General features: G+C 38.8%; 1 protein-coding gene, 1 long non-coding RNA gene, 1 other non-coding gene and 1 pseudogene across 3 annotated transcripts; 3 read left to right on the forward strand and 1 right to left on the reverse strand.

The window, feature by feature from the left end:
- Window positions 1-37,327: 37,327 nt before the first annotated feature.
- On the forward strand, window positions 37,328-37,411 carry LOC130456806 (U4 spliceosomal RNA; annotated as a pseudogene).
- Window positions 37,412-41,093: 3,682 nt separating this feature from the next.
- LOC100023259 (annexin A11-like) lies at window positions 41,094-101,411 on the reverse strand. The gene is given in 5 exon segments (XM_056816123.1): window positions 41,094-41,355; window positions 71,751-71,899; window positions 100,581-101,117; window positions 101,119-101,370; window positions 101,373-101,411. Coding segments are annotated over 5 exon segments (1,239 nt in total).
- On the forward strand, window positions 69,973-70,097 carry LOC130456780 (U6atac minor spliceosomal RNA). The gene has a single exon (XR_008915817.1). It is a non-coding gene; the product is annotated as a U6atac minor spliceosomal RNA (small nuclear RNA).
- A 28,552-nt stretch (window positions 101,412-129,963) lies between the features above and the next one.
- Window positions 129,964-134,689, forward strand: LOC130458998 (uncharacterized). Its single transcript, XR_008918304.1, has 3 exons — window positions 129,964-130,075; window positions 132,523-132,677; window positions 134,444-134,689. It is a non-coding gene; the product is annotated as an uncharacterized LOC130458998 (long non-coding RNA).
- Window positions 134,690-144,179: the final 9,490 nt, after the last annotated feature.

Genomic DNA, 144,179 nt, shown 5'->3' on the forward strand with positions numbered 1-144,179 from the left:
TGATTGACTTATCAGGAAAACTATTTACTCTTTTCACCATAGTTCCCACCATTGAATTAGATGAAGCCTTTCTGTTTCCTACTCTTCCTCTCAGGAGAGGGATTTTTAGCTCTTCCCTGAATGGAGAAGGGGCTTCTTTATTGTTTCTCAAGACTTCGATGATTACCCAAGACAATTGCATCTGTGGAAAGTGACTCCTGTTCCTAACTTACCAAGATATTTTTTCCCCTGATGCTGTTATTTAAATCAGTTGTGCCTGGGGGAATCTGTGAATAGTCTGGATTCATTTTGATCTTTGCTTTTGGCAAGTTTAATATATGTTTTCAATAGAATCTTGTTGGTTAGTTCAAGCCCCTAGTTGGTACCCCTAGAAATTTAACAAGATTTTCCTTCTCTACATGTGGATTGCTAACCCTAGCTTCTCACTTCGCTTCTTTTATTTTCAACCTAAAGACACACATGCACACATTGAATGATATCATAAACAAGTTCCTTTTGAGAACACATGACAATAGCAATATAGAAACTGAATAAATTTTAAAGAACTACAGAATGGGATGTATTTGTTCAGTGGGTGGGAGCTAGAACAAGATAAGAAAGAAGGAAATAGATATTTCACTATTGGAGTTCTCACCAACTGGATCAGCTACTCTATCATTCTGCATGAGACTCTGGTGATTCTACATTTCTCAACTACGGATTCTTTTTTCTTTTCTTAATTCTTACCCTCCATCTTTAAACCAATACTATATATTGGTTTCAAGGAAGAAGAATGGTAAGGACTAAGCAATGGGCAATAAGTAATTCCCTAGAGTCACACACATCCTTTTCTTGTGCCCTTCCCTTCATAATAGGAAATATCTGAGACCAGATTTGAACACAGGAACTCCCACCTCCAGTACTGGCTCTCTATCCACTGAGCCATCTGGCTACTCCCTTTCTTGTTCTTAAAAAAAAAAAACCCTTTAAAAAAAAATTTCGAGTTCTACATTTTTTCCTTCCTTCCAGCCTCTCCCCTGTCTACTGAGAAGGCAAGTAATATGATACCCATTATACCTGTGATTTTATATAAAGCATTTCCATTTTAGCCATATTGCAAAAAAAGCAAGAAAAATAAAGAAAGCAAGAAAATTATACTTCATTTTGCACTCAGAGTTCATCAGCTCTCTTTCTGAAGTTAATAATTCTCATCACTAGTTCTCATGAATTGTCTTGGACAATTGTTTTTATCGGAGTAGCTAAGCCTTTCATAGTTGATCATTATTACAGTATTGCTGTTACTATGCACAATGATGATCTGGTTCTGCTCATTTCACTTTGCATCGGTACATACTGTGCAGATCTTAGGTTTTTCTGAAACCATCCCCTTTGTTATTTCTTATAGCACAATAGTGTTCTATCACAATCATATGCAAAATGTGGTTTTTTTTGATGATGATAATTGATGGATATCCCCTCAATTTCCAATTCTCTGCCAAACCAAAAAAGAACTGCTACAAATATGTTTGTATTATAGGTCCTTTTCCTTTTCCTTTGATCTCTTTGGGATAAAGAGCTAATAGGGGTATTTCAGGACTAAATGGTATGCATAGTTTTATAGCCTTTTGGATATAGTTCCAAATTGTTCGAATGTTTAGGCCAGTTCACAAGTCCACCAACAATTCATTAGTGTCCCTATTTTTCCATATTTCCAGCATTTGTTATTTCTGATCATTGTTAGGTGGTACCTCAGAGTTGTCTTAATTTGCATTTCTCTAATCAACAGCATTTAGAGCACATTTTCAATTGATTATAAACAGCTTTGATTTCTTCTGAAAACTGTCCATATTCTCTGACCATTTGAGTAATGGGTCTTATTTTTATAAATTTGACTCACTTCCCCACATGTTTGAGAAATGGGGACTTTATCAGAGAAATTTGCTGAAAAACAATTTATATTACTTCATCACCTATGTCTTTTAGCAAAATGTAGTTTTCCTGATCATCTCTCTTTTGTTAATTTTTGCTTTTGCTTTGTCTGAAATCATGATTTCTACTTCTGTATTTTTCAACTTGGCCAAAGCACAATAGTTTCTGCTCCAGCCCATTATTTGAACTCTGTGTGTGTCTTTCTGTTTCAAGTGTGTCTCTTATAAACATATTTTTTAATTCTAGTTTCTAATCCAGTCTGCTATCCACTTCTGTTTTATGAGTGAGTTCATCGCATTTACATTTGCAGTTATTATTTTTAACTGTGTCTTTTCCTCCATTTTATTTCCTTCTATTTATCATTCTCTCTCTTTTTATCCTGTCCCTCTTCAAAATTCTATTTTGCTTCTGACCACTTAGTCTTTCCTACCTTTTTCACCCCACCCCCTTTTCTTGATTCTTTCCCCTCCTACTTCCCTGTTGAGTAAGATAGATTTTAACACCCAACTAACTATATATACATATACATATATGTGTGTATATATATATGTATATATATATATATGCTATTCCCTCTTTGTTGTTTTTGATATTGCAGGACAACCCCCATGTTGGTGACACCGACTTTTCTTGGCAATCTCCTAAAGCTGTAAAAATACATCACCCTGATTTTTGTTGGCTCTACCACTCCAGTATCCAATTTGAAGTATTATTTAAAAGTTATGGCAATATTGGGAGAATTTGACTGGGTTGCTGTCTTTAGTCTGCCATCTTGGTTTTACCTACCTCTCTCTCATTCTTCAGCTATGGTTTTTTCATATGCTGTTGTATATAGAAGTTAGGGCAAAGACCAATGGTAGTGTCCTTTGCCTCTAATCAAATTCATAACTGTGATCTCTCTGTTAGCCGTAAGATTCTGGAGGTACCTCACCATCTTTCTAGTGGATGTGCCTTCTCTCTTGCTCTCTCTCTCTCTCTCTCTCTCTCTCTCTCTCTCTCTCTCTCTCTCTCTCTCTCTCTCTCTCTCTCCCCTTCTGATGTGTCTGATGATTATTCCTTCTCTCTTAGGGATGGTAAAGGAGGAGTTGAGTTTATAGTCTTGGATTACATCTCTCTAAGCAGACAAAAATTTGTGAACCCTCCGTTATACATGGTAATAATTTTCTTATGATTCTATTCATTATTCCTGTGACTTATCTGATCAAAATATACCTCCTTGGCCAGCACTCCTCAATACATGTGTTGCCTTTTAAAAAAATAAGCTCCTTGAGAACAGGGGCTATCATTCCTTTTTTTTTTTTTTGCTATCAGCACTTTATCCAGTTTGTGGCACATAGTAAGCACTTAATAAATCCCTTTTCATTCACCAATTTCCCATCCAAAGATTGTTCCCTTTTATAGATAAAACAGAAGCAAAATAAAAGTCAAGCAATTCTTCCTTCTTGAGGTATTATACTGCCATCATTCCATCCACCCCTAGAAAAGTTTCTAATTCTTATTTAACCCTTTCCTCTTACTTAACTTGGTTTTTTAAGGTATTTTGCTAAGCTTTAGATTTCATTGCCAGCATCAGTTTATTCTGAGCTAAAGTCCTCCGACACTATATAACCCATGCATGGCCATGAATCCATCCACATGGGCAGTGAGTTCCTCTAGCAGGGCATCTGATATATTGGATATATCTGATACAAACATTCCTTCTCTGTCTCTGCCTCTCTGTCTCTGTCTGTCTGTCTGTCTCCCTCTCTCCCCCTGCCCCCCCCCCACCTCTCTCTCTTCATTAATTCCAACCTGCCTTCCCACTGATAAGGCTGTGTTTGGGTTGGGGTTTTTGTCTTCTAGATGAGGCAGTAGGGGCAGAGGCCAGCCCCAGCTACTCTTTCAGCTACTTTTCACTCTCTTTGAGGGATACCTCTGACATGGGAAATAGAGTAGAGAACAGGAGATACAGTCTTACTACTTACCTCTGTAGCTCCTGAACCCCACTAATATGCTTTCTATTTATATGGCCAGTCATAGTTACACCACTGATTCTTTTTTTTAATTATTTTTTATCATTTATTCTTAAACCTAGAACACTTACTAAAATGAGGCAAGAATAATCAAAACATTTATTCAAAAGAAAACAAGAGCAAGAGAATGCATAGCATTTGCTAAATAGTTGGCAAAATCAGGAATTATAAAAAATACAACTATCTGACCATGAGTCAAATTCTCCCACCAATGCACATGGTGTCCATGCAGGGAAGAGAGGGTATACAAAAATACCTATCAGGGAGACAGATGAGTAGGGAAACTCTTATGCCCAGAGCATCTTGGGACTGTGGACATTAGATCTTCATATCTTTGGTCTCTCTAGAGAACTGTCTATACCACATACTATCTATCCTGGATCTCTAGATCTCCTGTGGGGAAAAGTCAATTTTCCTACTCTCAGACTGCTTAAGTAATGACATTCTCTTTTTAGCACCTAAACACCCTTGGTAGATTGCTGAGAAAGTGATGGCTCTATCAGTATCAGGAGATTCCCTTAAACCAAAAATCTCCCAAGTTCCTCAGATCTTTTCTGGTGCTCCAAGGAGTTTTTCTTTCTCACACTACAGGTAGCAATAGAACCATGGAGTCTTTCCCCAGCCAGCTCTACAAATAGCAAAGAATGATTTATCCCATCCGTTTTCAGAAATGCCAGCCTCTTCTCATAGCAAAGCAATTGTAAAACCTATCTTTTTTCCCATTGTCTTCTCTGAAACCAGAGAGAAAAGCTGAGGACAACAAAAGTACTCCTAAAAAGATTTCCCTCCCTCCAGTTGTTCATGATACTTGAGAGAACTAGACAGCTCTCCACACAGCAGCAAGACTGAGGCTCTGTTCCAATTAGCTTCCAGAAGCCACATAACTCACCTCAGTCTTCTGTCTTCTGGAAATAATTTCTCTCAATTTCTGTACCTGGCTCTTCCTATGTTTAGCTTTTTCTCTTTTACTTCTCTTTTCATTTCCTTTCTTTTTTCTCTTTCTCCATTTCTTTTCATTCTTTTCTTCCTTTTTCTCCTTTTTTCTCTTCTTTTATTCTTCTTTCTGTCATTTCTCATGCTTCAAATCAGTGCCTATCCGTGAGTGACCCATCTCTAACTTAAGATGTGAAACTGAACAATTCTACCTTTCTGTCAAGTATGAATCACTCTTCCCCAACAGTTCTTATATTCCCATGATCCCCAAACAAATACTTGATTCATAATCTCTCAATTAAACTCAGAAAATAGTCACATGCAAATGAGCTATAGCATATCACTCTAGTCAATCATAGCCCTTCCTTTAAACAATTTCTATCAGTACATTTATGTTAGGGTCACTTCTCTTTCAGATACATCTTTAAAGAGACCGTCTTCAACATTTTATCCAAGACTGTGTTTCCTCTCTAGGTGATTTTATCAGTTTTGCTTACACAAATGACCCTTTTCTGCCCCTTTTTGCAACCAAAATATTCATACATAAAAGGAGTAAATACTTTACACTTAGCTAATTGCATCATCTTACACATTTCTTTTCTAAATTTATTTATTTGTTATGTTTTAAATTCCAAGTTAGTTTCTTTCTTAACTATACATTAGAGAAGGCTAATATAATACACACACACACACACACACACACATATGGAGCCACACAATACATACTTCCATATGTCAGTTCTTTCTCTTGAGTAGAATAGCATTTTCCTTCATAAGTCCTTTGTAGTTAATCTGAATGTTCATATTACTCAGAATAGTTTAGGCATTTACAGTTACTCTTCAAATAATACTGCTCTTACTCTCTTGGATCTGCTTTATTCTGTATTATTTCATGCAAGCCTTTTCATGTTTTTCTAAAATCAACCAGCTCATCAATTCTTATAGCACAAGAGTATTCTACCATACATGTCTTATTGAAATATACATCGATGGGTTCTCTGGGCATTTGCATCTCTTTGTAATCTAATAGTAACCTTTTGTTACTCAAGGAATCATTTATAATTGTATCTTAAAATTCTCCTGTTTGAGGATATCTCATCCCATACCACTTAGGCCAATTCCCCCCATAGAGCTTAAAGCCATGGAATCCAACATCTCTTTTTCTAAATTCACTGAAATCCATTTTCCTAAATCTGGAGGATTGGTTGGCTTTCTTTTTTCCTTATGATGAATTCTAATGTCATAGCCACTCTAGTAACCAGTTCTTTCTTACTAGACAACACTAGGTCTAAAACACCAGTTCTCATCTTTTCCTCTGCCTTTTAAGGAATTTAATGATTTTAAAGGCAAGGCATGGATTGATTATATGCTCTGGTCTTAACAGAGAAAACTCCAACAGATGTTCAGAAAATCTCACAAAGTTGTGCTGAAACCAGTTCCTACCAGCTATTGAAAACCAATTGTTAAATTTTCAATGTGTACTTTTACACCTGAAAAATTGGCAAATGCTACAAACGAGGACTTGATTTACTATTTTGTTGTTTATCTAGACTTTAAAAAGTATTGGGGAAAATACTGCAGATTAAACTTAAAAGTTGGTTTATAGGTCCTTTTCTTTTTCTAGAGAGTTGGTGCTTAAACATTCACCAGCACATCCCTGGTTCCCCACTATTAGACCAAGAAGCTAGGTAACACAGTGGATAAAGCACTAAGATGGGAGTTTGTATGAATTCAAATCCAGCCTCAGACACTTACTAGGTGTGATATTCTGGGCAAGTCATTCGAGCACTATCTGCTTCAGTTTCCTCATATATAAATGGGGTTAATAATAGCATCTCTCAGGGTTATTATGAGGATAAAATGATGTAATATTTGTTAAGCACTTTGCAAACATTAAAGTGCTTTATAAGTGTGATTATTATCTGTTTTCCAAGCTCATTATCCATTTCCTTCCTCCACTAATCCTTATCCAAATTGTCTCTATTATATGGCTCCCTTTGGTTTATGGATTTCCTCATGGGTATGGTTCAGTTGATATATAATATTGCTCTACCATACTTTTTCTCTGTTCTCCTTTTGGATATCTTTTTACTCTCCTAGACTGACTCTATCTTAATCCCTCAGACTGTCTAACTCAGTGGTTTTCAACCTTTCTAATGCCATGACCCCGCAATACAGTTCCTCATGTTGCAGTGACCCCAAACCAAAAAATTATTTTGGTGGCTACTTCAAAACTGTAATTTTGCTACAGTTATGATTTGGAATGTAAATACCTGATATGCATTATGTATTCTCATTGCTACAAATCAAACATAATTTAAACATAGTGATTAATCACAAAAACAATATTTAATTATATGTTGAGAGATATTAATCCAGCAGGAGGCAGCCTGAGCGCTGGGGCGGGAGGTAAGTCCTGCTTGGGGAGGGGTTCCACAGACGCTGCCTTCTTCTTCCTGTCATCTCCCTCCAGCTCGAGCTGAGGCTTCACTTTGCTGGGGTTACTCGGCTCCATTATCTGCTCTAGGAGTTATCTGCACCAGGAGTTATCCACTCCAGGACTCATTCTTAACCCCTCCGGAGCCAGCACCCTGTTGCTCTCTCTGGGTCTCTGTTTGAGTCCCGTCTCCAGGCAACAGGGTAAATCCATCACCCCTCATAGGGGGAGGACTGCTGATAGATAACTAATATTAGTACAATGTGCAGGCAGCAGGGTCCCCGTTCTTTCCGAGATCTTGCTGTAAAGTAGCACTATTTCTAAGCAGCTAAAGCCATCAGAAAGATATATTTTCCGATGACTTTAGGTGACCCCTGTGTTTTGGTCGTTTGACCCCCGCCCACAGGTTGAAAACCACTGGTCTAACTAAACACACTCTTCTCTCCCAATCTCCCATACCACACCACACCTTTTCATCCCTTTTCAGTAAAGATTGTACTGAAAAACTGAACCAGGAAAAATTGAAGCTATCTGTTAAGAATTCCATGTTCTCTCTGACTTGACATTCCAGATCACTTTAGCATCATCCCATTTTCTCCTTTGCTCCAGTCTCAGAGGATAAGGGCAAATGCAAACTTGCATACTTGTGTCCTTAATTCCATCATCTTTCTTCTCCCGTAACTTGTCCCTTGGATCTGTTTTTATCTCTTTCTCTCTGTCTCTTCCCTCCTCTTTCTTCTTTCCCTTGTCTCTCTCTGTTCTCTCTCTCTCTCTCTCTCTCTCTCTCTCTCTCTCTCTCTCTCTCTCTCTCTCTGTGTGTGTGTGTGTGTGTCTCCCCCTCTCTTCCTTCTTTCAGTCTCTCTTTGTCTCTCTCTGTCTCTGTCTCTCTTTTTCTCTGTCTCACTCTCTCATTTTTAATTTCTCCCTTTTCCACTTGTTCCTTTACTGCTTATAAACATGGACAGATATCCTCCATTCTGAAAAAAAAAAAAAAAGCCTTTGTAATAAACATTTAGGAGGCAACTGGGTAGTAGATAGAGAGCCAGGTCCAAAGATAGGAGGTCCTGGTTCAAATCTGGCTTCAGACACATCCTAGCTATGTGACCTTGGGCAAGCCATTTAATCCCCACTGCCTAGCCTTTACTGCTCTTCAGTCTTAGAACTGATAAGACAAATGGTAAGAGTTTTTTTTTTTTTTTTAATTATTAGCACACTACTGACTAAGACTCTTACAAAGGATCATACAGTCACAGGCACACTGTGTAAGGAGGAGAGAGGCTAAAATGGGAATTCAATTGAAGTGGGTAGAACAAGATTGAGGACAGGAAAGGATCACTGGAAAGACAGAATAAAGAACAATAACTGATCTTGACTAGTGTTGAGTTTGATTAGGGCTCTATCCTGACCATCAGTATCTTTTACCAGATGAGGAAGGATCATGGAGTGTATATGATCAATTGGGAACTTTCTCCTGCTTAGGAAATCATGGCAGCTGGGAAAATACCACTTTTCTTTCTCTTCTCTCTTTCTGTCTAAGGGATCAGATCTCTAATCCAGAGTGTTTTTCTGTTCTTTAAAGCTATTTGCTTGCTAAATGTAATTAGCACCAAAGCTGGATGGATAAAAGATGAATCCCAACCATTTCTGATTGTGTACTCCATTTTTTGTGTAGGGGGAAAATACAGAAAAAAGGGAGCAGGAAATGGCAGAGAATATATAGAAATAATATGCCTAGCACATAGTAGGCAGTTAAGAAATGTTTATTGTTGTGGTGGTTCAGTCACTTTTCAGCTGTGTCTGATTCTTCATGATCCTATTTGGGATCTTCTTGGCAAAGATATTGGAACAGTTTGTCAGTTCTTTATACAATTCATTTTACAGATGAGGAAACTGAGGCCAACAGGATTAAGTTACTTGCTCAGGATCACACAACTAGTAAGTGTCTGAGACCTTTCTGACTCCAGACCCAGCACTACATCCATCATGCCACTAATTGCCTAAATGCTTATTATCTCCTTATTCCCTTCCCTTCTCCTTCTCTACATATAGATGAGGTCCTGGAACTCATCCATAGGAATTTATTATATAATATAGTAGTCTCTCGGTAACTGAGGATGGCAATTGTCTTTGTGCACTTTCATCTGTGATGTAGATGAGTGTGCACATAAACACTGTGTGTGAAGGAGATTTAAGTGGAAAAGTCGATGCACAGAGACAGTCCCACTCTCTCGGCGTTGGAAGCCTGGGTCCAGTGGCAGGAAAAGTCGTTACACCTGGAGACTTCCTCAGCTGCATTGGATGGCCAGGTTGTCCTTTGTGCTCCAACACGCCCTAAGCACTCCATAGTGCTTTGCTGCGTCGCCCTCTCAGCTGTTGAACCTTCTTATTGGTTTCTTCCGTCTGTTTGGCCGAAGCAGTCTTCACCTGCTGGGTGAGCAAAGCCCTGGTTCACCAGGGGTCCACGACGACCCGATGGCTACCCTCACAAGGTTTAGCCGGCCTGTCGAAGCCTTTGCCCGGGGTGTGGCCGCTGCCTCATGCTAGCAGCTACTGGGAGCCACAAGTGAGAGCTGGGTGTCAGGTGAGGGTCAGAGGCTGGAGAACTACCCTAGGAGGGCACAACAAGCCCTCCATACCAGAGATACTACCCCTCCCTGAGCACCCCATACACCCCAGGAATTTATTACTAACCATACAAATAGGAAGTTATAGTTATAGTTAGACCATTCCTTAGTTCATTAGGTAGGTAAGTAGGTAGGCAGGTAGATAAGTAAGCAGATAGATAGATAGATAGATAGATAGATAGATAGATAGATAGATAGATAGATAGACAGACAGACAGACAGGCACAGACAGGTAGACATAGGCAGACACAGACAAAGAGAGAGACAGAGAGACAGATAAATAGATGAGATAGACAGACAGATAGATAGCATAGCATAGCATAGCATAGGACTTGACACTATTGACCAACCAAAGCAGCTTGGCATAGGGCATGAGGCCCTGGACCTATAGGTAGGAAAACCTGGATTCAGATTCTACCTCAGATATTTACAAGCTGTGTGACCTTGGGCAAGTCATATAATTTCCACCAGCTTCAATTTCACAATCTGTAAAATAAGAATGATATTAGTATTTAACTCAGAGAGTCATTATGAAGATCACATAAGTTCATATATAATAAAGCATTTGTATAAACCATAAAGAATCATATAAATCTTATCTATTGTTTTTAACCATTCCTCCTCCTTCCCAATCTCTCCTTGCTGGATTTCTTTAGACTGTTCTCTCCTGGTTTTCCTCCTACCTTCTTGGTCTGTAAAATGGAGATTTGAACCCTAGAATTCAATCCTCAGAAGTCCTTGGTATTCCCCAGAATTCCCTATAATCTCACCTGAGTCTCCACCTGGGCAAGATCACAAGGAGTATTTAACTGGCAGCAACCTATTTTGCCCTCTTCCATTTGCAAGGATGTAGTGAGTAAGCTAAGCGTGGGGGTTTTGAATGGGCTAATCAGCCCTAGGCACGTGGGTTTCTTGTTTGTATTTTCTTTATTCCTTGATTTCTAATAATCCTTAATAACCCTCATAAAATATAATATTTCTATTGCTAGAGACTAATTTAATTATTATAGGTCTTCTCTGCTCAGTATTCTTTGGAGGCACGTGCTTCCATGAGGGTACAACAGGGTTCTATCTATAGACCTCTTCTCTCTTTGCACTCTTTCCCTTGATGGTCTTATTAGCTCCCATTATGTTTGTTTATTTTCTTTTGTTTTGTTTTAACAGAAAGAAACATACACTTTAATAGGTTGGGAGTGGGGGGAAATGTCCATTTTATCTGGCCTGGGTTTTACTACTTGTGCTGCCTTTTAGTATTGTCTTTATTTGCATTTGAAAATCTTACGTGTTCTTTAGGTTTTGCTTCCTCCAAAGGAAAGTTCTCCATTATTCTTCATATATATTTTCTGACTTTTCATCAGAATATATATTTTTGGGGATGGAGTAAAAATGGCAGAAGGCAGGGACTCATCTGGGCTCTCCAAAATTCCCCTTTAAACAATTTAAAAACACTTCAAAATGAAATCTGGAGTAGGAAAATCAACAAACAGATGGGATAAAACCAATTTTCCTGCCCAAGACAGTTTAGAATATAATCAGAAAAGATCTGCCTCACTGGGTAAGAGGAGAATACAGTCCAGAAAAATAGGGACCTCGGGAAGGCAATACCTGGAGCTGGAGTGACAATGGCTTCTAGAACTCTCAGCCCACAGATGGAAAGAGGGTATGACAACTAGTCAGAAAGAGATTACAGGGGATCTTTAGCTGTCACTGGGTGAAGAATTTGTTGCATTGCCCATAGGCAGTCCAAATGACAGTCCCAGAGTGAGAACAAGCACTACTAGCACATTAGACCATGGGGCCACTGAAGACCATGGGACCTTGGCCATAGCTCCAAGATGGAAAAGAGTATTCGTGGTCATTCATACACTAGAGCACAGGGCAAAAGAGCAGTGACCATATGTCTTCTTTTTTTTTTTAACATTATTTTATTTGGTCATTTTCATACATTGTTCATTGGAAACAGATCATTTTCTTTTCCTCCCCACCAAACCCCCCCTACCCCTTCCCTAGCCAATGTGCGATTCCTCTGGGTATCACATGTGTCCTTGCTCTGAACCCATTTCCTTGTTGTTGGTATTTGCATTAGGGCGCTCATTTAGCTTCTCTCCTCAATCATGTCCCCTCAACCTCTGTAGTCAAGCAGTTGCTTTTCCTCAGTGTTTTTACTCCCTCAGTTTGTCCTCTGCTTGAGGATAGTTTTTTTTTTTCTCGTAGATTGCCGCAGGTTGTTCAGGGACATTGTAAAGCCATTACTGGAGAAGTCCATTACATTCTCTTGTAGCACAATGTGTCAGTTTCTGTGTACAATGTTCTCCTAGTTCTGCTCCTCTCACTCTGCTTCACTTCCTGGAGGTTGTTCCAGTCTCCATGGAATTCCTCCACTTTATTATTCCTTTTAGCACAATAGTATTCCATCACCAACATATACCACAATTTGTTCAGCCATTCTCCAATTGAAGGGCATCCCCTCATTTTCCAATTTTTGGCTACCACAAAGAGTGCAGCTAGGAATATTCTTGCACAAGTCTTTTTCCTTATTATCTCTTTGGGGTACAAACCCAGCAGTGCTATGGCTGGATCAAAGGGCAGACAGTCTTTCATCGCCCTTTGGGCATAGTTCCAAATTGCCCTCAGGAATGGTTGGATCAATTCACAACTCCACCAGCAATGCATTAATGTCCCTACTTTGCCACATCCCCTCCAGCATTTATTACTTTCCTTTGCTGTCATGTTGAACAATCTGCTAGGTGTGAGGTGATACCTCAAAGTTGTTTTGATTTGCATCTCTCTGATTATAAGAGATCTAGAACACTTTTTCATGTGCTTATTAATAGTCTTGATTTCTTTAACTGAAAATTGCCTATTCGTGTCCCTTGCCCATTTTTCAATTGGAGAATGGCTTGATTTTTTGTACAACTGGTTTAGCTCTTTATAGATTTGAGTAATTAGACCTTTGTCAGAGGTTTTTGTTATGAAGATTGTTTCCCAATTTGTTGCTTTCCTTCTAATTTTAGTTACATTGGTTTTGTTTGTACAAAAACTTTTTAATTTGATGTAGTCAAAATTATTTATTTTGCATTTTGTGACTCTTTCTAAGACTTGCTTGGTTTTAAAATCTTTCCCTTCCCAAAGTTCTGACATGTATACTATTCTGTGTTCACCTAATTTGCTTATAGTTTCCTTCTTTATATTCAAGTCATTCACCCATTCTGAGTTTATCTTGGTGTAGGGTGTGAGGTGTTGATCCAAACCTAATCTCTCCCACACTGTCTTCCAATTTTCCCAGCAGTTTTTATCAAATACTAGATTTTTGTCCCAAAAGCTGGGGTCTTTGGGTTTGTCAAAGACTGTCTTACTGAGGTCATTTACCCCAAGTCTATTCCACTGATCCTCCTTTCTGTCTTTTAGCCAGTACCAAATTGTTTTGATGACCGCTGCTTTGTAATATGATTTGAGATCTGGGACTGCAAGGCCACCTTCCTTTGTATTTTTTTTTCATTATTTCCCTGGATATCCTTGATCCTTTATTCTTCCAAATGAACTTTGTTATGGTTTTCTCTAATTCAGCAAAATAGTTTTTTGGTAGTTCAATGGGTATGGCACTAAATAGATAGATAAGTTTGGGTAGGATGGTCATTTTTATTATGTTAGCTCGTCCCACCCATGAGCAATCAATGTTTTTCCAATTGTTTAGATCTAGTTTTAATTGTGTGGAGAGTGTTTTGTAGTTGTGTTCATATAGTTCCTGTGTTTGTCTCGGCAGATAGATTCCTAAATATTGACCACATCTCTTCTTAGATCATTCTTAGAACTGAAAACTTACAAAACCCTAGAACTAAGTATGAAAATAGCAGCACAAAAACTTGAAGCTTAGGACAATACCTAGTCCACCATGGAACTACAGCCAATATAATAGATAAAAAAAAGAATAGGTAAATGAAAATAATAAGATTAAAAGACAAGAAGTAGGCTATAAAAATAGGCAAACAAACAAACAAAAAAAAAGAATCTGACAATATAAAGTTACTATGATAACAGGAAAATCAAAACACAAATCCAGAAGACAATAAAATCAAAACAGCCATATCCAAAACTACTAAGTCAAAACATCTATATTCAAAGCCTTAAAGAAAAAAAAAGTGAATTGGTCTCAGGCCCCAAGAGAATTGCTGTAAGAGCTCAAAAAAGATTTTTAAAAATCAAATAACTGAGATAGAGGGAAAAAATTGGAAAAGAAATGAAAATGATACAAGAAAATCATAAGAAAAGTCTACAGAGGAGGCACAAAACAATGGAGGCACAAAAATACTAAAGAAAATAACACTTTAAAAACATAACAGACCAAATGATAAAAGAGACATAAAAATCCCCAGAAGAAAAGAACATTATTAAAAAGCAGAATTGAGCAAATGGAAAAGGAAGAACTTCCTAAAAACTAGAATTAGCAAAATGGAAAAAGTTACAAAAGCACAATGAAGAAAACAATTTTTTAAAAATTAGAATTAGGCAAGTGGAAGCTAATGACATCATGAGACATAAATGAACAATAAAACTAAATCAAAAGCATGGAAAATATTTGAAGGGTGTGAGATGTCTTTGGAAACAATAACTGACCAAGAAAATGGATCAAGGAAGGATAATTTAAGAATTACTGGATTATTCCTCAACTGATTAATGGTCAAGGAAGATGAGCAGGCAGTTCTCAGATGAAGAAATTAAAACTATTCATAATCATAAAAATGTTTCAAGTAACTATTAATTAGAGAAATGCAAATTAAAATAACTCTGAGATATTATTTCATATCTATCATATTGGTTAATATGTCAAAAAATTAAAATGATAAATTTTGGAGGGGAGATGGGAAAGTTGGGACACTAATATACTGTTGGTATTCACTGTGTACTGATACAGTATTTTTGGAAAGCAAGTCCAAAGGGTCATAAAACTAAATCATGCCCTTTGACCCAACAATACATCTATATTCCAAAAAAAATTAAAGGAAAAGGATCTTTATGTACAATAATATTTATAACAGCTCTTTTTGTAATGAAAAACAATTGAAAACTGAGGGGATGTCTATCATTTGGTGAATGGCTGAACAAATTACGACATATAATTAAAATGGAATACTATTGTGCTATGAGAAATGACTAACAGAATGAGTTCAGAAAAACCTGGAAAGAAATGATGCAGAATGAGAGGAGCAGAACCAGGAAAACATTGTACACAAAAACTGATACACTGTAGTACAATCAAATGTAATGGACTTCTCCAGTGGCAATGCAATGCCCCTGAACAACTCGGAGGAACCTATGAGAAAAATCACTATCCACATCCAGAGGAAACACTGTGGGAGTAAAAACACCAAAGAAAAACAACTGCTTGAATACATGTGTTGAAGGCATATTGTTGGGGATGTAGACTCTAAATGAACATCCTAGTGTAAACAACAACATGGAAATGGATTCTGATCAAGGACACATGTAATATCCAATGAAATTGCATGTTGGCTGTGGGAAGAGTGGGTGGAGGGGAAGGAGGGAAATAATGTGATTATTGTAACCAAGGAATAATGTTCTAAATTAACTCAATAAACTTATTCAAATGGAAAAAAAAGAAAGAAAAGTAAAACCTGGAAAGACTTGTATGAACTGAAGTAAAGTGAAATGCACAGAACCAGGAAAACATTGTGTACAATAACAGAAATATTTTATAATGATCAACTACTGACTAAATCATTACCAGTAATGCAAGGTTCCAAGATAACCCCAAAGAACTTGTGATGAAAAATGCTATCCACAGTCATAGAAGGAACTGTGGGAGTCTGAGTGTAGATCAAAGCATACCACTTTTATTTTATTGCCTTCGTGAGTTTTTCCTTGTATGTGCAATACGTGTTCTTGCTTTCATGTCATGAGGAATATGGAAATGTGTATTTCATGACTATATTGGCATAACCTATATTTACTGTCTTGGGGAGTGGGGAGGAGGGTACAGAAAGAGAAAGAGAATCTAGATAGCAAAAAGTTGGATAATTGTTAAAAAAATATATCTATACATGTAATTGAAAAACTTTAAGTTTGATAAAAATATTTTCTTTTACAACAGAAAATAAAAGAATTATTGGACTACCTGAAAGCAATGATCAAGAAAAGAGCCTAGACATCATATTTCAAGAAATTTTCAAAGAAAACTGCCCTGATATCCTAGATCTGGAGTGTAAAAAAGAAATTTTTAAAATCCAGGGGCAGTTAGGTGCCCAGTGGATAGAGAACCAGAACTGGAGACAGGATGTCCTGGGTTAAAATCTGGCCTCAGATACTCCCCAGCTGTGTGATCCTGGGCAAGTCACTTAACCCCCATTGCCTAGCTCTTAATTCTCTTCTGCCTTGGAACTGATACATATTGATTCTAAGACAGAAAGGAAAGGTTAAAAAAAAAAGGGAAGAATCCACCAATCACCTGCAGAAAGGGATTCCAAAATGAAAACTCCCAAGAATATTATGGCTAAATTCCAAAGCTCCCAATTCAAGGAAATACTATTGAAACAGTCATAAAGAAATAATTCAAATATGAGAATCACCTATCCAGAAAAACTAAGTGTTACCCTTCAGGGGGAAAAGTGGATAGAGGACTTTTAAACATTCCTAATGAAAAGACCAGAATTGAATGCAAAATTTGACTTTTAAATAGAAGGCTCAAGAGAAGCATAAAAACATGAACAGGAAAGAGAAATCATAAGGGATTCAATTAAGGATAAGCTGTTTATATTCCTACAAGGGAAGATGATACTTGTAATTCTTAAGAACATTATCATTATTGGGGCAGTTGGAAGAAGTATACATTGACAGAAGACAAAGGTGTGAGCTGACAATGATGGAATGATATTTAAAAAATAAAATTAAGGAGTGAGAAAGAAGGATTCACTGGGAAAAGGGGAAAGGGAGAGATACCATGGGATAAATTCTCTCATACAAAAGCGCTTTTACAGTGGAAGGGAAGATGAGGGGGTGGACAATGCTTGAGCCTCAATCTTATTGGAATTGGTTCAAAGAGGGAATAATACCCCCCCACACTCTCAGCTGGGTACATAAATTTATCTTATGAAGTAGAGAATAAGAGAAGGGGAGGGTTATGCCAATAGAAGGGAGGGCAGATTGAGGGAGGAGGTGGACAAATCAAAACACTTTTGAAGAGAGACAGGGTGAAAGGAGAAGGAAGGATAAACAAAGGGGTGGAAGAAATAGGATGGAGGGAAATACACAAGAATCATAACTGTGAAAAAATTTATAGCAAGTTTCACTGATAAAGGCCTCATATTTAAAAAATGTAGACAATTGAGTCAAATGCATGAGAATATGTCATTCCCCAATTGACAAAAAGTTAAAGGATATGAACAAGAAGTTTTCAAAGAAATGAAAGCCATTTATAGTCATATAAAAATGTTCTAAATCACTATTGATTAGAGAAATGCAAATTAGAACAACTCTGAGATATTACTTCACACGGCTCAGACTGGTGAATAAGACAGAAAAAAGAAAAATACATATTCTGGAGGAGATGTGGGAAAATTGGGATACTAAAGTCCTGTTTTTTTGTGGAGATATGAACTGATCCAACTATTCTGTAGAGCAATTCTGAACTATGGCCAAAGGGCTATAAAACCATGTATACCACTATGATTCAGCAATATCACTACTAGATCTGTGTGATTTTTAGATTTTCTCCATTTTGCTTAGTCTAGCACCCTGGAATGTACACACACACACACACACACACACACACACACACACACACACACTACACTGGCATGTACTAGCAAGTGACAAATCAGAAACAACTGACTGTCCCCTGGGCTATGCTAAGCCAAGCTTGAGCCACCATTGGCACATGTGAGATGCAAGAAGTGATGTAGAGAACAGCCCTTGGAGTTCTCGTGACATCCTGTGAGGAGGCTGGGTGCCAGTTCAGTCCTGGAACTCAGGCCTGGAGGAGCTCCCTCAGACAACTTCCTTGAGATGGTCATGTGGTGAGTGATAAGACTGACTCCCTTTTCCCTTGGCTCTCAGGGGAGGCCTTGAGCTGCCTGGCTCTTTTCTCTCTCTCTCTCTCTCTCTCTCTCTCTCTCTCTCTCTCTCTCTCTCTCTCTCTCTCTCTCTCTCTCTCTCTCTCTCTCTCTCTCTCCCTCCCTCCCCTCCCCCCTCTCTCTCCCTCTCTCTCTTTCTCAATTTCTTCCTCCAATTGTAATTAAATCACCATAAAACTACATTATGACTTGAGTGCTTCATTTGGGATTTAAAAAATTAAATCCCTAGTGACCAATAATTTTTACATTCAGTCTCAACCCTAAATTTACCTTTTACATCTATATCCTAAAGAAATCAAAGAAAAAGGAAAAGGATTTTTATGTACAAAATTATTTATAGCAGCTATTTTTTGTGTGATAAAGAATTGGAAATTGGAGGGAAGCTCATCAATTGGGGATTGGCTAAATAAATTGTGAAATATTATGATGCAATACTATTATATCATAAGAAATGACCAGCAGAATGCTTTCAGAAAAACCTGATAAAATGTCCATGAACTGATGCAAAGTGAAGTGAGCAGAATCCAGAGAACAGTGTTTATACAACAGCAGTATTGTATAATCATCAGCTATTCATAACTTAGCTATTCTCAGCAATATGGTGATCCAAGACAATGCCAAAGGACTCAGGATGAAAAATGCTATCCATATCCAGAGAAAGAACTGATGGAGTCTGCATGCAGATTGAAACATACTTTTTTAAACTTTCTTTATTTTTCTTGGGTTCATTTCTTTCTTTTCTTTTTTCCCCTGTTTTCTTTCACAACATGACTAAGATGGAAATATGTTTTGCATGACTGAACATGTATAGCCTATATCAAATTGCTTGCCTTCTCACTTAGGGGGAAAAGGGGGGAGGAAAAGAATTTGAAACTCAAAATTTCTTTGAAATGAATGTTAAATATTATTTTCATATGTAATTGGAAAAAAGAAACATTAAAGGAGAAAAAAATAAAGTATACTTTTACCAGCTCTCATTATGCGTACTTCATCCTACATCATAAGATAGACTCATTCTAAGATGCTGTCTTCTTTACTAGCTGTTCTCTTTCTGAATGCACCTTTCTCTTTAGAAGCCCTTACTCTCAATCATTAGGAATGATGAAAATACTACCTGTGATCCTAAGATCTTCATTTTTTACCCAGAACTTCATAATATATAATTCTGTGACTTAGAATAACACTGCCTGTTATAGTAGAGTAGTCAATATAAGTCAATACCTTATCCATAGGAGTTTATAACTGGTAATGCCATAAAAAGTTATAATTATGATTAGACTGCTCTTTAGGCAGATAGATTAGAGAGAGAGATTAAGATCAGATAGATAGATGTGTAGAGAAGGAAGGAAGGAAGGAAGGAAGGAAGGAAGGAAGGAAGGAAGGAAGGAAGGAAGGAAGGAAGGAAGGAAGGAAGGAAGGAAGGAAGGAAGGAAGGAAGGAAGGAGGGAAGGAAGGAGGGAAGGAAGGAGGGAAGTAGGGAGGGAGGGAGGAAGGAAGGAAGGGAGGGAGGGAGGAAGGAAGGGAGGGAGGGAGGGAGGAAGGAAGGGAGGGAGGGAGGAAGGGAGGAAGGGAGGAAGGGAGGAAGGAAGGGAGGAAGGGAGGAAGGGAGGAAGGAAGGAATGAAGGAAGGAAGGAAGGAAGGAAGGAAGGAAGGAAGGAAGGAAGGGAGGGAGGAAGGGAGGAAGGGAGGGAGGAAGGGAGGAAGGAAGGAAGGAAGGAAGGAAGGAAGGAAGGAAGGAAGGAAGGAAGGAAGGAAGGAAGGAAGGAAGGAAGGAAGGAAGGAAGGAAGGAAGGAAGGAAGGAAGGAAGGAAGGAAGGAAGGAAGGAAGGAAGGAAGGAAGGAAGGAAGGAAGGAAGGAAGGAAGGAAGGAAGGAAGGTTTCTTAAGCACAAATCATTTGTCAAACACAAATAAAAACAAATAAGACAATCCTGACTCTCAATAAGATTGTGTTATGAGGGAGATAACACTTAAAGGGTAAAGTGGGGAAATTTGGGTAGGGAAGGAGATACCCCAGAGGAGTTGCTAGGAAATGTCATAGAGGGGCTGGGACCTAGCAAGATAAATTAAAAGCTTCCCTATCTGAGCTAGGTGATCCAGGGATGAAGATGGTGAGAAAGTAGGGTCATGGTGAGAAGAAACCAAAAGGAAACCCAAGAAGAGGCAATAGGAAAAGGGCATAAAGGCCTTACCACCTTCAAAATAGGGCAAATGTTCATCTTAAGAGCAAGGATTATTTCAGCCATACATTGCAATGGATAGAGTTAAAAAGACCAGAGTTCAAATCCAGCCTCAGATACTTCCGAATCATGTGGCCCTGGGTAAGCAACTTTACATGTATTTGCCTCCATTCCCTCATCTAATGGGTTAATGAGTTGATAATAGTACCTATCTCTAAGAACTGTGAAGATCAAACAATATTGTAAAGTACTTTGGTGGGTGGGGTAGCTAAGTGGCTCAGTAGATTGAGAGCCACACCTAAAGACAGGAAGTGTGTGTGTGTGTGGGGGGGGGGGTAATAAAATCTGGCCTCAGACCCTTCCTAGGTATGTGAACTCAGGCAAGTCACTTAACCACCATGGCCAACTAGCCCTTAATTCTCTTCTGCCTTGGAACCAGTACATGGTATTGATTCTAAGATAGAAGTAACAGTTTTTTAAAATTACTTTGTAAAGCACTAGATAAGTGCTACTTTTTACTTCTAGCCCCCCCAGACCTAGTGCAATGTGCAGCATATAACAAATATTTATTTTTTAAAGTTTATTTAATTTAGAATATTTTTCCATAGTTACATGAATCATGTTCTTTCCCTCCCCTCCCCCCACCCCCTCCTGTAGCCAACACGCAATTCCACTGGGTTTTACATGTGTCATTGATGAAGACCTATTTCCATATTATTGATATTTGTACCAGGGTAATTGCTTAGAGTCTACATCCCTAATTATATCCCCATTGTCCCATGTGATCAAGCAGTTGTTTTTCTCTGTATTTCTGCTCCCACAGTTCTTTCTTTGGATGTGGAAAGCATTCTTTCTCTTGAGTCCCTCAGAATTATCTTGGATCATTTCATTGATATAGCGAATATTTAAATAAATCTCAAATTAAAACTGATTGATTGATAATTCCTCTAGAACCTGGTTCTTCATCACAGGCCTCATGGGCAGCATTTCAATAAGCATCCATTGTCCCCATGTGACCCCTCCTCCCTCTCCCTCCAGCTCCCCTTCAGTGTGTTTGCTCCATTGGAATATAAACTCAGGAGCAGGGACCGTTGCTACAACAACCAAACAGCTTTGTGGTGGCCAATATGTCACATAAAACACGCTCCTGGACAAGATGGCTTAATGCACTAATTTGTTGGCCAGGGAGGGAAGACCGATAGGGTCCCAAATGAGAAGTGATCAGGCCAGTGATGTAAATGTTAGTCCCCAGCAGGCTGTGCACTGCTCTGCCGCCTGGGATAATTCTCCTTATATACACTCCTACTCTCCTTCCCCTCCAGGGAGAATGTAAATCCCTAATCAAATGGCTCAAATCCAAGGACTCTCTGTTCCTTTGCCTGAGGCACCAATACAGAAAAAGCCACATTTTCACAGGTACACACACAGCTTACTTGCTGACACTCACTGTTGGTTGAGATTTGTCCTCTTGGATTTGTCTGAATCCTTTGAGGCTCATTTCCCATTCATTTTCTGTGTGGCTTTGAGAGATTCTCTCTTAGTTCTGACTTCTTGATGTTCCTGCCTACTGCGTGAGCCGCAGGAGCTCCTGTGACCCAGGAAGGAGATTTTGTTTCATTTTTAACTTGATCATAGAAACTGCTTTACAGAATCACAGCATGTCTGTTCTGGTTTTGAAGATAGCATAAACACTTCCATGCTACTCTACGGTCTCCTACGTAGTTTTCTGTTCATTGTTATAAAATTCTGATTATGGTTCTACTTACTTTTTATGCTATTTCTCTTCAGAGGTGGTTGGGATTGGGGAAAGAATAGTATCATATGGGGAAGATGGCACCATCTCTCTCCATTATTGGTACTCAGCTCTCACGTGTGGCTACAAGAAGCTTTAGCATGCACAGGGACACATCTAGTAAACCATCTCAGGGGATGGATTACACCAGGTAACCAAGGGGTGAGTTAGGGACTATCTATCCTAAGAAAGTAAAGACTTCCCCAAATGGGCAGATGAGAACAATTTGTTCTAATAGCCATGAAGGCAGCTAAAGCAAGCACTGTTCAGCCCTTAGAGCTTGGTCAGACATTGATGATGCCAATATCATCCAGTGCAATCCCAGGCAACACCAGTAATTCTGACTTGGATGAATCTGGAAGAGTTTGAGGACAGCTTTGTGTGACTCTACCTCACTTAAATCCAATTCATGCACTAATCAAGAGCTCATCCCATGATGTGATTGGTCCTCTTAAAAAATGAAGGACAAACAAAAACCATTGACTCTTAAAATTCCCTGGCCTTAAAGTTAAAAATAGTTGGAATGGTCTAGGCTTTGCTGAAGTCTGATCTTCCTTCTGGCTCTATTGCAAAGGGGTGTCAGAAAAGGATGCCATCTATTGAATCCAAAGGAAATCCCAGTCCAACCGAGGATTGCAGGGACCAAGCATAAACTAGGGAGCTGTGGGATGAATGATTAGGAGTCCTAGGAGTCCATGTGAGACAAATTGCAGATGCTGCCATGAAGCTTACAACGCTTGGGCTTGCAGCCCAAACCAGAGTAACATGTCATTGGAAAGTATTTAACAAAATAAGTGAAAATATAGATACCATTACATTTTAAAATTAGGTCAATATGTAGCCAACAAGGACACTTATGTAGGTATTTTTGTTGGTGGTGAGCCAAGTGTTCTACTCTTGGTGATCCCATTTGGGTTTTATTTTGGTCTTTTTTTTTAACTCTTACCTTCTGTTTTACTGGTTCCAAGGCAGAAGAGTGATAAGAAATAGGCAGTTGGGATTAAAGGACTTGCCCAGGGTCACATGGCTAGGAAGTGTCAGGCCAAATTTGAACCCAGTACCTCTTCTCTCCAGACTGGCTCTCTATCCACTGAGCCACCTACTTGCCCCCTCCCATTTGAGGTTTTCTTGGGGAAGATGTTGGAGTGGTTTGCTATTTCCTTCTCTAATTTATTTGACAGATGAAGAAATGGTGGCAAACAGGGTAAGTGACTTTGCCCAGGATCACACAGCCAGTAACAATCTGAGGCTGGATTTGAACTCAGGTTCTCCTCATTCCAGGGCCAACACTATCCTTTGCTCCACCTAATTTCCCCTGTGTAGAGATTAGTGACCCCTATTTCTTTCTGAATTTGACACTGTTGGTCAACATAACTCAAGATCTCTAGAACCCAGAATGACACAGAAGCAGAGAATTTCAGAATTGAGAGGGACCTCAGCAGTCATCTAGTACAAACTAAAATCTCTACTACACTATATCTGATAAAGTGTTATTTAACCTTTACTTGAAAATATCCAATGAAGAGGAGCCACAACCAGAGGAGGTTTATTCCTCCTTTCCGCTTTAGAACAACTCTAATTGTTGTGTAAATGAAGCTTATTTTCCCTCTGAAATGAATTCCAAATTTTATATTTGTCTGTTTACAATTTATAGCATTGCTTTTGCTTCTGCCCTCCAGGATCTAAAAGAACAAATTCAATTCCTCTTTCACATGACAACTTTTCGAGTACCGGAAGACAACTATCATATTTCTCCTTCCCCACACTCACAAGCCTTCTTTTCTTTAGGCTAAAGATCAAGGGTTCCTTTAACTAGTTTTCATGTGGAATGAACTTAAGACATTTCACTATCCCAGATAATATTCTTTAGGAAACTGTCAAGAAAGGAAAGAAAGAAGGAAAGAAAGAAAGAAAGAAGGAAAGAAAGAAAGAAGGAAAGAAAGAAAGAAAGAAAGAAAGAAAGAAAGAAAGAAAGAAAGAAAGAAAGAAAGAAAGAAAGAAAGAAAGAAAGAAAGAAAGAAAGAAAGAAAGAAAGAAAGAAAGAAAGAAAGAAAGAAAGAAAGAAAGAAGAAGAAAGAAAGAAAGAAAGAAAGAAAGAATGAATGAAAGAAAGAAAGAAAGAAAGAAAGAAAGAAAGAAAGAAAGAAAGAAAGAAAGAAAGAAAGAAAGAAAGAAAGAAAGAAAGAAAGAAAGAAAGAAAGAGAAAGGAGGGAGGGAAAGAGAGAGAGAGAGAGAGAGAGAGAGAGAGAGAGAGAGAGAGAGAGAGAGAGAGAGAGAGACTTAGTATGCTTTAGTAGATCCGTTTCTTTTCAATCACACCAGTTCTAGTACGAAAACACACATCACAGATTTAGAGATGTAGAGATAGATGGGACCTGAGAGGCCAGGGAGTCCCATCCTTGATCCCCTCATTTGAAAGCAAGAAAGCTAGTTATAGAGAACTGAGAAATATACTCTATATGTTAACTGTCTCCACTGATTCGTTTCACTTTTACAGCAGCATCTGTCTGTTCCTTGGATCCTGTTATTAGGAAAGAAGGAAAGATCAGTTTACAATTTTAACACAGTTAAGTAGAGGCTCAGTGGCTACTTGTTGAGGATGTTCTAGATAGGATTCATGATCTGGGTAGACTAGATGGTGGACTGAGTGTCTCTGGGGCCCCTTCCAACTGAAAACGTGTTACGCGTCTCAGGGGTTAGGGTCCTGGAAAATCTGGTAAAATTTTTGGCCTTCCTTTCCTGCCATAGAAGTCTGATTTTTTTCTTTTTCTTTTATGGGGTGTTTACAGTACCTTATTGTAAAATTTGGGTTGTGGATTTGGTCACAGGCTATGTGTAGGTCAATGTTAAAATATTATTCCATTTCTAACCTTTGTATGTTATCTGTTGGCTTTTACATTCTTTTTGCTAAGTTTAACTAAAACATAAATTATATATATATATATATATTTATGGTATTAAAAGATAAAATATGTTGATATAATACGATACTGTACACATATTTTATGCATTTCTGAGCTTTTAAACATTTTCTGTGTCATCTGCTGGCCTTTGAATGCCATTTGCAGCTTCTGCAAAACTCCCCAAAGATTCTCATTTAATTTCTCATGTCAACTGGCAATATAACGAAATCATAATGAGGAAAGTTGAGATGTGGAAGGGATACCTGTAATAAGTAATTCGTTATGCTTAAGCACTTGCAATATCTGGGAACTCGCAGCTCCTTATAACAGCCAATTCTCTTTCTGCGTAGCCTCTAATTACAAGGAAGCTTTTCTTTATGCTGAATTGAAATCTGCCTCCCTGAAATGCCCACCCACTGGTCAAAGTTCCTTCCTCTGAAGCCAAGTAGATCAAGTTTAATTCCTTTTCCACATGGCAACCTTTCAGTTATTTTAATGTTCCTAAATACTCCCTCAGGCCCCCCCAGCAAGTCTACTCTTCTCTAGGTTACACATCCTTAGTTCCTTCAGCCAATCCTCAAATGATATGGTTTTAACTCACCTTATCATCCTGATTACCCTCCTCTGGAGGAAGTCCATCTTGTCAATGTTCATTCTAAAGTGTGGTGCCCAGAACTGAACATAATATTCAAATTTCAACAGAATTCTTCTAGGCTTCCTCCATCAATTACTTTGTTTTCTTATTTGTATCTTCAATTGTAATCTTCAATTAATATCTTGCCCTCCGTTTGTTCTTTCTTTTCTCCTTTGTTGTTGCTGAGGTGTTTTTCAGTCGTGTCATACTCTTTCATGAGCCCACTTGGAGTTTTCTTGGCAAAAAAGCTTGAGTGCTTGCCATTTCCTTTTCCAGTTCACTTGACAGATGAGGAAAATTAGGCAAACAAGATTAAATACTTTGCCCAGGAACCCATAGCTAGCGTCTGAAGCCAGATTTGAACGCAGGAAGATAAGTCTTCTTGACTCCAGGGTGGGCACTCTTTGTGCCACCTAGCTACCGTCTTCCCTGCTCAAGCCTTCTCTATCCTAAAAAACAAAGCAAAAAACTTTCCTTTTATCCTCTGTCTCTTTAAGCTCTCTCCATCCCTCCCTTTGTTTTTATCTGCCTATATTTCTGTTTCTGTCTCTCTCTTCCCTTCCTCCAAAAGTTCCAGTAAGATCATAGATTTAGAGCTAAAAGGGAACTTTTATTCAACCTGATCCAATCCTTTTCTTATGAAGAAAATGAGACAGAGAGAAATAACTTGCTCCCCAAGTAATGAGTAGTTGAATTGGAATTTGAATCCAGGTCCTTTGTCTCTAAAGCCATACTTTTTCTGTGGTACTAAGGGTAGATTACATTTCATAAGAGGTCTATATGTATTCAAGTTGAAAAACATGTTCAAATGTTGTGTTTAGATTGTTAGATTATGCCCTGTAATGTCTTTATCCTAAAAGCCCAGAATTTTGGTTAAATGAAATTAAAAAAAAATTCTTGAACAGAGTTTTTTTGTATTTCTGGTAGCTTTCAAATCTTGAGATCATACACCCAGAGTTGAAAGCTTTTTTTTTTTTTAGCTAAAAGGGACATCAGAGACCCTCTTGTCCATACAACCCGTTTTATGGAAGAGAACACTTAGACCCAGAAAAGACTGATTTTCCTAAAGACCCGCCAATAAAAAGTATCAAAAATGGGATTTGATTCAGTGGTTAAAGGAGGGGTGTGGGGGAGGGGAGGGAAAGAACATGATTCTTGTAACCATGGAAAAATACTCTAAATTAACTAATTAAATAACATTTTCAAAAATTAAATTAAAATTTTTTAAATGGGATTTGAGAGTGGTTCTTTGGATAGAGAGCCAGATCGTGAGATAAGAGGTCCTGAGTTCAAATATGACCTCAGATTCTTCCTAGGTATGTGATCCTGTACAAGTCACTTAATCCCAGTTGCCAATGATTCTTCCACCTTGGAATCAATACTTAGTACCTATTTTAAGACAGAAGGTAAGGGTTTGGGTTTTTTTTTTTTAAAGGATTTGAACACAGGACTTCTGGCTCCAAAGTCAATGTGCTTTCCTTTGAGCAATACTCTCTTTGGGCAATCATTATTATATTTTATGTTTCCCAAGTATGATTTCCAGGGTCTGCCAACACTCAGATTCTAACCATGAAACATTTTAGCAGAGGTAGACCAGTCATCTTTTATAGAGAAGAAAACGAAGGTAGAAAGCAAAGAGAAATTTAGGAGTCACAGATGGAATCAGGAACAGAATCCAACGCCTTTAAATCTCTCTTTTTTCCCACTAAATCACAATGTCACTTATTAGCAGCTGCATTTCTCCCACATAATGTGAATTGGGAATAACTGGGAGCCAAATGGAGAACTTTCTAAATTCGGTGTGGGGGCTATGATTGGCTATATGTTGGGGTAGAAGTAGGAGTTGAGTCCCTTGCCTTTAGGGGAATTCTCTTTGAAGGGTGAAACAAACAAAAAAGCCCCACTTCTACCCATGAATTTTGAAGAAAAAATAAGCCATCTTTCTTTACCACCTTCAGTCTGTTTCTCTGCTCCTTTCCTCCCCCCTTCCCAGTCTCCCCAACTGGGGTTTTCTCCTTCCTCCTGGCTCTTCTCTCTCTCCTTCTGCCCGCCCTCCATCCCTGGCTCAGTGTCTTTAATCCCTGCCCATAGCGACCGGGGAGAAAACAACAACATAACATTCTCAGATGAGAGAGAGAGGCCTTCCGAGAAGCAGCACAGGACGGAGGGGGGGGGGGGGGGCAGGAGCCCAGAAGGGAAACCCATCATGCAATCATGTCTTGGGAGAAGAAGAGAAGAGAGAAGAGAAGAGAAGAGAAGAGAAGAGAAGAGAAGAGAAGAGAAGAGAAGAGAAGAGAAGAGAAGAGAAGAGAAGAGAAGAGAAGAGAAGAGAAGAGAAGAGAAGAGAAGAGAAGAGAAGAGAAGAGAAGAGAAGAGAAGAGAAGAGAAGAGAAGAGAAGAGAAGAGAAGAGAAGAAGAGAAAAGAGAAGAAGGAAGGAACAAGGAAGAAGAATGGAAACGGAAGAAGGCAGAGAACACAGAAGAACCAGTCTGATGAGACAGTCTATCTGCTGATCTGTCAAGAAGAATTTATTAAGAACCTACCTAGTGCCAAGCACTGTTATACAAGTTGGAGATCCCAAGACAAAAAGGGAGACAGTCCCTGCCTTCAAGGAACTTACAGTCTCTCTGAGGAGACTTTATGCATGAAGGTAACACGACTACATGTATGCATATAGGTACCAATATGCACAAAATAGACACTAGGTGATGAAGATGGGAACTGGTGGCAGCCGGGGATATTAGGCAAGGCTGACCTGAAGAAGGTAGTGCCAAGCTAAATTTTGAGGGAAGCTGGAGATTACCAAAGGTGGAAATGTTGAGGGAACTCATTCTAGGTTTTGGGGAATGGCTGGGGCAAAGGCATGGAGATGGGAAAGGGAATATCCCAGAAGGCCATTTTGGTTAGCCAACAAACATTCTTATAAATTAAACACTTTAAATTTTTTAAATTTTATTATATTTTTAAAAATTATTTCTTTAATTAATTAATTTTGGATATTTTTCCATGGTTACATGGTTCTTTCCTTCCCTTCCTCCCTCCCCCTCTCCCGTAGCCATTGAGCAACTCCACTGGGTTCCAAGTTAACACATATATCATTGACCAAAACCTATTTCCATATTATTAATATTTGCAATAGAGTGATTATTTAGATCATCCCCAATCATATCCCCATCAAACCATGTGATCAAGCAAATGTTTTACTTCTGTGTTTCTACTCCTACTTAAAAATATTTTTAATTTAATTTTTAAAATTTAAACAAAATACTTAAAAAGCAAATACTTACAAAGTTGGGGAAATGGTTTCAAATAGCCCCTTCTTTTCCCCCAAATGATCACCCTGTTCCCATTCTCAATGGTCATGCATAGTTTAATATCGAGGGGAAACTCCCTTTGTTAAAGAGTTGGGGGAATTAATGTATCGGGGAAAATGCACCTTAGTATTTATAGAAAGGTGAGGAGTTAATCCTTGTAGGTAGCCTAGCTGGGATATCCTTGAAAGAAGGTGTGGCCCCTCCAATGGCCTTATTTTAGAAGAAAGTAAACAAAGTTCCTTTCAGCCACAAGACCAGACAGGTGAGAAAGCAGAAGGGATGAGAGCCAGGGATTCTGAGGCATGGAAAGGTGACTAGCTATTACCAATCTCCTGCGGGAGCTCCCACACTTCTCTAATAAACTTCGGAATGGCCCCATCCACTAGGATTACTTAACTCCCAGCTACCACTGGGATGGAGAGGTTGCTCCTGGCGTCAAGCGCTCAAGACTGCCAACACCTGCTTCCTTATTCCTCTTGCTGTGAGTTATGACTGCAGCTGTGGAGGCTGCTGGAGAACCAAGAGATCCATAAATGATTTGCTGGGTCTGGGAAAACAAAGCCTGAAACCATTAGGGTCAAAGGCTTCCCATGCTGAGCTCCAAGCACATCTAGATGATTCACACTTGCCACTTTCTGGTGTTTTGGGTCTAGGTCTCTGCAGGTTTTTGTCTATCAATGCCTCCCAAACATAAGTGTAAACATGGCCTCGAGGGGTCCCTGCACTGAAGGAGTTTTCATCCAGGTCTTTCCTGCCTCTTTCAAGAAAGTCTAAAGAGAGTAGACTCTCCCTTTCTTCTACTCCACCCTCCTTTTCTGAATCTGCTGTATCTTACTATTTATTTTGACAATTAATATTATAATTTCTTCCTTCCTTCCTTTCTTTCTTCCTTTCTTCCTTCCTTTCTTTCTTCCTTTCTTCCTTCCTTCCTTCCTTTCTCTCTTTCTTTCTTTCTCTCTTTCTCTCTCTCTTTCTTTCTCTTTCTTTCTTTCTTTCTTTCTTTCTTTCTTTCTTTCTTTCTTTCTTTCTTTCTTTCTTTCTTTCTTTCTTCTTTCTTTCTTTCTTTCTTTCTTTCTTTCTTTCTTTCTTTCTTTCTCTCTCTTATCTTCTGTCTTGGAATATATTGCTTCCAAGGCAGAAGAGTGGTAAGGGCTAGACAAGGGGGTTAAGTGACTTGCCCAGAGTCACTCAGTTAGGAAGTGTCTAAAACCATATTTGAACCTAGTACCTCCAGGCCTGGCTCTCTATCCACTGAGCCACTTAGGTACCCACTCACACTCTTTTATTAATTCCTTCCAATCTGGTTTATCACTCATCTAAAACAAATCTCTTTAAAATTGCCTATGAATTTTTTTAACTCTTATTTTGTATTGGTTCCAAGGCTGAAGAGTGATAAGGCAATGACAAGTTAAGTGACTTTCCCAGAGTAACACAGTTAGGAAGTGTCTGGGGCCAGAATTAAACCTAGGATATATTTCTATGCCTATTTCTCAGTCCACTGAGCCAACTTCCCTCCATGTTTCAACTGGAAAGGACCTTAGAAGGTAGCTAATCCAACTCTCTCATTTTATAGATGAGGAAATTGAGGTTCAAAGACATTGTGTGTCTAAAGGAACAAAAGCAATAAATGCAGAATGAAGATTCAAAATCAGGTGTTCTGATGCTAAACCCATCACTCTTTCCATGATGCCATTTTATATTCCCTAATGTGATTTCCTCTGGATTTTTTTTCCTTATGACTGCCTAAATATCATTGGAATCAGTGGAGTATCCCTCAGGTATCCTTTTTCTTACAACATAACCAACCCACCTTTTTCACTCATTCATGGCAGCTGGCATGGTAGAATAGAAAAGGCACTGGTTCTGGTGTCAGGGTTTGTGGTTGTCATTCAGTCATTTTTCAGTTAGGGTTGCAATGGGGTTTTCTTGGTAAAAATGCTGGAGTGGTTTGCCATTTCCTTCTCCAGTTAATTTTATAGATGAGGAAACTGAGGCAAATAGAATTAAGTGACTTGCCCAGGATCACACAGTTAACAAGTGCCTAAAGCCAAATTTCAACTTGTAAAAATGAGTTTGCCTGATTCCAGGCCTGGGACTCTATCCACTGTGCCATCTGGCTGGAGTTAAGGGGCTTGGATTCAAATCCTCGAATATAGCCTGTGTGTTTTTTTTTAACCTTGTTGGGTCTCAGTTTCTTTATTTGTGAAATTGAGAGGTTGCACTAGATGACTCCAAGGTTCTTTGCAGTTTTATGTCTATCATCCTATGATCTCTCTGATGACATCCCTTAAATATTCTTTTATGAAATCCTTGGGATAGAGTACCAGGCCTGGAGCAGAAAGGCTCATCTTTCTGAGTTCAAATCTGGTCTCAGACACTTATTAGATATGTGACCCTGGGCAAGTCATATCACCTTGATTGTCTTAGTTACTTCATCTGTAAAATGAGCTGGAGAAGGACATGGCAAAACACTCCAGTATCTCTGTCAAATAAACTCCAAATAGGGTCATAAAGAGTGGAACATGACTAAAAAATGACCAAGAACAAATGAAATCATTCATAAAATATTGAGCCTACTCAGGCTCAAGGTCCATCTATATTTACTATATCTATATCTTTTCTCCATATCAGAAGTGAAGGCTTTGATACAATAATCCTATTTCCTTTACTCTCTGGCTCAATTTTTGACCACCCCATTTGTGTTCTACTCTTTGGCATTTATGTTCCCTTTGATACAAATCTATATAGTCGCTAACTTGTCTTGATCTTCAGTCTTCTTATAAATCCCATTCCCTGATTCTGCATCCCTGATGGCTTTGCTGTGACCCCATTCCCTGATAATCCTCCTGACTTTCTCCAGTCCCAGATCCTCAGCTTGGATCCCATAACCTGTTTACTACTGACAATGGGCATTTTAGGGAGTGACTGCCCCAATTTGATTTGCCTTCTCCAGGATATGGCCTGGGTGGCTTGCATGTGACATCTCCTTACTTCAAGAAAGATCTGTGACTTCATCTATTTGGATAAACTCTCAAACACTGGAAGGCACCAGCCTTCTAGTTCCTGGAATCTTGGGAGATGCTTTGCCATGTACTTCCATGAGTTCTCCACAGGAGATTGAGCTAGTGTGCTAGAGGTCTTCCCCAGATCTCTTGACATTGCACAGATGCAGAAGGAGTATGCGGGCATCCTTTAGGAATCTCTATTGGTACCTCTTTCTTTTCTGGTCATTCATCTCCAGATGAATTACGCTACAATCTGGTGTGCAATTCTTAACTTGTGGTGCATTGTAGCCTACTTATGCCCACATCACTCCTTTCTATCAGCCTTTGAGTCATTTGAAGCTTCAGAACCTCAGGTATAACCTATGATTTACATCCATACAATATCCTCAGAAGAACTGATTAAGTAAATTCTTATATATTGAGTAATTACTCCAAATGCTAAGCTCTGGGGATAAAAGAAAATGCAAAAACAGTCTTAGCCTCAAGGAGTTTACAGTCTAATAATGCTGACAACATACAAATGTGTGAATTGAATGTTTGGGGAACCCCCCCAACCTGATCTTGGAAGTCTCTCCCAATATGGGGTCACAGAGTCATGTCTTAATTTGTCAACATGGCGGACAAGACTCCTGACCCTGGTAGTTAAGGAATGTGAGTATAGAGACTGAAGGGAAACTCTGACCAATTAGAAAATTTTGGGGGAAGGGTTTAGACTGAATTTTAAAAACCAGCATGTGAGGAGGGTGAGCTCTCTTTCTACCATTTTTGGGGCTTGGGAAAGGAGCTTTCTTACAACTTATCTATACAACTAAATTTCAGGAGATTCTTCCTAGAAACATTTTCCAGGAAAAGGTTAAGGACTTAGAAAAGCTCAGACTGAGGATTCAAGATGTGGTTGAAAGAAAATTGGGGTGCAAATGTAAACAACTCTGAATTTTCATCTTGTACCCATCAAACTGGCAAAGAAGAGAAAAGATGAAAATTGTCAGGGTTGGAGAAAAAGCAGGAAAATAGGCACTAATGCACCATTAATGCAGTTTTGAATTGGTCTGTTCTGGAAAGCACCTTGCAATTATGTGATAAAAGTCACTAAACTGTCCATATTCTTTGACCCAGCAGTACTATGCTGAAGCATAAATTACCCTCCCTCCCCTAGGAGGTAAATGAGAGAAGGGGGGACTCACTCATTTACCTTTTGGGGAAGGAAAGTTGTACATGATGGGGGAAGGGAGAGAGAGGGGGGGTGGAAAGGGAGAGAGACAAGGAGAGAAGAAACAGAGGGACAGAGGACAGGAGAAAAAAAGGAGAGAAAAGGAGGAGAGGGAGAAGTTATAGCTAAATAATTCAGTGAATAGAGGGCTCAGCCTAGAATCTTGAAGAGTCTGAGTTGAAATCCAGAATCAAATATTCACCAGCCCTGTTTTGTTTGCCTTTTAATCCACCAGAGAAGGAAACTCCAATATCTTTGCCAGGAAAACCCCTTACATACAGAATGCCATCCACCTCCAGAGAAAGAACTGTTGCAGTCAGATGCAGATCCAAGCATAGTTCCTTTCCCATCAGTGTATTTACAGTTTTCTTGGGAGTTTTGGTTTTGTATAAGTTGCTCTTACAACAAGATGGAAGTGTGTTTTGCATGATAATAAAAAGAAAATTTTAAAAAGAAAAAGAAAACCCTCTACTGGGTCACAAAGAGTTGGAAGTGACTGAACCAAATAACAACAATATAACACACTCACATACACACTCTCATACAACTCTTTTTGTGTATCAAAAAATGAAAACAGAAGGGAGCTCATTGATTGAGGAATGGCTGGACAAAATGTGATTTGTGATACATGAATGTGATAAAATCTTATCCCACCATCAGAAAAAAAAATGAGTAATTCAGAGAAAACGAGGGACATTCAAATGAACTGTGGCAGAGCCAAGTTAAATGCGAGAGCCCAAAAGACAGTTGAATGCTAAACTCTTCAATCTTAGTTCTGGGTAACAGATGATGAAACTCATTTCCCTCCTCTTAGCAGAGGTGTGAGGCACTATGGGCACAGAATGTTGTACATGTTATCAGTCTTGGAACCTTTGTAGGTCAGTTTTGTTTAACTTTTTTTTTCTGGTTTCAAAAGAGGGTTCAATGGAGTAGAGAGAGTGTAGGGACAAAAATGGCATCAAACAAAAGGCATTAATAATGTTCTTAATAAAGAAAGAACAAATATTGGACTGAGAGATGAGAGAGCTGGGCTCTGCTTTGAGCTATGTGACAATAAACTAGTCATTCCATTCTCTTGTTCTTCCCTATTTGCAAAATGAAAATAGTTGGTCCCTTTAGTTTTTTCTAGGTCCAATATCCTATGATTTCATAAAACCTCTTCCAGCCTGTGAAATCAGTTTGTTGGATGGTGACCACAGTCATTTACTAAATGGTGCACCAGAGAGTAAATGCTGTGAAAGACTTAGTACTGGGAAATAATTGGAGCTGGGAAAGGCTTTCCTGACCACATCTACATATGAAAGGCCAGGAATGTGACCAATCGGGTAGGAGAGACTGTAGCCTTGATTCCTGGGCTTCCTTTAACTCTGGGCCTTCCTTGTCCCCTTCCCCTCATAACTCATCTACATGAGAAAACAGAAAGAGCTAGGAGTTAAGAAAAAAAAAAGAAATTACAGGACCCCAAAGTTTTGGGGTAGTTATTGGACAATCAGTCCTTGAGTTGATCATGTCCACATGTAGTCTAACCTTCCAAGATTAAAATCAGGAAGCATCATCATAAACCAGAGATCCAAAACCCTGGAATAAGTAGTTTAGTTAAAAGAAAAAAGTCTTGAGCCTGAGGTCATTAGCTTCACTAGGAATGTCTTTCTTCTTTCTTCTAAAGAGGGGGAAATCTACAGTTAGAGAAGAGAGACAGCAGTAGCCTAGACTCTGAAAAGAAGATAACCCATCAACCCCTAAAGGAAAAAAGCAGAATTTTGGGGAGGTTTGTATTGTTTTGTTTTTCCCTTCAGAGAAGACTTTCCCCCAGGACTGGCACATGGATTCTCAAAGAATGGATTTTGAATTAAGAGTACTTCAGAGCCCTTTCTCCTCATAAAAAAGAAATCACATGATGAGAAGGGAGGAAACAAACATTTATTAGGCCCTTTCTATGAGCCTGGCACTATGTTAAATGCTAAGTGATCTTTTGATCCTTACAACAAACCTGGAAGGTGGGTGATAGACAAGCATTTAAGCTGAAGCCAAAAGCCAGAAGCATTGAGAAGCTTCAAAGACACATACTAAGCGATGCACTGACTAGCAACATCTGGTAGAGACTGTGTTCAGCAAAGCAGCATTTTGTGGAGACCAATTGGAAGCAGGCCTAGTGCATGAAGAGTAATAGCACCATTAGAAAATAGCAGCATCCCTGCTGACCATCAGTGGTGTCAGCTGTCCCTCATTGTAGGTGCTCTGGCCACAAATGTCCTCTATTTGTGCACCTTTCTAAATGCATGCCCCTGACACAGTGTCCCTATTGCTTATCTCCTTATGTGTGTTACCTATGTGCCAATGTGTAATCCCCAACTCCATCTGTATCCACTCTTCTTTTGGGGAGTATGTGTATTCATGAGAGAATATGACCCCTGTGAATGGAGAAAAGATATGTTGAAAAAGAATTTCTCTCTCCATTATGTCACTCTGTTACCGTCATCAATCAGTGACCTGGAGGTCATCTACCACTGAATAATTCAGGTATGGATATTATAATATTAATTAAAATATTAATGTAAGATAATGTTAGAGGGGGTATATTTGATGGGTACTTGACAACTAATAGATCAGGCAGCTATCTTTCTTTTGTCTTACCCTTCTCCCTCTAAACCTCCCTTCCTCCCTCTTCCAATCTCTCTTCCTCCCTTCTTCTTCCCTTCAGTTTCCCCTTCCCCCTCCTTCTTTAGCCTCCTTCTAAGTCACTCAGGGTGGTCTATGATGTTTCAGAGGAAATATTCTTTTCTCTTCTTTATGTCAAGTAAGGGTTTATTGGGGAAAACAGGAAAAGATGGAGGATGGAAGAAAAAGGGTTGGAGATTTCCCTATTATCTACAGTGAATCTTAGGTTGGAGGATATTGAGAGAAATGGCCATTCAGTCACTACCATGAAACATAGCAAGTCAGAGAGAGATATATGGACTATTGTCCTTCTTCTTCTTCCTTCAAATCAGCCAGACCACCTCCAGCTTGATTTCCCCAAGTCTCAGAGATAAACCCAGCTTCTTCAAAGTCACCACCATCAGCCAAGAAGCCCATAAATCAGTCAGCAGTTGGCTCTTGCCTTCCACTATTTCCCAGTAACATTCCAAAATGGAATCTTCCTTTGATTGACAACTGATCAACCTCCAGCTTTTTGTCTTGCTGCATGCCTTCCCTCTGGCTTTTGAATGCTTTCCCAATTCCTCTTTCACAATATCCCTTAGAGAAAGGAAGTTAAAAGAACCTAGTAACCAACAAGTTGGGAAACTGATTACACAGGCACTGCCCCTCTAAGTGGTGCCAAGCAAATTAAGAAACTATGATTGGTTCCTGAGATGTGATGTGGGAGAGTTAGTGGGTGAAGAAAAGAGCTTATAAGGTCAGACCAGGGGGGTGTTTGGGGTCTTCTGGCTGGAGTGTGGATCCTGAAGAAACCCTCATCGGTGATGAACTTCAGTCCATCATGGTAGCCAATAGAGTAGTGTGCTAAGTAACTCTCTACCTCTTTCCTGCATTTCCCTCTCTACTATTACTACTTTGATGCAATAAAATTATTAAAGCTAATAGCAGCTTCATAATTTAATTTTAATTATTACAGATATTATTGCTACTTTTCTTGCCATGTTATTTCATGTAATACCTTTGTCTAAACTAATTGTGCCCTCTTGCTGACTATTAAAGGTAAAAACATTGATGGGGATACATGAGCAATAGTTTTAGTGGACTTTGAGACTCTGGTTTTCAATATTTAAGACATTCTCAACATTACAGGCAAAAATAATAATTATGAAGATCTTTCCTGCAGTAGTTTTATGAGAAGCTGTCAGTGAAGTCTCATTGTTCTCAAATCAATTTAACAGTGAAAGGGAACCTTGATATTAGACTATCAAATGGCAAGGAATCCCAGCCCCAGAGAAATTCAAGACACCTGATCCTGAAGGAGTATTCTAAACTGTTTTGAGAATGAAAAAAGATTGCAGTCTTCAAAATACTGGCAACTGCTCATGAACTGTAGCTCATGAATGGTAATTGAACATTGATCTCCTAGTCTTGCCTTCTAATTTATTGACTTCCAGTCAATCAGACCAAGATGGGAAGAATTATTCTCCAAGAGGATCTTGGGACTTCTGGATTGAGGAATCCTCAATCAGTGAAGAAGATTAATAAAAGACTAATTTGCTTTCCACCAGAGAGCCATATCCTAGTATCTAGGATCTTCCCTTCCTTACTCTGCCCTAGGTTAGATATCTTTCTCAAAGATACAAAGCCATTTTTGTGCTGTGGCAATATCATAGCCAATGAGATTTATCCAAGGCATGATTACTACTAATTGAAAACCAAAGATACAAAGCCAAAGATAGGAGAGATCACCCAACACCACACTACCATGCTACACCTCTGGGAAAATACAAAACAAAACATTTATTAGGGTTATTGACCTCAAAACTTGTAGAGCCAACATGTAAACATAGCCTTTTAGAATTCGAAAGGCAAAAAAACCCTTCATTTCCCACCCACCCCCTCCACAATTCTCCCTCTGCAGTAATTTTCTCACTATAGCTCTGCAGAATCATGTTTGAATTATAAGAAGTAAGAGATCCACTGCTGATAGGATATGCTATATTGGCCATTTTTATCATCTAAGCATTGGAAGATTTCTCAACACAAAAGTCCCATGACCCTTCTGAAGAGTAATTCCTCCCATCTTGGTTATTTGACTAGAAGTCAATAAATTAGAAGGCAAAGCTAAAAGATCAAAGTTTAATTACCATTAACTCATGAGCAATTGCCAAGTGAAAGGAAATGTGTTGAACAAACATATATAGATATATTTGCAAAAATATATCTATAGATGCTGAACAAAGATATGTGGGGGGGGGCAAGTTTGAATGGTCTTAAGACTGACATATACTACAAAAGAAGTCTATTGGGAAAGGCTGTTCAGTCACTTTCTTATTTGGGAAGTTGAAAAATAGAGACAGGATGTCAAATGATTACAGGAAGAATAGGTTAACATTAGGGTTGAAACTTGTTAACTTCGAGGTCTTAGGAGTTGCCAAAAATCAGGTTTGTACCAGTAGGGATATTATCTCTATAGTTAATCTTATCAGACTATCATAGTGAGGCATGAGGTCTCTAAAATAGTAGAAGTCTCCTTCAAGGTTGGTAAGGTTTATTCTGTCCTTGCCAAGCTATTTTCACAATTTATTTCTTTGATTTCTACACTTTTGGAGAGAGATGTCTTCCCAGATGTCACCCAACACTCTAGTACAGTGATGGCAAATGTTTTAGAGACCACATTCCATGTCCCACCCCTCCTTACCCCACATAAGAGACAGAGAAAACTCTCCCATTGGGGGCGAATGAAGTGAGGAATGTCCTCAGCAAGTGTAGAGAGGGGGAGAGGAGTGGTCTGAGCACTCTGCTCCCCACCAGCTCTTTTGCCTGTGAGCTGCCTACCTTACCCTATGTGCATGCTGCTGGGCAGAGGGACAGGGAGTGTGAAAAAATGTCAACAGACATGGTGGAGAGGGAAAGGGGAGCAACTGCGCCCAAGTCCCTCTACCTTTTTAGTAATGAACTGGGAGGGAAGGGGAGGCAGCAGTGCATCTATGTGCCATCTTTGGCCCCTGTGCCATAAGTTCATCATCACTGCTCTAGCCTATTTTCTTCACAAAGCATTCCTAGACCTCACTGCTCCTAATCCAAGTTGAACATTCTTGAGATTCACTTCAAGCTCTTTAATCTATTTAATGTAAAAAAAGTGACTCTAGTTCTGGATTCTACCTCTTTTCTCTATCACATGGTACATTTATTGCCTATTGATTGTTCTATAGAGTAATAGCACCAAATAGATCTTTAAATAAGGTATTTAATGCTTTGTTAATAAAGACAACACCTAAAGGCAAGCTATTGTGTATTGAGTGGGAAAATCCTAAAAAAAAAATCTGAGTCCAAAGCCTGACTTTGAGATTTACAAACTATGTGGTCACATGCCAAAAAAAAAAATCACTAGATTCAGTTTATTCACATTTAAAATGGAATAATTATACTTATTCTATCTACTTCTTAGGGTTGTTCTTTGGAAAGATCATTAAATACCTTAATGTACCATGGAAATGTAAACTATTATTCTATATGTAGGCTGGGGCAGAAGTGGATCCAGAGAAGGGGCTTACAGTCTATCCAGGGTCCTTTGGTCATGTTTTCCCACCTTCTTATACTTCTGAGGGGCTGCTTCACCTGGCAGATTGCCACCATTACCATGTGTTTCCCTTATGCTAGAACTGCTAAAATTCCCAGAGGAGAGAAAATAGGAAGGGCACATAGCTCCTGATAACATCTACTTTCCCATTCCCCTCCCAGAATTCATCTTTTACTCATATCTCCCTTTCCTCACTCTCCATTGCTAAGACTCCACAGAAACTTGGAAAAGGCTGAGGATGCTTTCACAGAAGCATTCAGCAGGACATCGGTGACTCTTCTGCCAAAGCACTGCTTTCAGGGCCACCCACTTCATTCTCCAGCTACAGACAGCCTTTCTGCCTCACTTGGGAAATGGAATGGAGCTGGAAAAGGTTATTCCTTCTGTTCCTATAAGAGTACTTTTTACTGGCACACTGAAAGTGAAATGAAAAATCAAGCCCATTACTTTAGTATTAAAGTAATTTCCTATTACCTCTTTTTTTCAGCCCTTACCCTCTGTCTTAGAATGAATATTAAGTATTATGTCTAAGGCAGAAGAACTGTAAGGGCTAGGAAATGAGGGTTAAGTGACTTACCCAGGGTCACATAGCTAGAAAATGTCTGAGGCAAGATCTGAACTCAGGACCTCTCTTCTCCAGATCTGACTCTATCTGCTAAGTCACCTTGCTGCTTTGCCTGTTAAGTCTTAGTAACTATTTATTGCCCAGGTTTGGAAAGAAAATAATTATGCAAGTAGATATTCAAAAGGAGTTAACTTTGCTTAAAATAAGAATCTTAGGTAAAGAACAACACCTCAACTATTGGAACCACCACCAAGAACAAAGGCAAAAATCAAAAGGATTTTTTAATCCTTAATTTGTGAACAATCCTGACAAACCTGATTATCTTATTGGCAAACCCAAACCAGAGAGAGAGAGAAGGAGAAATATATATATACAGAGGGGGAAATATATATATATATTTGTGTATATATTTTTGAGCGATACAGAGATACAGAGAGAGACATACAGAGAGACGGAAGGAAAAAATATATATACAGAGAGAGGGAAGGAGAAATATAGAGAGAGAAAGAGATAAATATATACAGAGAAAGGGAAGGATTATATATATATATATGTATATATACAGAGAGAAGGAAGGAGAAATAAGTAGTGAGATATATAGAGAGAAATATATATAGAAAGAAAGAAATACATCTATATATAGAGAGAACTATATATACAGAGAGAAAGGGAAGGAGAGAGAGAGATATACAGAAAGAGAGAAATACATAAATGCTTTATCAAAATAGATGGTAAGATAGAGGCACCTACAGGACCCCAATACTGATAATAGTGAGAAATAATAACTGGCAATGATAAAAGAGACAGAAAAACTACAAAAAGCAGACAGAAGTCATGAAGCACAGCAGTCAGAGTCCACAAAAAGCCCTACACAATTCAAAAGACCCTCAGGGGCTTCACGATATTAAAGCCCAATATAATAGGTTTCACCAGGGTTGCCTCAGTCATCAAGAAAAAAATTTTGTTCCGTGTGCAAAAAAAATTCCAAGGAAGTATGTGATACGTTTGAGAAAGAATTCCATTTTAAATGGTAAAAATAACCCAAAACGTTGACATCTAAAGAAGTAAACTCATTTATCCAGTTCTCCAGAATGGTGCTTTCCCGGAGGTTTCCAGTTAGTCAGAGTTTTACCGTCTGCATTTTCATTCTAAAGGAATAACTGTAAAAGTCTGAATTCGGTTGGATTTCCATTTTCTTTCCCTTATGATTATTATTTTTGAAAGAAAGCAGTCTTACATTAGAAACTTAAAACTGAAACCAGTCTTCATATAAATTTCCCCCAGTTTGGAACATATTCCTTGCCGTGTAAATGAGCCCGGGTCGTGTCCCCAGCCCAATCCTTGGGGAGCGCCAGCCGGGAGGAGGACCTCCTCACAGCTCGGCCTTGCCCTGAAAATCTGTGGGCTGTTTCAGTTTGCTCCTTAAACGAGCGGAGCGATTCCCCAAGATCCCCGAGGTGTCTTGAGAGATGTGGCTGCACAGATGAAGGTGTAATATCTAACGTGTTAATACATTCATGATGTCGTCTAATGAGGTGAGGTTACAGGGACATTGCCAATAAAAACATCCAACGTCTATGCATTCCTTTCTTTCTCTAAAAAAGGGGGTTGGAGAGAAAAAAGGTCTTTCATTCTCTTCCCACCCACATGCTTATCCGCACCGGGACCAATCCTTCACCTAGTAAGCACTCCCCTTCCATCTGCCCCAAAACTCAGACTCCAGGTTATTTTCCCCTCTCTGTGACCTCAAAATCCTTGTGTTCTGGCCCGAGCCTGGTTATGCCTCTTATGAGTCCATTAGTTTCCATTTCTGGGTAAATTCCATTTCTCAATTCCCTTGAATATTCTCTCCTTTCTCAAATTCCATGTCCTACAACCAACGTGACCCTCAGCATTTTAAGCCCAGAGAGTCCCTAAAGACTGACCCTTGGGGGAAGCTACTTGACTTAGTGGACAGAGAATCAGGTCTGAAGATGGTAGGCCTTCAAATACTTCCTAGCTGGGTGACCCTGGGTAAGTCACTTGACCCCTATCGCCTAGCCCTTACCTCTCTTCTGCTTTGGAACTAATGCTTTGTGTCAATTCAGAGACAGAAGGTAAAGGTTTAAAAAATAAAAAAATAAAAGAATCATTCCCCTAGTCCTAAAATCTGCCTTGGTTCTAAATTTTATGATTCACTTAGAACCAGGCTTAGCTTAGTGAATAGTATGAAAAGATTGGAGTAAAAAAGATGCAGGTTCAGATCGTGACTCAAGCACTATTTATATTATCCTGGAAGTTACTTAAATTCATTTATTTGCTCTTTTGTAGATGACATTTTATTACATTTTTTTTGTCTTAAAAATGTTATTTAATTAATTTATTTAGAATATTTTTCCATGGTTACATGAATCATGTTCTTTCCCTCCCCTCCTGTAGCCAACAAGCAATTCCACTGGGTTTTTTTTACTTGTGTCATTGATCAAGACCTATTTTCATATAATTGATATTTGCACTAGGGTGATCCTTTAGAGTCTACATCCCCAACCATATCCTCTTGACCCATGTGATCAAGCAGCTGTTTTTCTTCTGTGTTTCTACTCCCATAGTTCTTTATTACATTTTTAAACAATTTAAAAAATTTTTATTACACTTTTCATTTTAATGAAAGTCTGTGGTGTCAGGTAGCAGCAACTGGATTAACATTCAAAGACCAAGGACCAATTGATGCATTTGTTAAACTTGGAAATAAAAATTTTCTTCCCATTATCTCTATTTTATTTATGGATTAAAATGGCATTTTTCTAGGATAAACAATATATGAATTTTTCTCTAGGATAAGCAATATAGCTCTTTCACAACATGATGAAAGCAGAAATATGTAATATATGATAATATATGTACAACCTATATCGCATTACCTGCCTTCTTGGATGTGGAGGACAGAGAGAATAGGGATTATGAAATGTCAGAAAACAAATAATAAAAATTATAATGTAATTAGTTGACATGAAATCTGGGAGAAAATATCCAATTTTTAAAAAAATGAAATGAAATGCATTGGAGGCAGCTAGGTGGCTCAGTGTATAGAGAGCCAGGTCCAGAGATGGGAGGTCCTGGGTTCAAATGTGATCTCAGACACTTCCTAGCTGTGTGACCTTAGACAAGTCACTTAACCCTTCATCACCTAGCCATTTCCTCTCTTCTGTCTTGTAACCAATACTTAATTTGATTCAGAGATGGAGGGTGAGGATTTAAAAGAGAGAGAGAGAGAGAGAGAGAGAGAGAGAGAGAGAGAGAGAGAGAGAGAGAGAGAGAGAGAAAGTCAGTATCTGCTTGCTAGACCCTGTTCTTCCACCAAAGAGATACAGAAAAATGAGAATGTTGAAAGCTGAAGCAGATAATTGAATTGGACCTTTTGCTCAAGAATATTTCCCCTTAGTGAGTTGGTTGATAGGTCACCCATGTCTGGTCTAGAATTTCTGAAATTATTCCTTCAGGCTAGCTCTCGAATTATTCTATTGCTGGGGTAAAGAAATAGCTCAATGAACAGTGGTACATAAGAGCTAGTGCAGGGGGCACTTTGGTGGCTCATTGGATTGAGAGCCAGTTCTAGAGAAGGGAGGTCCTAGGTTCACATCTGGCCTCAGACACTTCCCAGCTGTGTGACCCTGGGCAAGTCACTTGACCCCCATTGCCTAGCCCTTACCACTCTTCTGCCTTGGAGCCAATATACAGTATTGATTCTAAGATGAGACAGTAAAGGTCTAAAAAAAAAGAGCTAATGAACTTCCCTGGGTACCTGCCTTGCTGCCAGGGTAGACCTTGGGGATGAGGGAAATCTAACTTCTTTGCACTTCAATAGAGAGGATGATGAAATCCGGTTGTGCCTGATCAAACCTGGCAAGTCTGTAAGCCAGTGACTCACATCTCACTGAGCTTTTGCTTATGCCAAGGGCTATGTAGTAGAGTAGAAAGATCACTAGGTCTGGAGTCAAAAGAACTTGGTTTCAAATCCTGCTTCTTATAGACTTCTTAGCTTTGTAAAAATAGACAATTTGTTTACTTTTTGTAAGCCTAGGCTTTCTTATTCCTATATAGGGACACAACAGGTTTTCTGCTTGCTTTTCCCCTCACAGCTCAGCTGCTGAATATTCAGACTTTGCCACAGCTGCCTCCTTATCCTGGAACATCCTTCCACCATGCCAGGCCCCTTCTCCTATTGATGAGTCCATTCCAGGGCCATTTTGAGGATGGACCTAAGCCATTCATAATTCATCTAGACTGCCTTCCAACTCTGGAACATCCTTCTACTATTCCAGTCCCCTTCTCCCATTGATGAGTCCATTCCAGGGCCATTTTGAGGATGGACCTAAGCCATTCATAATTCATCTAGACTGCCTTCCAACTCTGGAACATCCTTCTGCTATTCCAGTCCCCTTCTCCCATTGATGAGTCCATTCCAGGGCCATTTTGAGGATGGACCTAAGCCATTCATAATTCATCTAGACTGCCTTCCAACTCTGGAACATCCTTCTACTATGCCAGTCCCTTCTCCTATTGGTGAGTCCATTCCAGGGCCATTTTGAGGATGGACTTAAGCCATTCATAATTCATCTAGGCTGCCTTCCAACTCTGGAACATCCTTCTACTATTTCAGTCCCCTTCTTGCATTGATGTGTCCATTCCAGGGTCATCTTGAGGATGGCCCTAAGCCATCCATAATTCATCTAGACTGCCTTCCAACTCTGGAACATCCTTCTACTATTCCAGTCCCCTTCTCCCATTGATGAGTCCATTCCAGGGCCATTTTGAGGATGGACCTAAGCCATTCATAATTCATCTAGACTGCCTTCCAACTCTGGAACATCCTTCTGCTATTCCAGTCCCCTTCTCCCATTGATGAGTCCATTCCAGGGCCATTTTGAGGATGGACCTAAGCCATTCATAATTCATCTAGACTGCCTTCCAACTCTGGAACATCCTTCTACTATGCCAGTCCCTTCTCCTATTGGTGAGTCCATTCCAGGGCCATTTTGAGGATGGACCTAAGCCATTCATAATTCATCTAGGCTGCCTTCCAACTCTGGAACATCCTTCTACTATTTCAGTCCCCTTCTTGCATTGATGTGTCCATTCCAGGGTCATCTTGAGGATGGCCCTAAGCCATCCATAATTCATCCCCGCTGCCTTCTAATTCTGGAACATCCTTCTACCATGCCAGTCTCCTTCTCCCATTGATGAGTCCATTCCAGGGCCATTTTGAGGATGGACCTAAGCCATGCATAATTCATCTAGGCTGCCTTCCAACTCTGGAACATCCTTCTACTATTCCAGTCTCCTTCTCCCATTGATGAGTCCATTCCAGGGCCATTTTGAGGATGGACCTAAGCCATGCATAATTCATCTAGGCTGCCTTCCAACTCTGGAACATCCTTCTACTATTCCAGTCCCCTTCTTGCATTGATGTGTCCATTCCAGGGTCATCTTGAGGATGGCCCTAAGCCATCCATAATTCATCCAGGCTGCCTTCTAATTCTGAAACATCCTTCTACTATGCCAGTCCCTTCTCCTATTGGTGAGTGAATTTTAGGGTCATTTTGAGGTTGGACCTAAGCCATTCATGCTTAATTTTTCCCATAGTTGACTTTCCAGACTTTGTCATCATGTCCTTGTGTAGATATTTTCTCCTTTCCCTATCTCTCCCCTTTCTGAGTTCCTGCTCAAGAGGAATTTCAGTGGTGTGAAAGATAGAACACTGGGTCTGGAGTCAGGAAAACTGGAGTCTGGTTGTAGGTACTAGTTGTGTGACACTGGGCAAGTCGTTTAACGTTTGTCTGTCTCAACTTCCTTAACTATAAAATGGGGATAATAATAGCACCTACCTTTCAGGATTATTGTGAGTATTAAAAGAGATAAAATTAGGAAAGTGCTTTATACAGAGCCTGGCACATAGAAGGTAATTACTAAATGCTTGTTTCTTTCCTTCCTTGAGGGCAAGGACTATCTTTCTTTTTGCTTGTATTTGTATCTTCAGCTTATCACAGTCCCTGGTACAGAACAATCACTTAATAAATAGAAATTACCTGCCTTCCTACCAAAATATAGCACCAAGTGTAGGGATTTTGCTACTTTCAGATTTATATAATAAAAGCAATTAATTCAGAATAGAGAACAATGAATGACCTTGCTTCTTTTGCTTACTTTTGTTCTAGATCATGTTCATTTCTACACCAAGTCAGAGAGACGTTTTGGAATTTCTAACCCTAATTCAGATAGTTGTCTAGGGCGAAGGATTCTAGTCCCAGACACAAGACCAAAAAGAAAAGCTGTAATTTTAGGTTGGGGACTCTCTTTCTGGATTTTATTAACTGGGTGTGGTGACATGACTAAAAGAATTTTCAGCCAGCCCTCATAAGGGACAGGAGAAAGCAATGCCCAGCAGAGACTGTGCTGCCAATAGTCACTACAAGACCAGTGTATCCATCAGAGATGCTACCCTAGGTAGGAAGCACATGCAGTGAGATGATACCGCTTGAGGATATAAGTGATCCTTCAGTATTAAAGATGTGAGTCACCCTCCACAGCCATGTCTGAGTCACACAAATTCCCCATATGTGTCCCTCTTATGTGTAATCTTTTCCCCAGTGATTATCTATATATTTGTGGGAGAGCACACACCAGTTCTATGGGAACAGGGGAAGTGTTAGATAGTCCTTTGTCACTTAAAAATACCATTTTCTTAAATGCCTTTGCTTTGAACTAATTGTGTCCTCTGGCTAACTAGAAACATGCAAACACATGGGTGGAGGCTAGTGAGCTATGTTTTTGAGCAGATGAATGCATTCACACTGTAGTGTTAGTGATTTAATCTGTTATACTCCAAAGGTATCTGCATTTTAAAAGAGGAAGACCAGGATGACAAGTAGTAGTCATCATTAGGGTATGAATCACAAATGGTAGAAGCCCCACAGCACCTAGGGTAGCTATTCTAGGAGACCCATATGTGAAAGAAATGAGAATAATAATACCTATAGTGTCTGGCTCACAGGGTTATGGACCTTCCAAGGTGGCAAACCTTAAAGCACTATGTATTTTTTTATTTATTTATGGCTGTGGCCACATTTTAGTTATTTTTATTTTATTTTAAAATGTTTTCCATGGTTCCATGATTCATGTTCTTTCCCTCTTCTCTTCCCTCCCCCTTCCTGGAGTTGACAAGCAATTCCATTGAGTTATACATGTATTGTCATTCAAAATCTATTTCCATATTATTAATTTTTGTAATAGAATAATCTCTTAAAGTACTATTTAAATGCTCACAATTTATTTTTCTTCCCATTTTATTTATGGTTACATGATTCACGTTCTCTTCCTCCCGTCTTCCTTCCCCCCTCCCAGAGCTGACAAGCAATTCTACTGGGTATTACATGTATTATCACTCAATAATTATTTACACATTGTTCATTTTTGTAAGAGAGTGATCTTTTCAAACCCAAACCCCAAATCATATACCTATATAAGCAAATGATCAATCATGTTTTTCTTCTGTGTTTCTACTCCCACAGTTCTTTCTCTCAATGTGGATAACATTCTTTCTCATAAATCCCTTGGGATTGTCCAGTATTGTTGCATTGCTATTAGTAGCAAAATTGATTACATTTTATTGACTCACAATGCTTTAGTTACTGTGTATAATGTTCTCCTGGTTCTTCCCATTTCACTCTTCATCAGTTCATAGAGATCTTTCTAGCTCTTAGAGAAATCAAGCAGTTCATCATTCCTTTCAGCACAATAGTATTCCATCACCAACATATACCACAATTTGTTCAGTCATTCCCAAATCAAGGGACACCCCCTCATTTTCCAAATTTTTTGCCACCACAAAGAGCTCAGCTACTAATATTTTTGTACAACACTTTTTTATTATCTCTTTGGGATACAAACCTAGTAGTGGTATTGCTGGATCAAAGGGCATATAAATAGGTACAATTTAATTACCATCCAAATAACTAGAAAACCCCAAACTATGGCCTACCATGTTTACTTTAACTGTTTGAACACTTCAATTGAATCACTGCCTGATGAATGCAGTCAGTCTATTCTAATTAGTGATAAGCCGCACCCTCTTAAAATGGGATAGTCTCAGCATACATGACAACTGCCTCTAAGAAAGACTTTGGGCAGAAAGGATTAGGATGCATGCTGAAGAGGAAGACTTGGACCTGAATTCCAGAAACTGTCTTCAAATTTATAGTTGACAGATTACCTGTGTAGGATGGGCAGGTATACAGCTGGGAGGTCCATGAAAGAGATCCAGGAATTCAAGAGAGGGAGTCACCTATAGAGTGACTCAAGACCCTGTTGTAGGGGCATTGATCTCTTTCAGACCATGTGGGAGAAAGGACTCAAAAAAAAGAATTGGAAGGCACCAAAAACAAATGTTGGTCACTCCACCGCTTTGCCTAAAGGGCATATCAGGCTTCAAACACTTACTACCTATGTGATTATGATTAACCCTGTTTGCCTCAGTTTCCTCATCCATCAAATGAGCTGAAGTGGGAAATGGCAAACCACTCCAGTATCTCTGCTAAGAAAACCCCAATGGGTTCATGAAGAGTTGGACATGACTGAACAACAAAGGTTAAAAGTTCCTGTATAGGAGAGCTGCCCAGCTGCTCATCATTCAGCTAGATCTTTAGTGGGAAATAATTTGCAAGATCTGAATGCATTTTCTCTAGGCAACACCCAGGAGCTCCTGTCCACACCTGCTTCCAGGTTCCCTGATATCACTTAAATAAGATCTTAGAACACAAGTCCTTTAACCAAAGGTCACCAGAGGTTCTCCCCTGCCTTCACATAAGTCATCCCCCTCCCCTGGAATGCTTTACTCCTCATCTCTGCCTCTTGGAACCCCAAGTACTCTTTTAAGGCTCAGCTCTTTGCCACCTCCTGATGCCTTCAAGTGTTAGTCCCCTTCCAAAACTACTATTTTTTATTTTTACTTACATGCTATCTGTCATTCCCCTTCTCCCACCCCACTGGCCCTCCAGAAAAATGTCTGTTCTTTGAGTATAAAGACTAATCGGGATGTTTGTCTTTGGATTCCCAGTGCCTGGCATATAACAGGTCTTTAATAAATGCCTAATGAATTGAATTAAAAATACTTGATAGCTTCAACAGATTTTTTGTCTCCATTCTTCATGGAGGGATATGAGGACAAAAAGAAAGATTATCTTTAAACACTCAAGCAACTCAGTATTTAGGAAGAGAAGGCAATCTTCCCTTTGTTCAGTCGTTTCAGATTCTTTGTGGCCCCATTTGGGTTTTTCTTGGCAAAGTGCTCTGCCATTTCCTTCTCCAGCTTATTTTACAGAAGAGGAAAGTCAGGCAAAAAGGATGAAATGACTTGTCCAGGATGACAAAGCTAATAAGTATCTAAAACTGGATTTAAACTTAGGTCTTCCTGACCTCAAACACTCTATCTACTGCACTACCGATCAGGGTACAATTTAAGTATCAAGAAAACCCCACCACCTGCCATTAATGCCTTCAATTTCATCATTAGCGATTCAGTCTTTAGCATTGAACGTGATTTGCAACTATGAGAATGATTCTCTCCTTCATGGTGGGAGGTGGAAGGTGGGATACCACTGATCACTGTGAAACTTCTGGGATCCTAAAAGAAGGGGGAAATGAAATGTAAAAGAGCTCAACAAGGAGAATTGGAAAGCACCAGAAACAAATGTTGGTCCCTCATGGCTTTGCCTAGAGTTGGCCCAGTCCAAGAGTTAAAGGTACCAGAGAAAATATAGCTTGCAACTCCTTTTAGCACTGTGGCTGTACATTAATGATGTTTTATTTTTAAAGGGCCATGGAGAAATTTATTGATATAAGCCGGAAGTTCGGTTGGCCACATTAGGAGCATAACTTCCTCCTCTCTGCCAGGTTCCACTTTCCACAAAAGGACCTTTGTCTGCCTCCAAACCAGCTAATCCAGGATGTGACCACTAGAAGGAATTCAATCTTTAATAAGCTGTATGGTCTACTAAAAAAAAATGCATTGGCTCCAAGCTGGTCATTTTTCACAGCTCCCTAACTCTTTGAGTAGAATAAGGCCAAGATTTCTGTGGCAATCGCATAATCTTCCAAAGGGCTGAACTCCAGAAGAGGGGCTCTTCCAGCCAGGCTTTCTCTTTGGAGCCCCTCAGTCCTGATCCTAGAGATGAATCTAGATCCCCTAGAGAATTGGAGTCAATAGTCTAGTGCCCAGGGAGACCAACTTTCCTTTCTCAGGCTTTGGCCTCAGCAATATTTCAAGGAGTAGAGTCAGAAGGAAAGCAATCCCAGGCATGAATCTGCCATGGGAGAAAATGCGAAAGGAAGGTGACCCCAGAAGTAATATGGTCTCCCTCCTGAGTACTGAAAGGATCATACATCAAAGTCTTCATGACTTCCTTTCCTTTTTCTCCTCTCCTCCAATCTGCTACAGAATGAGGGATGGGCAAGAAGAGTGAGCAATGTCCAAGCATATTGTCTGCTGCTTTGCAAGTCACCCATTTGACTAGGACCCTGGTTCTCAACCACCTTCTACTCTTGCAACCCTCAATTTTCACTAAGCCTTCCCAATACTTCTTATTTAACATGCAAGGAAATAAATACTAGCAATTATAATGAATGCACAAAAAATAAAATAATTTTTCTTTTCCAATGGTGCATCAAAAATTATACAGTATAACTTAACTAGAAATCAAATTAGAGGGGCAGCTAGGTGGCTCAGTGGATAGAGAGCCAGGTCTGGAGATGGGAGGTACTAGGTTCAAAACTGACCTCAGACCCTGGACAAGCCACTTAATATCCATTGCCTGGCCACTCTTCTGCTTTGGAACCAATACACAGTATTGATTCTAAGATGAAAGGTAAGATTTAAATTTTATTTTTTTTAAACCCTTACCTTCCATCTTAAAGTCAATACTGTGTATTGGCTCCAAGGCAGAAGAGTGGTAAGGGCTAGGCAACGGGGGTCACATGACTTGTCCAGGGTCCCACAGCTGGGAAGTGTCTAAGGCCAGATTTGAACCCAGGACCTCCCATCTCTAGGCCTAGCTCTCAATCCACTGAGCTACCCAGCTGCCCCCTAAATTTTATTTTAGAGAAATCAATTTAGAACATTTCAACAAGATGATGTAATTATTTACTACACATACTCCTCGTTTCCCCCTGACAGGCTTCTTGTACCTGTGGTGATATGCCTCAAGCTGGGAACTCTTGGCCTAGGGCAGTGATGGTGAACCTTTTGGAGGCTATGTGCCCAAACTACAACCCTCACCCACATGTGAACCCTCTGCCTTACCCCAGGTAGGGGAGGGAAGAAGTGCTTTCATTAGACTGCTGGGTAGAGGGAAAGGTGATGTGAAAAAATGTCCTCAGGAGCAGTTGAGAGGGAGAGAACAGCAGTTCCCTCTGGCACATCTGCCATAGGTTCACCAACACTGACTTAGGGGTTAGCTATGGGCAGAGTTGACTCCTAGCAACATTGCAAAGTACTCTTCCAGTGGCCCTCTGTATACTACTTTCAGTGATTCCCACTTAATTTGTTACAAACTCTATTTCCCAGATACCTAGTAAAAGCTCTAACTAAGGCAAGATATTGGTCCTTTTCAATGGGACAAGATATTGAGAAGGCATCAACATTACCATTTGGGGAGATATTATATTCCATACCACTCCCCTTCCATCAAAGTAATAATAGCACTTCTTGAGGCATTGCACCTTCAATATCTTGGAAATTTCATAGGTACCAGGGCTTCCCATCAGGTAAACCTACCTATACCCAGTCTAATCACTTGCCCTAGGAAAAGAAATTGCTAATTATAGTTCTGTATCCAGTGCCTTTCATGATTATAGCATTCTATTTAGATCTTTCTCCTACTCCAAATGCTTTATTTTCTTACATTCTTCCAAGCCTTTTAAATAGCAATGGCTAGCATCAACCAACATTGGTAAAGAGCCAAGAAATGAATTCATACTAAAATGTTAATGGCTAACAAATAACATTTAATGTGTTGGCTCTCCTAGCTGTATAAAATAATTTGATATATGTAAAGTGCTTTGTGAACCTTAAAACAATGTACAAATGCTCGCTATTATTATTATTATTATATTATTACTTGCATTTTCACGAAACTAGTACCTTAGCCCAAAGTAATAAATATGCTAAAAACCAGGGGACAAGAGAGAAGATTACCCCTCCATATATATCAAGGAAGTAACTGCTCTATCCTCACTTATGGGTGAGGCCAACCTGATTGTGGAATAAATGGCACTTTCTGCATTCTAAGGAATCAGAGACAGGGAGGGAGCAGTCCGCCCATATGGAAACTCTGCCAAGTGACCTGGCATCATAAATGTAGGCCTGGCCTGTGGGCTGGAAAGCATTCAATTTTGTGGCTGTCCCAGGTACTCAGCTTTATTGAATTAGCAATCTGCCTACATAAGCCTCAAACAAGGTAATTGTTAGCACTGCGAAGAAAGCAGCGATGAAGCTGATTTCTGGAAGTGGGGAGGGAGTAAGAAGGGCTGTTTGACCAGAAGAATATAATCACATTTCTGCCCACACCAAGGCTCTGCACAGCCAGTGGGGCCCAGGAGCAGGAAAGGAGCCAGCATCACTAGCCCTGAGCTTTCACCAAAGGGTGATATTTTGTCTTGGGAGGGAATTGGACTTAAATGAGGCTTAGTTGCACAAAATCATCAGCCTCACTCCCTCTTCCAGAATCATCCAAGTTCAGTGGCTAGTCAAAAGTCAGGCCTCCTGGGTTGGTCCAGGATGCAGTGGATAACCTTGGAGTCTTGGAGATAGGACCAAGCCTAAGTGCTCCACAGCATCTGCACAAACTACTCTCGTCCGCCCATTCTGCCAGGGGAAGTCTTCCTCTGCTTAAGGGAGATGCCCCCCCCCCCCAACTCACAGATGGGTTTGTGGCTTGTTGGCTACTTACCCTCCACCTGGTTTAGCCCATCAGCTGAGATGGTTAATCTGGATGTGGCTGATGTACATGCTAAAGCTTCTTGGAGCCACAGGTGAGAGTTGTGTGAAAGGCAGAGTCCAAAGCTGGTGAAAAGAGCCCTTGCTCTAGAGGTGCTAGTCCTCCCTTGCATTAATTAGAATCTTGAACCCTTGGACTATGTTTCCCACAATTCCCTTTCCCTTTCCTGTAGGTGCGCCATTACATTGTTTGTATATAATGGGTGTGGCTCCTCTCTCCCTCTCTTTTTTCCACATGGAAAGCTGCTGAGCTCTCTAGGTTTCTCTAGCAAAAATACTTTCCCTTTGCTTCAAGTTAGTATTAATACATATTATTAAATAGAATACTTGGACTATTGAATATTAATTTTTAAAATTTATACCCTGAACAGACATAGTCAGCACAGTATAGTGAAGAAAGGGCTAGACTTAGAATCAGGGATCAGAAGGAACTGGGTTTGAATTCTGCCTCTGTCCCTCTCTCACTGTGTGACCATGGGCAAGATTCCTTCTTTGAGTATCAAGTTTCCTTGTCTTGTAAAATGCAAAAATAATACTGATTTCAAAAGGCTGTTGTAAAGAATATGTGAGAAGTATGCAGAATGCTTTGCAAATCTTGAAATGCAATATATGCCAGCAGGAGCAGTGGATGGAGGAAGCTTCAAAGCAACACATTTAGGCTTGATGTCAGGAAAAACTTCCTAATGATTGTATTGTTGCTGCTGTTGTTGGGTAGTTTCAGTTGTGTCTGACTCTCTGTGACCCCATTTAGGGTTTTCTTTCTTTTTTTTTTTAACCCTTACCTTCCATCTTGGAGTCAATACTGTGTATTGGCTCCAAGGCAGAAGAGTGGTAAGGGCTAGGCAATGGGGGTCAAGTGACTTGCCCAGAGTCACACAGCTGGGAAGTGTCTGAGGCCTAGGACCTAGGACCTCTCGTCTCTCGGCCTGGCTCTCAATCCACTGAGCTACCCAGCTGCTTCCCCCCCCCCCCCCCCCCATTTAGGGTTTTCTTGGCAAAGATACTGGAGTAGTCTGCCATTTCCTTCTTTGGCTCATTTTTTACAAATGGGGAAACTGAGGTAAACAGGGTTAAGTGACTCAGGGTCACACAGTGTCTGAAATTGGATTTAAACTTGGGTCTTTCTCTTGAACTCAAGCCTAGTATTCTACCTGCTTTGCCACCTTAGCTGTCCTAATAACTAGAGCTATTAAAAAATGGAATGGGCTACCTAGAGAGGACATGGGTTCCTCCCCTCAATTAAAGCAAAGAGTATTCCCCAAGGATTCCTTTCAGATGTAGATTGAATTAGATTGGAGCTAATGTCCCTTCCAGCTTGAAATTCTTATATTTTTCTGTGAAATCTTCATTGTTTTTCTTTATATGCCCAACACTATTAACTAAGGAAGCAGAAGAGTAGAGAATGAGGTGAAGAGATGGAAATGGAGTATGGGGCAGATTGGGGTGGGGAGGAGGAGAGGATTTCCTGTGAGCACATGGCCTTGGCTAGGGCCATCAGTGAGAGTATTTACACATAGCCAGCATGAGCTAGCTATTAGTGATGCTGTCATCCTAGTGCATATTTCATTTTGAGTTAGCAACCCAACTCCTGCCAATTATTTCATTTGCACGCACACATTTTTCATGTGAATTTAAACATTCCAACATCACAGACATTGAACATAAACATTAAGCAGGCCACAGTATTTTAATTAGGTTCAACCAGGTTCAGCATGTTCCACTACTTAACGTTTGTATAAAAGCAAATCTACTTAGATCATATCCTCAGCCCCAGTCCAATTCGTCTCTGGGTATATTTTAATTTCCTATGAATGCTTAAGGTGAAAGAAAATTTTCATCTGCACAAATGTGGAATCCCCGTGATGATTCTTTCTTAAGATTCTGGACATTATAGGTACCACAAGAGTCCTCTAGACCAGTTACGGTTATATATAGGATATGATAGAAAAATCTGGCAGAAACTCAGAAATGAAAGACAATTATTCCATTAACCAGAATAAGAACAAACCCTTATATTTATAGGATCATAGATTGAGACATGGAAGGGACCTTGGAGATTATTAGTTTCAACCTCTCCATTTTACAGAAAAGAAAACCACCTTGGTAGTTAAATGACTTGGTCACAGTCATGAGGGTTGTTGTTTAGTCATTTTTCAGTCATGTCTGACTCTTCATGGCCCCATTTAGGGTTTTCTTGGCAGAGATACTAGAGTGATTTGTACCATTTCCTTCTCCAGCTGATTTGAAAGATGAGGAAACTGAGGCAAACAGGGTTAAGTGACTTGCCCAGGGTCACACATTAAGTGTCTAAGGCTAGATTTGAACTCGGGAAGATGAATATTCCTGAATCCAGGCTCCCATTGGGTCACCTAGCTTCCCCATTCCTAATCCTTCCCTTCCCTAGGTATTGTTACTCTAAAGACAACTGAGTGGGGGGCAGCTGGGTGGCTCAGTGGATTGAGAGCCAAGCCTAGAGACAGGAAGTCCTACATTCTATAAAAGTTAAAATTAAATCTCAATAATAAAAATGTTATATTTTAAGAGATTTATTAATGATCATTAGAAATCAAGGAATAAAGAAGATACAAAATAAATACCATGTGCCCATGGCTGATTAGTCAAGTCAAACATTGGTCTTACCACCACCAAGCTCAGGACAGGAAGTAAGGAGGCGGGACCCTTCATGTCCTTGCCTAATATCCCCTGCCCACAGGAAGTACATAATGACAGGAAATCAGTGGACTCCTGGGAAATGTAGTTCTTTTTTTTAGGGTAACAGATTTTCAATTATACAGTTCAAATCTGACTTCAGATACTTCCTAGTTGTGTGACCCTGGGCAAGTCACTTAACCCCAATTGTCTAACCCTTACCACTCTTCTGCTTTGGAACCAGTACATAGTATTAATTCTAAAACAGAAGGTAAAAGTTAAAGAAAGAGAGAAGGACAGGATAAGCACACATAAAATTCTAGATTAGAACTGATAAAGACCTTAGAGGTCTTCTTTCTAACTCCTTTATTTTACAAATGAGGAAACTTGAATACCAGAGAGATTAATTAGATCCCAAAGAAGGAAGAATTGAAATTTGGGTCCAGATTCCCTTTTCATTGTACCTTTCATTGAAGCCCCCACAGAACAAAATTATTAGACCAACAAATAAAAAGATAATGAAGTAATATGAAAATATCATGGTTCCTAGTCTGCAAAGGAACATTAGGTAGGGCAGCTGGATGGCTCAGTGGAATGAGAGCCAGGCCTAAAGACAGGAAGTCTTGGTTCAAATATGGCATCAGATACTTCTGAGCATAGAGACAGTGGCTGGGCAAGTCACTTAACCCCCATTGCCCAGCCCATACCAATCTTCTGCCATAGGAACCAGTACACAGTATTTATTCTAAGACAGAAGGGAAGGGTAAAAAGGAATTCTTTATTCCTTTTCTCTAATTTAACAAAAGACCTGGAGGTCCTCTTACCATTGAGATGTGTAGGGATTAACCAGCCCACAGTAACAGGAAGGAGGAACCATAGAGAAAGGAAGTGAGGTGGGAGAAGGCTATAAAAGGGGCTGCATGAGTTGGTTGACCTGTCAGTTGCTGGCCTCCAGGTCCCCCATTAAATTAGAGGAAAGGAATAAAGAGTTCCTTTTTACAGAAGGGTTTAAAAAAAAAGGAAAAAAAAATAGACAAAAGTCTTGGATTCATATTCCAGGCCTTCAATTTGTTATTTACTAGAATGAGAAAGTAACTTCAGGTAAATTATTTAATTTCCTTGAGGCTCATCTTCTTAACCAGAAAAACAGGGCCAATAATCATGATTCTACCAACTTCATAATCAATGGAGTTCCATGGAACAGCACCCTTTGGGATGGGTGATGTAGGGGCCCCCATTTCAGCCTAAGCACAGATATTTACTGCCTGCTTCAGATCAGCTTCAAAGTTTTCTTTTAATTTTTAAAGGCATAGATATTTATTTTTATTTTTTATATATAACAATATAATATGTAACATAATTATATCATACACATGACTTATTATAAATATGTAATAAGTTATAATAAATATGCTTATCTAAGAGAAGAAAATTCTCATATTAACTGTGTTCAACAATCTATGTCTTGAGACAGCTAGGTAGCTGAGTGGATTGAGAGCCAAGCCTAGAGACGGGAAGTACTGGGTTCAAATTTGGCCCTATATGACCCCAGGCAACTCACTTAACCTGTATTGACTATCCCTTAGTTCTCTACTGTCTTAGAACCAATCTTGAGCCTTGATTCTAAGATGGAAGGTTAAGGATTAAAAAACAACAACTATGTCTCATTCTTTTTCCCCCCTCTCTCCCACTCCTCCTCCCTCCCAAAAAAGACAGGTAATATTAGATAGTGTAAACTGCCAAAACTGTAAGGATAATTTTTAGTGTTTTGACTTAAAATCTAAGTAAGTGGTTGCCATAGGAAATTCCCAAATATGAAAATACCCAAGTCAGCTGGGATTTGCAGAGATTTTAATTAATAAAGAGAGAAGGAATTAAGGGAAGGAGAGAGAGAGAGAGAGAGAGAGAGAGAGAGAGAGAGAGAGAGAGAGAGAAAGAGAGAGAGAGAGAGAGAGAGAGAGAGAGAGAGAGAGAGAGAGAGAGAGAGAGAGAGAGAGAGAGAGAAAATATTAACTTAAACTATTCTGGCTCAGGCTGAGCCAAGCATTAGTTAAAGGCCTAGGCCAAAGTGGCCTCTCTGAGTCTTATTACTCACCACAAGACCATCTCCAAGCAAGCTCCAGTCCTCCACTGAATCTCCTGAACTCCAATTCCCTGAACTGAGTTCAGAATCCAACTCTACACTGATCTCAATTGCCTCAACTGACTTTTTACCCCTTCCTTTTAAAGAAATTTTCTCTTATGTCACCTCCCCTAAATTTTCACATCTACCAATCACCGTAGGTGCTTTTTTCCAGGACTGCCCATTCTTAGTTCTCATCTTCTTTGGTTCTCACCTTCTCTGGTTAGATTATATCTTCTGAGTACTTCACACCTCTTTGTTAAGCTTGCCTTTTGTAAGTTACTTGACCTTTTTGTGATTAATTTAACCTTTACAGGTACTTAACACCTTTTTGTAGTAGATCTAAAAATAGACCTAGCTTAAGGTTCTAGCTTTACTATAAGGTTTGAGTTAGGGACTTTCATTGTTCTATCAGGAGTTTACAACTTTATCTTCCCCTAAGGCATTGTCTGAGTAGGGTGGAGTAATTTTAAAAGTTCCCAATACATTCTTGATTTTTGTTAGACCAAATATCTCCATTGTTACAATAAGGGAATAGTTTAAATCAAATCTTCTAAAGTAGAGTCTGAGTAGTTTTTAAGATTCACAATAGTGTGAGAGATGAAGCTCAGTTAGATGGTTGGGCTCCTCTCAATGAATCACTAAGATGGAGTCAGGGAACCTTTTCAATCAAAACACTTTAAGTTTCGTGTTCCCAGCTTAAGCCCCATTTCCCCACATCCACTCAGCTAGGACATCAAGGAACACCTTTAAAAGGCTAACAGGATATTCAGATAAATAGGATGGAAACAGTCCTTATTTTGATTGGTTAAAACCATCTTGAATGATTAGGATAATTGGCTTTGTAAATTGCACATTCTGATTGGCTAGCTTTTGGGTTGAGAGTGTAACACTCAAGTAACCAGCCAATGGTGAATGAGGGGGAGGGACTCACTTTAGTCTGGGAGTAGGATAAAAGGAGCCTGCTGCTTCTTTACTTCATACTTGCTTGCTGTCTATTAACACTGGCTCATGAATACCCATTCTCAGGAGGATGAAATAAAAGAGCCTTTGACACACTGAGGTCAAGATTCTTTTGAGTAGGTGGTTTGCTCCTCTCAGGAAGGTTGCACGTATATTATCATATAATGTATATTTTCCTGTTTATTATGCTGCAAAACAGGAGACATGTCGCTTCTATTATTTTATTGCTCTTTCTTAATAGGTTTTTGAGCAGGATCTCTGTGGCTAGACTAGAAGGGTGATCCTTGCCACCTCAAGTATCTTCTTTTTGCTTGCCTTGAAGTTACAAGTTGGCTTTTTGAGTTCTATTGGATTGGGGAGAGGGATGTGAGTTCATGGCCTCCTACATAAAGCTGTGATTGGATTAGGACCACCTCCTGTTGGCATCTTCTTTGTTTTTGTTTTTTTTTTGCAACTTTATTGAAGAAAAATAAATCAATTACCAATAAAGCTATTAATTGAATGAACATTCATCCATTGAAAATTTGCCTCATTTATTTAGTGCTATGTTAAATTGTGTACTGGAAGACAGATTCACTAATAGCTCCAAGCCTCCTAACAAAATTTTAATGAAAATTACCAAAAGTTCAAGACCCTTTTAGAATAAAAGGGCTGTTTGGAGACTTCAAAAGACAGCTGGCATCGTCTCTTTCCCGGGTACTAAAGCAGATAGATGGTAGTTATTGAAAGAGAGGGAGTATGAAAATAGAAACAAAGACAGAGGGAGAGAGAGACAGAAAAAGACAGAAAGAGTGAGACCAGGAGGGATAGAGCCCATTTAGCATGAACTAGGTTGTCTTCAGGATTAAACAGCTATATAGAAATATCAAAAAGCTAAAAGGAAACTATTTGCAAATGTCCCAAATAAGTCTAATGCCTGTCAACTAAATATGACCATTCTAGGAACCTTTTCTGTTTGGGAATAAAAATGTCTATTTCACACCTGATTCACATCAGAATTAGAGGTACCTTTTAGCATTCTCCTCCCTTTCTGAGAATCTCTTAGATTGGATCCCAAAATAAAATTATACCACAAAGAAACTGAGGTAGGGGTAGATTTGAAACCCTGGTTAGCCTAATTCCCTTTGTTGTTTTTTTTTAACCCTTCTTGGAATCAATACTGTGTGTTGTTTCCAAGGCATAAAAGTGGTAAGGACTAAGCAATAGGAGTTAAGTGATTTGCCCAGAGTCATACAGCTAGAAGTGTCTGAGGTCACATTTGAACCCAGAACCTCCCATCTCTAGACCTGGCTCTTGTGAATGTTAAAAACTGTAAGTGCCAAAACTGTAAAGGTTTTGGCCAAACTGGTAAAGATAATTTTTATCTAAATAAGTAGTCGCCATGGAAAATTCCCAAATATGAAAAATACCCAAGTCACCTGGGGATTTATGGATATTTTTAATTAATATAAATGAAGGAATTAAGGGAAGAAGAGAGAGAGAGAGAGAGAGAGAGAGAGAGAGAGAGAGAGAGAGAGAGAGAGAGAGAGAGAGAGAGAATAGCCAAGCAGTAGAAAAGGGCCTAGGCCAAAAGGGCCTAGGCCTGAGCCTAAGGTAGAGCAAGTCAGTCTTTATCACTCACCACAAGATCATCTCCAAGCAAGCTCCAGTCCTCCACTGTATCTCCTGAACTGAGTTCAGAGTCTAACTCCACACTGAATTCAATTGCGAACTCAATTCAAAAGCTCCTCACTTCAACTCCAAACTCCAACTCACTAAATTACCTTTTACCCCTTCCTTTTAAAGAAATTTTCTCTTATGTCACCTCCCCTAAATTTTCACATCTACCAATCACAGTAGGCGCTTTTTTCCAGGACTGCCCATTCTTAGTTCTCATCTTCTTTTGTTCTCACCTTCTCTGGTTAGATTAAATCCTCTGAGTACTTCACACCTCTTTTGTTAAGCTTGCTTTTTGTAAGTTGCTTGACCTTTTAGTGATAAATTTAACTTTTATAGGTACTTAGCACATTTTTGTATTAGATCTAAAAATAGACCTAGCTTAAGGTTCTAGCTTTACTATAAGATATGAGTTAGGGACTTTTCATTGTTCAATCAGGAGTTTGCAACTTTATCTTTCCCTAAGGCACTGTCTGAGTAGGGTGGAGTCATTTTAAAAGTTTTCAATACATTCCTGATCAAGTACTTCCATTGTTAAAAATGGAGAATGGCTTAATCAAATCTTCTAACATAGAGTCTGAGTAGTTTTAAGATTCACACTCTTAATCTGTTAAATTGACTACCTGCCCACCTAATTCCCTATCAAAGAGAGGCAATTTCAGGGAAAGGCTTGAGGGTACCTAAAAATCAGCAATTAGTGAAAGTCTCCAATCTGAGGACAATTTGGAACTAAGCTCAAAAAGCTATAAATCTCTGCATACCCTTTGATCCTGTAATCCCACTACTGGGTCTGTATACCAAAGAGATCAGTAAAAAGGGGGGAAAGGACCCACTTATACAAAAATATTTATAGCAGCTCTTTTTGTGGTGGCAAAGAAGTAGAAATTGAGGAGATGCCCCTCAATTGGGGAATGACTGGACAAATAGGGGTCTAGGTTGGTGATGGAATACTATTGTGCTATAAGAAATGATAAGCAGAAGAATTTCAGAAAATAATGGAAAGATCTATATTAACTAATGCAGAGCAAAATAAGCAGAACCAGGAAAACATTGTACACAGTAACAGTAATATTGTATAATGATTAATTATGAAAGACTTGGCATCTCTCAGCAATACAATGATCTGGGACAATTCTAAAGGATTTATGACAAAGAATACTATCCACCTCCAAAGAAATAACTGTTGGAGCTGGATATTGATCAAAGCTTACTATCTTTCACATAAGTTTATTTATGGTTTTATTTGAGGGTTGGGGTTTTATATGAGTATTTATTTACAACAATGACTAATATGGAAGTATGTTTTGCATGATAATACATGTATAACCCAGATCAAATTGTTTAGCATCCCTGAGAGAAGGGAGGGCAGGGAGGAAGAGAGAAATTTCGATCTTATAATTTTGGATATGCTGAAAATTAATATGCTGAAAATTGTTATTACATATAATTGGGAAAATAAAATCTCTTTGAATTAAAAAAAGAAAAAAGTTTCCAATCTGAGCAGTACCTGGCTAGCCACAGTGTTAGAATATTAGAAAATTATGGCTTCTTATTAATGATGTCATGCATGGATCAAAGATTTCCCTTCTAAATTACCTATGCCCTCGGTGCCAAGCCAGTTTCCATAAAGACAAATGGTGGCTGATGTTCAGGAAAGGTGATTCATAGTGTAGCAGAGATGAACCTAGATGTAGGCTTAAAGACCGAATTCTTCTAAAACGGCCTCCCTCCTTATCTCCTTTTCTGTTCTTGGGCTATTGCCTACAAACAGTAACCATGCTAATCCTGGAAGAACCATCCCTTCCAATGCTTCTAATTGTTTCAGGGAGAATGCATGGACAGGACAACACAGTCCCTGGGAATGGAGGAAAGATCACTTTTTAGTTTGAGGGGAGAAAACATGAGATCATATCATGTCTCTGTCACTTACTGCCTAGGTGACCTTGTACAAGTCTTACTCTACCTCTCTAAACCCTAGTTCTTCATTTGTAAAATGAAGGGGATGAACTAGATGACTTCTAAGATTCCTTCCCAGTTCTAGTCTTATGATTCCATGAAATCCCCTACCTGCTTACATGCCTCTATTTCTTACAATAGATTCCTGGAACACATTCCATTTCTGCTTCTGTAGCTCAGAAGATTAGAGTCATACAAAAAGGCATTAGCTCTCCGGGACTTCCAATGACCCTGCTTGCTTGTCCAGATCTTTTTTCCTCCTTCTATCTCCTAACTGTTACTTACTACCTGTATAGCCATCATTTATCCTCCCAGGGTCTCAGTTTCCTCTTTTGACTAACGAGGATTACAGAGACACATAAGAGCTCCCCTAAAACTTCTGGGGTTGTCAGGAGCCTGTGCCACTCAACAAAGAAGGAAAGACTACCCCCTTTTAGAAGACAAAGCCCTAATTACCACTGAGCAAGGAGAGCCAATAGTTTAGTGGATCTTTCAAAGGAAGTGGCCTGCCTCCTGTCCTCTCTTCTCTTCTCCTCTGCCAAGTAGAGCAGAAGTCTTCAAGTCTCTGCATATGGAAATTCATACATGTATATGGACTTAAGCAAGCCTGAGCCTGTGTTTGGGGCCCTCATGGCCATTGGTGTTTTGTGTTGCCTTCTCTTCATGTAGGTGGCTGCCAAAATAGGCACGTCTGTCCTTGGAGGCACTCTTCTGAGTTCAGAAGGTACAATGGATCCCCTGGTCAAAGATGACAGGAGGGCTGTTTAACCATAAATGTAACCATGAACAGGGAGAGGAGCTCATGCCTTGATCTGGCATTGCTCTTTCTGGGTTCTCCCACATGCTTGTATTGGATCACCCTCCGGACCCCACTTCTGGGTGTCTCCCATGACTGTCCTGCATTCTCTTTTACACATTCTGCCTTAGTGATTTCATCAGCTTCCATGAATTTAACAATCATCTCTATACACATGACACCCATCCCTAAGAACGCTCTAGAGCTCCCAGGATCATATCACCAATTGATGTCCAGTTAGTCAATAGATACTTATTAAATACCTACTATGTGCCAGATACTGTGCTAAGAGCCAGGTGTACAAAAAAGGGGAAATAGATGGCCCCTGCCCTCCAACTAATACAGGAAACAACAAGCAAACACATATGTATAACCAACATACCAGAGAAATAGGACATAAGAGAGGGAAGTCCTGAAATTAAAAGGGGCTGAACAAAGCTTTCTGTAGACAAGATTTTAGTTGGAACTTATAGGAAACTAAGGAAAGCCCCAGTAGGCCAGACATTGCTACCTGAATGTATCCCTGGCATTTCAAATTCAATACGAGCAAAATGGAATTCATTACTTTCCACACTAAACATGTCCTTCCTCCAAACTTCCCTACAATTACTTAAACTTGAATTACATAAATTCCATTACAAAGAATTCTTTTTTTTTTTAACCCTTACCTTCTGTCTTGGAATCAAAACTGTGTATTGGTTCTAAGGCACAAGAGTGGTAAGGGCTGGGCAACAGGGGTTAAGTGACTTGCCCAGGGTCACACAGCTAGGAAGTATCTGGGGCCAGATTTAAACATAGGACCTGGCATCTCTAGGCTTGGCTCTCAATCCACTGAGCCATCAGCTGCCTCCTACAAAGAATTCTGAAAGAAATCCATATTCCAAAACATACAGTACTGTGTTTCCTCTGTCTCTGTCTGTCTGTCTGTCTGTCTCTCTGTTCCCCTCTCCCTCTCCTTTTCCCTTCCTCTCTCTCTCTCTTTTTCTCTCTGGATCTCTGGCTCTGTCTGTCTGTCTATCTCTCTCTCCTCCACTCTGTACCCACCCCTACCACCAGCGCGGGCGTGTGCACACACACACACACACACACACACACACACCCTAAAAGAAACAAAACAAACCTCTTCCAATGGGGTTGAAGTGGGGCTTGGCTTGAGAACTCCAGTGCTGAGAAGAGACCTTTGCCCTGCTCTGCCCCTCACCCAAATGTTCACCTCCTCCCAGACTTCTGTCTGTCAGAGCTTGGATACTGCATGTATCCCCTGACCCAAAGTGTTCCTCCTGCTCTTCTTGCTTCTCTGCCCCTGACCCCACTCATCCTTGAACTATGTGTTGGCCCCTTTGCTCCAAGGGCTTGCCCCTTTCCTGCCTCTCTTCCTTTCTTCCCCATGTCCATTGACTAATTCAAATTACTTAAAAATGGATATTGCTAGAGATCTGAGAAATAGTCCACTTATAGAAAGAAAGAATTATGTTTCTCTTAAAAGCAAGCAAACAAACAAAAAACAACTTCACCTTCTATCTTAGAATCAATACTATATTGGTTCCAAGGCAGAGGAGGGGTAAAGGCTAGGCATTGGGGGTTAAATGACTTGCTCAGGTTCACAAAACTAGGAAGGGTCTGTATCTAGATTTGAACCCAGGACCTCCTGTATCTAGGTCTAGATCTCCATCCACTGAGCTGCCTAGCTGCTCCCATCTGTGTTTCTCTCAATTATTCACTCTCCCTCATCCCAAATATCCCATCAGTTGCCAAGTTTTGTCAATTCAATCTGTACAACATCTTTCCAATAAATTCCTTTCTACTTGTATACCCATCATGGACACTATCCTAATTCTGGCTCTGTATCAAAATTAACTCTTGTACTTTCTGCTTCCAGCCCCTTTCCTTTCTAACACATCTTCCATACCATTGTCCAAATCCTTTTTCTAAAGCATAAATCCAAGCACCTCACCACCTTGCTCAAGAATTTTCTCTTGCCTTTAAGATAAATACAAAAGACAAAACCAAAACAAAACCCTCCCCAAATGGGCATTTAAAGCTCTCCACAATATGCTATAAACCATCTTTTGGGATTGCTTTCACATGAATCCCTTTCATGTACTTTTAATTTCACCCAGATTTGTCTATTCACTGATCCCCGGAACTCTATTTCATCCCCTCCCTCTCTGTGACCCTTCTTACCTCCAATGCTCAGAATCCTTGGTTTCTTTCAAGGCTCAACTTGGGTACTGCAACTTTTCCTGATCCACCTCATTGTGCGCATCCTCTTCCCTGACAAGTGATCTTCCATTTATTTATGATTTAAATGTTATACACCACCGCCCTGGTAGAAAATTATTTTTTTTTAAGCCCTTACCTTCTTAGAGTCGATACTGTGAATTGGCTCCAAAGCAGAAGAGCAATAAGGGCTAAGCAAAAGGAGTTAAGTGGCTTGCTCAGACTCACACACTTATGGAGTATCTGAGGCCACATTTGAACCCAGGACCTGCCTGCCTCCAGGACTGAGAACATCAACTCTTTGAAAGCAAGTATTGTTTTTCATTCTGCCTTCATATTTATAAGATTTTTTCTAATGCTAATAACAATGATAGTATTTATATATTATTTTAAGTGTCATAAAATACCTTATAAATATCTAATTTCCATGAATGATTTCATCTGATAGCGAGCAGATCCTTCAATTTTTGTTGAAAAAATAAGTGTATGAGGAGGGTTGGGTTTTGAAGTGCTTTGAATGCCAAACAGAGCATTTTGTATTTGATCGTGGAGGCAATAGGGAGCCACAGGGATTTATTGAATAGAGGATTGATATGGTCAGACTTGCAGTTTAAGGAAATCACATTAGTGGCTGAATGGAGGATGGTCTGGAGTGGGGAGAGATTTAAGGCAGAAAGTCCCAACCCCAAGCTATTGAAATATTTAAGGGTGAGGTGATGAGGGTCTGCACTAGAGTGGGGACAGTGTCAGAAGAGAGAAGGGGCTTTATTCAAGAGGGCCATTGCCAATCATTCTGACCTTTGTCATGCCACTGGACTTGCATGACTCTGGAGGAGAGGTTGAAACCAATGACTTTGTGTAATTCTGCCTCACTTAAATCCAATTCACAAGAGTACATCACCTTGCAATGTCATCAATCCTCTTCAAAAATGATGGACAAACAACAACCACCACTAGGGGGAAGGTAGAAACAAGGGAAGGTTTAAGGGAAAGATGAGCTCCATTTTGGACATATTAATGTCTTCTGAACATACCATTCAAGAGATGTAAAAAGCATTTGAAGCTAGGCCTGGAGTTGGGAGGACCTGGGTTCAAATTTGGCCTCAGACACTTCTTAGCTATGTAACTCTGCTTAATCCCAATTGCCTAGTCCTCACAGCCCTTCTGCCTTGGAATTGATACTTGGTATTAATTCTAAGATAGAAGTAAGGATTAAAAAAAAAAGGAAGGCATTTGGAAATGTGTTATTGTAGGTCAGTAGAGAATTTGGAGCCAGATAAGCAAATGAGTCTATAGCCCTAGAATTATATTAATTCACATTTATAGAGCACTTTCAATTTTATAAAGAAGTTCCATCACAATCCTACATGGTAGGCAGTACAAGCATTTTTGCCCACATCTTTCTTATTCTTCTTTTAAATGTTAAATTAAATTTTATTTCCATCTTTACCACCACCAGTGAAAAAAAGGAAAAAGAAAAAATCAACTTTTGAAATAAACATACAGAAATAAGTAAGACACATTGCCATATTTTATTGACCATGTTCAAAAATATATGCCTTGGTCAAGAAGTAGATAGCATCTTAAATCATTAGTCCTTGAAATCATGATTGATCATTGTATTGATCAGATTTCTCTGATAAGAAGTCTTAATTTTTTTACCTTTTAGATGAAAAGATGAGGGAATAAGCCGGGCACTTTGCTAAGTCCTTTACAAATATTATCTTATTTGATCCTCAAAACAACCCTGGGAAATAAGTGCTATTATTATCCCCATTTTGCAGATGAAGAAACTGAGGCAAGCAGTGGTTAAGAGACCTACCCAGGGTGACATAGCTAGTAAAATGTTGATGTTTTCACTATAAATTGTTCCACTTGCTTAACTTTACATTAGTTCATACAAGTCTCCCAAAATTTCTCTTCATATCTTATTACATTCCTTTGTTATAAATTGTTTAGCCATTCCCTGATTGATGGACATCCCTTAATTTACAGGGATTTTTTGCTTTTAGTATTGTGTTTTTTGCCACTAAAAAAGAGCTACTATTAAAATATTTTTTAAACATAGATGGCCTTTTCCTCTTTCTTTGATCTTTTTGAGATATAAGCCTGTATTACCTCCATTTTATAAATGGGGAAACAGACTCAGAAAAGTGAAATGGTTTGTCTACAGTCATATTGCAAGCAAGGATCAAAGCTGGAACTCAAGCCTAGATCTTTGTGATAACAGGTCCAGTGGACTTTTCACAATGCTACATCTTTTATCTCAATGAAATAGTGACACAAGGAATAGACAAAGAATTTAATGGCTAAGGTCCAAATGTATACTGAGAAAAATCAAGAGCTTGGAAGGCAATTCTCCCAGGGACCCATTGTACAATTCGTAATACTTTTATGCCAGAGAATTTGGGTTTAAATCTTGCCTCTGGTGTTTATTTGTCTATTTTTCTGGCATATAACCTTCTTGAGCCTGAGTTTCCTCATCTGTAAAATGAGGGAAGTGGATTCAGTGGACTCAAAGGCTCCTATCCCATTCTAAATCTATGTCTAGCTTATACTGTCAAAACAAATGGACAAGCAGTTGGGCCCAGAATTTAACAGGAAGAGGAGAGCCTTTGGGAAATTGCATGGTTCTTTTAATGACCTCATGCTTCTTCCTGAAATAGGGGTCTATCATTTTAATACCAAAAGTCTTCCAGTGATATTATATTACTGAAAGTCATTTAAAACTACAGTTTCTGAATAACTGAAGCTGAAGATCACCCAAAGGCTAAAGGAAAGGCATATAGGGAGTCCAATTAGGCCATAATATATTAATAGTGAGGAATTGCATAGAGGAAATACTATGAAGATGTCATCACAGAATTAATGGTCCAATGGCTAGAGTCTTTGGAATCAGAGTACCTTGGTTCAGATCCTACGTCTTTCACCTGAATGTCCTTGGGTAAATCATATAATTTCGCTGGGCTTCTGTTTCCTCAACTGTTAAATAAGGGTTTTAGGTGTCCTCTAAGTTCCCTTCGAGATCTAAACCTACAATCCTATGAAATGTAGGAGCAGAAAAAAAAAGTCAGGACAATCACATGGTGAGAATGAGAGATAACCATGGACAGCTCACATCTTCCACTGGAATCCAAAATATCAAAAGTACTGGATAGACCCCCTGTGGTCAATTGTTGCATGGCTATAAGACATGGGAAAGCTAATCTGAAAAACAAACAAACAAACAACAACCTGAAAGTAAGTATCACCTATAAGGTGATGAAATGGCTCTTGATGGGTGTGAGTAATCGACAACACAATAGGGACCGGGAATCATAAAGGAGGAATGAAGCCAGGCATGCCACCAAAACTACTCTGTTAAATTTGAAATAGGAAAAAAAAAAGAAAAAATTGAAATAGATATATTTTTAAATGTGGAGGAAAGGGGGGGAAAACACATGAGCAAAACAGATGGACTGGTCACATGGTGAAATTGAGAGATAATGAGTGACTAGCCTGTGTGGTCCTTTGGCATCCTCACTTTGCTAAAAGAAAACAGGGAGCTTAAGTGGATTCTATGGTGAACTTATAGCATGGATGGATTATTATTTGCAACATTGCAAGAAGCATTTATACTGATGACATCATAAACCCATTAAAAGGATTTAAATTTCATATTTTTATATGAAAATATTTTATTTTATTTTATTTTATATTAAAATAAATTTAAATTTCATATTTAAGTGAAACATTTTTAGGATTCCAAAAGGCCAATAGTGTAGGTTCCCTGAAGGCATGGACGATGCTTTATCCTTCCTTCATACACTCCAGTAAAATGTCATGAAGTCAATTCGTCAGATTTTCAGCATGTTTAGTCATTTTTCAGATGTGTCTAACTCTCTGTGGCCCCATTTGGGGTTTGCTTGGGCAAAGATACTGGAGTGATTTAACATTTCCTTTTCCAGTTTATTTTACAGATGAGGAAACTAAAGCAGAGTTAAGTGACTTGCCCAGGATCACTCAGCTAGCAAGTGTCTGAAACCAAATTTGAATTCCTGAAGATGTCTTCCTGACTTCAGTCCCAGCAGTCTATCCACTGTACCACATAGGTTCCCCCCTCCATTAGAATGGTTAAGTGGAATCCCCAGGCTGACACAACCAGGCAAAGGCACCAATTAGGACTTTTGTCTCTTGACCTCCAATTTAGTGCTCCTTCCACTCAGCCACACAGCAACTGACCTCACAAAATCTCAGAGTTGGAAGGGCCCTTACAAATGATCTAGTCACCTGGTATGAAAAAAGAAATCCCTGCAACTAGTAGTCAATCAGCCTCTGATTAAATAATAATTGTAATGACTAACATGTATATACCATTTCTAGTGCACCAAGCACTTTAAAATTATCTCATTTGATCGTCATAATAACCCTGGTAAATAGGTGTTATTATTATCCCCATTTTACATATGAAGAAACTGAGGCAACCAGAGGCTAAGTGACTTGCCCAGGGTCACACAGTAAGAATCTGCAGCTGGATTTGAACTCAGTTCTTTACTCCAACCCTTGCTCTCAAACCTCTGCACCACATAGCTACCTTAAAGTATTCTGGTGAAGTGAAATCCCTTACTAGAAATGATGAACATCCTGAGATTCAAATCTCTTACACAGAACTTGGAAGAGGATGGAGGAAGTGCATGCCTTTAAGATTGAACGACATTTCTTTTCACATGAGTGTGAATTTATAGGAGTGTGGGTTTTCTCTACTAGTTCCTGGTTTTGTTATATGAAAGAAGAAATTAACACATCTCTTGATAAGGAGGGAAGAAGTTCTAGTGAATTTTGCTACACATACATGGTTACGGTATTGGCACCTACTCTGTGGAATCAAGTTGGGTATTTTGTTTATTTCTTTATATGTAATCATGGGAGAGTGGAAAGAGGCCTTGGTCCCAAACCCAAAAAGACTAGTGATCAACACCAGCCTTCAACCCATACTGATTTTGTGGCCCTACCCCAGTCACTTTTCTTGATGCTCAAAGATTGTAAGTTGCAAAGAAGGTATGGACCTGAATGGGCATAAGTTTTTTCATCCCACAAGTCTACTTCTAACCCTGCTACTTGACTAGGGAGATCTAGAATTCAAATAAAAAACTTCTCCCCCCCCCCCCCAGAATCAAGCCCATAATTCAAGGGTTTATACCACACTGACTAGCTAATAATCAAATAGAAAAATGAACAGAAGCCTGTCTTTGTCCTAGAACCAGTTTCTACCCATTTTCTTCCTATCTCCCCCTGGGGCCAGAACTGCACTTGGCCCTTTATTTTAGGCTTGGGCTTGGCTACACATTTCTCTTCAGAGGGTGTTCCTGGGTCTCTTAATCTCACATAATCTCATCCTCTAAGATCTGTATAGGATCTCTATGAAGTAGATAGCGTTGGCCAGTCTTATTCAGGAACAGAGTAGATCAGTGGCAGTGCCCAACCAGGGCCCAAAAGCCAATCTTTGAATTAAGTAGAGACTTCAAGTCTCTTCTATATTTTTATTGTTCCAGTGCCCTAAGAAATGCTCTCCTATTGGTAAATCCTTAGTCTGGACCACCTTTTCATGAGAGGTCTCAGCTATGTTAACTTCAATCCATGCTCAACTCTCTTATGGACTTTCCTTCCTTTAGCAGCTACCTCACCTTCTCTCTTGGACATTTTTGTACTCTCTTCCCTTTTTGTGTTTTACTTCTTTCATTAGAATAAGTTTCTCAAGGGTTGGAACTATCTTGTTAGTTCGTAGTTGTTCCCAGTTTAACACAGAATAAGTGATTAATAACCACTCTCTTTTCTCATCTCTGTTTGTCTCTCTCTCCATGTCTCTCCATGTTTCTTTCTTCCCCTCCCTCTCCTTCTCTCTCTCTCTCTCCTCTCTGTCTCTCTCTGTCTCTCTCTGTCTCTCTCTGTCTCTCTCTCTGTCTCTCTCTCTCTCTCTGTCTCTCTCTCTCTCTGTCTCTCTCTCTCTCTCTCTCTCTCTCTCTCTCTCTCTCTCACACACACACACACACACACACACACACACACACACACACACACACACATCAATCCATCGACCTAGAACCCTAATCCACTGTCTTGTCGGTTCTTTGATTGAGAGGAGAGGGTGGATGGATTGCTGAGCTGAGTATACCCTCAGGCAACTCAAGAGTTAATTCGCTTGGTAACCAGCCATCACCACCCAAGACTTGGAAAACGACTCCACAGGCAGTATTCTTCTATTGCTACTGTTTTTAAGGAGTGCAGAGACAGATGAGGGTAAGGTGAGAGGGAAGCCTTGCCCTCCCACCTTCCCAATTGATGACTGTTTACCTTGCCCTTCCCAGTGAGGTAGCGGGGAAGGGGGGTATTCTCCAGGCTGGACAGTGTGGCTACTGTAACACCTCAGCAGTGAGGGAGGTGAACCAGGAGCTAGGGGTGAGCGTCCCCATTTAACAGCTTTCCAGTTGTTTACCAAAAAAATATTGTTCCATCATAAAAATTCCCAAAATAGTTCCCTCTCTGGCCAGACTGACTGGCGGGCGCCCAGCTCCAGAGCCCAGCCTCGCTGGAGACTCAATCTTGGAGAGGTGGGATTAAAAGCGAGTTTGGAGGTGGGAGCTGGCAGCAAAGCATTGCCCTTAAGTGAGAGGTACTCCTCCTGGGACTTCCCGTGGGGTAGGAGCTGGGAAGACAGGACGCACCGGGATTAGTCCAGCACAGAATTACCAAAACTCAGAGACACGATTTTCCATGGATGCCCAGCCAGCCCGCTGTGGGAGGGAGAGTCTGCGTGGGCCGGAGCAAAGAGCCCAGGTCTATTTTTAGCTTACCAGGGGTTCTACTTGGCCTGGGGGCTCTTTCAGTGGTTGGATTCAAAACAAAGGCACCCACTCCCACCACCCCCATAAATCCCTAAATAGTCCCGTGCAGTGTCTCTGTCTGCGGGATCAAAAGTTTATGCTATCAACGCAACTGCCAGGTGTCCCTGCCAGTACTCTGCCTTTCCCCCCTCCCCGCCCCCTAGCCCCAATGCATTGAAGGACCAGGGCTTCCCTAGGAGGGACCAGGGTCGCTTCTCTCAGCTCCAAAGAAGGCACATATACTTCAGGACATCTTATCTCGGTCTGCTAGAAAGAACATTAGCTCTGGAATCAGAGGACCTAGGTTCAAATTTTACTTCTGAGGTTTACTAACTTTGGATAAGTCACTAAATCTCGCTGGACCCGGTTCCTCTTCTGGGAAACGAGCATCGCTCTTAGAAGTCTCTGATGTCTCTTCTTCCTCGAAATCTATGATCCTACTGAGGCAGGAGGTTGAACGTTGTAGTTAATCCGTTGCCCCTGCCCCAAAGGAAGTCATTGAAAGGACACTGGGCTTCTTATATCAAAACCCCAAGATTTCGCCATTCCTCTGAGGGTCTCAGACGTTTCATCATTTCCCAGCTAGCTGCACTCCTTTGGGATTTCTCTGACTTCTCCAACAGCCTCAGAATCATTAATGGGATAACCTCATCATCTTGCAAGATCTCATCAGCCTCAGTACACTACCTCATTACCAGCCATGAACTCCAAACCTCCATTTAAAGAGAGCTCCGCACAGAAATTTCATTTCTCCCTTGGCTGAACTATTTTGGGATTTCTCTGATTTCTTTTAGTCCCTTCCTCAAACTCAGGTACTTCCCAACTACACTCCAAGCCTTTTCAGCTTCCTTTTGGATATTATCTTCTCCCATTAGACTGCAAGTTCCTTAAGGGTAGAGACAATCTTTTTGCCTATCTGTATCTCTAGGACTTAGCACAGTTCCTGGCATACAATCGCTGCTTTTATTAATAATTTTTATCGACTATTGAGTCAAGAAATCATTTTTAAGCTTTTATCTTTCTCAATTACATGTAGAAACAGTTTTTAAACAATTATTTTACATTTTGCCAACCATATTTTCTCCCTGCCTTACCCCCTCCACAAGCAGAAAATAGTCCAATACAAATTATACTAGTGCCATATGTAATACCTATTTCCATATTCTTCAGGCCATGAAAGAAGACATATATGACATATACAAGAAAAACCTAATGAAGGAAATAAAATGAAAAATGGAATGGAATGCAGATGGAAATCTGCAATCAGACTGACAATTCCTCCTCTGGCTGTGGATAGCAGTTTTCATCATGAGACCCTTGGAGTAATCTTGGAACTCTGCTTTGCTGATCAGTTTAGTTCCTCGCAGCTGATTCTCATACAATATATCTTTTATTATATATAGTGTTTTCCTGGTTCTGTTCATTTCATTTTTCATCAGTTCATATTAGTTCAAGAAATCATTTTTAATTTTATGTCTGATTGGAAAAGAAAGGTAGGTTTTACATCTACACTTGTTAGGGATGGTGGGTGTAGATGCTTTCACTCCATAGTGATTCAACAAAATGATTCATTAGCCTTCAAGCAATCCATACCTACTATTCCCAACTCTCCTAATGGCCCAAAGGAGGACCAAACTCAAGACAAAGACAGTAGCACTATTTTCTCCTAAGACTGTTATAGAAATAATAAGGCACAGTGTAATAAGTTTGAATTCTGAGCCCCCAAACAAAACTTTCTTATTTGTCTAGAAACTTTGACAACCTTTCATATCATTTTGGAGGAGCCTGAGCCTTAATTAAGCAGCTCTACCTATGTTGTACCCCATGTCCATAACCTCTCCTAGCCCATTATGGGGTCAGAGAGAGAAGGTTGAATTCAAGAGTCAATTTGGGATCAAATTTCTCCTCAGATCAGTTATGTGACCCTGGTCAAGTCACCTGATCTTCTTATTCTCACTTTCATCATCTTTTTAAATGAAGGAGTTGGATCCTATGGCCCATAAGATCCCTTCTGACCTATATTGTCTTTTAAAGAAAGAATCTTTTGACATATGACATATTTGACATATGACGTAAGAATTGATATCCATTGAGGACTTCAAGCCATTTTAAGCCTGGGAGGCCATGGGTTAATTTCCCCCTACCTTTCATTCCTAGGATATATGATGAATCATTGCTTCTTGTCTATCTCTGTCTCACAAAGGAAAAAGAAAAGAAAAGGAAAGTATTACTAAGAATCTAAGAGTGTTCTTTTTAAATTACTTCCCCTTCCCCTAAAAAAAAAATCATCTCTCCAACAACTTGATGATTTTGCCCTTTCTCAATCTTCTTTTCATTGTCCTTGTTTGGTTTTTGGTTCCTTAGGTCAACTGAATTAAGTACCAAAGCATTGACCTGGGCTCTGAGCCTTTGTTGGATATTGGGAGAAATTCCCTGATTATACCTTTGTCATGTCTCATTAACTTCATACCTTATAGCTTCTCCAGTCTCATTAATCACCCCTTATTCCTCACTATATCATCTAGTTGCAAACTTGGTGCTCTAGTTAGGTGGAGGCCAAGTGAACTTCTAAGAGAGAGAGATTGGCAGGTAGATCCCCAGAAGACAGAGTCAGGAAGAAAGAAAATGACTATCCTTTTTCCACTTTAGGATTTGTCCTGCTATTTGGTCTTCTACAAAATATGCCACAATAATAATAGCCTACTTTAATATAGCCCCCAAAAGCAGGAGTCTACTACTGTTTACCAATTGATTTTCCAAGGGATAAGGAGGATTGCACACACACTTTTAAGTTTAATACATATTATTAACGTTTTTCTCCATCACTTTCTTAAGTCTTGGCAATCAATAAAACAATAAACTCAAACCTGATTTGTAGAGTTTAGGGATTTCTGAGGTGTAAATGATCATATCAAAAATTTAATAAGCTTTATGGTAGAAGCCAGATCCATCAAACCACTATTGCTAAGGCTTTCAAAGTGTCTTATAAATATCATTTCATTTCTTCCTCACCATAGTCTTGTAAAGTAAATGTTAAAATTATTACTATTTCACATATGACAAAATTGAAGCCCAAAGAGGATAAAAAAAATAACTTTTCCAAGTTGCCATAGCAAGTAATTAGTTAAGGCAGGATTCTCACCCAGTTCTTCCTCAATTAGTCAATCAATCAATTTGCCTATATATATATATATATATATATATGCATATATATATCCTACTATGTGATAAACATTGTGCTAAACTCTGGGGATATGAAGAAAGCTTAAAAAAAACAGTCCCTACTCTCAAGGGGGTCCCAGTCTAATCAGAAGAGAAAATATGTAAACCAGGTCCAAACAAGATAGATTAAGGAGGACTGGGACAGTCTTCACACAGGAGGTGGAATTTTAGTTGAGCCCTAAAGGAAGCCAAAGAACTTAGGCAGTGGAGTGATGAGGAATACTGTCCAGGAATAGGTGACAGTCAGTGAAAACACTCTGGGTTGGAAGATAGAATGTCCTTTGTGAGGGACAGCAAGGAAACCTATGTCACTGGATCACTGGTCCTGTGATGGAGAATAGCGTATAAGAAGACTGGAAAGGAAGGAAGGGGCTAGGTTATAAAAGGCTTTAAAAGACAAAGCTCTTATATTTCAGTCTAGAGGCAATAGGAAGTCAATGGAATTTATTGAATAAGGAATTAGCATGGTCAGACTTCTTCTATAGAAAGAGCAATTTGCTAGGTAAATAGAGGTTAGATTGGAATGGGGAGAGATTTGAGAAAGGGAGACCAACCAATAAGCTATTGAAATAGTATATGTATGAGGTGATGGGGGGCCTGTAACCAGGTAATGAGATTGTCAGAGGAAAGAAGGAAGCATATTCAGAAATATTACAAAGTTAAAAATGAGAGGACTTGATGACTAATTGGATATGGAGAAGGTGGGGAAAGAATGAAGAGTAGGTGACTGGGGAAATGGTGGTCCTCTTGAGTGTAATAAGAAAACTAAGATAAGGGGAGAGTTTAAGACAAGAAATAATAAATTCCATTTCACACATGTTGAATTTAAAGTGTCTCCAGGACATCCAGGTTGAGATATCTAAAAGGCAGCTGAAGATGTGAGACTGGAGTTCAGGAGAGAAGACTGGACAAGTGCATTTGATAGTCATCTGCTTAGAGCTGATAACTAAAACCATAGGAGCTGATGAAATAATATAAATGGAGAAGAGAAACTGGGACAGAGCTTTGGAGACACTCATGGCTAACAAGGGTAACTTTGATGAAGATTCAGGCAAAGGAGATCTAGAAGGAGAGGGCAGACAAATAGGAAGAGAAACGGGAAAGAGCAGTGTCATGAAAACCTAGAGGGAAGAGAATATGGAGAAGAGGGGGAACAATAGTCTTCAAGGCTGCAGAGAGATCAAGAAGGATGAGGACTGAAAGAAGGCCATTCGATTTGGCCAATAAGAGATCTTTAGTAACTCTGAAAAGTAGTTGCAGTTTAATAAGAATGGAAGCCAGACTTCAGAGAGTTAAGAATAAAGTGAGAGGAAAGAAAGTGGAAGCCTACCTTCTGAGCTTATTGCACATTAATTCACACTCTACATTTCAGTCAAACTACCTGGAACACAATTACTTCTACCTTTAAAATTCCTATCTTCCCCAGAGATTCAGTTCAGTTCATGGACTACTTCCTAGAGAAAGACTTCTTTTTTTCATGTAAATACAGTTTTAATAATCATTTCCTGAAATTTCTGTGATCCATGTTCTCTCCTGTTTCCCCTCCCTGAGAAGGCAGGTAATATAATGTAGATTGTATATGTGCTACCATAGAATACATATTCCCACAGCCACATGTTGAAAACAAATAACTACTGCTTATATTAGAGAAAATTTTATGAAGGAAATAAAGTAAAGAATGATGTACTTCAATCTGCAATCAGACTATATCAGTTTCTTCTGTGATGGTGGATAGCCTTTTTTTGTCATGAGTCCCATGAAGTTGTATTGAATCCATGCATTGCTGATAATAAAGGTATTGACAGTTATCACTGTACTTAATTGCTATTGTTGTGTACAACATTCTCCTGGTTCTGCTCACTTCACTTTGCATCACTTCATATAAGTCTTTCCAGGGTTTGTGTGTGTGTGTGTGTGTGTGTGTGTGTGTGTGCACACGGGCGCGTGTGTAATTTCTCTGTTATTTCTTATAGCACAATACTATTTCATTACAATCATATAGCACAACTTGTTCAGCCATTCTCCAATTAATGGACATCCCTTCAGTTTCTAATTCTTTGCCACCACAAAAGGAGCTGCTCTAAATATTTTCATACATGTAGGTCCTTTTTCTCTATCTTTGATCTCTTTGGAATACAGACCTAGGATTGGTATTTCTGGATCAAAGAGTATTCAGGGTTTGATGGCCCTTTGGATATAGCTTCAAATTGTTTTCTAGAATGGTTGTATCAGTTCACAGCTCCACCAACAGTGCCTGATTTTCCCACATTCCCACCAACATTTATCATTTTACTGTTTTATATGTATTAGGCAGGAAAAGAAGACTTTACTGATTTTTTCTGGTGTTTTCTTCCTACTCAAACTATATTATATACTTATTTGTCTAAATGTTGTACCCTCTGAAGGGAGGGATTTTTTTATTTTTATTTTTATATCCTTTGCTTTGCATGGTAAGCACTTGAAAAGAAATATATAAGACTGGAAGCCATTTTTGAATAAGTAATTAGATATAGGATATTAAGCAATTCACAAAAGAACTACAGACTACAACAACTATGTGAAAGGATGCTTCATCTTAATAAGAAAAATGCAAGCCAAAACAAACTCTGGTTTCACTTCATACCAAACTGAGTGACCTGAATGGATTCAATGGTCTCTATCACCATAACATTTTTCTCCATAACTGATATATTCTACTTACAGGTATGCTGAGAGTGGCAGAGTATTTCGGTCCTTTGTTTCCTTTTGACCCTGCTGCTACTTTCAGAGGTTGAATGACCCCTTGAGGACCAAAAGGATAAATAAACAAGGAGGGGTATTTTGAGTGTGTAAACAGTTTTTCTCTTCAATTCTAACCCTTCTGGTATCTAATAATAATGTCATGAGATTGTTTGGGGTTTTTGCCTCAAAGTGAGTAAAGGGTTAATTTAAATACCATCAGGACTCAATGAAAAGGATTAAGAAATGAAATACCAACATAGTTACTCATTGGAGTATATATTGGGAGCTTCTCATTTCATTTTGTTTTGGTTACTATAATGTTTGCCTGTTGGGTTTTGGAAAATTAAAGATTGGCTTTGGACTGGCACTGTTTTTGATTGAGGAAGTATTTGGGCTTTGATCTTTAATGGTGTATGTACATAGCTTTCCTCTAAAAAGAAAACAGCTCTGTGTAGAATTTTCTTCAAATCACCAGTTTGCTTGCTCCACAGAGGATAGAGGTACTTGTACCTCATGGCCAAATGAACCACCAAGGAATATGCTAACTATGTTTTCAGTTGAAAGGGTCCATATTCACTTCTCAAATGAAAGTTTTCTTTTCTTGGACTATGAAAAGCTCAGGCACTCTCCAAGTTACAAACAGCCAACTTTCAAACTTCCAGGACCTACTGTTGCATGCTGACACCTCTCTCTCAAACCTCTAACCCATCCCCACACACCTCAACAACAAGCTGTCCTGGGCTAACAATGATATTTGGGATACAGACCAAGAATACCTCTTCACCACCGCCTCCTTTTTTTCCCCTCAGGGGATTGCACACAAGTCATGTGTTCCCAAGCTATTTGCTGCCTCCTCTTTCTTTGTGGACCAGAAAAAAGAGTGGGGGGGGGGGGGGACTTAATCATGGCTAATAATATAGCATTCTCAAGGAGAAGGAAAGTAGTTTGGTTTTTTGTTTGTTTGTTTGTTTTGGTGAAGTAAGGAGCAGCAAATAATTGTTGCTATTAACCTCCAAAGCTGTAATTCTTAACTTGGATTAATAAATTTGTTTTCTAAAATATCTTAATAAAATTTTTCTAAAATATCTTGATAAAATTATAACCTCAACATAATTAGTTTCCTTTGTCATTCGGTGTATTGCATTTTATACATTTTTTTAAATATTGTTCTGAAAAAGGGTCAATAAACCAGATTGCCAAAGGGATCCATCACACCAAAACTGAATAACTTCTGCTAAAAACGATTGCTTTTCATACACTTTCTCACCTTCCTCTAAGAAAATCTATTTTTAAAAGCATCAACCTTTAAAATTAAAAATCTATTTCTTATTCAATTTTATTGAATTTTTTTCTATTTTTCTTTTATGCTTAATTTTTTTCTATTTCTATTATGCTTAATTTCTATTTTCTATTTTCTATTATGCTTAATTAAGTACTAGAAAACAGTTTTCCTCCCTATGCTTCATTTTATTTCAATTCGGTAAGTCTTTATTAAATGTCTACTATGTTCAAGGCATTATCTTAGTCACTAACAGATACAAAAGGAGACCTAGCACAGTCATGTCATCATGGCGGAATGTTTATTCCATTTGCTACAGAATATGGCACAGCCTGAACAAGATCTTGTTATTGCAGAAACATAGATACCTTAGGCTTAATATAAAATGTGATTTTCAGAATCATCTCATCTGAACCATGTCCAGAAGTTTTAATGTCTAGAGAGAATATAAAAAACTAAGATATCAACTCCCAGAAACCAAAATTTTATAACCCGATTAAATTATTTTACCCCAAATTTTTATTCCATATCAGAAAAGGAAATGTTTCTATTAATAAGGGGATTATTAAAAGTTGCCCTGGGATAGAGCCAAGATAGCAGAGTAGAGGCAGGAACACCCATATCTCTCTGAACACCTCCTCCAGACACCCTTAAAATAAAACTTCAAACTGAACACTAGAATGGGCAATTTTCCTGCAGAAGACAACTGGGAAGGTAGAGAGAAGTCTCTTTCACTAGAAAGAGGGGAGTATTGTCCTCAAGAAGGCCACACCAACAGCTCAAGTCAACAGTAAACCTCCCCCAAGTACTGTTCAAGTTTCTGATCTGGGGCGAGGGCAGCAGTAAGACCCCCAAACCCTGACTAAGCTAATGGCAGAGCACTCCCACACCCAACTTTGAAGTTTCAAGAACCAGAACAACCCCATATTGTGCCTGGTCAGTGCCACCCTGATGTGAGGACCTTGTTGAGGCTCCAAACACCAGACCAAGTCCTCAGTGAGGCCCTGAGCCCCAGCAGTGTGCCTGGCCTTTCAAACCAACAGCCAAGCCCTGAGGGAAACTGAACCAGCAGTGGGAGGCAGATTACACAGCTCTCAGTACATAGACCATTATATCACCTTGGAAGTACTGAAACTTGCAGACACCCAGAACTAGATCTGAGGGTAATAGCAAAAAAAAAAAAACCTGAAATTTGAGAGTGTGCCTCTTCTACCCTGGAAACAGAGCCCACCTTTAAAAGAAAAAATAAATCAGGGAAAAGGGAAAACATAAAAACAAAACACTTAGCTATAGAAAATTATTGTGGAGGCAAGGAAGAACAAGGCACAAACTCAGAAGGAAATGATGAAAACAAAATAGCTTTATGCAAAACTTCAAAGAAAAATAAGAGTTAGTTTCAGACTTGGAAGAACTCAAAAAGGATTTCAAGAATCAAATAAGAGGCAAAAGAAAAAATGGACAAAAGAAATGAAAGCTATGTGAGAAGAAAAATAACACCTTAACAAGCAGAATTGACCAAATAGTAAAAGAAACACAAAAATCCACTGAAGAGAAGAATTCTTTAAAAAAGCAGAATTGGTCAAGTGGAAAAAAAAAGATACAAAAATCCAATGAAAAAAGAAACGCGTGAAAAGTAGGAATTGGCCAAATGGAAAAAGGAGTTCAGAACCTCACTGAAGAAAATAATTTCTTTTTATTTCATTTTTGTTGTAATGCAAAACATTTTCAGAAGTGGTCATTGTTAAGAAAATAACTTCTAGGGGGAATCTGGGTAGCTCAATGAATTGAGAGTCAGGTCTAGAGATGAGAGGTCCTAGGTTCAAATCTGAATGACCCTGGGCCAGTCACTTAAACTCCATTGCCTAGCCCTTAACATCCTTCTGCCTTATAACCAATACATAATATTGATTCTAAGGTGGAAAGTAAGGGTTTTAATTTAGAAAAAAAAATAAAAACTTCTTAAAAATTAGAATTGGGAAAATGGAAGCTAATGACTTCATGAGACATCAAGAAACAATAAAACAAATTCAAAAGAATGGGAAAATATAGAAGAAAATATGAAATATCTCATTGGAAAAAAACAACTAATGTGGAAAATAGAACCAAAAGAGAAATTCAAGAATTATTGTACTACCTGAAAGTTATATTTTTTAAAGCCTAGATATTATATTACAAAAAAATTACCAAAGAACACTGCCCTGATATTCTCGAATGAGGGTAAAATAGAAATTGAAAGAATACATCAATCACTTTCTAAGAGATCCCCAAAGGAAAACTTCCAGGAATATTATAGCCAAGTTCCAAAGTTCTCAAACCAAGTAGAAAATATTGCAAGCAGCCAGAAAAAAAAAATTTAAATATCACAGAGCTAGTCAGGATTACATAGGACTTACCAGCTTCTAAATTAAAGGTCTGAAGGGCTTTGAATATAATATTCCAGAAAGTCAAGGAACTAAGTTTACAAACAAGGATCTTTTGCCTAGCAAAATGGAGTATATCCTATTGGGGGTGGAAATAGTCATTTAATGAAATAGAGGATTTTCAGGCATTCCTGATGAAAAGACCAGTCTTGAACAGAAAATCTGATACTCAAATACAGGATTCAAAAGGATAAAAAGGTAAACAGAAAAGAGAAAACTTAAGAGATTCAATGAAGTCAAACTGTTTCCATTGCTATAAGATGATACTTATAATTCTTAAGAATGTTATCATTACTAGGCCACTTATAAGGAGTATACATAGACAGAGGGTATAGAAGTAAGTTGACTACAATGACCTGATATCCAAAAAAATAATAAAGGGATGAAAAAGGATTGCACTGAGGGAAGAGGTAAGGGAGAGGTAGAGTGAGATAAATTATCTCATGAAGAATTAAGAATAAGTTATTAAAGCAATTAAAAATAATGCTGAAGTACTATCTCACACCTAGCAGATTGGCCAATATGGCAGCAAAGGAAAGTGATAAATGTTGGAGGAAGTATGGCAAATTGGGACACTAATATACTGCTGGTGGAGTTGTGAATTAATCCAACCATTCTGGAGGGCAATTTGGAACTATGCCCAAAGGACTTTAAAAGAATGCCTGCCTTTGGTTCAACCATAACACTGCTGGATTTCTACCCCCAAAGAGATAATAAGGAAAAAGACTTGTACAAAAATATTTACAGCCTCACTCTTTGTGGTGGCAAAAAATTGGAAAATGAGGGGATTCCCTTCAATTGGGGAATGACTGAACAAATTGTGATATATGTTGGTGATGGAATACTATTGTGCTCAAAGGAATAATGAACTGGAGGAATTTCATGTGAACTGGAATGACCTCCAGGAATTGATGCAGAGTGAAAGGAGCAGAACCAGGACAATATTGTACACAGAGACTGATACATTATGGCACAATTGAATGTAATAGACTCTTCTACTAGCAGCAATGCAATGATCCAGGACAATCCAGAGGAACTTATGAGAAAGAACACTATCCACATCCAGAGAAAGAACTGTGGGAGCAGAAAGGTAAAAGAAAAATATATGGTTGATTACTTGGTTCAATGGGAATATGATTGGGGTTTTGACATTAAAAGATCACTCTACTCAAATATGAATAACATGGAAATAAGTTTTGAACAATGATACATGTGTAATCCATTGGAATTGCTTGACAGCTCCAGGAGATGAGAGGGAAAGAACATGGATCATGTAATCATGGGAAAATATTCTAAATACATTTTAAAAAGAAGAAGCTTTAAAGTGAAGGGGAGGGTGAGGATGATGATGGGCAATGCTTTAATATTAATCTCATTGGAATTGGCTCAGAGAGGGAATAAAATCCATACTCAGGTGGGTATAAGAAATTTAGCTTACCCTGTAGGGAAGTAGGAGGAATAAGAAAAGGGGAGGGGGATAATAGAAGGGAGGGTAAGTTAGGGGTGTCAGTGGTAAGAAGCAAAATATTTGTGAGGAGGAGCAGAATGAAAAGAGAGAGAAAGAGAAGAAACAAAAGGAGGAAATAGGATTGAAGAGAATACATGGTATGAGATGTAAAATGAATAATTTTTATTATATTAAATTTTAAAAGTTGTACAAACAAAACCAATGAAACCAAGATTAGAAGGGAAACAATAAATGGAGAAAGTTTTTTACAACAAATTTCTCTGATAAAGATCTCTTTCCAAGTCAACTTTTTAAGAATATGTCATTCAGCAGCTGACAAATAGTCAAAGGATATATGAACAGGCAGTTTTCAGATGAAGAAATCAAAGCTATCATAGTCATATGAGAAAAATGTTCTAAATTTCTATTGACTAGAGAAATGCAAATGAAAATAATTCTAAGGCACCACGTCACATCTATCAGATTGGCTAATAAGGCAGGAAGGGAATATGACAAATATTGGCGGGGATATAGCAAAACTGGGACACTGCTGCATTGTTGGCAAAGTTGGGAATTAATCCAACCATTCTGGAGAGCAATCTAAAGCTATGCCCAAAGGGCTATAAAATCACACATACTCTTTGATCCAGTAATGCCCCCACTAGGTCTGTACTCCAAAGGGATCCAAAAAAGTAGAAAGGGACTGTTTGTACAAAAACATTTATAGCAGCTCTTTTTGTGGTGGCAAAGAATTGGAAATTGAGAAGATTCCATCAACTGGGGAATGGCTGAACAAACTTTGGCATATGATTGTGATGAAATACTATTGTGCTATGAGAAATGATGAGTAAAATCGTTTCAGAAAAACTGGAAACACCTACTTGAATGGATGCAAAGGAAAGTAAATAGAATCAGAACTTCATACACAACAGCCACATCCAATGAGTAACTGTAAATTATTTAGTTATTTGGAATAACACGATGATCCAAGACAATTCTGAAGGATTTGTGACAAAGAATGCTATTCATCTCCAGAGAAATTTGAAATTATTTTTATTTGAACCCATATTGGCTTAAAGCTTATAGCATTTCCTCATTATGTCAAATTAGTGTTAACATTAAAATCACTGTTTTAAGACTTCATCATGGCATTATGGAGATGACCCTATGGTGTAGAAGGCTACCTCATCAGAGGAAAACCTATGGTCAGTCCTACAAAGTAGGCAAGGTTTGGAGGATTGACCTGTTAATGTTGGATGTTTAAGGATCAGTCTTCATTTTATTCAGCCATCCACAAGGATACCAGGACCTGGCCAACATTGGCATCTTGTAATCTACCCTGTTCTTTCCACCAGGACCTACTGGTTCCTTCTGAATTGAACCTACAGAGACCAGGAGAGTTCATCCATTCTATTTTGAAACATTCCCCAAAGTAGATCTGAATATGTAATACCATGGAGAGGTAGCTTGATCCTAGCATCCCCATGGATGGCTGGATCAGATAAAGCACAGTCTAGATCCCAGAGACTAGCCTACTTAGAGATCATGTCAATAGTCTTGCTTCTGTGGGTCCCCAATCCCCTGCTCTTCACCTTTTGCTCAGAGAACAATAATCAAATTAATAGTATCATTGTTATTGGAAAGAGCATAAAAATCGATTGCCCTATGACTCAACAACTTAGAATCTGTTATAGTTTATTGCTTGGTCACCTCTCCAGGATGTATGTTGCATTCCCTGGTAAAATGTTAGCTTTTTTTTTAAAGTAAATTTTCATTTGTATCCCTGCCAGCTAGGATAGCCCTTGATACAGAGGAGATACTTAAAAAATGATTGTTGATTGATTGATCGATTGGTTGGCCAACCTAAATTTGGAGAAGTTTGGCTAATAGATGAAGAAATTTTTCAGCCTCAACAATTCACAAAGATCTACTAAAGCAAAGAGGAGTTATAATCTGAATTGGTAAGAGTGCCCACACTGATGAAATCATAAACTGTGGAAGTTTAGAAACTTGGGGCAGGTAAAAGGCAGAGGAAGAGGTAGAGAAGTGATGACTACTTTCTCCAATTTAGAACAAGCAACTAGTTTTCTCTGAATTAGCCACATTACCCCTTCATACAGGGATTGTGGGTTTGAGTCCCATCTTGGGTGCCAATTGAAATAAAATAAGTAACTGAAGGGAAACTATTACTTATTGAGATAGAGTAATAAACTGACTGGAAACTATTACTTGTTGAAATAGAGAAGGTAGACTGAGGGGAACTGCTGTTCTCTGGCTTTTGACTAGAGAGAGCTGCTACAGGAACCTAAACCTGCTTATTTGTAATGGAGGTAGAACAGAGAAATGCTGAGGGATGCTATCACATAGGAATGCTGGTACACAAGGGACTGCTCTAGGGTTTGTCTAATGATCCCTACTAATGGATCAATCTATTTCCTAACTTCCTCCCCCCTTCACTCCCTCCCTTTTCCAACCCTCTCCTCCCTTGCCTCCTCCACCTCCCAATACTTCTTGAAGCCTTTATTTCTTCCCTCCCTCCTGAGTGAACTATAAAAATACTCTAGTTGCTTTCTCAGTCAAGGGTTTATTGGGATAACAGGATGGGAAACTGAGGTAAGAGGGATGAGCATTTCTCTAAACTACGAGGATAATTTTAGGGGGAGGGGTGTTGAGGAAGTATTCCAGTCACAAACTGTGATGCTAAGACAGTTAGGGAGATGGAAAACAACAGTTTGAATCTTCTTTCTTCTTCATCCAGAAAAGTCTTTCAGATTCTCCTGGCCAGCTCAACTCTCATATAAACCACCAACTCAAAAGCTTCTCCCCTAGTCAGCTTCCACTGCTCAGAGCCAGAGAAACAAAAACAAAAACAAAAACAAAAACAAAAAACAAAAAAGCAAAAAAACCAAACCAGCCTCACAAAGGTCTTTCAGCCAGGTTCAAACCGCCAGGGAGCAAGAGAGTGTGACTTCCAGTCAGAGACCAAGTCCAAAAGCCCTCTCTTCTCAGTGTGGCCAGCAAAAGCCCCCAACTGCCCTCCTGGGAACATTCTATTGGAATCTTCTCTTGACTGACATCTAGAGCTAGATCTCCAGCCCTGAGTCTTTGTCCACAAGTCCTGCAAAACCTCTCTCTCTTCATGTCTCTATCACAGTCCCCAGAAAGCTATCCTTAGATAGCTTCATGACACATTGTGGGTCAAGGTCTCCCAAAAACCTTAGTTCACAAGCCCCCACCGTTTTTCTTTTACAAATCCAATCCAAGTATGCAGGACTTCAAAGCGAGGGGCATTTCTTTAAATAACATGACAAAATTAATTACAAGAAAAATGCTCCCATACTACTCAGAGGACCTTCAGGTCACCACACCATCCATGTGGGATGGGATAAACACAGGGTACACAAACAACCAAATAATTCATATGTTGGGGCACCCAACATTTGTTACCAAGTAGCCATGTGTTACCATGTATAGAAAAATAAACGTTATTAAGGTAATTCATTTCCTGGGCATCTAGGTGGTACAATGGATAGAGTGCCCTGCCTGGAGCCTGGAAGAATTCATTTTCCTGAGTTCAAATCTGGCCTCAAGACTTACTTAGCATTGTGACCCTGGGCAAGTCACTTAACCTTGTTTGCCTCAGTTTCCTCATCTGTCAAATTATTGTGGGAAAGCTTGCTGGTTCCTGCCCACCCACATCAAAATGAATTGGAGAAGGAAGTGGCAAACCATGCCAGTATCTTTGCCTAGAAAATCCCAAATGGATCACAAAGTCACAGGCCTGAAAAATATGAAGGGCAGTTGGGTGGCTCAGTGGATTGAGAGTCAGGCCCAGAGACAGGAGATCCTGGGTTCAATCCTTGCCTCAGCCAATTCCTATCTGTGTGACCCTGGGCAACTCACTTGACCCCCATTGCCTAGCCCTTACCACTCTTCTGCCTTAGAACCAACACATAGTATTGATTCCAAGATGGACGCTAAGGGTTTTAAAAAAAAAGTCAGGCCTGAAAAATAACGACTTAACAATTCATTTCATGTCCATCAATGTCACCAATATAATGCTCCCCCGTGATGAATTCCTGCTGCTCTCTGCCACACTCCTGTGCTGAGCTGCTCATTGTTTCTCTCCCAGGATATTTCTGATGAGTTGCTACTGTTTCTACCTCTGTCTGAAGTTTTTCCTCAGCAATGCTTCTTCTGGAGTTGATGGGGATTCAGCTTTGGAAAAACACATATCCTTAGCCTAGTTCATTTTTGAGTTGTTTTGTTTTGGTTTTTGAGATAAAACTAACCACAGTTAGGAAAGCTCTCAAGCATTTCAATCTATCTTGTAAATGTTTCTCCTCCTCTTGCTGTTCCTGGATGGGAAAGGTGATTTGGGAGGGGTGCTTTGTTGTTGTTCAACCCTTTTCATCCATGTCAGACTCTGTGACCCCATTTGGGGCGTTTCTTAGCAAAGACACTGGAGTGGTTTGCCATTTTATTCTCCACCTCATTTGACAGATGAGGAAACTGAGGCAAGCAGGGTTAAGTGACTTGCCAAGGGTCACTCAGCTGATAATTATCTAAGGCTGAATTTGAACTCAGGTCTTCCTGACTCGAAGCCCAGAGTTCTATCCACTGTACCAATTAGCTGACCCTCAAATTCCATTAAACAGATAGAGATTGATTATAGTAGTTATACTCCAAGATTAGGTAAAGGAAGGTGGAAGAATATTCAAATTGCTACCCCCCCCCATCCATGAAATTCCCCAGGTACCTCAAATCCTAGAGCCAGCCAAAGGAATGGGCAATTGCTCCCCATCTTTGTAAAATTTGTGCTCTTCTAGTTGTGTTTGTTTGCTTACTTCCTTAAGGAAAAGTCTGTGAACTCTTACTGTCCTGGTCCTGAGGGTCCTTCACACCACGAAGGTGTGAAGCTCCTGGGATCAGATGGTGTCATTAACAGCAGCCAGGGTGGAAACCACCTGAACTCCCAGGTTCTGTGAATTTCACGGCCTCTATACTCTGCCCTTCTAACATTAGAGCTTCTCACATCTAGGTGCTACTGTGGGAATGTCAGGGGCCTCTGGACTCTTCTTTTGTTCCCTTTACTACTTAATCCAACTGACTCAGGAAAGCAAGGCCCACTGGAATCAAGGCTTTAACTACAGAGGAAAGGTTCAGCTAGTGGAACTTAGGCTGGGTAATAGGGCAGAGAAGCAGGAAGAGAAGGGATGACTATTTTCCTAAACTTGTAGCAAGCAATGAGTTTTCTGTGAATCACCTGCTTCCCAGGAGGGAATGGGTTCCTTTGCTTGAAGCTTCCTCCATAGACAAAGGAAGAAGGGAAGGAAGGAAGGAAGGAAGGAAGGAAGGAAGGAAGGAAGGAAGGAAGGAAGGAAGGAAGGAAGGAAGGAAGGAAGGAAGGAAGGAAGGAAGGAAGGAAGGAAGGAAGGAAGGAAGGAAGGAAGGAAGGAAGGAAGGAAGGAAGGAAGGAAGAAGTCCTTTGGACCCAAGACCTGGCACTCTCTCTATTGTACTACCTAGCTGCCCCAGGGTCTGACTCTTCAATATCGCATTTGGAGTTTTCTTGACAAAGATACCATTTTTTGCCGTTTCCTTCTCCAGCTCATTTGGCACATGAGAAAACTGAGGCAAACAGCATGAAGTGATGTGCCCAGGATCACACAACTAAGAAGTATCTAAGGCTAGATTTCAACACAGGTTCTCCCAACCCCAGGCCTGGTGATCTACCCACTGTGCTCCCTAGCTGCCCTTGCTATATGCTATTTTTTTTTTAGTTTCTTCTTTGCAACTTATACTCCTAGACAGTTGCCTAAAATATAGAGAACTAAAGTGACTTACCCATGGTCATGTGTAACTAGTATTCATCAGAGGCAAGACTTGAACCCAGGACTTCCTGGATAGCTTTCTAGGCATTAAACCATAGCTGACTCTCTAGAACAGTGATGGGCAAACTTTTGAGCTTGGTGTGTCAAAATTTGCCAAAAAAACGAGCACAACTCCGGTGGTATGTCACTTGCAGTTCCATACTTCTCTGTATGTGGCCACATGCAGTCACGTGTCATCAAAAATAGCTATGCATGTCTGTGCTGACACGTGTGTCATAGGTTCACCATCACGGCTCTAGAAGGGTTGCTCATCAAATCTGCCAGAGGGACAAAGAGAGGGACAGCTAGCATACTGCTAAAAATGAGCTGTTCCCAAAGAGATCTAGGAGGGTTTGTGGAGCTCAGAATGAGTCAGCAATGTGATATAATAGCCAAAAAAGCTAATGCAATTATGGGCTACATTAAGAAAGGCAGAATTTCCAGGAATGGAGAAGTGATTGTTTCACAGTAGTCGGCCAATATCAAACCTTATCCGTATGTGTTCAGTTCTGGGCACCATAGTTTAAAAGGTCATTGTTAAATCAGAGTGTCCAGAGGAAAACAACCAGGTTGGTGAAGGGTCATATGAGGATTGGTTTAAGGAAAGGAGGGAACTAGGTGGTACAGTAGATAGAGCACTAGGTCTGGAGTCAGGAAGACCTGAGTTCAAATCTATCTCAGATACTTACTAGCCATGCAACTTTGGGCAAGTCTTTTAACCACCATTCGCCTTAGTTTTGCCATCTGTAAAATGGGGATAATAATAGCACCTATCTTCTAGAGTTTGTGTGGGGATCAAAAAGATATCTGTTAAAGTCACTTTACACAATGCTTGGCATGAGTGAGCTATATAAATATTAGCAATTAGTAGTAGTATTTTATCTTGGAGAGAAGATGCTGGCGAGGAACATAGTAATATTTGAAGGACTGTCATATGGAAAATGGATTAGACTTTTCCTGTTTGGTCCCAGAGAGTAAAATCAAGAACAGTGGACATAAGTTGTAAAAAGATAAATTTAGACTTCTTATCAAGAAAAACTTTATAGCAAAGTAGAGCTGCCTAAAAAGAAAGTGAGAGAGATGATAGTGAATTCCCCCTCCCTGGAAATCTTCAAGCAGAACCTAGATGACAATTTGGGGATGTTTTTATGGGGATTTTCCCCCCATGAATGGATTAAGTTATATGACCACTGAGAGATCCCTTCCCATTGTCTAAGTCTATGATTTCCCATTACCTACATGATAAAAGAAAAACACCTTAATCAGACACTCAAGGACTTTGTATTCTTCGAGAATCAGTCAATTCTTGTGTGTTCTATTAGCATTCCTGTCATTGTAAGTGAAGTCCTTAGGATAAACTAATAGGAGAACATGAACAGGAGTCATTGAGGTTGGGCAGCAATGGATGGGTTCTGATCTGAATTGTCAGAAGGAAAATCCACACGAATCAGAGAACACAGATCCATTGGAATAGCTCTCAGTGTTTCTCTTATTCGATGCTGCCCTTATTTTTTTTTAATTTGGAAATTTTAATTAATTAATATAGGATATTCTTCCATGGTTACAAGATTCAAGTTCTTTCCCTCCCCTCCCCCAACCCCCTCCTGTAGCTGACATGTAATTCCACTGGGTTTTACATGTGTCATTGATCAAGACCTATTTCCATATTATTAATATTTGCACTAGAGTGATCATTTAGAGTCTATATACCCAATCATATTTCCATCAACCCATGTGATCAGGAAGTTGTTATTCTTCTGTGTTTTTCTTCTGAAAGAACTCCCACAGTTCTTTCTCTGGATGTGGATAGCGTTCTTTCTCATAAATCCCTCAGAATTGTCCTGGATCATTACATTGCTGCTAATAGAGAAGTCCATTACATTTGATTGTGCCACAGTATATCTATCTCTATGTATAATGTTCTCCTGGTTCTGCTCCTCTCACTCTACATCAGTTCCTGGAGGTCTTTCCAGTTCCCATGGAATTCCTCCAGTTCATCATTCCTTTGAGCACAATACCATTCCATCACCCATAATTTGTTTAGCCATTCTCCAATCGGAGGGCATCCCTTCATTTGCCAATTTTATGCCACCATAATGAGTGTGGTTTCTATACTGTCTTTAAATGCCAAAGGAGTTTACTGTATATTTTATCCTAGAGGTAGTTGGAAAGATACTGGAGATTCCTTCAGGGGTGAGTGCCACAGTCAGACCTTCATGCTTGAGGAAGATTATTTTAGCAATGGCATTGGGGATGGATTGGACTAGGAAGAGACTGGAAATGGAGAGGCAATTGGGGGGCTATCAAAATAGTCTAAGTAAGAAGTGATAAGGGCCTGAATGATGGTTGTAGTTGTTTGAGTGATGAGAAAAAAGATGTATTTGAGAAATTTTGAGGAGATAAAATGGATGACATAACTTGGCAATTGATTGATGGGGTTGAGGGTGAAGGAGAGTGAAGAATCAAGGATGAGGGGGAAGCTCAATGGAATGAGAGCCAGGCCCAGAGACAGGAGGTCCTGAGTTCAAATCTGGTTTCAGAAACTTCCTAGCAGTGTGATTCTGGTTTGTCATTTAACCCCCATTGCCTAGCCCTTACCACTCTTCTGGCTTAGAACCAATACATAATATTGATTTTAAGATGGAAGGAAAGGATTTTTTTTAAAGAGTGACTCTGAGGTTATGAAATGAGTTACCAAAAGATTAATGATGTCTTCACAAGCTATAAGGACTACTAAGTGCCACAGTACCAAGACTTGGAGTCTAAAAGACCCATCTTTCTAAATTCAAACCTAATCTCAGCCACTTACTAGCTCTGTAGCCCCGGCAATACACATAACCCTGTTTGCCTTAGTTTTCCCATCTGTCAAATGAGATGGAGAAGGAAATGTCAAACTTTTCCAATACCTTTGCCAAGAAAACCCAAATGGGGTTATAAGTCAGACCCAATTGGAAACAACTAAACAACAACACCAGATATAAGAAAATTTAGAGGAGTAGGTTTAGGGGGATCAACAATGAGTTCTGTTTTAGATATGTTGTGTTTGAGATGCCTGTGGGACATCTTGGTGAAGTTGTTATAGCATAGGCAATCATTAACATAGAACTGGAACTCAGAAGATCAAGATTGAAACTTCTAAGTTTGGGAATCATTTGCAGAGGGATGATAACTAAATCCATGGAAGGTGATAAGAGAAAATATGGAAAAAGAGGAGAAGAGGGACTAAGGACAGAACCCATGCTTAGAAAATAGAACATGAATGATGATCTAACAAAGGAAACTGAAGAGTGGTCAAATTGGTAGAGAAGAGAACCACAAAAAAAGAAATTTCACAAAAAGATAAGGAAGAGAAGGAATATCCAAAGGCTAGGATTAAGAAAAGGACATCAAATTTAGAAATTAGAAGATTAATTGTAGCCCTAAAGAGAGAAATTTCAGTTAACTAATATGATCAGAAGTCATTGCAAAGTTCTGAGACCATGAGTGAGGGGGAAGACAGGCAGCTTGAATAATGGATGGTGAGCTAGCCTTGGATTCAGGAAGATCTGGCTTCAAGTCCTACCTTTGACTTGACTTGACTTGACAAGTCATTTAACATCCCAAATAACTCCCTAAATCTATATTTAAGTTTCAGAAAAGGCGATGATCTGAATATATAGAGCAAGTCCCTCACCAGCATTTCTTAACATTGATGTAATCACAGGTCCAGTTTTGATTTGTTTTTTACATGAGTAGGAGGTAAGGAAACAAAAACAACAGACACCTTTTTCTGGGAATTTGCCTGTGAAAGGAAAGAGAGCTATAGGATGATAACCTGAGAGGATAACAGGATCAAAGGAAAATTTTTGAAGAATGGGAGAAATGTGGGCTTGTTTAGAGGTAGCAGGAAAAGACCCAATGGGTAAAAGCAGATGGAAGATTAAAGGGAAAAAGATATAATTGTTCCTTAAGGTGACAAAAGAGGATAATGGGATCCAAGGCATATATAGGTAGTTTGGAACTATAAGGATAAAGACCCACATCTTCTTCAGAAACTAAAGCAAAGAAAAAAGAATGCATGATAATGTATAGCTCTGAGATATAGAATTGGGAAGAAAAATTAGCTCAGGATTAGGATGGTCTCTAATTTTTTGGTAAAGTAGAATGCCATATCCTCTGCTAAGGGACTGAGTGAGTAGGCGATGTAGTAGAGAAGAAAGGTTTAGAATAGCTGCTTCAGGGGTGTAGTAGAGAGTCAATCAGAAAAGAATAAAAATACTGCTGTGTAATAGTGAGGACTCCATTGAAATCAATGCCATAAACTTCAGCACTTGAATAGGAGCAGAAAAGGCACATGATGGGAGTAACTCAGGTTTGGACTTTGGAGTCTGGAATAGGATGAGGGGGCAAGTGTTTCAAGAAAATAATATAAAACTGAATTACTTACTAGAACTGAACCACTAACTGGTTAGCTGAAACTAAACTGCTACTGCTTAACAAGATTGCAAAGGAAGGAAAATGTGGCCAGTATATTAATGATGAAGGGCTGGTAGAGGAGAAGAGTACAATGAGTGAAAGTTATGGTTAAGACAAAGAATACATAAGGAGGAATAAAACAAAAGGAAGGATAAAAGATTTGTTGTTGTTCAATCCTTTTTAGTTGTGTCCAAACCTTTGTGACCTTATTTAGGGGTTTCTTGGCAAAAATGTTGGAATGGCTTGCCATTTCCTTCTCTGGATCATTTTACAGATGAGGAAACTGAGGCAAACAGGATTAAGAGACTTGTCCAGTGTCACACAACTAGTAATTATCTGAGACCAGATCTGAACTCAGATCTTCCTGATTCCAGTCCCAGTGCTCTAGCCATTGAGCTATCTAGCTGCTCTTGAAGGTAGAATAGTTATGGATAATTATCAAGATCAAGAGAGTAGGCATCCTGGTACTGGATGAGGTAAAATGAAGGTACAGGAGCTAAATAATTACCTAAATTGAGATTAATAAACTGAGAGGTCAAGGTATTCAATAGGGCACTGACATATATGCTGAGGATATCATAAACCTCCCAGAGATTTTCATGGCTTTTACTAGATCACAGAAAAAAAAAAGAAAATGTAATTAGACATCCCAGGAGAAGGCTGCCTGGACTCTACCCACAAGCCTAAGTTCCTCACCATCTAGTTTCCTCTTAACAGTCTCTGACTCAGCCAGTTTCTCTTCTTTGTGTCCCCTGAAGTCTTTACTCTTCCCCCTACTCCATCTTCTCTTCATTCCCACTCCAATTCACAATTCCAAAGCTTGTCCACATGCTATTTTCCTCTCTGGTATCTAGTAAGGACAATAAAATTTGACCTAGTAAGGACAATAAAATTTGACCGATGTCCATTTCTCCAAATTCTTAAGGAAACATTTCTCCCTTCTTCTCCAGCTGGCCCCAAACCAAGGCCAAAGAATTCTCCAATCCTGAAATCAAGGCTAATTATCTGGAGTTGATACTCTCCACATAACCTTAAGAAATTTAAATGACTGGGACGATGGAATTGTAGGGGATTCCCTAGTGCCTCTAGTGTAGAATCATGTGATATTATATCATAGAGAGCTGTCCAGCCTATTTGGGAGTCATAGTCACTTTTAAGATTTCCCATAGGAATTACTCAATCATTTTTACTCACTGGAAAAGATTCCTAAGAATTAAAATTCCAGAAGAGGGTTGAAAGAATTGCCCTTATCTGTGTCAGATGGACTTTAGGAAACAAGTGCCAATTGACAAGTTTAAGTGGAAATAGGGCCCCAGGAGGCTCGTGGCTCTTTGACCATGTGATTATCATAGTTCCGTCCCTGGGACATCATGTTCTTCCTTTTGAGATGGTTCTTTTGGGGAAGTAGATATGTCTTTGCTGGGGCAGGAAGGAGCCTTTTGTGAATCCTTAAACTATCATTAGTTTGATCTCTCTCAGCCTTTTTAGGAACTGAAGTGGGGAAGGCCCAGCCTCCAAGCAGGGTTAACTGGGAAGACCGACAGTGTAATTAAATAAAGGGCAGGAACAATCCTGGAGATAAGGGAGAGGGTCACATGGCCATTTCTGATCTGCTATCCCCCTGGTGACATTTCCCAAGCAATCAGTAACTATTGACAGGTGTCAATAATTTGGTGTCATAGAGAGATCCGAGGGTCAGGAAGTCCTGAGTTCAAATGTAACTTCAGACACATACTAGCTGGGTGATCCTAGACAAGCCGCTTACCCTCTGTTGTCCTCAGTTTCCTCAACTGTAAAATGGGGATAATAATAGCATCTACTTCCCAGAATTGTTGTCAGGATAAAATGAAGCAATAACTATGGAGTGCTTTGCAAACCTTAAAGCACAGAATATATACTAACTATTAGTACTAAGACTCCAATACCTCAACTCCCAAACCAATTCAATATATCTTAGTAAGAAAGTAAGTATGTGAACACAAACCCTGCTTGGCCCTTTCTTTTCTTGAAAGAGTTCTACTGAAGGACACTTATGTGGTTCAGTAAATTGAAAGCCAGACCTAAAGATAAGAGGTCCTGGGTTCAAATCAGACCTCAGATACTTCCTAGTTGTGTGACTCTGAGCAAGTCACTTAACCCAAATTGCTTAGCCCTTACCACTCTTCTGCCTTGGAACCAATACACAGGAAAGAAAGAAAGAAAGAAAGAAAGAAAGAAAGAAAGAAAGAAAGAAAGAAAGAAAGAAAGAAAGAAAGAAAGAAAGAAAGAAAGAAAGAAAGAAAGAAAGAAAGAAAGAAAGAAAGAAAGAAAGAAAGAAAGAAAGAAAGAAAGAAAGAAAGAAAGAAAGAAAGAAAGAAAGAAAGAAAGAAAGAAAGAAAGAAAGAAAGAAAGAAAGAAAGAAAGAAAGAAAGAAAGGAAGGAAGGAAGGAAGGAAGGAAGGAAGGAAGGAAGGAAGGAAGGAAGGAAGGAAGGAAGGAAGGAAGGAAGGAAGGAAGGAAGGAAGGAAGGAAGGAAGGAAGGAAGGAAGGAAGGAAGGAAGGAAGGAAGGAAGGAAGGAAGAAATTATAATATTAACTGTCAAAATAAATAGTAAAATACAGCAAAGAGAGGAAGAAGAAAGAGAATTCTACTCCCTTCTATATACTCCTCTACTATTACAATTATACTTATCTGCTTATGGCTTACATATAGCACTCCATCTCCTTTCTCTATTCTCCCATCTCAGTGCCTTTGCACTGAATGCTCCCATGCCTACATCATTTCCCTCTCTGCCTCTTAAGATCTCTGCCTTCAGGGCAGCTAGGTGACTCAGTAGAGAGCCAGGTCTGGAGATTGGACCAGGTCCTGGGTTCATATTTGGCCTTAGACACTTCCTAACTGCATGACACTTGGCAAGTCATTTAATTCCAGTTGCCTAGCTCTTACCCCTCTTCTGCCTTTTTGAACTTGTATCAATTCTAAGACAGAAGATAAGGGTTAAAAAAATATATCTCTGCCTTCAAGACTCAGCTCAAATACCAACTTCTTGAAAAGAGTTTCTCTGCCTCCTCCAACCAGTTACTAGATCCTTCCATTCCAAGTTTACCCATTCTTTGGGTATTTTATAATGACCTACTTATTGAGATGTTGTCTCCCCAACCAGGATGTATGGGATTTGCAGGAAGGATTAGCACCTCTTGTGTGAGGGCTTGCCAAACCCTTTTCAGGGCTGCTCATCCATCTCCCCAACTTCTGCCTGTGACTCCAAGAAGTTGTAGAATGAACAAGCACACACACACTCCAGTAAAACACTCTCAGAAGATGGGCTGAACCAGGATGAGAATAACCAATATGCCTCAAACCCATCAGTGAGTTTGGGATGTCTACCCCAAGCATGTCTTCACCTCTCCTGGTGAAATGGGTGGATAAGAACAATTTGTTCCAATGGCCATGAAGGTGGCAGAAGCAACTGCTGTGGAGCACTTGGAGCTTGTTTAGACATCAAAGAAGCTAAGGTCACCTACTGCATCTGGGGCCATCATAAGTCATCCTGACTTTTATCTTGCTACTTGATTCCAATGACTCTGGAAAAGAGTGAAGCCTGATGACTTTGTGGATCTCTGCCTCACTTAAATCCAATTCACACACAAGTCAAACATCTCCCTGTGATGGCATTGGTCCTCTTCTGAAACAAATGACAAACAAGTAAACTGTAAGCCCTGTGAGGGAAGGAACTGCTTTTGTCTTTCTTTATATTCCTAGTGCTTGAAATGTTGTGACTACTTAATAAATGCTTGCTGAATGGTTTATGCTTGAACTGTGCCAGATGTCAAAATTTCTTTGTTTATCAGTATTGTGACTGATAGCTACAAATGCACCCTGATTTTGTAGTCATGGAACCTGGGAGTTGGATGGGAACTCAGCAGGCATCTAACCCAACCTCTATCTTAAAGAAATCCCTACTTATAACATACTTGACAAATGGTCATCCAAACTCCAAAGAAGGGGAACTCACCACTTGTTCCTTTTTTCCATACCTTAAGTATCTTAAGTATTTTAGATAACTTAGATTCTTCAACTAACATAGATATCTTAAGTAGTAACTTGGTGTCAACTTTTATAGTAATTCAATCAGTTTAACACCATTGTTTCCCTTGATTACCTTAAGTATATCTTATATCAGATCTCTTAAGTATCTTGGTTATCACTTTATGTAATAATGAAATCAGTTTAATCACATTGGTTCCCTTGATTATCTCAAGTATCTCTTGTACCATAGATAATCTCAAGTATCCAAACACTTTCCCCATGTAGGAATGTGATCAGTTTAGCTCTATGAGTACCTTGAGTTGTTTTCTTTTCTTTTTACATTTTTATGCTTCTCTTGAGTGCCAATTTTGATCACCAAATTTTCTTCACAGTTCTGGTTATTTCATCAGAAATGACTAGAAGTCCTTATTTCATTAAATGCTTATTTCTTGCCCTGGAATATTAGCTTAGTTTCACTGAGTAGGTAATTCTTGATTGTAATCCTAGATCCTTTGCCCTTATGGAATATCATATTCCATGCCTTTCAGTTTTTTCATGTAGAAGTCACTATATTCTATATAATCCTGTTTATGACTCAATAATATTTAAATGTTTGGGGGGGGGGGTTTCAGACTGTTTACAGTATTTTCTCCTTGTTCCCCAGGTCAAGTTCTAGAATTTAGCCATAATAGTCCTGGAATTGTTAAATTTGGGATCTCTTTCAGGCAATGATCAGTGGATTCTTTCCATGTCCATTTTTCCTTTTTGTTCAAGAATGTTAAGGCACAGAAAAAGCCTTTGGCATAATACAACACTCATTCCTATTGAAAACACTAGAAAGCATAGAAATAGAAGGGCCTTTCCTAAAAATAATAAACAGTATATATCTAAAATGACCAGCAAACATCATCTGCAATGGGGATAAACTAGAATTATTCCCAATAAGATCAGGAGTGAAACAAGGATGCCCATCATCACCTCTATTATTTAACATTGTATTAGAAACACTAGCTGTAATGATTAGAGAAGAAAAAGAAATTGAAGGTATTAAAATAGGCAATGAGGAGACAAAGCTATCACTCTTTGCAGATGATATGATGGTCAACTTAAAGAGTTCTAGAGAATCAACCAAAAAGCTAGTCAAAATAATCAACAACTTTAGCAAAGTTCCAGGATGCAAAATAAACCCACATCAGCATTTCTACATAAAGAATTAGAAAGAGAAATTCCATTGAAAATCACCCTAGGCAATATAAAATACTGAGGAATCTATCTGCCAGGACAAACACAGGAACTATATGAACACAACTACAAAACACTCTCCACACAATTAAAACTAGATCTAAACAATTGGAAAAACATTGACTGCTCATGGGTAGGATGAGCTAACATAATAAAAATTACAATCCTACCCAAACGTATTTACTTATTTAGTGCCATACCTATTGAACTACCAAAAAACTTTTTTACTGAATTAGAAAAAACCATAACAAATTGCATTTGGAAAAACAAAAGATCAAAGATATCCAGGGAAATCATGAAAAAAAAATGCTAAGGAAGGAGACCTTGCAGTCCCAGATCTCAAACTATACTATAAAGCAGTGGTTATCAAAACAATTTGGTATTGGCTAAGAGTCAGAAAGGAGGATCAGTGTAATAGACTTGGGATAAGTGACCTCAGCAAGACAGTCTATGTTAAGCCCAAAGATCCCAGCTTTTGGGACCAAAACCCACTATTTGATAAAAACTACTGGGAAAATTGGAAGACAGTATGGGAGAGATTAGGTCTAGATCAACATCTCACACTCCACACCAAGATAAACTCAGAATGAGTAAATGATTTGAATATAAAGAAGGAAACTATAATCAAATTACGTGCACACACAATAGTATACATGTCAGATCTTTGGAAAAGAAAAGACTTTAAAACCAAGCAAGAGCTAGAAAAAAAATCACAAAATGTAAAGTCAATAATTCTGATTACATCAAATTAAAAAGGTTTTGTACAAACAAAACCAATGCAACCAAAATTAGAAGGGAAGCAACAAATTGGGAAATAATCTTCATAACAAAAACCTCTGACAAAGGTCTAATAACTAAATTTATAAAGAGCTAAACCAATTGTACAAAAAAATCAAGCCATTCTCCAATTGATAAATGGGCAAGAGACATGAATAGGCAATTTTCAGATAAAGAAATCAAAACTATTAATAAGCACATGAAAAAGTGTTCTAAATCTCTTATAATCAGAGAGATACAAATCAAAACAACTTTGAGGTATCACCTCACACCTAGCAGATTGGCTAACATGACAGCAAAGGAAAGTAATGAATGCTGTGGGAGATGTGGCAAAGTTGGGACATTAATGCATTGCTGGTGGAGTTGTGAATTGATCCAACCATTCCTGAGGGCAATTTGGAATTATGCCCAAAAGATGCTAAAAGACTGTCTGCCCTTTGATCCAGTCATAGCACTGCTGGGTTTGTACCCCAAAGAGATAATAAGGAAAAAGACTTGTACAAGAATATTCATAGCTGCTCTCTTTGTGGTGGCAAAAAATTGGAAAATGAGGGGATGCCCTTCAATTGGGGAATGGCTGAACAAATTGTGGTATATGTTGGTGATGGAATACTGTTGTGCTAAAAGGAACAATAAAGTGGAGGAATTCCATGGAGACTGGAACAACCTCCAGGAAGTGATGTAGAGCGAAAGGAGCAGAGCCAGGAGAACATTGTACACAGAGACTGACACACTGTGGTACAATCAAATGTAATGGACTTCTCCATTAGTGGCAATGTAGTGATCCTGAACAACTCAGAGGGATTTATGAGAAAGAACACTATCCACATTCAGAGGAAAGTCTGTGGGAGTAGAAACACAGAAGAAAAACAACTGCTTGATTACATGGGGGGGGGGGGGGATATGGTTGGGGATGTAGCCCCTACATGGAAATAGGTTTTGATCAAGGACACATGTAATACCCAATGAAATTGTGCATTGGCTGTGGAAACAGTGGGGGGAGGGGAGGGAGAGAAATAAAATGATCCTTGTAATCAAGGAATAACATTCTAAATTGACTAAATAAATTAATTTTATCAAAGCCAGGATGGTCTTCTCAAAATTCCCTGAGAGTTCTGATTTGAGATTTTTGATCAGGTCCTTCCCATAGGCTGTTTTGAAGGAAAGAAGAATCTGCTGCCTCTGCTTGTTGGAGCGCCTTGTAAGGCATTCAATGATGGCATCTTCATCGGTCCCAAACCCTTTCATGGCTTTCCGCAGGACTTTAGCATCCCTCACAGGATCAAAGCCTGGAGTATCTGTGATAGTGCCGCAATTCCCAAACTTGGCTGGAGGGACGGCCGGGGTGACGGAGCCCGAGTATGCAGGGTAGCTGGGCTGCTGTTGCCCAGGAGGTAGCATTGGCTGCTGGCACGGCGGTGGCATCGGTTGTTGGTCCGGATAGGTCATGGGTGGCTGGCCGGGATAGGCCCCTGGAGCCTGCTGTGTAGGAGGAGGCATGGGCTGGCCTGGCATAGGGCCTCCGGGGTATCCCGGGTATGCTGGCATTCCTGAAGGCGGTTTTCCTCCCGGAGGCGGGTACATTCCATAAGCCGGGGACTGGCTGCTGGGCAGGAGGGGGCTGCCCAAAACTCCCGGGAGGAATGGGAGAAAAACCTCCAGGGGCTCCAGGATACATATTTGGCATGTTCCCGCCTCCAAATGTCCGGGCCATGTTTGAAGCCATCCCCAAAAGATAGTCCTGGTTGAACTGTCCGGCGTAGTTGGCCACGTTGTCCAGCCCGATCGGGGGCATGTTGGTGGGGGGGTACGGGCTGCCCCCCCAGGCATTACCACCTGGGGCTGCCGGGGGTAGCCGCCCACCGGAGGGGGATAGCCTGGAAAGCTCATTGCTCAGACCTGCCCAGCCCAGCACACTTCCCTCCCGAACTGATGCCTTCGAGTTCCTCCTCTGGCTCGGTCCCCAGCCTCCGGGCCCTCCTCCGAGCAGGGCGAAGAAGGGAGGTACCCCAATAAATTAATTTTAAAATAAATAAAATTAAGTTAAAAAAAAAGAAACTGAATCTAATAAAAGTTTTTTAAAAGCATATAAGTGGCAACATAAATATAGCACCAGGCCTGGAGTTAGGAAGACTCATATTGAGTTCAAATCCAACCTTAGATGCTTACTAACTGTGACCTTGGGCAAATCACTTAACCCTGCTTGTCTCAGTTTCCTTATCTGTAATTTGAGCCAGAGAAGAAAATGACAAAACAGTATCTTTACCAAGAAAACTCCAAATAGAGTCATGAAAAGTTGGGAGTGAAATTGGTGCTGCCCAGGAAATCTCCTTTTTCTAGTTTCAGGAGCATTCTGCCTAGGAATTCAAAGTCCTCACATTGTCCCTGAATCACCCAATCAAACCAAGTAGACACACATTTGCCTCTGCTGTGACCTTTGTTCACAAGTTACCATTAGTGTTTCTATGGGTTGGAAGATTAGGGAGAAAAAAATGGGAACTCTCCTTCACCACCATCTTCCTCTCACCAGACCCCCACTCTATCCCCCAGCCCTTTGTACACAGGGAAAAACCAAAGAGTTCTTAAAATAGAAGGACACCTCAAGGTGATCTCACAGATCACTTGATATAGACCAAGAATCAATCCATCAAAAAAACATTTACTAAGTGCCTACTAGGATCACAGTGAACCAGACAAAACTAAAACAAGAAAGCAATGTGCCAGTTAATGTGCTATGTACTGGAGATACAATAACTAAGAGGCTAAAGAAAGTCCAGTTCTCATGCAGTTTATTAAATATGTATACATACATATGTATATATATACATATATATGATATATAAAATCATTTAATTATTATGTAAACAAATATGTACAAATAAAATATATAATGCATTCATTTCATATGATTATTAGGAGATCATTAGGGGAAGCATTAGAATTAAGGGGGGTTTGGAGAAGGTTTCCTGTAAATGAGATTTTAATTAGACCTTAAAGAAAGTCAGGGAAAGGTGGATCTCAGTAGGTGGATAGGAGGAGGGAAAGCATTCCACAAATGAGGGTTATTCACAGAAAATGCCACGAGCCAAAAGCAGAATTTCTTGTCCGTTTCCAATATCACTGGATCAAAGAATAGGTGTTGGGGAGTAAGTTATAAGAAAATTGGAAAGATACTTGCCAGTATCTAATCCCCCTGATTCTCATTCAACCATTGGGGATATAGTCCCAAACATTGGGAATCAACCAGATCATCATAGGATCATAGATTTTAGAACAGGAAGAGACCAAATACAACATTTAACACATGAGGAAGCTGAGGCATAGAGAAGTTTAGTGACTTGCCTAAGAATCACACAGCTAGTAAGTCCCTGAGGTGGTATTTAAACCTATTCTCCCTGATTCCAGGTCCTACTCTATCTACTCTGCCATGTTTCCTCCCCTTGGTCTTTCTCCCTAGTGACACCAGAAATGTGCCAGGGCAAATAGTTACCTTCACTGGAAGCATCCTTCAGATGCCTCTGTAAATTTTAGATTTACCCTACCCTGCTTAGTGTAGCAACCAGGAATGTCTACACCCCTACTTAAGGGTTAAGTGTTGAGGAGGATGGCCTATGACCATAGGCCTATGGCCTATGTGCTAGCAAGTGACAAATAAGAAGCAACTGACAGACCCCCCCTGGGCTGTCCTAAGTCAAGCTTAAGCTACCAGTGGTACACATGAGACACAGGAAGTGATGTACAAAAAGAGTCTATATATTCACATCACTTCCTCTCTCTGGCCTCTTTTTGGCAGAGATGCATTAAGCTCTGGGTCTCTCTCGGAGATGGGTTCTGCAGCGGTGTGGCTGGTGGCAGCGTGCTGGACGTCTTGGTGTGCCTGTAGCTCTTGTCTGGGTTTGGCAGTGAGCGTCCTTGGTGCGGTGACTGAGAGAAACTCAATAGTCAAGTGAGGCGTCTTCCCTGAACTCTCTTGGAGTTTAGGCTGATTCCTTTTTATCCTTTACCTTTCCTAAAACACTATCCTCCTAGCAGACCCCTCATCTCAGAGGAGGCCTCGTGGCTGGAAGCCGAGCTAGATTAAATCTTGGAGGAGGCCTGAGGTCTCTGAACTTCCCTTGGTTTAGACTAGGCAGGAGAAATCTTATACCCCTTTCTCTCTCTTCTTCTTAATTCCTTCCCTCTATATTAATTAAACCACCATAAAATTCCCAAACTGACTTGAGTATTTTTATTGCGATTTGAATTAATCCCTGGCAACCATTAGTATAATATATTAGTCAAAAAACCCTAAATTTACCCCTTACACCTCCAAACAAAAGTTCACATCCTGTAATCTCATCATTCATGAAATTTACCAATGGCTTCCCTAATTAAACCTCCTTTCCATTGTCATTCTCTTGAGACCAGAGGCTAGGACCAGACTTCTCTCTTAATTCAGTGAGTCAGTCTGTGTCTAGCTTTCACTTTCTATTGTCTTTTACCAATCGGTGGCATTGTTCCAATCATCCACTCGTCATTTTTCTCAATATAGAGAGAACATTGATTGGCTATATGTCTACCACAATCCATTTTCATTTCCAAGTACTTTTTGACCCCTTGAAAGTTAAAGGAAAAGTCATCATTCCTGAAAACCTAAGACTTTTTTATGGAAGGTAGAAAGGCAGCAAACAAGGAAAGAAGCAAGGAAGGACGGAAGCAAGGAAGGAAGGAAGGAAGGAAGGAAGGGAGGAAGGAAGGGAGGAAGGAAGGGAGGAAGGAAGGAGAGGAGGGAGGGAGGGAGGGCATAGGAAGTAGGGGGAAAGGGATATAGGAGAAAAATTAAGGTTCTTTATATATAATTTTAAGATTCACAAAATGCTTTCCTCAAAACCCTCTGTGAGAGAGTTAGTGCAGGTATAATTATCTCTATAGAGAATGCAGTGATTTGGTTTCTTGGGGGGAAGTGGGACAAAGGTCATCACACACTACACATTCCATTCAAGCAGTAAGAAGGAATCAGTTCTCATACTAAACTTCCTCCTTAGATAATATTTCCATTCCTCAGCACTGGAGAATCACCCAAAGTCAAATTTAGATCCAGAGTTAGAAGGGACCTAATTAGCCATCTAATCTAACCACTTCATTTTGAAGATGAAGAAACCTAGGGGTAGAGTGGTTAATCTCCTTGCATAGGCAGCATCAGGAGTGTGATTTGAATTGTTCTTTGGCTCCAGAGCTTTGCCTCCCTCGAGGACAGTTTAGCTTTCCTTTGATGTCCTCTTCTATCACTGTTCCACCATAGTTTCTTTCTATTTTTATTTTTAGATATTCTATTTCTTGCTCTGCTGGTCTAGATAATTTTTTAAAAAATATTATTCCATTTCTCTTACACTGTTCAAGTTGCTTTCATATAATTGAACAAAATAACTCCTAATAATGGCTTTAATTTCATCTTCATTGATGGTATATTTACTCTTTTCATCTTTAATGCTAGTGATTTGGTTTTCTTGTCTCTTTTTTTATCAGATTAATCAATGGCTTATCAGTTTTGCTATTTTTTTTTACAAAACCAACTCCTAGATTTATTTGTTTATTAATTCAATGGTTTTCAAAGGTCAGTTTTATTGATCTCACCTTCAATTTTTAGGATTTCTAATTTGGTTTTTAGTTTGAAGATTTTTAATTTGTTCTTATTCTAGTTGTTTAATTGTATTCCCAAACCATTGGTCTTTCTTTTCTTTCTCTATTTTATTAATATAAGCATTTAGAGATATAAATTTTCCCCTAATGAATTGATTTTGTTGTATCCCATTGGTTTTGGTATGTTGTCTCATTATTGTCATTCTCTTTAATGAAATTATTTATTGTTTCTATGATTTGGTTTCCCCCCCCCATTCTTTAAAATTAAGTTATTTGGTTTCCAATTAGTTTTTACTTTTTGTTTCTATGGTCCCTTATTATATACAATATTAGTATATTATGGTCTAAAATTATAAGATTTATTAAATAAAAAATATTAACATTTAATAAAAATTCTATTTAATATGTCTGCTTCTCTCATTTAACCATAATATTTTTGTGACCTAATATATCATCAACTCATAGCTTCTTGAAAGTTGAGAGACATGGATGAAATAGATTGTCCTAGTATCCAAGTAGTAAGGCCAGGCTCAGCACCTATTTGTCCAGTGACTTGGACTAGCTAAAATTGATTCCAATCAATGCTGACAGCCCAGAGATATTCCCCAAGTCCAAAGATACCAGGATGGTGATGCTGACCTCACTGTGTGCATCCACAACTTCCCAAGGGAACTTTAAGCTCAAAGTGAGACAATCTACTATAAATAATTCTCTTCTTGCAGTTCACAGGAGTGTGGACTTCATTGATTGCATGGATTGCAAGGGTATAGATCACACATGTCTTTTATAAAATGACTAGGAGATAATTGTCCCATGGGATTCAATTGATCAACAATATATTTATTAAACTTTGCAATGGGTCAAGCACCATCTTTGACACTGAAGGTGTAAGTACAAAGAAGAAAATGCCTACTCACAAGAAGTTTTCATTTTAACTGGGAGACAAGAAGTACATGATTATAATTATTTTGAATTAATATAAACAGTAGAAACATAAATACAAAGAAGTTAAATGTAAGGTAGATTTGAAAGGAGTGTATGAGCAGTTCTGAGCTCAGGAAATACTCAGTGTAGAAGGTGGTGATTGAACTGAAAGAAGAGAGAGATTCTTTGAGACAGAAGTAAGGAGGAATTGCATTCTAGGCATGGAGGAGTGTCAGTGCAAAGGTGCAAAGGGGGGATGAAATTTTCTGTATGAAGATCAGAGAGGAGGTCAATTTGGCTGAATCAAATAGTTTAAGTGGGAGGATAATTTATAATAAAGATGGAAAAATAGGATAAGGTCAAATTGTGAAAGGCTTTAAAAGCTAAATAAAAGTGTTTACATTTTATCTTAAAGGCAATAAGGAAATGAACAACAAAATGGTGGACTAGACATTTTTTCTGATCCCCATGACCTTACAGAGTTCTCCAAAATGGAAATTGTGAACCAAGGATAAAGCTATTTCAGCTGTCTCCATGGTCTAAGGCACCCAGGATCTAAAAGAAGTTTTTGTTTGTTTGTTTTTTCAAATGCAGCAAGGCTGCACTATCAGACTCAAAGACCAACACAAGCTTGCAATAAAATCCACCCTACATACTAGTCCCCTTTTCTTCTTTCTAGTGCCATGAAAATTCTGGCTCCAGGCTGTAGAAGTTTGCTCAGGCCTCAATAGCCAGCTTGGCCACAGCCCTTCAAAAGCAAAAAGCCTGCCAGAGCTACAATTCCTAACACTGCAACACTCTGAATTGCTGGTGCTTGGCCAGAGAACTGAGGAACAGAGTGAGTGGGATAAGTCACTCTGTGTGGGGGACTATGTAGCACTCCCCCAAGTCTGAGGGAAATAGTACAACATCCATCTGGGGACACTTCTGATTCTCCATGTCGGCCGGACAGAGATCTAGGCTGGTGAATCCCAAAATGCCCACTGTAAGAGGAGGCTGAAATGTTTTGAGATCTAACCCTGTAAGAAACCACAATCAGAGGGGAGGGAGACAGAAAGTGAGTGATAAAGAAAATAAGAGGAAAGAAAGACTAAAATTGCCAAAGTTTCAGGATAAAATCAATACATCATTAAACATAAATAGATAAATTGACTGGGAAAATGTAACAACAAAAGGAAATAATGGCCTCAGGATCTAATAAATTAGTTCAAGCACCTATGAATAAATATTGTAAAACAAAGGGAAATGATGTTAAAACTTGATGAGACAGAAGACCCTATGGAATTTGAAAATATAAAGGCAAGAGGGAGCCACTATTGTTGGATGAGTAGAGAAGTGACATGGTCAGATCAGAAAGAAGGGATCACTGAAAGAAAATTGCTTTAGTGGTAGTGTGGGAGAATGGACTGAATTGGGGAGAGACTGTTGCAATAATCTAGGTGAGAAATGATAAAGTCCTAAAAATTAAAATCTCACTTTATATAGAAAGCCTTCCCCAAACCCTCTTAACTCTAGTTAATTATTTCTTATTTATCTGTATATCATTTGCTTTGTATATATTTGTTTGTACGTTGTCTCTGCCATTAGATTGTAAGTTCCTTGAGAACAAAGACTGTTTTTTGCCTCTAGCTTAAGCACATTGCCTGGCACCTTATTAAATGTTGATTTACTGACTGATTAAAGAAATTACTCTGTGAGGGGAGAGAGTAGGTGAGGTGTGAAAGATTTGGTCACTGATTAAATACATGAAGGGAGGAGTCAAGGATAATGCCAAAGTGCAAATTTGGGAAACTGGAAAGATGGCGGCGATGCATTTATCTGAAATAGAGAAGTTTGGAAGAAGGAGGGCTTGGCTGGAGATGGGGAAGTTCTTGGATATGATGAGTTTGAGATATCTTTGAGACATCCAGTTTAAAATACCCAAAAAGCATCTAGTGATCTAGGACTGGAGTTCAGGGAAGACAGTGGGGCTAGATGTGTAGATTTAATATACAGAATAACTGTTGGCCCAGCAGAACCCTCTATTCTCTCTGTCATTTCTATATTCCTATGAATTCAGGTGGAAAGAACCTGAGAACAGTTGGTTGGCATGTATTAATTCTTTGGGGATTGAGATAGCATTTACCCCAATCCCATTTCCATTTCCCCAATGCAAATTTAATGGGATTTAGCTTTTGATAAACTAATGCTTGATTTTCTTCATGAGATTTGAACCAAGATCTCCCATCTCCACGCCTGGCATTCTATCCACTGAGCAACCTGGCTGACACAATAAAATAATTTTCTTTAAAAGTGAACCAAAAACAAGAAAGGTATTAAGAAGCTTCCTGGCACCACCAATAGTAATATTTAATAAAAATTAACCCCAATCATCCCAAATATCTGACTGTGGAGGTCTCAGGTAACATATAAGATCCAAAGCAGGACTCTTTAAGTTTTTCATTAGCCTCTTCTAATTCTTTGCATCTATTCTCTGCCTCTATTGCATTTACTGCCTTAGCCAGGACCCACAAGCGTTAGTAGCAGGGAACTAACCATAGCTTTACATATTGAGTGCCTTGTATTTGCTCTGGAAGGTTGACAATTCCTGAACTCCATATGGTGTCTTCCCCACTAGCATGCTTCTAGCTAAGAGCACCAGGATTGTTTGTTTGTTTTTAACATCTCTTCATCTTCAGTAGAGGAATTAGCAACTAGTTTCCAGACAATCTCACCAACATGAATCCCTTTAATGGTGGTAGAATTTTGACAGAAAAAAAAGATTCTGTATTTTAGGCACAAGTCTGCCAGAAAGAATTTCATTTGTTAGTATTATTCTATATTCAAGACAATTCTAGCTTAAAGAGAGAAAGATGTACAGACTTGCAGAATTCCCCAAGCGCCCTCCAACATCTCTAACCCACTAAAGTCATCAGAGGTCACATTGGCAGGAATCTTGAACAAAGAAAAGACCAAAGTATGCCAAAAATACAGTTGAGGTTTACATTCAAGAATAGTCTCTTCTCAATAAACCTAGAACGAAAAAAGAGGGCTGAGGAGGTTCGAGAAGGGGGCAGTCATAGCACCAATTACTTCAGGGTGGATGGGTAGGCAATGATCTTATCTAGACAAGAACTGAGTTTGGTTATCAGTCAATTCATTTCCCTCTGAAAGACTTCAGCTTTTGTTCTAGCCCTTTTCCATAGAGGAAAAATCCAGAAAGGGGTTTAGCCTGGGGAAAGAGTATTATTTCTTAATATTTCCAGTTAAACTTAAGAAGTTGTTAATCTGCTTGTAGAGAATGTGCCACCACTGCAAAGTTCACATAATTTGGAAAGTATTTTGTCTACCTCTTTGTATTCCTTATATGGTACCTGACCTTTCCCCAAATTGTTCACAGAAGCCCATGGTTCTTTCAGTGCCTTAATCATAGTAATCAATGTGTACATCCAAAGTTAATAGTCCAAAATGAGAATCTAAACTTTTTGTTGTGCACTAATTTTCCAATTACTGAATTACCATTTGATGTTTTTTGTTCTTCAGTCTTGTTCGACTTTTCGTGACCCCATTCTGGATTTTCTTGGCAAAGACACTGTAGTACTTGCCATTTCCTTCTCTAGTTCATTTTCCAGATGAGGAAACCAAGGCAAACACGGTTAAGTGACTTGACCAGGATCACACAATTAGTAAGTGTCCGAGGTCCAGATTTGAACCCAGGAAAACAAATATTCCTGACTCCAGGCTTAGCTGACTCATTGTGATGTTTCTTTCACCCAACATTTGATCATAATTGTAAAAAATATCTGTAGATTGGGGTATGACTATATAGGGTCCATAGCTGGAGTCAGACACAGACAGAATCAGGTAATTGGGGATGCTTCCTCAGAAAAGACTTATCCTGAATTGGCAGACTTGAAGAACAACTGTGATGGGGGCGATATGTTCTCACATGCAAAATTTTGAAGATAAAAGACAGAAATTGAGAGAGACACAACAGGAGCTGCGTTTGACACCCAAGTGTGATTGTCCCCCCTGCTATTGTCAGAATTAAATTTGTGACAGTCAAGTCAGCCTCTGCAGCATTTAAATTGGCCCTTTTAGATGCTGGGTTTGCAAGGACAGGCAGGAGCATGAGTCAGATTCTAAAGTGAAGTCCTTGAGACCTGGGGGGAAGGATCCTGGATCTCAGTTTGCTCAGGTGGCTATGACCAGGAGAAGCAATGAAGTTTCCATGCTCTTTAATCAAGTTGTGTTCTGCCCAAGTTCTGCTCCCATTTTGTAGCACCCAATGGACTCTAGCATAATGGAAGTTTTTGCTTGGGAGGGCCTGGATTCACAGATCAAATGGGATGCGGAGTCCCATTATCATAAAATGAATATGTGTGGAGGGCTGTCCCTATATATAGCACAGTGATGTCACTATGTGGCTTGAAAGGAAACAGGATAGACATCTCTAGTCTCTTTACTCTGACCCTCTAAGGAAACTTGATTCCCTCCACCCTTCAATCCCTTACTTGTTGTCCTAGTAATAACTCTAAGACAGTAGGGCAAGTGCTAGGCAAATAAGGAAATAAGGTTAAGTGACTTGCTCAGGGTCACACAACGAAGATATATCTGAGGCTAGATTTGAACCCAGGTCCTGATGCCCATCCATCTACCTTTCCAACCAGTCATCCATCGATCCATCTATCCATCCATCCATCCATCTTTTCCTTCCTTCCTCCCTTCTTTCTTCCTTTCCTTCCTCCTTACCTCCCTCGCTCCCTTACCCCTTCCCTCCTTCCTTCCTTTCCTCTCTTTTTCCCTCCTTCCCATCCTCCATTACTTCCTTTCTCCTTCCTTCCCTTCCTCCCTTCCTTCCTCCCATTCTCCCTCCTTCCCATCTTTCCTTCTTCCCTTCCTCCCTTTCTTCCCCTCTCTCTCAGTTTCTTTCTACTCTTACTTTCTGTTTGTTTATAAAAGGAGGATAGGGAAGTCCCCATTACCAAGAAGTGTACATTTTAACAGGGGAGATCATAGGTAAATAACTATATAGAGTAAATGGAAGGTAAACTGAAAGGAGAAGCCCCTAGCAACAAATCTTTGAAAGTCCTCTTTTAGAATGTTGGCCTTGAACTGAGTCTCAGCTTAAGTCAGGGTAACCAAGAAGAGTGGGTGAGGGTGTTAAGATTAAAATTTTCTGGAGACTGTATCTTAATTTATAATTATTTATTAAATAGTACAAAGCAGGCCAGAGAAAGGGAGAGCACTGATCATATGTGGCCAGCCATTGCCTTCAAGAACTGGGCTGAGAATCTAGAGATGGGTCTAAACCCATCTTCTTGCTCTGGATTCCCAGACAAAAAACTCTCATTTCCTCTTGCTACTCCAGTTTGTGCTCTTAATGATGTCCCTTTCCAAAGCTCCTCTGAATGGAGGACTCCAACCTCACTCTGGGCAAGAGGCTGGTCTTCCAGACACCAAGGAGTCACAAGAGCTTTAGAGTGGCTGCAGAGTAGACATGTGTACCCCTATCTTTCCTCTACCCCACTATCTTAAGCGGCTTGTTTACAGATAAACTACAGGCTTTCTTTGCATTCTTACTCAATCTGAGGATGGGATAAGAAGCAGAGTTGTAATTCAATCTTAATATTAAGTCTTGCTTCCTTTTTAAAACCCAAAGTTTATCTTGGGATTCCAAAAGGAGTTCAGGTTAGTATTGAATTTTCAGAAGGGATAGAGCATTCTGAGCACAGGAGAAAATAGATACAAAAGCATAGAAATAAGAGATGAACTATTGCTCTAAGCCTGAGAAGACTTGCATGAACTGACACAAAGTGAAGTGAGCAGAACCAAGAGAACATTGTATACAGGAACAGCAATATTGTATGATGATGAACTGTGAAGGACTTGGCTACATTGATTAAGATGATGATCCAAGTCAGTTCCAAAGGAACCATGATGAAAAAAAAATGCTGTTCATCTTCAGAAAGAGGGCTGATGAACTCTGAGAACAAATTGAAACTGATGTTTTTCACTTTCTTTGTTCTGCTTTTTTTTTAACATGACTAACATGAAAATATGCATGACAGCATTCAAATAATTGATATCATATTGCATGCCTTCTCAGTGGTGTGGGAGGGCCTGGAGGGAGAGAAGAATTTGAAACTCAGAATTTTTTAATGAATGAATGAATGAATAGATAAATAAATGAATGAATGAATGAACAAACAAGCAAAGTAAGAAATATTGATTTAAGCAAATAAAAATAGGCCAATCATAGAATGTAGGCAAAAAGCACAAGAATTGGAAATGTAGCAAGGGTTCAGTTTGTAAAGACCTTTAAATGCCAAACAAAGTATTTTAAATTGGTACTTGGAGGTAAGAGAGAGCCACTGGAACTCATTCAGCAAGAGCATATGTTCAGATTTGTGTTTGTGCAATAGCAGTTTAGCAGATGAGTTAGGATTGGTTAGGAGAGGGGAGACATTTGAAATTAGAGATTCTAATTAAGAGACTATTGCAATAATCCAAATGAGAGGCAATAAGGACCTGCACTCAAATGATGGCTGTCTGAGTGAAGAGGACCTAGAGAGAAGAGATATGAAGGGAGAAAGTATAAGATGTCATCATGGATTGGTGCTAGGAAACCTCAGTGAGCTGAGTCAGCTGGTCATTCTGGGAAAATAACCAGCAGACAAAGTGTGAGTATGCCTGCCTTGTGTCTCTCTCCACTCTAATCAATCTTCTCTTTAGCCACCAAAGTGATTTTCCTAAAGCACAGGACTGACCATGTCACTTCCTTCTCAATAAACTCCAATGGTTCCCAGTCACCTCCAGGACCAAATACAAAATGCTCAGTTTGGCATTCAAAGCCCTCCATAATTTAGACCCCTCTTACCTTTCCATTCTTCTTACATTTTTCTCCCTGCTACCTCTTCTTCAGTCAAATGACACTGGTCTCCTGGCTATCCTCCAAGCAAGGTATTCCATCTCTCCACTCTAGACATTTTCTCTGGCTATCTCCCCTGCCCAGTTCCGTCTCTCCTTCCCTCTGCCTCCTGCCTTCCTTTAAACTCAACTAAAACTCCATCTTCTAAAGAAAGTCTTCCCAGTCCCTCTTATTTCTACCTTCCCTCTCTTTATTATTTCCTACTTAACCTGTCTATAGCTTGTTAGCGTATATTGTTTCCAGTCTTCTGTATTAAATTGTGCGTTCCTCGAGGTTAGGGACTATCCTTTTGTCTTTTTTTTTTTGGGATCTTTGACACTTGGTGCACTGTCTAGCACATAGTAGGTGTTTAATAAATGTCTGCTGACTAATTGACTTCTCATGGTTCATAATGATTACCTACCAGATTGTTGGGTTTTTTAATCATTGCTGCTTTATAATAAAGTTTAAAACTTGACACTGCTAACCCGCTTTAGTTTACAAATTTTGAATGGCTATCCAAGTTGGGGCATATGATTGTATCTATGTGCTGCTGAAGCAAGCAGGTGGCATGAGATTGTGATGGAAAAAACTATTATGCCATAAGAAATGACAGACAGGTTAATTTTGGAAAAACATGGAAAGACCTACTTGAAATTATGAAGAGTGAAACGAACGGAATCAAGACAACATTCTATACAGCCACATATCCACCTCCAGAGAAAGAACTGATAAATGGAAATAAGAATAGTTTTATATATTCTTATATCTTTTTGTCAAATGATACCTTCTCTAATGGGGGGGGGGAATGGAGGGAGGAATTAACTAAGTACTGTAATGTAACAAACAAATTGATTTTTAAAAAAGAAATTCTTTCTAGGTGAATGAACAAAAGTTACTCTGCTCACATGGACAGTGATCTGTCTGTGTCTGACATTTATGGTCCACAGGTGGTCAGGGGCTCTCAGTGCCAGTCAGAAAAGATGGGAGCCCACCAAATTAAGCCCACACCCAATAGCTCTGACTCTTTGGAATCTGATTGAAAGGCAATGGCACCATCACCCTCGGAAAACAAAACTGGATCTTGGCAGCCTCTTACCTTAAAAGGGATCTGATAAATTAATTCACACTGTGCTAAACTGGTGACAGCTTAATATGCTACCTCTCCCAGGAGTATTTGCATATTAACAGATGACAACGTCTCGAGCTAAAGAAATGAATCTTTAATGGTAGAATTTCAGGCAGTCATCTCATAAGTGGGAAGAAATATCTGAGGGTTTTCCCTTTAAATGGACGATTTTTCCAGAGGTCTGTAATGTAGGCAGCTGCCTACTTAGTCTATATGTAGTCAATCACTAAATATTTGAGGGAGAAGCTTGTAGTGTATGCCGTGCACAAACGAGTTCTGGGTCCTATAGTTGCTACTGTTATAGGAGAGGAGAGGGGTGGAGTTTCAGAATGGCACCAAGGCAGAGTCATTCCATTATCTGAGCAGGACTAGTGAAAAAGTGACAGAGGCAATCTGGTGAGATGTATGTCAAAAACACCAAAGTACAATTTAAATCAGAGCACAGAAGTAATCTTAGGAAACATGATGCAAATAATCAAATACATTAACTTAAATTTTAAACTTTTTTTAAAAATCCATTTAGGGAAGCTGAGTAGTGAATAGAGATTCATCCCTAGAGATGGGTGATGTCCTGGGTTCAAATCTGACCTCAGACACTTCCTAACTATGTGATACTGCTCAAGTCACCTAACCCCAATTGCATAGAACCTATATTTAGTGCTGATTCTAAAACAGAAGGTAAGGGTTTCTGTTTTGTTTTGTTTTAATCTAATCAAACTGTTATTGGTCAAATGGGTCTAGGGTACAAGAGACCCATCCCTGAAATTCAAGAAATGCCACTGGTGGATACTGGAGTCAATGGCAGAAGTCCTAGACTAGATACCCCCAAGAACCCTTAAGGGTACTAGAGAACCCTGGTAGAGGGTGAACTCTAACACATCTGGCCTTCAGGCAGGGGGGCCAAGATAATTATTGTTACACTTGGAATGTGGTTCAGCTCTTCTGAACCAGTGTTATGACTCACTAAGCATTAGATAAAAATCACACAGAGTAATTAAGTTCATATTTGTTGACTAGAAGGTACAGAATGGTTGCCAGACATTAGTAAAGGGAGTTTCCTTACTCAAGATGACTCTATTCAAGGAGGCAGCTAAGTGGCGCAGTGCAGAGATCCCCTCTGGAGGCGGGAGGTCCTGGGTCCAAATCTGGCCTCAGATTCTTCCTAGCAGTGTGACCCTGGGCAAGTCACTTAACCCTCATTGCCTAGCCCTTATCACTCTTCTGCCTTGGAAGCAATACATAATATTGATTCTAAGATGGAAGGTAAGGGTTAAAAAAAAAAAGGAGGTCTCTAGACCATGAAATCACAGGTGCTACCTTTGCAGGAAGATTAAAACTTACACATGAGGAGGAGGCAAAGGATGGAGGTGTGTGTGTGTTGTTGTTGCTTATGTAGCTTCTGTGTGCCCACATGGGGTCTGTCTAGATGTGACTTGCAAGAAGGGAAGAATAGTTGTTGCTAGAGTTTCCTCCTCCTGCCCTTTTCCAGGAAGACTTTGATTCTTTCCAGGAAAGGAAACAGGAGATTTGGACTTGAAGCTGGCTATTACTTTTCTTTCCACAAAGAGTACTAAATATGTTTATTATATTATGCTGATAACATAATAAAGGGCAGGAAAAATAGCAGGTTATGATTTTATCTGTTGTTGTTCTTTAGTCATTTTTCAGCTATGTCTCATTCTTCATGAGTCCATTTAGGATTTTTTTAGCAAAGATCCTGGAGTGGTTTACCATTTCCTTCTCCAACTCACTTTGCAGATGAGGAAACTGAGGCAAACAGGGTTATGTGACTTGCCCAGGGTTATGCAGCTAGGAATTGTCTAAGACTGGATTTGAATCATGCCTCCATGATTATAGCTATCAGCCCTTGTTAGTCTAGGGGAGATAATTTAAGTTCACATTCAGTTCCTAACCACTCTCCCTTAAGATAAGGAAGAAAGGTCCCAAGCTATATCTTCAAGTCTTGACTGTTTTCCCACCAAATGCTGGATCTACAACAGACTAATTACAACAACAATTAACATTTTTAGAGCTTACTATGTGCCAAGCACTTCAGTAAGCACTTTATAATTATTATCTCATTTGGCCCATATAACAACCATGGGAAACAGGTGCTATTAGGATCCCCATTTTATGGATGAGGAAACTGAGGCAAGTAGAGGTTGAGTGGTTTACCCAGGGTCACACAGTTGGTCTGTCTGAGGCTGGATTTGAACAAATTCCTGACTCTAGGCACAGCACCCTATCCTCAGCTATCTAACAGATTCATGTAGCAAGTAGCAAATAAATACATTTATCCAAGACAACCATAAATAGAAATCAGAGTAGGTATATAGAAAATACACAAAGTGGCTGAGCACTCTCATTGGGGGCAAGGTAAGTCAGATCAACCAAGAGATAATCCCAGATCTCACCCAAAAGGATCTCTAGTGTATTTGCAATAAGCTGAGGATAAAGAACAGTTGAGGGGCAGGCTAGGTGGCTCAGCCGATATAGAGCCTAGAGATGGGAGGTCCTGAGTTCAAATATAGTCTGAGACACTTCCTAGCTGTGTGACCCTGAACAAGTCACTCAACCTCAATTTCCTAGACCTTACTGCTCTTCTGCCTTGGAACTTATACTTAGTATCAATTCGGAGACAAAAGGTTAGGGTTAAACAAACAAACAAAAAAGATATAATTGAGTCTCCTCTACCTGTTGGCTTCTTCCCAGAGTCTTTCTCTCCTGTCAGAAACCTAAAGAGAATCTGTAACTGAATTTTCTTCTCTCTCAAAGCTGGAAGTCAAAAGACCAAGGTTTCTCTTCTCTCTCAAGCTCTCTCCAGCTTCCCTCAGGAAGGAATGGAAGATGGAGTAGTCAATCTCCACCAATAAAGGGAGCTTCCAAATGATCTTTGAGCTGAGAGTTACACAGAGATCTTTCCTCATATATGGCATCATCAGGTAGATAATGCAAGTATCTTTAACTCCATTTTATACCCAAGGAAACCGAGTCTAAGAGAGGTTAAATGACTTGTCCAAAGTCACGGCTAATAAGTAACAGAGATAAGACACCACCTCAGATCTTTTGCCCCAAGTTCTGTGCTATTCTCAGTAAAGGGGTTGATGTCAATCAACTGAACAAACAGCATCCCAAAGAAGTCAAATCAGTGAGCATTTACTAAGCCCATTCTTTGGGCCAGACACTGTTCTGTGCTGAGAACGTAAATAAAAGCAAAAAGGATACCCTGTCCTCAAGGAGTTTATATTCTAAAAGGAAGAGAACATATAAAAGGAAATTAGAAAGGGAGATAGGACACTTTTAGAGGAAGTCTGAGAGGAATCGAGTGACACCTCGAGAGGAAGATATGACTGAAGATATGAAAGGAGTGTGCCCTACTTTAAATGGAGGTTCTGGGAAGAACTAGCCAGTCGGGAGAAAGGATCACAATATTTGAAGTCCAGGGCTGGAGTGAGCTTCCAAAGCCAAGAAATTTGGGAATTTTGTAGAGAAAGGCTGGGAGAATGACCTTGCTGGGGTTGGGGAAAGTTTGTTCTTAACAGTCTGCAGCGTTGGTGAAGACATGGCAATATTTAGTATCGATTCAAAGAGAGATGATAAAGATTTTTTTAAAAAGAGGTATTAAGAGACAGTTAGGCAAAGTGGATAAAGTGCCAGGACTGGAATCAGGAAGACTCATCATCTTCAAAAGTTCAAATCTGGCCTCAGATACTTACTTAGCTGTGTGACACTGAGAAAGTCAATTAATCCTATTAGCCTCAGTTGCCTCATCTGTAAAATGAGCTGGAAAAGGAAAGGCAAGTCACTCCAGTATTTTTGCCAAGAAAATCCTTAATGCAATCATGAAGAGTCAGACACAACTGAAAAGACTGAACAATAACAAACTTGAAAGAGTAGAGAGAAGCAAAATGAATGAGATATTCTCCAACACAGCTAAGGTTCTTGATTCATTTTGTAGGACTGTGCAAATGACTGAATAACAAGTAAATGCCAACAATTAAGAGATATGCATTTACAGATATAGCCAGCATTTGATTTCTTTTGCTTGAACATACTTCTTGGTTGTAGGAGCAACGTGGCATAGTTCTTAGAGGTAACTTTAAAATCAGGGATATAAATTAGATAAATATAGCTAGGCAAGCAACAATCAGATAAATGATTGAATGAATGAATGAATAGCATTTATATATATAGTACTTTAAGACTCACAAAGCACTTTATATATGTTATCTTATTTGGTCTTCTCAAAAACTCTGGGAAGTGGGTGCTATTATTATCTCCATTTTATAGATGAGAAAATTGAGACTAGGAGATGTTAAGAGATTTGTATAGTCATACAACTAAAGAGTCTAAGGCAGGATTCCAACTTGGGTCTCCCTAAGTCCAACTGCTGAATTCTATACCCCACCCACACCTCGCTGCCTCAACCCTTCCTCTGACACATACTTGGCTGTGTTACTGGGGCCAAATAATTTAACCTGAATAAGTAAATAAATATTTGATAATAATAATAAATAATATCCAGACAGCTCTCTAAGATACATTTTATAGATGAAGAAACTGAGGTAAACAGAGGTTAAGTGATTTGCCCAGGGTCACAGTAGCAGAGAAGATGTCAACTTGCAAAGAGAATGTTCTCATTTGGGAGTTCCCTGTACCAATAAAACCACAAGTCTAATTCACATCCCTATACATGTTGGATACAAAAGAACATTATTAGGGGATGAGGGAATAATAAGAGTGATGCCAAAAAGAACAGGAAAGAAAGAAAGCATCAAAGAAACGTTTTAAAATACACAAAAGAGAGGAATTTCAGAAGTGGACACAGACAAGCAGGGCAGTTATATAACTACAGTGCTTTTTAAAATGTTTGGATATTTCGGTTAGATATTAAAACAATTTTTGACTCTCGTTTTCTGACATTTTAGGATTCCTATTTTCTCCTTCTCTACAGCAGTAAATAGTCTGATATAGCTTACCAGTACTTTCAAGCAATACATATTTCCACATTGCTCATATCAGAATAGAAGACACATACAATAGATATTTCATGAAGGAAATAAATCAGAAGATAGCAGATGGCATGCTTTGATCTCCAACAGTTCCTTCTTTGGCTGTGGATAGCATTTTTCAACATGTGCCTCTAACTATAATGCTTTAAAAAAAAAAAAGCCCTACATATCTGAAGTTCGCTGCTTCATAAATAATCCTCTCTTTTGTTCTTGGTTTATCAAAAGATTCATGTTTGTCATAAAAAGAAAAAAAATTGTAACGGACATTCATGGAACTTGCTTCTCTTTTTTGTAGAGGTGGGGAACTCTAGGTGTGGAACATTGTACATATGCCAGACAGTTGATAGGTTTATTTGTTTTCCTTACCTATTTTTATTTCCTTTTTTTTGGTGTGGGAATGGGAGAGAAAAGGGGGTGCTATAAGAATATTTCACCTATGGGACCGGGAACAAAGAAAAGTAATGAAAAAATCAAAAGATATCAATTCAATAGAAATTTAGGTTTCAGAAATGTTAATGTACTCACAAGTTACCATCAATCACCCTTGGCTCAGGAAAGAGTATGGATGTCAGAAGGAAGGAGCACCTCAACCAAGGAATAAACTTGTAAGTCTAAACTGGGGCTCAGAGGGATCTTTATAGTAGTCAGTCAATAAAAATTATTAAGTTCTTACCCTGTTCAGGTCCTGTGGGAAGTGAAAATGACAAAATGATCCCTGCCCAAAAGGAGATTATTCTAATGGAGAGGACAACATGCAAATAACTAAAATATAAATATATATAATATGTTATATGAATATATAATATAAATGTATAAAATATAAATATATTATATTATATAAATATGTAATGTAGTTTATATTATATCTATATAGTTATATTTATAAGTTGTATATTGTTATATATTATACATTCATATTCTTATATGTTTATTAATACAAATATTTATAATATGTGACTATATTATATATAATATATTTCAGAATATATTATATAAGTATATAGTTGTATATAATATAACTATAATATGCTATATAGATATAAAATGTAATAGTTAAATTAATATCCAATACTTCAAATATTATATTTTTAAAGTTTATTATCTGACAAAATAGAACCACATGACTAAGTTTTCTACCTGCTCAAAATGCCTGCTCCACCAAAGCTACTGACAGGAAGGAAAAAAGGGCTAGACATGGAACTCCACCCAATTTATATCTTGTCTACATCAGCGCATGGAAATGAGTGGGCTTCAAGAAATTGTAGTTTTTGCTGGGGATTGTAGTTTTGCTGAGAATCATAGTTTTTAGTGTAACAGATTCTAATTTCACAATTATCCCCCTGAGATCCTTTGGAAGACTGGTCTCCCCAATGGATCTTGTAAAAACATAACTTATAAATTATAATAATTGGTGGATAAAAGGAAAAGAGGACAAAACTAATGATTGCTAGGCACATTGACAAAAAGCCAATTAAGGGACAATCCCCTTTGGCATAAGAGTATACATGCAAAATAAATGTGTTACAACCCCCCACAGTACAATTTCACTACAACTCAAAGTTCATTCTGGATCTTTTGGTGCAATGTGAGGTTTTTTTCAGGCATCTCCATGGTGCCTTCTCCAAGTAGCCTACTTCCTGGATTCTGGAAGGTAGCAAGTTTCTAATCCTAAAATTGCTCTCAAACAAGAAAAATTTTTATAAAACTAGAATTTTATGACAATTATACAATCCCCCTGAGGAGAGTATTGACAAACACACAGATCAAATGTAATAGATGATATTGGAGGGCATATTTTGATGGATATTAGATAACTAATGGATCAGATAATTATCTTCGTTTTGCCTACCATCCTTCCTCTATACCTCCCTTCCTCCCCTCTTCCAATCTCCTTTCCTCCCCTCTTCTTCCCTTCAGTTTCCCCTTCCCCCTTCTTCTTCAGCCTCCTTCTAAGTCACTCAGGGTGAGCTATGATGTTTCAGAGGAAATACTCCTTTCTCTTCTTTATCTCAAGTAAGGGTTTATTGGAGAAAACAGGAAAGATAGAGGATAAGGTAAGAGGGTTGGGAGTGTCCCTATTATCTCTATCTGAGTCTTAGGTGGGAGGATATTGAGAGAAATGGCAATTCAGTCACTAGCATGAAGCAGAACCAGTCAGAGAGAGATATGGGGACTATTGTCCCTTTTCTTCTGCCTTCAAATCAGCCAGGCCACCTCCAACTTTATTATCTCAAATCCCAGAGATAAATCCAGCTTCTTCTTTCAGTCACCACCATTGGCCCCCAAAGACCAGAAATCCAGTCACCATTGTCTTGGCTCCAAACTGCTTTTCCTGGTAATATTCCAAATGGAATTTTCCTTTGATTGACAGCTGACCCATCTCCAGCTTCTTGTCTTGCTGCATTAAAAAGGGAAGAATGTGGAGAAGAGAAATTTTCTCTCTTCTCCACATTCTTCCCTTTTTGTCTTTTTTTTTAAATGCACCCAGCATTTTTTAATGATACCTTTGGGATATATTTTGTCATATTTCTAACTATCTAATTCTTAACCCTGTGCTTTATTAAATATCCCTTTACCCTCCCAAAATAATAATATCTTAGCTATTCTGTCTATCTAGTTCTATGCTAAGTTTGGGTATAGGAAAATGGTAGGTAATAGGGGTTTTACACGAACATGGTTTTGACATAACATCGTGTAACAATTTTAAACAATTTCAACAGCATTTTTGAATATGTAACTGTCTTATCTTCTAATGTCTATAGATTCAACTAAGTAAAATTTTCTATTATTGACAATTGCTAACCTAGCACAACTCAGGTAGTCACTGAAGCTTGTGGCTTTCAATCTTGACTGAAATGGTCCTCTGCTTTCTCTCTCTTCTATTTCCCTCTTATCTCTAACTATTGTAGTTTTCTTTTAGAAGGCAAAATATTGTATACACCTATACTTAGAAGATTTTTAGAGGTACAAAATGATTATGTTAAATTATCAACTGGGGAGACTAGTCTCCAAAATTATCATAGGAGGGATTGTGAAGATGGTATTAACTCTCCCCTGCCCATTTTTAGATTGAATCATCAGAAGCATATACATTCCACTTATACTTGAGTGGGAGAGGTCTATAGCCCATGTGTATTGAAAGTGGGTGACAAATCAGAAGCGACTGACTGCTCCTTGGGCAATCCTAAGAAAATTTATAGACTATAATTAGTCCATGCAAAGTGGAGGAAGGCACAGGAAATGATGCAAAGAAGCATCTTTAAAAGGAGCTGTAACTTCCTGTGAAGGGGACTTCTTCAGAGTTCAAGTTGGAGGCTGGTGAAAGGATTTGTTGACTGAACGTCAGACCTTGGACTTGGTGAGACTGTTCTTAAATCTCTCCCTTTGAACTACCACATGGGTGAGTGAAAAGGCTGATTTCTTCCCTGATTTTCTGGAGATACTAGCCTCTGGAGAGGTCTGTTGTCTTAGAGGAGGCCTTGTTGCTAGAACCCTTATTTAATTTACCTCTGGTCCCCCTTTGCTGGTCCTCTTAAGCCCTGACTGGTTCAGACCAGGCCAGAGTAAATATCTACTCTCTCTGATTTTCTTACTTTCATTCTTTCTCCTTTTGTAAATATAATACCAAAAAAACACATAATTTGGAATTGAGTAATAATTCCTGACAACCACACTCTTATAAATTTAGTTCAGTCCTTTAATTTTAACCCCTTACATACTGGCCCTTACAAAAATATATATAGATATAAATATAGACTATATAAGAATATATAATAAAATATATTGTCTTATTATATGATATAGTTATATATTATACATAAAGCAACTATAATATGCAATAAAAATATATAAAATATCTATATATATGTGCAAGATATATAGGAGCAACTAGATGGTTTAGTGGATTAAGAGCCAAGCCTGGAGATGGAAGGTCCTCAGATACTTCTGAGCTGTGTGACCCTGAGCAAGTCATATAACCCCCATTGCCTAGCCCTTACTGCTCTTCTATAGTTCTAAGGCAAAAGGTAAGGTTTTTTTTTTAAATAAAAATAAATTTAAATAAATTGGTTTTAAAAATAAAAAGATACATATGACATAAATGAGAGGTAATCTCAGAGGGAAGGTATTAACAAGTAGGGGGGACAGTCTTGCAGAAAGTGGGATTTGAGCTATGGTGGTCTTGGGCTCAGAAATGCTCCCCCATGTAAAGAAAGGAGACTCTGAAGGAAAGCCAAAAAGGCAGATAGCGATGGATGGAAATGAGGAATAGGGAGGGAAAACTACCACAGGTTCCTGAAAATCCCTATTCTACTAATTCTATGGTAACACTGATATGTAACACCGAAATGCTTCCAGAGCAAATCATTTCCATTTCTAATCCTGGCAGCCCAGTTACAGCCTCAGTACTTAACCTCTGGGACAGAGTCATCTTGTGGGAAGTGGTTTTTCTGGGCCCCCAAGAGGCCCATCACTCAGAGAAAGGCCTGGATTAGTGGACAGAATGTATTGTAATGAAGCTCCTTTTTCCAGTCCCCAGAGGTGGTGCCAAGTCTTAACAGGACCCTCATTTTTCAGAACAGTGAGTGCTTTGTGCAAAGGGGGCAGGATGCCAGGACAACTGTTGGGGAAAACTGATGATTGCTCTTACATCACAAGGGAGCATTTGGAGAATTCAGACTGAGGCAAAAGGAGTGAAGGAAGCTTTGCCAACATGGGATCATCGGATCATAGATTTAGAGCCCCAGAAGTCAGATAGTTCAGCTCCTTCATTTTACATATTTGGAAACTGAGGCTCAGGAAAGTAAAATGATCTGTTCACGGTGATAGAAGAGAAATTTAAACCCAAGTTCTCTTGGCTCCAAATAGAATTCTCTTTGTTTTTTTTTTCTTTTACCTTTACCTTCTGTCTTAGTGTTGGTTCTAAAACAGAAGAGTGACAAAGGCTGCAGGCAATCAAAGTTAAATGACTTGCCCAAGGCCATATAGCTAGGAAGGGTCTGTAGTCAGATATACAATTCTTCTTCTTTAAAAAAAAAAACACAACACTTTTTTCTGTTTAATATCAGCTTGATAAACAACCACAAATATGAACTTTTCATTATATAAAGAACAGAAAGAGTGGTATATAATATTATAAATATCTGTTCCTATTCTTTTGTTGTTACTGAATAAGACCATGAGAACAATTGACCTGATGAAAAAGACAGTAACATAAAGAAAAATAACTTTGAAGGATTTCAGAGCTCTGACCAAATCAGTGAACAATAACTTCAAAAGGGTGATAATGTATGCCTCTACCTCTTAAAATATGGGGCAGCTAGATGGCATGCACCTGAAGTCAGGAAGATTCATCTTTTGGAGTTCAAATCTAGCCTCAGACACTCACTAGCTACATGACCCTAGGCAAGTCACTTAACTCTGCCTCAGTATCCTCATCTATAAAATGAGCTAGAGAAAAAAATGGCAAACCACTCCAGTATCTTTGCCAAGAAAATTATAAATGGGGTCACAAAGAATTGGACACAATTGAAAAGATTGAACAACAAATTCAAAAAAAGGTAATGAAGTAGGAAGAAACAAAGTGAATTAGATATTTTCCAACATGGCCAAAATGTTGATTCATTATGCAGGACTATGCATATGTTACAAGGGAGAGTTTTGAGACAGGTAGGCCATTCAATCAGCAGAGACTGTCCGGAGGCAGAAGGATCTGGGTTCAAATTTGACCTCAGGCACTTTCTAGTTGCATGACCCTTGTTGCTTTTCTATCTTAAAACTGATACTAAGACAGAACGTAAAGGAGGAAGGGAGGTAGAGTCTATACTCAAGATTCTGTCACTAGAGTGTGTAAAATATTGCACCTTACATAGAGGAAATTACAATAATCTTATAAATAAAAGAGAGAAAGAAAAATCTTGCTTATGGTTTTGGATAGATATCACTTATTTTAAGGGAAGGTCCATTTATTCTTATACTCTCTAGTGTTTTTAATAGAAATGGGTGGTATATTTTGCCAAAAGCTTTTTCTTCATCTATTTAGATGATCATATTGATACGGTCATTTACACCCATGATTTCCCTAATATTGAGCCAGCCCTGCATTCCTGGTATAAATCTTGCCTGATTATAATGTATGATCCTTGTAATATATTGCTGTAATCTCCTTGACAATTTTTTTTTTACAACTTTTGCACCAATATTCATTAAGGAAATTGATCAGTAGTTTTCTTTCTCTGTTTTTTTCTTTTGTTGGTTCAGATATTAGCATCATATTTGTGTCATGAAAGGAATTTGGTAGAACTCCATCAATTTTCTCAAACAATTATATAATGTTAGATTTAATTGTTCTTTAAATGCTTAGTAGAATACACTTGTGAATCCATTTGGCCCTTTGGAATTTTTTTCTTGGAGAGTTCATTGATGACTTGCTCAAGTTCTTTTTCTGAGATGAGATTATTTAAGTACTCTATTTCCTCTTCTGTTTATCTGGGCAATTTATAGTTTTGTAAATATTCATCTATTTTTCTTAAATTGTTAGATTTATTGTCATATAATTATATTGTCATATAATTAACCAAGATAGCTCCTAATAATTGCTTTAATTGTCAGCTCATTGGTGACAAATTCACCCTTTTCATTTTTGATAACAGTAACTTGACTTTCTTCTTTCCTTTTTTAAATCAAATTAATCAATAATTTATTTATTTTATTGGGTTTTTTTTTCATAAAACCAGCTCTTTGTCTTATTTATTATTAGTTCAATGATTTTCTTGCTTACAATTTTATTAATCTCTCTTTTGGTTTTCAGAATTTCTAGTTTGGTATTTAATTATTTTGTTTAAATTTGTGCTTTTTCTAGATCTTTTAGTTGTATACCCAATTCATGGCTCTGTACTTTCTTTAGTTTATTCATATAAAGTGTTTTTCTCCAGAACATTGCTTTAACTGCATCCCTTAAATTGTGGTATGTTGTCCATTGTTGTTATTCTCTTCAAGCAAAGTTTTTATTATTTCTATGATTTGCTATTTTCCCATTCATTCTTTATGATTAGATTATTTAGTTTCCAACTAATTGTAATCCTTGTTTTTGTAGCCCTTTATTTAATGTAATTTTTATTGCATTATGGTCTGAAAAATATACATTTAATATTTCTGCTTTTCTGCATTTGTTTGCAAAGATTTTATGGCCAACACATGGTCAATTTTTGTGTACATGCCATGCACCACTGAGGGGGAAAAAGTATTATTATTCATACTTAACCTTTCTAAAATTTTATTCTCAAGAATTAGAAATATCACCTTGTAGAAATGTAAACTGGTTAATTTTATTGAATCTCTTAAGTTTTCTCTTTCCTTTTTTTATACTTCTCTAGATTTTTGTACTTGAACACTGAATCTTCTGTTCAGCTCTGATCTTTTCATCAGGAATACTTAAACGTCTTCTATTTCATTAATTTTTTTCCCCTTGAAAAATTTCAGTTTCACTAGGTGAATGATACTTGGTAGTAATGCTAACTCCTTTGCTTTCCAGAATATTATATTCCTAACCCTCCAGGACCTTAATGTAGAAGCTATTAGTCCCATGTAATCCTGACTGTGGCTCTACAATATTTGAATTTTTTCTTTCTGCTTACAGCATTTTCTCCTTGGCCTAGAAGCTCTCAAATTTGGCTATAATATACCTGGAAGTTTTTATTTGGATATCTCTTTGAGTATGTGATCAATGGATTCTTCCCACTTTTATTTTTCCCCCTTATTGGAGAATATCAGGGCAGTTTTCTTTGATAATGTCTTATAACATGGTGCCCAAGCTCTTCTTTTTTGATCATGGTTTTCAGATAGACCAAAAATTCTTAGATTTTTCTCTCCTGTGTTTATTTTTTAGACCAATTGTTTTTCCAAAGAAATATTTTGCAATTTCTTCTGTTTTTTTTCATTCCTTTTAATCTGTTTATTATTTTTTTGATGTCCCACAAAGTCATTAGCTTCCACTTGCCCAATTCTATTATTCAGAAAATTATTTTCTTCAGTAGACTTTTGTATCTTCCTTTCCATTTAATTTCTTCTACTTCTTATGGAGTGTTTTCATTGTTGGATTTTTGTGCCTCCTTTCCATTTGGCCAATGCTAATTTTTAGGAAAGTATTTTCTTTGATGAATTTTTTTTCTCTTTTACCAGACTATTGATTCTTTTTCCATTATTCTCTTGTATCACTCTCATTTCTTTTCCCAACTTTTCTTCTATCTCTCTTATTTGATTTTTTAAATTCTTTTTGAGCTCCTTCAGAAGTTCTTTTTAAACTTGATTCTACTTCACATTTTCCTTTTGACTTCACATGCAACTGTTTTGGCATCATTGTCCTCTTGTGAGTTTGGGTTTTGATCTTCCTTATCACCTCAGTTAAGTTGCAGCTTTTTTTTCCGTGTCTTTTGCTCATTTTACCCACTTATGTTGTGACCTTTACCTATATGATAAAATTTGCCTCTGTTCATGGAATGAAGGAGTCAGTGCCCCAACTTTTTTGTGCTAGGGCCTTCTCTAATGCTTGGTGGTGACCTGATAGCCTTTGGGGTTTGCAATGTTCTTGGGGGCAGCCTGGCTGCCTTGTGGACCTGCTGGCTTTTGTGGGGAGGCTTGTAGTTGTTTTGCCCAGACACCACCTATGCTGCATTAAGCTGGATTTTGATTCCCTTGTCTCCCCTTCACTACCCATACTGATTTTCTCAGATGCCACCTACATTGAATTATACTTCCCTCTTACCCCAATGAGAAGGGTTTTTCCTACCAATTTTTTACTTTGCCTTGGACTGGAAATTGGTTTCACCACATCTATTGTTGATTCTGCTATTCCAAAATTTGGTTTAAGGCTTTATTTTAAAGTTGTTTGCAGGAAAAATGTGGGCAAGTTCAGTGTTCCTTCCTTACTCTACCATCTTGGTTCCAAGAAACAGAAATCCATATTTTTATTAAAACAAAATTTTATCACAGAAGTTGATAATTTCTTAAGTAAGATTCTCTTTTTCTCTCTTTTTTGACTTTTGAAATATTTGTTAATAATTGAAATTGCAATAAAATAAAATAGAAAACTTAAAAAGAGAGTTTGTGAAAATAGACACAACAGGAACAAGCTGGTCCTGCTCATCTCTGTCTCCAGTGCTCTTTCTAAAAGCCCACACTGCCTCATCTTTCTTGTGTATTTATCAAGAAAGAGTGGATAATATTACAATTTCTGTTTTGCTGATGTAACATCAGGCTCACTCCCTGGAATCAATATGTGGCCTCCCTAGGCCTTTACTTTAAAGGCTTAGAATTATTTGAATGTTCAGTAAAGTCTCAGCTATAGAATGAAGGGTGATATTTCCCACATAGCTAAAGGTTAACTAACCCTTTAGTGATGGAAATTATATTTTCCATTTTTGAAAAATGGAAATCTTTTTCAAATGATTGCTTGGGAAGATAGTGATGAGGTGAAGGTTTAATCAATTTGAGTCATCTAATCAATTGATGAGAATACAACAGAATTTGAAGGTAGATGTGTATCCCTGTTCCACTAAGAGAAAACACAGAGAACTTCCTTTGATTAGATCTCAGTGAATGGGGCTATCCCCAAAATGGTTGGCGCATGAAAATCAGCTTCTTGTTGGGAGGAATCACTTTTCCCTGTTGTTTGGAAGATTGAACTAGGAGACATCTCATCTTCTTTTCTTTTTCATAAGCTTTCTTTTCCCCTGGACTTCTAGGTCAGAATACAGCAAAGGAAGGAAGGTAAATTTCTCCATTCTTTCCCTGCTTCCTTCAGGAACAAAAAATGCCAATTAGCAGAGGAAGCACATGACAAGTTCCTATATGTGCCCAGGTAAGTCTGGGGGAAACATTCATGGAAATAACATGTTCTTGAATCACACACAATCTATTGTATAGAAGAGATTGTTTTTTTCTAAATTCCTAAATAGCATGATTGTATGAATTAAATATCTAGTCAGAAAATAAATCAACAAATATTTATTAAGTACCTACTATGCATGAGATATTGTGCTAGGTACTAAGGATACACAATAAATGCTATTATTATCATATAAGTACAAAGATTGAAACAGTCTTTACTCTCAATGAGCTTACATTGTAGCAGAGGTGAAAACAAGTATAAAGATAAAATATATAAGCATAAATAAACATTAATAAATCCAAATATATACAAGGTCATTTGGGAGGGAGAGCACTAGCAGTTGGAAAAGAATTAAGAAAGACTTCATACAGAAAGCAATACCTAAACTTCATCTTAAAGGAAGAGAGGAATACTATTGAGAGAAAGGTAAGGAGGGATTATATTTCAGGAATTGGGAATTATGTGTGGCCAATTTGGCTGAATCAAGGAGGGGGGAAAATAACTTTTTTTTCCAGCCCTTTGGCTGGGAAAGATATGATAAAGTCAGGTTATGAATGGGTTTAAAAGCTAAAAAGAGGAGTTTATACTTTTTCCTTTTATAGAGGCAGCTGGTGGCTCAGTGGATAGAGTAAGAAAGATGGGATTTCAAATCCAGACTGTGAAGATTAAATTTAATTCTCCCCTGATTATAACAATGAAATTAATTAACTGTCCCCGGATTGTGAAGATTAAATTGTAACCCCTGCCTATTTTTTAGATTTAATCACCAAAAGTGTAAACACCCCATTTCACACATAAAGTAAGAGGTCTGTGACCCACTCGAAATAGTATGTGACAAATCAAAATCAACTGACTGCCCCTGGGCAGTCCTAAAAGCAAAAGCATCAATTGTGATTGGTAGACATAAAAATTAGGGTAAGTGACACAAAAGAAAGTGCCTTTAAAAGGGAGTGACAACTCCCTGAGTGCAGTTCAACTTGGAACTGTCACTTGGAGTAGAACCTCCTGTGAGAGAGAGTTCTACTTGGAGATCTACTGGCAGTTCGACTTGGAATGGAGGCTGATTAAAGAATCTGCTGACTGGACTGGCACGAAGTGAGTGAAAAGCTAACTCTTAACTGCTGGTTTTTTTCTGAAGAGATTGACCTCAGGAAAGACCTATCCTCTTGGGAGACTTCCCCAGGTCCTCAGCTTTGCCGAGGCTGGCTGAAACTAACTCTCCATGCCTGGGCGGACTGAGAATAAATTACTTAGTGCTTAGGCTAGATATCTTACCCTATCCTCTCTTTGATTTCCTTCTTCATTTTTCTCTATATTTTGTAAATAAAATATAAAATGAATCTCTTTGGAATTAATTAAATTCCTGGCGACCACTCTTAAATAATCAAATCCAACCCTTTAAAAATAACCCCTTTTCTCCCTAATAAGCCTCAAACATTTATTATTTATATGACCCCTGAGCAAGTCACTTAACCTATGTTTACCTCAGTCTCCTCAATTGTGAAATCAGGATAATAATAGTGCCTACCTCACAGAGTTTTTGTAAGGATAAAATGAGATAATATCTGTAAAAAGCACTTGGTACATATAGATGCTTACTCCCTAATAGTTACTAAAGGTACTAGAATGGATACATAGGAGAATTAAATAGTAAGATCAGCAATTAAGGAAATTTACTTTACCTAGTATAGAGAGTCTATAGTGGTAAGACAAGTGGTGAGAACAATCAAGAGGCTATGGCAATAATCTAGGCTAGAAGTAATTGAGTACTTAAATACTGATGCTATAGGAGAAAGGGTGAGATGCAAAAGATGTTGTAGAGGTAGAAACTGCAAGGTTGACAACTAATTAGATAAGCAACTTAGTGGCAAAGTAGATAGTGCCAGGGACTTAGAATCCCTAAGACAATTATGACCCTGGGCAAGTCACTTAACTTGTGTTTGCTTCATTGTTTTTGGTGTCTTCTTCTTCTTCATATTTCCAGCCTCAGTTATGGATTTGAGACTTTGGGCCATGGTTAGGTGCTGCTCCATCATACACTCTAACCTGAAATGATCAGGTCAATTTCCTGGGCTCTTCCTCCTGTTTTCCATCTAACATGATGTGTCAGGGGACTGGTAAATGTCGGACTCCTCCTTTGATGATAACAGGTCAGAATGCTGTGATCTTTAGGTTCCCTTGGATCATCCTGGAACAGAAAGGCTTCAGATACCTCTGGACCATTCCTGCTCATAGTCTTAGCAGATTTATTGCTTGTTTGCATAAGTTCCTACTGGCCTCTAGGTTAGCCCCCTCCACCCTGCTTCCTATCTTTCCAGTTTTCTTAGACTTTATTCCCCTCCACAGATCTATGTTCTCCTCCATATATCATTATAGATATAGATGACATTTAGTAACACAGTTTATCTTACTATTTCTCTCAGATGGCATTCCATTTCTAGATTCTATACCCTTGCATTAGCAATCCCCCAATAACCTGAAACATTCTCTCTTCTCACCTTTGCTTCTTGATTTTCTCTGATTTTCTTCAAGACTCAACCCAAATCCTACTTTCTGCTTGAGGACTTTCCCACAACCATCTTTTACAACTTCCACTGCTAATGCCTTCCCTTTGAGATTATCTTCTGTTTACACCATAGGCATAGTTATGTCTTGATATACATAGTTGTGTGGGCATTAGAATGTAAACTCATTAAGAACCCTATTTTTGTCTTTCTTTTTATATATTGTATAATTTTTGTAAAATCTAGACAAAAAATTTGGGAGGGGGAAATACTTCAGGAAAAGAAGATCATTAACTCTTGATTCAAGAAAATGAACTGTTTGGAGAAGGTGCCATGAAGAAATCTAAAAGAAACCTACACTGCATCAGAAGATCCAGAATGAACTTTGGGATGTACTGAACTGAAAGGGGTTGAACACATTTATTCTGAATGTAAACTCATGCCAAAGGGGACTGACCCCAATTAGCTTTTTGTCAATGCATCTACCAATCATTGGTTTTGTTCTTTCTCTCTCTCTCTTATTTTTCTCTTATCTCCAACTATTGTAATTTCCTCTTAGAAAGTGCAATATCGTATGTACCTTTAGCTAGAAGATCTTTAGAGGTATAAACTGGTTATGTTAAATGATTCACTGGGGAGACTAGTCTCCCAAAGAATCACAGGGAAGATTGTAAAGATAGGATTAACTATTAGCTAATCAAATCAAGAACTTAAAGTACCCCTATTTACCATTAAGTATGAGAGTTCACAAGTCACTTACTAGAGTAAATGACAACTCCAAAGGCCACTGCTCCCCACCCCTACCCCTGCCTTGGGCAGTGCTAGGCAAATTGAAAGACTGCCCTTGGTTCTGTGAAGAAGGAGGAGTGACAGCAAGTGACAGCAAGTGACGTGGTAAAAAGGGGTATAAAAAAGAGATCAACTTGGTCTAGCATTCATTCCTTTCCTGGCTTCTGAAGAGATTGATTCCTTTTCTGACATTTGGAGAGATTGGTTCCAGAGATTCTTTTCCTGGCTTGAAGGAGACCTTTTCCCTAGATCCTGTGTCAGCTTGCTGGGTGAGTGACGGAGATTCTTGCCTTGGCTTTTTGGAAGAGGCTGTGTTGGTAGAACCCTGGCTGAAGACACCACTGGGACTTCTGGCTGAGGATTACCAGACTGGGGCAGAACTTGGCTTCTCAGGAGAAGGACTGGTAAGCCTATTAGAATCTGTCTCTTTATCTACATTTTTCCACTTTCACTTTTCCCACCTCTGTAAATAAAGCTGCTAAAAGTCATTTTGACTTAAGATAATATTTTAAATCAGTGACCACAATATTACTTTAGAATTCTCATATTTATCATAAAACCTAAATTTAAACTCTTATAATCCTCAGAACTTAGTACAAGGATTGCAACCAGGAACTATTTAATCAACACTTATTGACTGACCAACTTGTTGGCAGGAACCCTCTCCCAACACCCAGGGGCTACTGGTTGTCTTTTGTGAGCAGTTTTCTAGCAACTGAAAAGCATTGTATCTTTAGGTAAAGCCAGGATTCAAAAATGAAGTTTCACAAGGGCACAAAAAAGATGACAGAGCTAGTATGTTATTAAAATTGTATATTGTGGGCAAGTCAGTGGCTCAGTGGATTGAGAGGTCATGTCTAGAGATAGGAGGTCCTGCATTCAAATTTGGCCTCAGAAACTTCCTAACTGTATGACTCTAGGCAAGCCATTTAATCCTCATTGTCTAACTCTTCTAGTTTGGAATCAATAACAGTATTGATTCTAAAATAGAGGATAAGGATTTTTTTAAATTGTATCTTGTTCTGGTCCCCTTGACTACCCCACCTCTCCTGGCCTGTCACATTTTATAATCTCATAAATTAATTATCAATTAAGCAAGTCAAAAATAAGTTTCTTTGCATAATTATCCACTAGTTAGCATCTATATATGAGATGTCTGAAAGTTCTTAAACTACAATATTTTTTAAGTCACTAAGTGTTTTATTTTATGGGTGCTGCAGCATCAGTACAGGCAAGAGAAGCCAATTTTGACTTTTTTTGTTTGCTTAAAGCCCTAAGGGACTTGATTCCCTGGCACCTGTTAGGGTAGAAATTGGTAAGTATGGCCAAAATAGTCTGATTTCATCAGCACTGTAAAACTCTTCTGCACTTAGAAATGAGCTATCTGGGGAAAGACAGAATTCTTCTTCTATGGCATCATGCTCCACTATTTTTCATTGCTGTATCTAGTCTCCTAATGCTGTGTCATAGTTTGAAAAGTTGAACCTAACTCTTCCAAGACTCACATGACTCATTTGACTTCATTTGCTCATAAAAATCTTTTGGTTTCTCAGTGAGCAGATAGAGGCATGCTGAGAACCACTCATACCAAATGGATCCAGTTTAGACAGGTGCATCACATGGCATTGCTCCCATGACTTTAGATGACTCAGAATCTGCAAAGTATTCCAGCAGCTGCCCTTTCTGAGCTTCATATTATATGAAAGAAATAAACCAAAATCATACTGATCCATCAATATTTTCTTCACTTTTCCTTTTCAAGTACAGATGAACAATTTCTCTTTTAAGATTAGCAGAAGTGTTTTGTACTGCTGCTCTTTTTTGCCCTCTACTAATATAAACCTGATATCTTAATTAGACAAGAACACATCTCAATTAATTAATAAATTAAAAGATCTTGAACTAAGTGTGAAGAGTATTGAAAGCCATTTAATGAAGTAAAATGACTCCAGAGAAAAGGCCTGTTCCAATTGTCTAAGAGATTTCTTTACATCTTCAGGGACATTTATGAAAGTTTTATTTATGAAAAAAAGTTTTGAATTTTAGAAATTAGAGTATGTGGTTTCCTAGCACATTCCTAAAGAAAAAACACTGGTAAGGTGTAGAGGGAAGGGAAGAGAGCCTTAACTAAATCTCCTTTCTTCCTTTCTCCCCTCCATTTTTTGCCTAGAATATGACTATCCAGTTTTGAAGAGTCCAGAGGATTTTGGAATTCCCATTTGTCCATTATTATCTCAAATATCTTCCTCAAATCCAGTTACCAGCACTATCTGAATGACGAACTCAACCAAGATGGATGAAGATTCATCGTGCTTACAAATTCCATGAATAGGGGAAAAATGACTTCCAGCCACCAGAAACTATGAGTTGTCCCTTTGCCACTTGTGCTGATTAAACTTAAGCCTACCCAACACTAGATTCTGTATGTACTTAAGAGCGTGTTGCAGATTTCTAGGGTTGTATTTGTGTCAACTTCATAATGGGCCACTTTAGTAAGTAACTCTTTCTGAAAGCTGCTTAAGTTTGGTTGACTAAATTGATTCTCATATGATAATCTGAATGTGGTGTGAATGGGGTAGAAAACACTGATAGAGTTTGAGTCAACAGTGTTAGAACAGAGATTCTGGGGTCTGTAAACTTGCTACTTTAACATTTTGGTAACTATACTCTGACATGACTACTTTCTTTTATAATCCTATATACTATCACTTCTCGGGATTTTGGCTAAGATCAAGTGTATAAACCTATATACTTCAGGCATTTAAAAAATTATTCTTCAGAAAAGTCCATAGACTTCACCAGATTACCAAAGGGGCCCATGACAAAAAGTGATTAATAATTCCTGCTTCATGGTAATCATCAAAACAATCTGGTAAGGGTAAGAAGTAGAATGGTGGATCAATGGAATAGACTATGTATACAACATGCAGTAATAAGTGACCAGAGTAATTTTGTATTTGATAAGCCCAAAGATACAAGATTTGGAGGCAAGAACTCACAATTTGACAAAAACTTCTGGGAAAGCATGAAAACAGCTTGGTAGAAACTGATATTTCATATCTCATATCAAGATAAAATGAAAATAGATAAATTATTTAGCTTTAAAGGTGATATCATAAGCAAATTAGGGTAGCATTGAAAATTTTAAGGAGCCCCATAGATAAGAGAAGAGTTTATTATCAAATGAGAGATAGAGAGGGCCATGGGAAATAAAACAGATAATTTTGATTGTATGAAATTAAAAGGTTTGGGCACAAATAAAACCAAGGCAGCCAAAATTAGAATAAAAATAGGAAACTGGGAGAGGGGGTTTTACAGTAATTTTCTCTGATAAAGGCCTTAGTTCTCAAATATATGGGAAATTGAATTAAATGTATTAAAATAAGAGTCAATCTTCAATTGATAAATGGCCAAAGGATATGAACAGGCAATTTTCAGAAGAAGAAATTAAATCTATCTATAGTGATGTGAAAAAATGCTCCAAATTACTATTGATTGGAGTAGTGCAAATTAAAACAACTCTGATTAATTGAAAGCTAAGTAATCTTATCCTAAAGAATGAGTGGGTCAAAGAACAAATTATAGAAACAATCAATAATTTCATTAAAAAGAATGACAATGAGGATATGACATATCAAAATTTGTGGGATGCAGCCAAAGCAATACTTAGGGGAAATTTTATATCTTTAAATGTTCATATCAATAAAATAAAGAAAGTTCAGATCAATAAATTGGGGATACAATTTAAAAAACTAGAAAAAGAACAAACTAAAAATCCCCAATTACATGCCAAATTAGAAATCCTGAAAATCGAAGGCAAGATTAAATAAAATTAGAAGTAAAAAATACATTGAACTAATGAACAAGAGAAGGAGCTGGTTTTATGAAAACAAACAAACAATAAGACAGATAAACTGTTCATTGGTTTGAATTTTTAAAAAGAAAGAATAAAACCAAATCACTAGTATCAAAAATTTAAATGGTGAATTCACAACCAATGAAGAAGAAATAAAGCAGTTATTAGGAATTATTTTGTCCAACTATATACAAATAAATTTGACAGTCTAAGAGAAATAAAGAAATATTTTTTAAAATGTAAATTGTTCAAATTTACAGGAGAAGAAAGAGAATATTTAAACAATTCCATCTCAGAAAAAGAAATTGAACAAAGAATCAGTTAGTTCCCTAAACCAAAATCCCCAGCACCAGATGGATTCACAAGTGAATTCCATCAAACATTCAAAGAAAAATTAACTCCAATACCATATAAACTATTTGTAAAAATAGGTGAAAAATAAATTCTGTCAAATCCCTTTCATAACTCAAATATGGTGCTTATATCTAAGCCAGACAGAATAAAACTAGAGAAAGAAAACTATAGACCAATATCCCTAATGAAAATTGGTGAAAAAATCTTAAATAAAGCACTAACAAGGAGGTTATAGCAACATATCACAAGGATCATACACTTTTACTAGGTGGGTTTTATATACTAGGAATGCAGGGATTGTTCAATATTAGGAAAACTATCAACACAAGTGATATATCAATAATACGTCAATAAAAATATTAATGTCAAACATCAGTATCAATAACAAAAAATAGCAGAAACCATATGATTAGCTCAGTAGATGAAGAAAAAGTCTTTAACAAAATATAACACTCATTCCTTATAAAAACATTAGAGAACATTGGATTAAGTGGAGCTTTCTTTGAAATGACAAATGACATCTATCTTATATCATTAGCAAGCACTATCTGTAATGGAGATAACCTTGAGACTTTCCCAATAAGATCAGGAGTGAAGCAAGGATATCACCACTACTATTCAATATTGTACTGGAAATCCTAGCTATAGCAATAAGAGAAAAAAAAAAGAAATTGAGAGAATTAGCATAGACAATGAGGAAACAAAGTTATCGCTCTTTAACAAATTACATTATGTTACATCCATATTTAAAGAATTCCAGAGAATCAACTAAAAAACTAATTGAGGAGTGGAGTCAAGATGGCAGCTTTGTAGCAGGGAAATCTAAAACTGTTCTGAGAATCCTTCCAAAGTAATTTTTTAAAAGGACTTCGAAATGACAGGATTCAAAAACCAACAGTAAGATGGAGAGTGAAGGGGCTCTCCTGCAGAAAACAATATGAGAGGTAGGCAGAAAGAGTCAATTTGCAGGATAAGGGGGCACCAGAAGTAAAACTTCACAGAAGAGTGCTGGCCAACCACCCCTCACCTACTGCACCAGGTTCCAAGCCTGGGCATAGGCCAACTTTGAGATCCCAGGACCCTGCCTACACCAACAACAGAGCACCCTACATGGCACACCCATCCACTGAGGTCCCAAGCCCTGGCACTAGCTTGCAGTGAAGTCTGGAAGTCCATAATGCTTGGCCCTTTCAAGTTTGCACTATGGGTGAAGTCCTAGCCCCAGTGCAAAATCATTCAGAGAGCTAAGTCTTGTAAGCCATCAGCAGAGGAGACAAAACCACAGCTTTCAGAACTCCCAGTCCTCAGGCAAAAAAAAACACACTAGGAAAACGTGCAAACAGCAATAGAAACTCCCAACTATAGAAAAATTCTATGGAGACAATGAGCAAGGCATAGTCAAAGGGGATAGCAATATCCACTCAACCACATTCAAAATTTCAAAGAAAAATGAGAATTTTTCCAATCAGGCACTGGAAAAACTCAAAAAGGAATTCAAAATCAAATGAGAAAGTGGGGGGAAAGTGGGGGAAAGAAATGAAAGTAATGCAAAAAGAAAATAACAGCTTAAAAAGCAAACTTGGTCAACTGAAAAGAGAGGCAAAAAATCCCCCAAAGAAAATAGTTTCTCAAAAAATGGAATTGACCACTGAAAAAAAAGGCAAAAAAAATTTCATTGAAGAAAAAAGAGTTACATGAAAAGTAGAATGGACCAAATGGAAAAGAGAATTAAACAGTCATGGAAGAAATTCATTCTTTAAAATTTAGAATTGGACAAATAGAAGCTAATGACTCCATGATCCATCAAAAAACAATAGAACAAAATCAAAAGAAGAAAAAAATTGAAGAAAATATGAAATATATCATTGACAAAACAACTGATGTGGAAAATAGATCCAGGAAAGATAATTTAAGCATTACTGGACTTCCTGAAAGTCATGATAAAAAAAACCAATTGAAACAATTTACAACTTTAGCAAAGTTGTATGATATAAAATAAACCCACATAAATCATTAGCATTTCTATATGCCACCAACAAAATCCATCAGCTAGAGATAGAGATATTCCATTCAAAATAACTGGGAGTGTCTTCACCAAAACAAACATAGGACCTATATAAACATAATTACAAAACACAAATAAAGTCAGACCTACACAACTGGGAAAGCATTCATTGCTCATGGATAGGCCAAGCCAATATAACAAAAATAGAAATTTTACCTAAATTAATTTACCTATTCAGTGTCATACCAATCAAACTTCTCAAAAATTATTTTATAGAACTATAAAAAATAATAACAGAATTCATCTGGAAAAACAAAAAGTCAAGGATATCAAGAGATGGATGAAGGCCTCACTGTATCAGATCTAAAAGTACTATGGAGTAATAATCATTCAAACTGGTATACTGGCTAAGAAAAAGACTAGTGGACCAGTGGAATATACTGCGTAATAAACACAGTAGTAGATTACCAAAGTAGCCTAATATTCAATAAACCCAAAGCTACAAGCTTTTGGGAGAAGAACTATTTGACAAAAAATGATGGGAAAACTGGAAAACAGTATGGCAGAAATTAGGCATAGGCCAATATCTCACATCATATACCAATATAAAATCAAAATGGATACATGATCCTGAAACAAAAGATGATATCATAAGCAAATCAGAGGAAAGTAGACTAGTTTACCTGTCAGACCTAAGGATAAGTGAAGAACTGGTCACCAAAAAAGACAATGATGATATTACAAAAAGTAAAATGGATAAATACCACTACTAGGTCCATATCCCAAAGATTTCAGAGGTAAGAGGAAAGGACCTACATGTACAAAAATATTTATGGGAGCTCTCTTTGTAGTGTCAAGAAACTGGAAACTGAAGGATGTCCATCAACTGGGGAATGGCTGAATAAGTTATGGAATATGGTTGTAATCGAGTACTACAAGCCTTAAGAAATGATGAATGGGATGATTTCAGAAAAACTTGGAAAGACCTGAATGAACTGACTCAAAGTGAAATAAGCAGAACCAGGAGAACATTGTAATCGTATGATGCTCTACTGTGAAGGACTAAACTATTATCAGCAATGCAAGGATCCAAGACAACCCCATAGGAATCATAGCAGAAAATGTTATCCAGTTATAAAAAGAGACTGTCAAAGTACATATGCAGATTAAACCATACCTTTTCTTGCCTTATTTCCTTCATGAGTTTTTTCTTACATGTGCAATATTTGTCTTCTTTCACAAAATGAGGAATATGGAAATTTGTTTTGCATTACAAAATTGGAACAACCTATATCAGATTGTTTGCTATACGGAGGACAGAGAAGAAGGGAGAGAATTTTATGGTGAAAAGTCAGAAAACAATTATTAAGAATTATTTTCTACATGTAATTGGAAGAAAAGAAAGGAATAGAAAGTGGAAAAAAAGACAACTCTGAGGTACACCTCACATCTATGTGATTGGTTAGTATGACAGAAAAGGGATGACAAATGACAAATGACAAATACTAGAGGCAGTATGGAAAAATTGGGACACTAGTAAGCTGTTGGTGACGTTGCAAACTGAACCAAGCATTCTGGAGAACAATTTGGAACTATGCCCAAAGGGTTATAAAAATGAGCATACTCATACTCACTCACCAATACCATTGCTTTATCTATATCCTGAAGAATCAAAAAAAGAGGAAAAAGACATATTTGTACCAAAAAATTTATAGCAACTCTTTTTTATGGTGACAAAGAATTAGAAACTGAGGAGATGCCCTTAGGGAATAGCTGAACAAGTTGGGGCATATGATTGTGATAGAACACTATTGTGCTATATAAGAAATAACAAGGAGGGGGGTGTTTCAGAAAAACCTGGGAAGACTTATATGAACTGATGCAAAGAGAAGTGAGTAGAATCAAGAGAACATCATACACTAACATCAATGATGAACAACTTATAGGTACTCTGAACAATACAATGATCCAAGACAATGAAAAAAGACATGATGAAAAATGCTATATACCTCCAGATATATATATATATATATACTCAATATATGCAAATTGAAGTGCACTTTTTTCACTTTATTTTTCTTGCCTTTTTTTGAAACATGGCTAATATGGAAATGTGTTTTGCATTATTTCATATGTATAATTGATAGCATATTGTTTGTCCTCTCTGTGGGTGGAGTATGGATGTGGGAGGGAGGGAGGGAATTTGGAACTCAATTTTTTTTTACAAAAATGCTTAAAATAAATAAATAAAACTTTTTTTAAAGAAAAGAATTCCAGCTTCAAACCCTTTAAAGTTCATAAGGACCTCTTCTGGTCAAAGGGGAGGAGGAGAAAGGAATCTCAAGGCCACACACACACACACATTCATATACAAATATAAATACTTGCATGAACACAAAGTAGAGTTTTCAGTAGTGTTCCCTCTCTCTATTATTCTCCACTATTTCCTCTCTGTTATTCTCCACTATCAGAATATCTTTGGCATCTCTCCTTCTAGAAGTTAATTGCTATTTCTGCCACCACTTATCTCTTCCCTGTACTTCTCTCTATCTTCTTTATTGTTTCTCATCTTACGCATGTTTCTAATATTCGACTTTTTCATAAAAATCTGACCTCTAAGAAACATTCCTGACCAATGCTAGTACTCTTTTCCTTCATTCATCAAACAAGGTGATTATAACATGCCAATCATAATTTTTTTTACTTTCAAATATTTTCAATTATTTGGGGGCTGAATGCTCAGGATATTTTTTTTTGTTACCGAAGAAATGTAGGGTTTTTTTTTTTCTTACTACTTTTACTTTAGAGATCAGGAGGTTCTCTCCATAGATGATGTCCCATTTTTAGATGGGAAATAGTCAAGCTTTGATAAGTCATGGCCTATTTGGTGAGAGCAGTTCAGCTATAATATGTACTCATGTGCCTCAAGCTCTGGATTTATATGAATGGAGTTAAACTGGGGCAAGGAGGGAAGGGTGCAGAGCCAGGGAGGAGTGGATCCCCTAAAATGATATCTTTTTGGCTTATTTTTAACCCACACAGAATGTAACTAGATTATAACTCTTATCTAGGTTTCCACAGTTATGGATAAAAAGTTCCCTTATTCCCTAATAAGCATTCAAGGTAACAATGTATATATAAGGTATGGGATAACCTTTATTTCTCTCATTAAAATACAGGGGGGAAATCACAAAGTACTTATAAAAAACAATAAATAATGAGTACAATTTTCCTCCATTTTTCTCCTGGGTCCAATACCAGCCTGTATAACACTTCCCTGTGGCATGGATTCCCCTTGAGAAACTTGTGATTGCTAAAGAGACAATTCAATGAAATTGTGTAGAATACCACTTTCACCTCTGGAACCCATAGAAGCATCTAGATTCATAGTCTTGCCCTAGGGATTTGGATTACCCCTTCCCTACCAAGAAAAAAATGAATGTGGGGTTGCTAGAGAAGAAATCCCCTTCCCATTGGACCTGCACTGCCCAAATAACTCACAATATTAGAGGAAAACAAAGTCTAAGTCTTTTGCTCTTCTGTCTTCCTTTAATCCTTGTTACTTTTCCAGCTCAAAGAAATATGTAAGATCCTCTTCTCCCCTAGAATTTGGTGTTGTCCAAGAATTTCTCCTTCTTTCTTTATATCACTGGATTCTGGAACTTAGAGTCCAAATTCTCTTGGGTTACCAGTAAAATGTACTTTTGCCCCAAGTCACACTCACAGTTCACAAGAGGGGAAACTACAAGAATGGACAGGCTTCCTTGAACTACCACCTCCCCCCCCCCCTCTTATTTCTCTCTCTCTCTCTCTCTCTCTCTCTCTCTCTCTCTCTCTCTCTCTCTCTCTCTCTCTCTCTCTCTCTCTCTCTCTCTCTCTCTCTCTCTCTCTCTCTCTCTCTCTCTCTCTCTCTCTCTCTCTCATTTCATGCCAGTTCTCAGTTGGAGACACAGAGATACAGATTAAGTCTATACTGCTCTTCCAAAAGAGGTCAAAGCTTGTCAAGAAATGTCTTTCTGTTTTTCTAATTGTTCCCCAGCAGCAGTCCAAGTCCATCAGTTCCTTCCCAATTAGTGAAATACAAAGTCGGGAACAAAGGCTCACTTCCCTGCTACCTTGGTTAGCTCAATATGCTACCCAAGGAGCTCTCCCATCAACCACTTAACACAGAGAAAAAGCACAGGGCTCTCCTTCTTTCAAATTGCCCTCATTACTTCTTTGAGTGGGTAACTCCTGTGATTAAACCCCGCTGGTCACCGGGAAGGTGCTTCCCCTGGGCTGAGGTTGGGGACCAAGGGAGAGCTCAAGCTGGCTATAATTGGAAAAGAGGGGAGGGGAGAAGACTTAGATTGTCGTCAGCCTCCTGCACCTCCAACCCTCAGCCCTAATACTTAACATAAAGTGTTTCCTTGCCTCCAGAATCCAATGTAAGTTTGGGTTTCAACTGCTTGACTGGATGATATCATGGGCAATGCTTCCAAACTGGGAAAGAATCAGACATTACAGCAGAGAGACTTGGCTGAGCATAACTGTCACCAGCCACACCCTCTCCTGCTCCCTCCTCCCTTCCCTCTCGGGGTGTCTGGGTAGAGCCTTCATTATTGGACTCTCTAAAGAACTGCCTATAGTCTAGGAAGCCACAAACCCTTCCCAGCACCCCCCATCCCCGTCTCCATGACCTCATCCCCATATACCTGGGCCTGCACTCCCAATAAAAATAGAAAGTGAAGCAAGAGGCTATTCCAGGTCTTGGCTCTGGGGGTGAGGGGGTGAGTGGTTAGGAAGGGGCGTGCGTTGCACTCGACTGCCAGACCCACAAAAATGAAATCAGTATCCTATGTGGGCAGCCCAGAACTCGCTCCAGAGCTGTGAATGATGAGGGGAAGGCTGGTGTGAACCGGACACTCAGCAAGGAAGGCTAACCCCCAGGTGGATAGAGACTGTTCCTATCTTGCAGCCACTGGGGGGAGGTTTCTGAACCCTCTGAGGAGTCCCGCTCATTCTGAACATACAGACATGCCAGCGGAGAAGCTTGGAGATTTGTAACTGGAGTCGTGAAGCTCTCACGAAGGAAGGGCTGGTCCTCTGGACCATATAGATGATTCAGAGACCACTTTATTTAGTCAAAAGATCCATCTGCCCCCCAAATATCACTCACAAATACTTTCTCCGGCATTGCTCTTGATTCAAGGGCTGAAGGCCTCGGTTAAAATAGAATTACAGTAACATTTCTCAAAAAATCAAATGTAATATAATATAATATAATGGCCTAGAAAAGGCACTATACCAAGCCCCCCCCCCCCTTTTTTCTGAGTTCCTGTTTTATTTCACGATCTATAGATCACATGCTAAGCTGACAGCAGGTTCTTTGGCCAGGAAACTTGATGACAGACAAAGCCTACACATACACATCTAAACACAAGTCCCTCACACACCTATGCAGTAATTTATCCACACATAGCCAGCTAGCTCCCGAACTAGATCTTGTGTCTTGAGACTGAGGACTAAGTTTTGACCTAATGAAGGTGATCAGGAAAAGTCTGAAGCATGGGACCTGGGAAAGGGATCACAGTGGAGAGACCTGGGCATGGAGGATAGGGAAGGGGGTTGAATTCCTTGAGACTTTGGGAACTTGGAAAATGAGATCCTTGTAGGGAACATGGACTGTCTATAAGGAGAAGAGTAGCAATT

Source organism: Monodelphis domestica, chromosome 1 (genome assembly GCF_027887165.1).
Source record: "Monodelphis domestica isolate mMonDom1 chromosome 1, mMonDom1.pri, whole genome shotgun sequence".
Taxonomy (NCBI): Eukaryota; Metazoa; Chordata; class Mammalia; order Didelphimorphia; family Didelphidae; genus Monodelphis; species Monodelphis domestica.